The sequence below is a fragment of the Microcaecilia unicolor genome, chromosome 3 (assembly GCF_901765095.1).
Source record: "Microcaecilia unicolor chromosome 3, aMicUni1.1, whole genome shotgun sequence".
In the NCBI taxonomy this organism is placed as follows: domain Eukaryota; kingdom Metazoa; phylum Chordata; class Amphibia; order Gymnophiona; family Siphonopidae; genus Microcaecilia; species Microcaecilia unicolor.
In genome coordinates this window covers 235,162,374-235,266,109 of record NC_044033.1, presented here as the reverse complement: position 1 = coordinate 235,266,109, position 103,736 = coordinate 235,162,374, and the positions used below count along the sequence as shown (strand labels likewise).

General features: G+C 44.4%; 1 protein-coding gene across 1 annotated transcript; it reads right to left on the bottom strand.

Moving 5' to 3' along the window:
• Positions 1–16,448: 16,448 nt before the first annotated feature.
• Positions 16,449–64,375, bottom strand: LOC115464443 (vomeronasal type-2 receptor 26-like). Its single transcript, XM_030194823.1, has 6 exons — positions 64,311–64,375; positions 58,272–58,563; positions 37,749–38,537; positions 34,386–34,613; positions 25,578–25,704; positions 16,449–17,353 (listed from the first exon to the last, which is right to left on the bottom strand). The coding sequence occupies exons 1-6, from the start codon at positions 64,373–64,375 to the stop codon at positions 16,449–16,451; spliced, it is 2,406 nt and encodes an 801-aa protein (XP_030050683.1).
• Positions 64,376–103,736: the final 39,361 nt, after the last annotated feature.

Genomic DNA, 103,736 nt, shown 5'->3' with positions numbered 1-103,736 from the left:
TTGCCCCTTCAAAGAGGTCTCTGTTTCCAGCTGTACTATCCTTGCTGGGCAAGGGTGAAGGGGTCAGAATGGGCTGTAAGTCACTTAAAATTGTTTTGAAAGCCTCCTCTGATTTTCGGGTTGAATGAATCCCAGATAATTTTACACAGTGGGGACAAGGATGTGTCCTCTTTTTTAGTTGTTGGGAAGCTTGGTGGAACTACCTATAGGACTTAATGGAGACTTTTAATTTTGTTGGCAAAATCATTGCTGGTCAGTTGTGATTAGGAAGGCCGGTTATGTTATGTGGGATTGCAGTAGATCATTCACTGTTTTGAATAGCACTTGGTTGAATTTGCAGCCTCTTTAATGCATTAAGAAAAATAAGGGGGGAGATCGATATGCAGAAGTATGATTTGGATAGGAGTGACTCCTACCTGGATCACTTCTGCTCACAAGGTCTAACCTGGATTTTCAGTGATACTTCCCCGGAGAGTGCTGCTGAAAATCCATGGAGACCACTCCAGCACTCTCCAGGCTGTGCCAGTATGGTTCAGAAGTGGAGTTTGGGTGAATCCAAGAGTTATATCTGCACTGCCAAATTTGGTGGTGATACCTGGATAGTTACCCAATGAACTTAGGACAGCAAAAGTGAACTTCTGTCAGTGAATCAAGAATGAGATATTCAGTGCTGGTAGCTGGATATAGTCTGGCACTCAATATCTGATTCTAAATCAGCCCATGGCAGCCAGCATTATTTAAAAAAATGGCAACTACTGCAGGATGAATATTGACTGGATTGTTTCTTGGCTACTGTTAAGGCCTGGTGGTACATTGCAATGCACTTCCAACAGTAAAGTCTGTCTTCCTTCTGGCAAGATTTTTGTCATTGCCTTTAGAGATTACATTCTACCTGTAGTTCTGGGGGGAACCAAGGGGGATGTTTGGCTTCCCTCATGTCCATCTCAATAACAGTCTATGGACGTTTCCTCCAGGAACATGCCCAAACCTTTTTTAAACCCATATATGCTATTTGTTTTAAAAGTATTTCAATGTAATTTTATTGAGTGTTCCCTGGTCTTTGTACTTTTTGAAAGATTGAAAAATCGATTCACTTTTACCCATTCTACTCACTACATCCAGGATGGGAGTTAGTGAAAGTCTTTTGCCATGTGGGATTTCCCTGGAAAGTTATTACCGATAAGGGGAGTAATTTTATATTGAACACTATGAAGCAAGTAAGGGATGCATTTGGGATTAGACATATGAAAACCTCTGCCTATCACCCACAAACTAATGGGTTAGTGGAATGATTTAATAAAACCCTAAAGGCTATGTTACACCGGGAATTGGGAGATCAAGGGAATGACTGGAACCAGCTATTACCTTTCGCGGGAGCAGATACAAGCTTCTCTAGGGGTCTAAAGGAGAAAATAATGAGAAGAGGTCCATCCCATGAATGTCATATACTATTTGGATGGACTTAAGGAGAAGTTATGCCAAATAACCAAGTAGAGAGTGACAACTTGAAGCAATATCATAAGAAAAAAAAACATTCTATGATGCTAGGTCTCAAAGTAGCACATTAAAAGAGGGAGACTTATTACTGGTATTAATATCCTCCTCTCCCCACAAATTCCTGGCCCAATGGAAGGGTCTCATGACAGTGAAGCACCAAATGGGCCCCTTTTCATATGAAGTTCAGAATAAGAACGGGAAAAGGCAGACTTTACACGCAAATCTATGAAAACCATTGAAGGAAAGGGAGGTATGGATTACCCTTTGTAGGGAAGACTGGGAGGATGACTGGGGACTGCAAGTGAATGATCTCAGGAAAGTAGAGAGCGTAGACATGGGAAAGGAATTAACAGCATGGCAAAGACAGGAGGTGGAAAACATTCTTATTTATTTATTTATTTATTTATTTATTTGTTGCATTTGTATCCCACATTTTTCCACCTATTTGCAGGCTCAATGTGGCTTACATTGCTCTGCCCTGGCTATTGCCATGGCTGAATAGAAATACAATTAATAATAATAACACAAGAATATGAGTAACATAATGGAAAGAAACATTAGGTATAACAAGATCAATAATGAAATAACAGTTAAAACAGTAATGTACTAGAGTTCAAGTGATGGGTCGTTATGATATGTTCTATTGAAGAGATAGGTCTTCAGTGATTTCCGAAAATTGATAAGGTCACTTATTCTTTTCACTTCAAGTGATGTCTCCCTCTTTTAATGTGCTACTTTGAGACCTAGCATCATAGAATGCTTTTTCTTTCTTATGGAATTCCAGAATGTAGTTTCCCCTAGGCTAGGATATACCCATATATTAGAGCATGAAATTATTATTCCTCCAGGTAGAGTTATAAAACAACCCCCCTACCAGCTACCTGAGGCAAAAAGGAAGGAAATATAAGAGCAAATAAAAGAAATGTTAGAGTTAGGAGGTATAGAGCCCACCAAAAGCCCCTGGTCAAGCCCTATAGTACTTATCCCAAAGCCTTACAGAACACAGCACTTTTGCATAGATTTTCATCAGGTTAATGCCATCTCACAATTTGATGACTATCCTATGCCTCAAATTGATAAACTGTTAGAACAGCTAGTGTCACAACTGTCAAGGAATGGTGAGCCCTTGGACCAAAGCTGGAGCTTTGGCAGACAAATCACCTGGGCTGTCACAGGCAGAAATCAGAACAGACTGGGCGAGGATAAACTAACAGACTCAACAAGGCAGGACAGAGGCAACTAAACACAATGGTCAGAAAAAGGACTGGATCCAGACGAGGCAAGGAAAACAAGGCAAAGGGACCAGAAATGGAACCCAGACAGGACAAGGCAAGACTCGGAACTGGATTAAAACTGGGACTGAGACCCAGGTAATACAAGGCAAGGTAAGACACGGAACTAAATTAAAACTGGGTCCAGAAAAGGGCAAGACAAGGCAAGGCCTGGATCCAGATAGGACTAGACTGAATAACATAAGACAAAGCACCACTAGACAGGCAAGACAGGGTAGGAGCAAGGCAACAAGAATAACAGAAGCAAGACAATAAACAAGGCAGGAACAGGATTCAGGAGTCTTGAACAGGCTTGGCTGGAACAGGATTCTCGAACAGGCTTCTGGAACAGGCTTGACTGGAACATGATTCTCCAACAGGCTTGGCTGGAACAGGATTCTGGAATGGACTTGGCTTGGCTTGACTGGAACAGGATTCTGGAACAGGCTTGGCTGGGACAGGATTCTGGAACAGACAGCTTGGCTTGACTGGGACAGGATTCTGGAACATACTTGGCTTGGCATGGCTGGGATAGGATTCTGGAATAGACTTGGCTTGGCTTAGCTGGGACAGGATTCTGGAACAGACTTGGCTTGGCTGGGACAGGATTCTGGAATGGACCTGGCTTGGCTGGAACAGGATTCTGAAAGGGACTTGGCTTGGCAGGGAACAAGAACAGAACTAGCTCAAACACAGAGCAGAAGCAGAACCTGGCTCAAACACACAGCAGGAACAGAACTTGGCAGAAACAGAGCTCACAAGAGCCAGGAAGCAAACATAGCAGACAAAGGATTAAGCAGACTAAGGGAAAAGATGCTTCTAATACACAAGTCAGCAAAGGGGAAGTGCTCAAAAGAGCCAGGCCACAAACACAGCAAACAAAGGGTTAAAGCAGGCTACAAGGAAGACAAACAAACAAAGAAGCAATGTGCTTACCAGCACCCACAGCTGGGAAGGGAAAGGCCAGGCAGACTGAGAGGCAGGAGAGACAGCTGCATAGCAGTGAAGTAATCAGGGACGATACTGACTTCTACAGACTCTCAGAATAAACAGACAAGAACTACACACGCCCAGAAACAGTACAAGCAGAGCTTGAAACCAAAGCTAACTAAAATGTAGTCCATACAGGTACAAAAAAAGAACACACAAACAGGAAACAGAACAGGGCATACAGAAAGCAGGAACAGAGCTTGGCTTAAACACAGAGCTTAACTGTAGCAAGAGTCACAAGCAGGGCTAGACTAAAAGCAGGAGCCAAGAGTAGAGTCAAACTGATACAGACACCAAGAGCAGGGTGTGGCTCTAGAGCCAGGCTTTCAGGACAAAGGTTCAAAAGCAAAACTCAGAGAAACAAAGCAAAGCATTGAAATACAAGACTCATAGAAACACAGAACAGACCTTCAGGAGCAAGACTCTGAGGAACAAAGCTAAGCAGGGATATGATCTAAGCAGGTAACACAAAGACAAGATTAAGAGACCTCTTACAAAGGCAAAGCATGAGAGTTCCTAGGTGCTTAATAAAGGACTTGCTGATGATGTCACCACTTGGAATGAGGCTTGAATAAACTCTAGTGAGGCTTGGATTGCAGGCACATCAGAGTGAGGTTTGGATTGCAAGCACACCAAAGCGAAGCTTGGATTGCAGGCACACTAGGCAGCAGATGCATCAATGCAGGGACAAGGCAGTCTAGAAAAGTCACAGAGCCAGATCACTGGAAAAAGGTGAGTCTGGATGTAGGGGCACGGCCACAACCGTGACAGCTAGGTACGGCCAGTTATCTGTCCACCTTAGAGCTGACCAACAGATATTAGCAGATCCCTTTAACAGAGCAATCAAAGGCTAAAACTGCTTTTAGTATCCCTGGGGATCTGTACCAATTCACTTGTATGCCTTTTGGACTCCATGGTACTGCATCAACTTGTCAACAGTTAGTTGATGTAATTCTACGGAGTCACCAAGTGTATCCAGCTACTTACATGGATAATATCATAATATTTAGTAAATCATGGAAGGATCATGTCCAACACCTTAGGTGGGTTTCAGAAGCTTTGGGAAAAGCCGGCCTAACTGTCAACCCAAAGAAATGTTCGATAGGACAGACCGAAGTTAAATACCTAGGGTACCTAATAGGGAAAGGTAGGATCAGACCATTGATTAATAAAGTAAAAAGTATCCAAAATTATTTTGAGACCACAAACTAAGAAACAATTACATAGGTCTAGTAGTATACTGTCATAGATTTATCCCCAAATTTGCAGATAAATTAGCAGCCCTAACAGACGTGTTAAAGAGGAATCAGCCTAAGCAATTATCATGGGGCCTGTTGAAATAAAAGCATTCCAGCTCCTTCAGATCAGTCTTTGCCATGAGCCTATCCTCCAAGGGATAGATTTCTCTAGACAATTAATTTTGCAGACAGATGCCTCTGAATGTGGTCTAGGTACTGCCCTATCTGAAGACCTTAATGGGGAGGAGCACCCAGTATTATACTTAAGCAGAAAATTACTACCTCATGAGCATAATAAATATGCCACAATTGAAAAGGAATGCCTGGCTATTCCATGGGTAGGGGAAGCTTTATGATATTATTTGACAGGAAGGTCTTTCCTGCTCATAACCGATCATGCCCCGTTAAGGTGGTTAGGGCAGATGAAGAATTCCAACCCCAGGCTAACTAGGTAGTATATAGCTCTCCAAGCTTACAATTATAAAGCACAACATCGAGCAGGCAAGGAACACCATAATGCGGATGCCCTCTTCTGAGCAGTGGAGGATGACCCTATCGTGGAGAAAATAGCTGATAATATAAGGGGTGGGTATGTAAGAGGGAAACTGGAGCAAAAAGAGAAACCTCCCTAGGCCCATCCCCTTTCCCTCTTATTTCAAGTGAAAAAGGTCAGCAAAGTGAAATGAAGGGTTCTTTCAGCAGAGGGCACTGGGACTCACAAGGAGGAGGGAGGGATGACAGAAAGGGGAGGAATAATCCAGAAAAACCCTGGTAGTACCACCCAGTGGGGGAGAGGCTTCCTAGGAAGGAGCAGGACCGTATAAAGACTCATATTGAAACAGAAGAGGAGAGAGGGATGAGCGAGCCCATGGAGGTCCAGGAGTATCCCAGAACAGAGGAAAAGTCCATAGACCATTATTAAAATGGACTTGAGGAAAATCCACTGCTTATTTCTAAGATAAGCAGCATAAAATGTAATGTACTTTTTTGGGATTGTGCCAGGTACTTGTGACTTGGATTGTTCACTGTTGGAAACAGGATGCTGGGATTGATGGACCTTCGATCTGTCCCAGTATGGCTTACTAGGAAAGAGGGCTCAAACTCCTTTTCTTGTGAATAATGTTGTTTGTTAAAATTAAGATAAGACTGAGAAGGCTGTAGAAGCACTTAGGTGGACAGAAAATTCAATAATTTTGTGGACTCCTAGGAATATTACAGTACCTCTTATTTGGCCCTTAGGTTCCTGCCAGGCTGACTGTCAATGAAAGGAATAATGCCAAAACTGGAAATACATTATTTATTATAGATATAAAAATAACAATATGGCAAAATACAAAGCAAGTTATAAAAATATACTTGTACACTATAAAATAATGATTATTACACACATACACACATTAGCAGTATCACATCCTTAGGACTCAAATCCACTCCCTGAATCTTCAAAAGGTGCCTTGCTGTAGTTGCAGTGTCACTACACAGACTGAGAGTGCATGTATTTCTCTACCTGGACAGCTGACTGGTCAAGAGCATATTGTAGGAGGATGCTCAAGAAACAATACAGAGAATCACTTGGATGTTGGAGTTACTAGGGCTTTTTATAAACTACTCAATGTCTCATCTACTTCCACTTTAGCAGTGGAGTTCATTGGAGCTATGATAGACCCAGTTCTTTGAGTTCAGCAGAGCCAGCAGGTCTCAGCTGAGCCGATGATTAGGTCACTAGGCTACATGATCTCTTCTGGGCATGTCACACCCACGTCATACTTGCACTTGAATGGCCATGGTCGCTTGCAGCCTTCTAAGAGTCTTCCTGCTGCATTCTGAATCAACTGGAGTAGATGCAGGCCCTTTCTAGTCAGACCATTGTATAGTGCATTGCAGTAATCCAGGCTTGATGTTATCATGGCATGTACAACTGGGATAAGGTTTACCTTCTCGATGTAAGGAGAGAGGCAGCGTAGCTGTCACAAATAGTAGAAGCAGCGCTTGAAGGTTGCTTGGATTTGGGGAATCACAGTAAGTGTTGAATCTAACTGTATTCCAAGGTTTCTGACTTGTGCTTTGAGGGGGAGATCATACTTCCCAAACAGGATTTTGATGTCAGGTATGCATCCGCTTGTGTTAGGAACCCAGAGAAGCTCAGTTTTGCTTGGGTTCAGGCAAAGTTTGTTGTGTTTAGCCCATTCTTGAATTGATGTTAGACAGGTAATCAGTTTATTCAAGGTTGTAGTTAAGTCGGGTTCAATGGGTATGAGTAGCTGCGCATCATCCGCATAGATGTAGAACTAAATGTCCATTCATCGAATCAGCTCAGCTAGTGGCTTGAGGTAGATATTGAACAGAATAGGTGACAGTATCGATCCTTATAGTACCCCGCAGGTCAGTGTCCATGGTGGTAATGAATTGCTGCCAAACATTATGGATTGTTGCCTGTCTGACAGGATCTGAACCAAGCAAGTACTGTTCCATTGACACCTGTTTCTGTCAGTCGTGCTAGCATGATATCATGATCCACAGTGTCAAAAGCTGCTGAGAAGTCAAGCATTACTAACATCGAGGCGAATCCCTTGTCTCGGTTTCTGTGAAGATCATCTAGTAGGGATATGAGGACCGTTTCTGTACCATAACCAGGTCTGAATCCAGATTGACATGGATCTAGCCAGTTTCTCTTTTCTAGCCAGTCATTAAGTTGAACACAGACTGTTTGTTCTATGAGTTTCCCTAGAAATGGAATGTTGTAACTTTCAAGTTTGTCCTGGTCAAAGTTGTTTTTCTTCAGCAGAGGGCGGACCACTGCCCTTTTTAATGCTGTTGGTAGCTGCCCATTAGAAAGAGAGGTGTTCACAATTTTTGTGGCACTTTCTACAAGGCCCATACTTGCCTGCTGCACTATCTTTGATGGACAGGGATTGAGGGAGCAGGTAGTTGGTCGAAGATCTCTTAGGATTTTGTCAAGGCTCTCCTCTTTAATTTGATTAAAAGTGTCCCATCTGTCTCTGTCGGGGGGGGGGGGGGGGGGTGAGTTTGTGCACTCCTGGTTGACTGGTTGGGGACTGGGTGGGATTGCCTGTAAATCCTGGTGGAGACTTTTAATTTTGTTGGCAAAGTATGCAACAAAATCACTGCAGTTCAGTTTAGACTGCTGCTTGGTTGAATTGGCAGCCTGTGCAATGCATTGAGAGAAATACTGTTTTTTGGTTGCTGTTAAGGCTAGGTGGTACTTTGCCATGCGCTTCCTACAGTTTAGTCTGTCTTCATCCAGGTGAGATTTGTGCCATCTCCTTTACAGTTTTCATCCTTCACGTTTCAGGATCTGAAGTTCTGGAGAAAACCAAGGTGAGCGTTTGTGAGTGGGGCATAAGACCTTTTCTAGTGGTGCTGTTTTCTCTAAGATCTTGGCTAAGTGTGTATTCCAGATGCCAACTTGTTCTGCCACTGTTGTTGTCTTTTCATCCACATGTGGATAGTCCAAGGCCTCTAGTAAATTCTCAGCGGTCAGCTTTTTTTTGTCTTTGATCTCCTTCCAAAATCTGGGAGGTGCAATTTGTTTCAGGTGGTCACTTAAGGAGAATTTAATTAGAAAATGGTGTGACCACGATGGGGGTGTTATTTCAATACTGTTAGCACAGAATTTTTTGAAATCCACCCCTTTGTAGAATACTAGGTCTATTATTTGTCCCTTTTCATGGGTTGCAGAATTGATCACCTGTGTAAATCCTAGTGTTGTCATCGTGTCCAAGAAGGCAGCTGTGGTGGTTTCTGGGGTTTCGATGTGTAGATTGAAGTCTCCCATGATCAGCAGCCTAGGGTAATTCAGGGTCATCCACATCAGCACGACAGTACCTAAACCTCAACTGCCCATGCTGCAAAGGTCTAAAATACAAATCAACTTACGCATCCAGTTTTTCCTACATCACCAAAAACCGTGCAAACCACGTATGACCACCTCCAATTCAGGAAAAAAACTAAAAACCCACCTGTTTCAAAAGGCTTACCCCCCTGTCCCAACATAAATGCGACGCTACAACACCACAGTTCATATTGATCACCAAACAATCTAATCCGTTCTTGTTTTCCTCTATGTGGTCCCACCACATGATCCTTTGTGTGATTCCTACCATATGAACCTTCCTACCACAACTTAACCATTATTTGTATTTGTTTTACTCCGGAGTCTATCAACACCTCTCCAGTACCATGTAAGCCACATTGAGCCTGCAAATAGGTGGGAAAATGTAGGGTACAAATGTAACAAATAAAAATTGTGGACTGTTTCTGCGCAGCCCTGAGACCCCCCTGCCTGAAGCGGGCTTCCCCCTGCAGGTAAACAAAGTAATATTTAACCGCAGGTTAAACTAATCATCCAAATAATCAACTGAGAATGGAATACAGCTTAATCAGTATGATCTGGTACAAGATAGGCTCAGTATCTCACAGGTTCTGGACTGGTCTGGTCTGGACATATGGCACCTTCCATCATTACACACAAAATTATATGTAGAAATAATTGGAAAATAAAGCATATAAATAATACAGTTTTAAAACACTAGGGGCCCTGTTTACTATCCAGCTTATTTTCGAAAGAGAAAGACGCCCATATTTCGAACCAAATCAGGAGATAGGCGTGTTTCTCCCATGGGTGCCCAAATCGGTATAATCGAAAGCCGATTTTGGGCGGCTTCAACTACAATCTGTCGAGGAAACGACCAAAGTTGACGGGGCGTGTCGAAGGCATGGTGAAGGCGGGACTGGGGCGTGGTTATCGGTCGAGGAGAGATGGGCGTCCTCGGCCAATAATCGAAAAAAGAAAGGCGCTTTTAGCACGAATTTGAGTCACTTTTTTTGGACCCTGTTTTTTCACGAACAAGTCCCCAAAAAGTGGCCAACTGCCCAGATGACCACCAGAGGGAATCGGGGATGACCTCCCCAGACTCCCCCAGTGGTCACTAACCCCCTGCCACCAAAAAGAACCCACTTGAAAAACCTTTTTGCCAGCCTCTATGCCAGCCTCAAATGCCGTACCCACCTACATGACAGCAGAATGTGTTGTATCCTGTGACAGCCTTTCCCTGGTTCTGATGTGGCTCTCGGGTGAGTGTGACACCTTTTCTGTTATGTGCACTGCAGAGTCACATCAGCAATGCATTGTGGTGGGTGTAGGGTAGTGGGCTCCATGACTCCACTAGCTTGTGTTAAATGCTCACGATGTTGGTAGGTGGTAGGCTCTACTCCCATGGTGCTTTTCCCCCTGCCTACTGGGTCAGAGTGTGCCCCATTTTGTTTCCGGTAGTCCATGAGGTAGTGGCCATTTTTGTAAGCCAGTTTTAGATCCCTTTCATGTGTTAGCCATGTTACAGAACCTAGTTCTTACCTTGAATGTTGCTGAAAGAGGGCATTGTACAGCATTCTGCCAGCTCTGACCTACTGCTAATCTCAGTACCAGGGAGACTCGTTGCCAGTTGGGGACAACCTCTGATCTGCAGTTAACTGTGAGTAAACATGCTTATTCCAATAAAGGACGTTTTCGGAGCGATTAGTCTTCAGGTGTCAACTGGTGTGCCAAGCTTATACAGCAGCAAAAAGTCCTAGAGGCCTGCGTGTATGCAGGGCCCTGGAGCACTTTTAGTGGGTATCGCAGTGCACTTCAGGCAGGCGGACCCAGGCCCATCCCCCTCCCACCTGTAACACTTGTGCTGGCAAATGGGAGCCCTCCAAAACCCACTGTAGGTGCCCCCTTCACCCCTAAAAGCTATGGTAGTGTTGTACATTTGTGGGTAGTGGGTTTTGGGGGAGGGGGTTGGGGGCTCTGCACCCGTGGTAAGGGAGCTATGCATGTGGGAGCAGTTTCTGAAGTCCACCGCACTGACCTCTAGGGTGCCCAGTTGGTGTCCTGGCATGTCAGGGGGGCCAGTGTACAACAAATCCTGGCCCCTCCCACGACCAAATGGCTTGGATTAGGACGTTTGTGAGCTGGGTGTTTTTAGTTTTCATTATTGCTAAAACAAACAAACGCCCAGCTCACAAACGACTAAATCCATGGCACATTTGGTCCATACAAACTGTATTTTTGAACCGAAAGATGGACGCCCATTTTTTTCGAAAATACGGTCTGGTCCGCCCCTTCACGTACCCGTTTTCAGAAATAGTCGCCCATGGAGATGGGCGTTCGCGTTCGATTATGCCCCTCTAAGTCACGCTAGAGGCGTGTTAGCTTTTTTAGCTCGCTAACTGTGTAGATGCCCACAATATTCCTATGTGCGTCTACACAGTATGTGCTAAAAACGCTAGCGTACCTTAGTAAACAGAGCCCTTAGCTGTTACTTTGAATGATACCCTTAATTTTCAGGCGCAGATCTCATCTGTAGTTAAGCGTTGTTTCTATAAATTGAAATTGATGCATTCCATTTGATATTTATTTCATCAGTTTGCGCTTCAGATATTAGTCCAAGCTTTAGTCATTAATAATTTAGGGCCCCTTTTACAAAGTGGCGGTAAGCCCAACGCAGGCTTACTGCTCGCTAAAAAGGAAGTACTGCCAGCTACCACAGCAGCTTGGCAATACTTCCCACCTCCAGTGCGCCGTAATATCTGGTGCTACAATAATATATTTATTTTTGTAGTGCCGGTGTGTACCTGGTCGTAATCGGGCAGTGCCGTCTGCTGCCCGGTTACCGCTGGGTAAGGGCTCCAACCAAAATGGCCTCAAGGCAAGTTCTTCACTTGCTGCACAGCCATTTCTTGAAAAAAAGAAAAACCAACATTTTACCCACTGTGGCAAATAGGGTCCTCGGCGTGCATTAAAAACATCCCCTTTTGCTGCATTTTGGTAAAAGGGACCTTAGATTACTGTAATTCATTTTATCAATATATCAACATTTCCAACAACTGACGTCTTCAACTAATTCAAAATGTGGCGATTAAACTTATCATGGAGTCAAAAAGTATGACCATGTTATGCCTTTACTCAAACAAGCACACCAGCTATCCCTGTCCCACTGCATTATGTATGAAATGCTGTCACTTGTTTATAAGATTCTACAGTCTGGCCATCCATTTTTTTGTCATGTTTATTGATTCCATATAGTCCTAGTTGGACACTTAGGTTGAGGCAACAACAATTACTTGCAGTTCCCTCATTTAGAATATCTAAATCCTCTTTAGTCTGTTTATCCTTTATTTTAGGGAAACATAGAAACATGAGACGGCAGTTAAGGGCCAAATGGCCAACCCAGTCTGCCCATCCTCAGTAACCACTAACTCCTCCTTTTCCTAATGGATCCCACATGCCTGTCTCAAGCTTTCTTAAATTCTGACACAGTCCTTTGTCTCCACAACCTCCACAGGGAGGCCATTCTGTGCATCCACCTCCTTTTCCATGAAAGAGTATTTTCTTAGATTCTTCCTAAACCTATTTCCTCTTAACTTCATCCTATGTCCTCTCATTCCAGAATTTTCCTTCATTTGAAAAAGGTTCACCTCCTGTACATTAATGCCATCTCTATCATTTCCCACACTCCCACTTTTCTTCCAGTGTATACATGTTGAGATTCATAAGCCTGGCCCTATATGCCTTATGACTGCGACAGCTTACCAATTTTGATTTGATTATTGAACATCTGTTAGTGAAACATCATCCCCCACTGGCAGGACTGTAGATGATGGACTCCTGCTCAGCTTAGATGGAACAGTGGGTACTAACTGCTCGGTTACTGCTGAGTTAGCGTGGGAGCCCTTACCATCACCTCAATGGGTGGCGGTAAGTAGTCACTTCCGAAATGGCCATGCAGCAAGTGGTTCAATTGTCGCCCAGCCATTTCCTTAAGAAAAGGGGAACCTGCCTTTACCTACTGCGGTAAAGGGGGGCCTCGACGCATGTCAAAAACACCTGCCAATGTCAGCGTGGGCCCCCTTTTGCCACAGTTTCATAAAAGGACCCCTTAGTGTGTATAAGAGCGACTGGACAACCTTGGACTGTGAGATAGTCACCTTCACTGATGAGAATGAGGTGTTCTCAACTGCTCTTGTCCTGAGTGTTCAGGGTCCTCTCTAACTGATTAGAAAGGACTGAGATGCCAAAGAGTTTGGAATGTATCCCTATGCCTAATAAAGTCTGTATTATTGCTTTTATACTGTGCATGTTGTGTTTTTGGTGCTTCAGAATCGTTATTAAGAGACCTGACACAATACCCAATGAATGTTAGCCCTCTGAAACAGGGATTTGGGCCCCCAGACAATAAGATTCATGGACTTTTAACCCAACTCTACCTTAAGGAATCACCCCTCCCAATATGTACATACACTTAGGTGTACTACTATTGATAATTTCTATAGCAGTACTAGATGGTGGCAGCGCTGTACATATTTTAAGCCTAGAGGGCTCACAATCTAAGCTTTTGTACCTGGGGCAATGGAGGGTTAAGTGACTTGCCCAAGGTCACAAGGAGTTGTAATGGGAATCAATCCCAGGTAGTCAGAGCTTGCTGCGCTAACCATTAGGCTGCTCTTCCACTCAAGCACAATTTTTCCCCTAAAGTATGGGAAAGGTTGGGCTTCAACCCAGAGTCTTCTGCTCTTTATGTATAGTCACAAGCAGCTGCTTTAGCCATGTGTACATCTTGGACAATTGTGAAAACCCCAATTTCTGCATGTAAAACCATGCTTTATTTGTGGAAAAGCCTTTGAAAATTCTATCTCATCACCTGATTCCTGTCCTTTACTGAATTTAAATGTCATATGTAAGCAAACTCCAGAGCCAGGGCCATTTTGTAAACTGCCAAGAGGATATCCACTTACTAGAGGGAATTATCAAAATTAAAGTGCAATAGCTGCTGAAATACCTCATTAACTGTTGTCACAGGTTACTTTTTATGTTAATAGCTAACAGAACTTCATAACTTGCCCCCAAGTGTTACTACTGTTTCCCATTGATTTGATGAACGGAGGAAGACCCTGAAAAGCTACTCACATGTATATGGTTAATCCAATAATAAAGTATCACCAACAAAATTGTTATTGACCACTATATTTACTTAAGTTTTATATTCAAATTGTGTATAACACCTTATTTTAACTATAAAAAATATGTGAAATTTAGGATGGCCTCTGTAAAATGGTTAAAACCCTTTTCTTTTGGAGTGCTGGAGGGATCAGGGCTGCAGAGATGGGATTTTTAGGGGCAGGAGTTGTTTGTGACCAGCCCTGCTGGCTGGCTGTAAGTGAAGTAGAGACAGAGAGCATTACTGGGTAATGGCAAGTTTTGCACATGCTCAGTGAGACTCTAATGTTTTGAGTAGGCCTGAAATCAGGGCCTGAACAGGGTTTTGGCAAGGATTAATTAATTAGATTCTTTTTGATGGTAAGGGCATTTGGGGGTCCTAGTTGGGTGCAAAAGGGGATCTGGCAAAAAAGAGTATTGTTTTTAAGTTGTCTTTAGAGAGATACGCGGTTTTGGGGGGCTGCACATCTTTGGGGGTGCATTTTGAAATTCCAATGGTTATATAGGATGGAGGGGGTGTAAGGGAAATTATTAGATGGTGATCAGAGAATTTTATAAGCTATTTTATGGGTTTTTGGGGGGGAAATGCGGTACGGTCGGTGGAATATGTATTTTTAAATTCTAAGGTTATCAGGGTACCGGGAGAGATGTGCTACACCTGCTTAGTGAGCTGCGGGAGGGATGTGACAAGATCGGATGTCAAAATATTTAGGAAAGGTTTCTTTTCAATTAAAGTCTATGGGTCTGATGTTTTAAAATGGAGCTGACACCAGGGAAATTCAGATTCCATATTCTCAGCTCAAACTGTAGCTTAAGTGCTGGAGAGGTTGATTGGCTCTGAAGGGACCGATGATGTCATCTGCTTCTGGTTACCTGAACTATGGCTTGGGGAAGCAGGTGGAAGGATAGGAGATAGAGAACTGACAGGGAGGTTTTTTTCTATGCTGAGAGAAAAAAAGTTTTCTTTCTGTAGAGTCAGCTGATAACTCAGAGGCAGTACTGGTAGGGGAAGGGACTTTTAAGCTTTAAGGGGACTCTCCAGTACTCCAAAAGAAAGGGGGGTTTAGCTGTATTGGGAAAAGCCAGGGTGAAATGTTTCTATCAATAAGTATTGGAATTCAGAGAGAGCACCTTGAAGGTGATGAGCTGGAAAATTCAAGCTACCAGCGAAGTTATTATTACAAAGGGAGGAATAAGTGTTAGAGCATAGCCCATGATTCTTGGACAGAGGGGTATGGCCAAGTGAAGAAACTGGACCTGAGTTTGGGGGTTAGCCAGCATTAGTTTCAGAACTCCTGTATCAGAGTCACAATAGTTGAGGTTTTCCTGTTCCTGTGCATCAACTGTAGCAAAGCGGATTCCTAGGAATTGCAGCAGTAATTCTGAGTGGCAGCTGCTGATTCCTCCAGAGTGGCGGTGTTTCCCTGTGGCAGCAGTGTTTTCTGGGATCCAGTCTCAAGCAGCAAGAGGTTACCGGATCAAAACGGGAAGGAGAGGATAAGTTATTTACCTTTATGAATTTTTGAATAATTTTCTAGAACTATTTTTTTTGTGTGCACACATAATTTTAACTTTGAACAGCTAAAACGGTAAACGTACCTGCTGTTGTTTCACCCTACCTGTGAAAGAAGATAAACAATTTTTTTTAAACCAAAGGAAAATTGCTTTTAAGGTTTAAAACAGGAGAAAAAAGTCCTGGACTGGTAAAATACTTATCAAATGATATGCTGAGGTTTGAGTTTTACTGGGTTCTGGTCTCCAAACATTTCTGAACTTAGTTTTCAGGAATCTTTGAGCTTGGGTCCATGAAATCCAGAAAACCCTAAGAAGGGAGTAAATTCCTTTGCTAGTGCACAAATTAATGCTTTATATTCTTGCATTACTTTCAGTATAAGCATTTAAAGGTAAAAGGTTTTTTTGTTTGAAAACAACAACTTAATTTTCCACACCGTGGAGAAGAATTGTTCTGTAAGGTTCTGAAGGTTGAAAAGTGTAAACAGGAATAGAAGTTACTTTGAGCCGTTCACATAATGCTTAAGTAAATGTAACCGTTAAACAAATGTGAGTTGCAGAATAAATGAAACATATTTGCTTGTTAAAGGTGGTGATATACATTTCTTTGCCAGCGTGAATGGGGTTCCTCACATTCTGAATTTATATCAACTCTGTTAATAAAAAATATTTTATTCTAGTACTTTTTTTTTGAGTTATTAGAAAAACAGTAGCGCTGGGTGAAAGTGGGCTCCGCTTCAGGGGAAAACATCTTACCCCGTGCCGTGACCAATAGCAGATTCTGTTATTGTAGCGAAGCGGGGCAGCGCTAACACCTAGGGGGCGCTACACTCGATCAATGATGCAGTTTCTGCCAAAAAAACCTCAAAAAACAGATCATTCACTTTGAACCTGCCCAACAAATGATAACAATAATAAATTAATCCAACATTTGCACAAATTTTAATCATTACAGGTTTTAGATAGGAATTTTCTGCTGTTCCTTTCAGGACTCAGCAGAATAATGTAGCACTTAGGGAGAAAGATACAGAACAGAAGTCCAGCACTGGAGGCCAAGATAGCGAATATCTCCACTGCCACCATGTATTTGCCCTTGGTGCTCAGGTACGTTGGAATGAAGGAGATCCAGACACTACAGAACACCAGCATGCTGAAGGTGATGTACTTGGCTTCATTGAAACTGTCAGGTAGATTTCTTGCTAGGAAAGCTATGATAAAGCTGATACCAGCTAAAAATCCTAGATATCCCAGAACACAGTAAAATGCAACTATTGACCCTTCATTACATTCAATTAGAATTGTTCCAGTTTCTGATTTCATATTAAGATATGGGAAGGGGGGAGCAGTGCACAACCAGATGACACAGAGAAGAGTCTGAAGAAGGGAACAGGAAAGGACTATACAGTTTGAGAACCTGGAACTCATCCATTTCCGGAACTTGTTCCCAGGTTTGATGGCATGGAAGGCCAAGACCACAGTAATAGTTTTTGCCAATACAGAGGAGAGTGAAATGGAAAAAGTGATCCCAAAGACAATCTGTCGTAGAATACAAGTAACCTTTTCAGGACGGCCAATGAATATCAAAGAACAGAGGAAGCAGAGCATGAGTGAAATTAGGAGAATGTAACTGAGGTCTCGGTTGTTGGCTTTCACTATGGGAGTGTCTTGATAGTAAATGAAGATTCTCAGAATAACAGCAGTGATGAGAAAGAAGAAAATTATGACAAAAGTCAATGTTATCCCCAAAGGCTCTTTATAGGACAGGAAGGTTGTTACTTTTGGGATGCAGGCATCTCTCTTCTGATTGGGCCATTGGTCCTCTGGGCATGTTATACAGGTATCCATATCTGAGAATGAAAAATATAGTCTTATCTCACAAATAGCATCTGTTGCAGGACATACATGAATCTCTATGTTATTTTATAGAACAGGCTTCTACTTGTCATCTTCTAGGCACCTAATTATGGGTGTCCTTTTATAAAAATTACCCCCAAAGGGCTAAACCCTTTTCAACCACACCTTATTATTGTATAATATTCTTGTGGCTGCATGGCATTATTCGAAATGATACAGAGAAGGGTGACTAAATGCTTAAGAGTATAGCTCGAATCTCATAAGAGGAAAGGCTAAAGAGGTTAGGGCTCTTCAGCTTGGAGAAGTAACTGCAGAGGGGAGGTATGACATAGGTCAGTAAAACCATGAGTGGAGAGGTACAGGTAAACAGAAAAAGCGAAGATACATACCTGTAGCAGGTATTCTCCGAGGACAGCAGGCTGATTGTTCTTGCATGTGGGTCGACGTCCGCGTCGGCCCGGGAACTGGCATTTTGCAAGCAAAAAATGAAAAAATCTTGCCAGAGTCTTCTGACGCGCATGCAGCGCACACCATGCATGCGCGGATCAGTTTCCCGCCCGTTGCCTGAGCATTCCAGCTTAGTTTAATCAAATAATAAACAAACAACAACTCCAAAGGGGAGGTGGGCGGGTTTGTAAGAACAATCAGCCTGCTGTCCTCAGGACATACCCACTACGGATATGTATCTTCGCTTTCTCCGAGGACAAGCAGGCTGCTTGTTCTCACATGTGGGGTATCCCTAGCAACCAGGCTCACTCAAAACAATGAACATTGATCAATTGGGCCTCACAACGGCAAGGACATATCATAGATTGACCTGAAACCAAAATCAACTAACTGAGAGTGCAGCCTGGAACAGAACAAAAATGGGCCTAGGGGGCTGGAGTTGGATTCCAAACCCCGAAAAGATTCTGCAGCACCGACTGCCCAAACCGACTGTCGTGTTGAGTATCCTGCTGGAGGCAGTAGTGAGATGTGAATGTGTGGACTGATGACCACGTTGCAGCCTTGCAAATCTCTTCAATGGAGGCTGACTTTAAGTGAGCCACTGACGCAGCCATGGCTCTAACATTGTGAGCCGTGACATGGCCCTCCAGAGTCAGCCTACCTTGGGCGTAAGTGAAGGATAGGCAATCTGCTAGCCAATTAGAGATCGTATGTTTTCCGATGGCGACTCCCCTCCTGTTGGGATCAAAAGAAACAAACAACTGGGCAGATTGTCTAAAGGGCTTTGTCCGCTCCACGTAAAAGGCCAATGCTCTCTTGCAGTCCAGGGTGTGCAAACTGCTTTCGCCAGGGCAGGTATGAGGAGGGGGAAAGAATGTTGGCAAGAAAATTGACTGGTTCAGATGGAAGTCCGACACCACCTTTGGCAGGAACTTAGGGTGCGTGCAGAGGACTACTCTGTTGTAATGGAACTTGATATAAGGTGCATGCACTACCAAGGCCTGAAGCTCACTGACTCTACGAGCTGAAGTAACAGCCACCATGAAAATGACCTTCCTGGTCAAGTACTTCAGATGGCAGGAAATCAGTGGCTCAAAAGGAGCTTTCATCAGCTGGGTGAGAACAATATTGAGATCCGATGACCAGCGGAGTAGCAAGGGTGGGGCGGTGGGGGCGGTCCGCCTTGGGTGCACGCTGCTGGAGGGTGCAGAGAGCAACTGTGCGTCTGTCGTCTCCGCAGGTTCCCTGCTCCCTCTGCCCCAGAACCGGTTACTTCTTGTTCCGGGGCAGAGGGAGCAGGGTGCCAGTGGAGCCGACAGGTGCGCGGCTGCTCTCTGCACCCTCCAGCAGCCAAGAATGCACCCGGGGGGCTTGATGCGCCAGGGAGGGGGTGTCATTGCGCCAGGGGGGCTTGATGCACAAGGGAGGGGGATGTCATTGCGCCAGGGGGACTTGATGTGCCAGGGAGGGGGGTCTCATTGCACCCGGGGGGGGGGAGGTGCGCAACGGCGATCCGCCCCGGGTGGCAGCCAACCTAGGATTGCCACTTCCCATGACACTGGTGGATGTTTAACAGGGGGCTTTGACAAAAGCAAACCTCTCATGAAGCGAACAACTAAAGGCTGTCCAGAGATAGGCTGACCCTCTACACGGCGATGATAAGCACTAATCGCACTAAGGTGAACTCTTACGGAGTTGGTCTTCAGATCAGACTCTGATAAGTGTAGAAGGTATTCAAGCAGGGTCTGAGTAGGACAAGAAAGAGGATCTAGGGCCTTGCTATCACATCAGATGGCAAACCTTCTCCATTTGAAAGAGTAACACATCTTAGTGGAATCTTTCCTGGAAGCAATCTAGACTCAGGAGACACCCTCTGAAAGACCCAAGGAGGCAAATTCTAAGATCTCAACATCCAGGCTGTGAGAGCCAGAGACTGGAGGTTGGGATGTAGAAGCAACCCCTCATTCTGATTGATGAGGGTTGGAAAACAGTCCAATCTCCACGGTTCTTCGGAGGACAACTCCAGAAGAAGAGGGAACCAAATCTGACGCGGTCAGAAGGGTGCAATCAGGATCATAGTTCCGCAGTCTTGCTTGTGTTTCAGCAAAGTCTTCCCTACTAGAGGTATGGGAGGATATGCATACAGAAGGCCTGTCCCCCAATGAAGGAGATAGGCATCTGACGCTAGTCTGTCATGGGCCTGAAGCCTGGAACAGAACTGAGGGAACTTGTGATTGATCTGCGTGGCAAAAAGATCCACCAAGGGGGTGCCCCACGCTTGGAAGATCTTGCGGACTATGCCCATGTTCAGTGATCACTCATGAGGTTGCATTATCCTGCTCAACCTGTCAGCCAGACTGTTGTTTACGCCTGCCAGATATGTGGCTTGGAGAAACATGCCATGACGGCAAGCCCAAAGCCACATCTGGACGGCTTCCTGACACAGAGGGCGAGATCCGGTGCCCCCCTTCTTGTTGGTGTAGTACATGGCAACCTGATTGTCTGTCTGAAATAAGATGACTTGGTTGGACAGCCGATCTCTGAAAGCCTTTAGAGCGTTCCAGATCGCTCTTAGTTCCAGAAGGTTGACCTGCAGACCTTTTTCCTGAAAGGACCAGGCTCCCTGAGTGTGGAGCCCATCTACATGAGCTCCCCACCCCAGGAGAGATGCATCCGTCATCAGCACTTTCTCTGGCTGAGGAACTTGGAATGGTTGCCCCATGGTCAAATTGGATCGAATCATCCACTACTGAAGAGAATTCCGAAAGTTGGTGGACAGTTGGACTGCATCCTCTAGATCCCTCGCAGCTTGAAACCACTGGGAAGCTAGGGTCCATTGAGCTGATCGCATATGAAGACATGCCATGGGCATTATATGAACTGTGGAGGCCATGTGCCCCAGAAGTCTCAACATCTGCTGAGCTGTGACCTGCTGAGACACTCAAACCATGGACACCAAGGACAGAAGGTTGTCCACCCTTGCCTCGGGAAGATAAGCTCGAGCTGTCTGAGGTTCAACAGGGCTCCAATGAATTCCAATTTTTGGACTGGGGTGAGATGGGACTTGGGATAATTTATGATGAACCCCAGTAGCCCTAGCACCCGAATAGTCATTCACATGGACTCCAGAGCACCCTCTTTCGAGGTGCTCTTTAACAGCCAATATTTGAGATAAGGAAACACATGCACTCCCAGTCTGCATAGCGATGTTGCGACTACAGCTAGGTATTTGATAAACACTCTGGGCAGTACATGGTACTGAAATTGCTGTGTTCCTAGCCGAAATCGAACATACTTCCTGTGAGCTAGAAGTATCGAGATGTGGATGTAAGCCTCCTTTAAGTCCAGAGAGCATAGCCAATCGCTTTCCTGAATCATAGGAAGAAGGGTGCCCAGGGAAACCATCCTGAACTTTTCTCGGACTAGAAATTTGTTCAGGGCCCTCAGGTCTAGGATGGGACGCATCCCCCCTGTTTTATTTTGCACAAGGAAGTACCTGGAATAGAATCCCAGCCCTTCTTCCCCTGGTGGAAGGGTTTGACCGCTTGGGCCTGTAGAAGGGTGGAGAGTTCCTCTGCAAGTACCTGCCTCTGCTGGGAGCTGTAGGACTGAGCTCCCGGTGGGCAATTTGGAGGCTTGGATTTCAGACTGAGGGTGCATCCTAAACGGAAAATTTGAAGAACCCACCGGTCGGAGATTATAAGAGGCCACCTTTGGTGAAAAAACATTAACCTCCCCCCCCCCCCCCCGACCGGAATGACGTCAGGCACGGACACTTTTATTGAGGCTATGCTGAACTGGAGCCAGTCAAAAGCCCGTCCCTTGCTTTTGCTGGGAAGCCGCAGAGGCCTTAGGCGCATGCTGTTCACGAGAATGAGCGCGCTGGGACTGAGCCTGGACAGGCTGTCGAGAAGCAGGACTGTACCTACGCCTAGCATAGGAATAGGGAGCACTCCTCTTCTCTCCAAAAAAACCTCCTAGATGAGGAGGTAGTAGCAGAAGACGCCTGGTGGGAGAGAGAATCCATAGCATCATTGTGCTTTTTGAGCTGGTCAACCAGATCCTCTACTTTCTCACCAAAAAGGTTATCCCCCTGGAAAGGAATATCCGCCATCTGCTGCTGGACCGAAGTATCCAGGTCAGAAACACGCAGCCATGAGTCTGCGCATCACTATACCTTGAGCAGCGATTCTGGATGTTACATCAAAAGTGTCGAACGTACCCCTGGCCAGGAATTTTCAACACGCCTTCTGCTGCCTGACCACCTGGCAAAAAGGCTTGGCCTGCTCCGGAGGGAGTGCATCAACCAAGCTAGACAGTTGCCTCACCGAGTTCCACAAGTGGATGCTCATGAAGAGCTAGTATGTTTGGATCTTGGCAGCGGGCATAGTGGCCTGATACGCCTTCCTCCCAAAAGAGTCCAAGGTTCTAGATTCTCTGCCTGGGGGCACCGAGGCATAGTCCCAAGTACTCTTGGCCCTTTTGAGAGCAGAGTCCACCACCATGGAATTGTGAGGTAGCTGAGATTTCATCAATCCAGGCTCCCCGTGGATCCGATATTGGGATTCAGCCTTTTTCGAGATCACGGGATTAGATAGAGGGAACGACAAGTTTTGCAGCTTCCTCCACCGATGTCGAAGGAGAGTCGACCTGGGTGGTAGGCGGCACCGAGGTTGGGGACCTCACCACAGGTGAAGGGCCAGATGCTGCTGCAGCAGACGGTATGGAAGGCGCAAGCACCCCTGACACCGAAGCAGACTGGCACAGCAATCCCTCCAGAAGCTCTGGAAGCAGGGCCCTGATGTGCTCGTTGAGAGCCGCCGTCAGACAAAGCTGCGGGGTCGGTAAAGGAGCAAGTGGCAGAATCTGTCGAGGCTCAGGAGCAGGTTCCAGGCTGCTAGACCGATGCATCAGCACCTCCTGAATAGAGGGGGAGTGATCCTCTTGGCACCGATGCTTCTCGGGTGCCGATTCCCTCGACGCCCCGGAGCTCCCGGCACCGTGTGTTGAAGGAGAATGATGACGATACTTGTTCGCCTTCGCTCGACGCCCGTCATCGAGACTCCTCGGTACCGATGAGGAAGACGTGGAATCCTCACGTCTCCACGGGGCTGGGTCCAACGAAGGTCGGTCCCAGGGGGCCTGCATAACAGGAGGCCTTGAGACCGGTGGAGACCCACTCGATGCCTCACTGCAACCAGCACGAGTTGGTCGTTCCGCAGCCATTACCTTGGCTCCCGACATCGATGCGTCCCTCGATGTCGATGCCTTCGACCTCAGTTCCGATGTTGATGTCAAAGGACCGGAGTGAGCCCCAAAAAGCTTCTCTCATTGGACCTCTCGAGACGCTTGGGTCCATTTCTTCATATGAAGACACAGACTGCAATCGGCTGGGCTATGGTCGGGCCCAAGGCACTGGATACACCAAGCGTGGGTATCGGTACCCGAGATAGTCTGGTTGCACCGAGTACAACGTTTGAAGCCGCTGGGTGTCTTCAATGACATGGAAGAAAAAACGGCTTCGGCGAAATCAAACAACGTGATCGTGCCTGTTAAAAGAAAAAGGGCAGAAAAAGAAGGGAACAACCCGGCCGCGTCGAAAAAGAAAGGAAACTTTAAGAGGGCAAAATGAAAAGTAAAGAAAACAACGGGAAGTTTTTTTTTTAAAGCTGTAAATATCAACTGAATAAAAAAGAAAAAAAGGCAAAAGCCACAATACCGAATAATCTCTTTCCTGGGTCTATGAGGAGTGAGGAAAAAACTCGACTGCACCTCAATGCGGAGAAAAAATAACTGAGCGGTAATGGGCAGGAAACCAATCCGCGCACGTGCGCCAGAAGACTCTGGCAAGATTTTTTCATTTTTTTGCTTGCAAAATGCCGGTTCCAGGGCCGACGCGGACGTCGACCCACATGTGAGAACAAGCAGCCTGCTTGTCATCGGAGAATGGTTCTTTGCTCTCTCAAAAACTACAAAGACTAGGGGACATGCCTTAAAATTACTAAGTAGTACCTTTAAATTGAATAGAAAATATATATATGTATTTTTTTTTACTCAGTGCATGTTTTGGTTCTGAAACTTTTTGCTGGAGGATATCACAAAAGTATTTAGCTGGGTTATAAAAAGGATTAGACAAATTCCTGGAGGAAAAGTCCATAAAATATTATTAAGGTAGACCTAGGGAAAGGCATTGCTTATCCCTGGAAATAAGGGGGCATGTAGATTATCCACTTTTTGAGATTCTGCTATGTACATGTGACTTGGATTGACAACTGTTGAAAAGAGGATACCAGGTTAGATGGACCTTTTGTCTATATCAGTATGGCAACTCTTATGTTCTTATGTTTGCAAATTTAGACAAGAATCTTTGATTACTCAAATAACAGAACATTTGGTGTTCTAAAGTACTGATTAATATCAATAGGAGTCACGAGTAAAAATACCACTTAACACTGGGAAGAACTATAGAATTTTTCCATCATTTTGACTTCTGTCTGCTACTCGTGTGCCCCATCTTTTAAAATCCAAATATTCCCATAAAGCAGCTTATACTAAAATTTCCCCATTAGTGTGTAGCTATTAGCATGGGAGTACTTACCAACACCTACTTTTATTTTCTACTTTTATTGTTAACCACCTTTATTTATTTATTTAGATTTTGCTCACACCTTTTTCAGCAGTAGCTCAAGGTGAGTTACATTCAGGTACACTGGATATTTCTCTGTCCCAGGAGGGCTCACAATCTAAGTTCGTACCTGAGGCAATAGAGGGTTAAGTGACTTGCCCAAGATCACAAGGGCCAGCAGTGGGTTTTGAACCAGCCACCTCTGAATTTCAAGCCGGGTGCTCTAACCACTAGGTCACTCCTCCACTTGCTCTCCTTGTCAATTAAAGGCGGTATATCAAGTTACAAATAAATAAATAAGGGTTCCCTGTTAATCATGTGCTAATCTTTAGTTAATGGGAAAGTTATCTGGACACCAATTCTGAATATTGCAGTGCAAAGGTAAATCCAGGCTTTACCCAGACTACACCACTGGACCACCCCGGCAGTAACAGGATAGGGCCACAGTGCTGTTCCTGGATTTTGAGTGGAAATATCCAGTTATGGGCTGTTGAAAATACTGGTATAATTCAGTTAACGATACTTAATCTTAAAGGCCGCCAGTATTTTTATAATAGCAAGAAGAAGCACCATGAGCCTTCAAAATCGGGACACAATTTCTTTAATAATGTAACTTAAACATCAGTTCTTCCCTTAGTGACCCGACAAGGGCCGTGTTTCGGCACACAGTGCCTGCAACAGAACTTACTCCTTTGAGTAGTTGGATGAATTGTCTCTTTAAATGCCGATAAAATAAGAGGGATCGCCTTTGCTCTAATTCCACTGAATGATCAAGTATATTTTATCAGCATTTAATGGGACAATTCATCCAACTTGTCATCCTCAAAGAAGTAAGTTCCATTGTTTCTTAGATGTCAGAACCTATTTGAACCCTGACGCAGGCGCTGTGCGCAGAAACAGGGCCCATGTCGGGTCACTAAGGGAAGAACTGATGTTCAAGTTACATGATTAAAGAAATTATGTCCCGATTTTGAAGGCTCCTGGTGCTTTTTCTTGCTATTTGGACTTTATTCTGTACTTTGAACCCTCTCTGTGATGTTTCTTCGCCAGTATTTTTAAACAACGCTGATTGCAAAAGCTGAATATGTGCTCAATAATGAATAACAGTGCCCAACTGAATGCCTCATTCTAATGCTATCACTCACCAGTTTGGTTGGAGACCTCGCCTTCTGAACAGGGAATACAGTCATAACAGCAGATTGATGTTCCTTTTCTGGTTAATTTCCAGAATCCAGGATTGCAACTTGGGCTGCATCCAGAATGTGGAGGAGCCTGAGGATTGAAAAAAGTAATCTGAGAATGTAGAGATAAATACAAGATTATGATTTTTCAGATGAGGTTTGACTTTTCTTTTTAAATGTGAGTTGGTTCCATCCTTTTAAGATTTTTTTTGTCTCATTACCAAATTATTCAGTAGAATACGAGGGTGGGGTATAAACACTATTTTTTGCTTGGAAATATAGTTAAAAATAAATTATTAAACAAGTTTGACCTGGAGTCAGTCATTCAGTTTCATTGGGGAATGTGTTGAGGAATGTTCTTGTGCTGGGCACCCTTATAATTAATATCTTGATTAAATAATATGATGAATTTCCTCTGTTCCCTCAATTAACTTTGAAAATTGCCTCTACTCATTAGACTCGGACAGATGAGCTCTTTGTCTATACTTTTTGCCTCACCAAATGGATACATTTTGACTATATAAGTCAACATATAGCTAAAATTTATCTATATGTCAGAAGAAGGGAGCAAAGTTGTTCTCATCCTCTACCCATATAACTTATCCATACATAGCAAATTATACGCAGAAAGAACAGGTCTATCTTTATATGGATAACTTATCTGTATAAAGTTAGTTCGACATATTCAGCAGACTTACTTATATGGATATTGCCACTGAATACAGCATGAAGATATTCAGATAAATGATCAGTTATGCGGTCATTACGAGCATAAGAACTGCCCAAGCCTGTATGTGTTTGTAATAGTGGACAATCCAGGCCAAAAGTACCCATCAGGATCCCAAAACTTAGCAAGATTCCATGCTACCTACCCACAGGAATAAGCAGTGGCTTCCACAGATCTACATTAATAATGGTTTACGGACTTTACTTCCAAGAATTTGAATTTGTCGAAACCTTTTCGTAAACCGATCTACTGTAAACTTCTTTTACCACATCCTCCAGCAATGAGTTCCAGAGCTTTAAGTGAAAAAAAAAAAAAAATATATATATATATATATATATATATTTCTTCTATTTGTTTTGCAGTATTTCATGGCATGTCCTCTAGTCTTTGTACTTACTGAAAAAGTAAGCAATTGATTTGGCTTTATTGCTCCACTTCACTCTGAATTTTAGAAACTTCTATCATATCTTTCCTCAGCTGTTTATTTCTAGTTTGGAGACCCCCATCCTCTTTATCACTTCCTTTAAGAGTCATTCAATCCCCTTAATCATTTTAGTTACCTTGCTCTGAACCGCTTCTACTATATCTTTTTTGAGATGCAGGTGACCAGAATTGCTCACAGTTGGCCTGATTCTATATTTAGCGCTGAAAAACTGGTGCAGAAGTAAAAAGCGCATACGTCTATTCTATAAACCGTGCCTAAAGTTAGGCATAGTTTATAAAATACATGAAGTGCCATCCATGCAACTAAAATTTAGGCGCAACCTTTTACATTCATGAAAAGCTGGTGTAAATGCCTATGCCAAACTTTAAATCTAATAGATAGGACCAAATTACTTAGGGCCCTTTTACAAAGGCACACTGAAAAATGGCCTGCGATAGTTTAGATGCATGTTTTGGATGCGTGCAGAATCATTTCCCAGTGCACCTGTAAAAAATGTCTTTTTAAAATTTTTGACGAAAATGGATGTGCGGCAAAATGAAAATTGCCGAGCGTCCATTTTGGGTCTCAGACCTTACCGCCGGCCATTGACCTAGCGGTAAAGTCCCATGCGGTAACCGGGCGGTAATGACTTACATGCGTCAAATACCAGTTGGCGCATGTCCAAAATGCGCATCCAAAAATAAAAATTATTTTTCGAACGCATTTCAAAAATGAAATTACTGCAAGAGCCACTTGGTAACTGGGCAGTAACTCCATTTTGGCATGTGTTGGGTGCACACAGACGCTTACACGGCATAGTAAAAGGACCCCTGAATGTGCAGAGATGTGTAGAATATTCCCAAGCATCTATATCCCTGTACACAATGCAATACATCACAGCTTTCACATATTAAATTTCCTTCATGTATTACTCCATCTATTTAGCTTTTTACTAACAAGGATTCTCAGAGTTCACAGCAACAGCAGTGCTTTAACTGGATGTTCCAGAGCAACAGTATGCCAATCTTCATCGATCCTTATTGTAGTTTTTATTTACTTATCTTCAACTCTATGATAAACTTTAACATGTACTTTTTAAAAATTTTATAAGTTTTGCTTAAAATTACTCCAAAAGATTTCAGCAAATAATCAGAATTATGATAATGCCACTTAACTCGCCACTGTTTTCAACTCCGTGAGAACCTTCATCGCCATGGCCAGGTTTCAATACTATCAGGGAAGGGGTTCTGATGTCATAACTTGCAATTAGGCACATTTTCGAAAGAGATGGACGTCCATCTTTTGACATAAATCGGAACTTGGACGTCCATCTCTCAGAAACGTCCAAATCGATATAGTCGAAACCCGATTTTGGACGTCTCCAACTGAAGTCTGTCGCAAGGACGTCCAAATTTCAATGGGGCATATAAGAGGCATGGTGAAAGTGGGACTTGGGCATTCCTAAGACTTGGACGTCTTTGACCCATAATCGAAAAAAGCAGAGATGTCCATGTCTAACACTTGGACGTTTTCACCCGGACGTGTTTTTATTACGACTAAGGCACAAAAAGGTGCCTGAAATGACCAGATGACCACTTTAGGGAAAAAGAGGCGGAGGTATAGCTATAATTTATAAATCCCAATTCACAGTTACAACAACAGCTGCATCAATCCTCCCCCAACTCGAAATAGCCACAGTCAGAATCACCCACCCTAACCTACATGATCAACTAAACATAATCCTATTCTACAGACCCCCGGCTAACTGGCAAGATGCACAGATACACTTCACAGACTTCATATCAAATACTTGTCTGTCCTCCCAAAATGTCCTCATAGCAGGAGACATAAACCTCCATCTTGAAGACACCAACTCAAACAATGTACACGAATGCAAGGAATTCCTCCAACTATGGGAGATCCACTGGCCTAACATGCAACCTACCCACAAAAAAGGACACACACTAGACATCATAATTCATAAATTTTCATCAGAAACGAACCTCATATTCAGGGATACTAAATGGATAATCACACCATGGTCAGATCACTACAAGGCAACCACTTCCCTCCTCTGGAAAACAAAAGAGAAACAACAAAAACAAGAAAAGAAAACCTATACTACGAGAGGCAAAATAGACACTCTAACATTCTGGCAACAAATATATACCAAGGAATGGACTACAACTACAGAATCACCCCAATTTCTACAAGAATGGGACAACAGATGCAGAACAGTGATAGAAAAAATAGCACTGCTCCAAACGAGAACCTCACATAGGAACAACTCAATCCCATGGTTTAACGAAGAACTGAAAGAACTAAAAACACAGGTCAGAAGACTAGAAAGGGCATGGAGCAAAAAAAAAGGTGAACACACACTCAAAGAGTGGAAACAAGTACAAAGAAAATACAAATACAAAATCAGACATACCAAAAGAACGCATTACAAAACTATAATAGGACCAAACTACAAGGACACGCACAAACTCTTTTCACTTGTAAACAATCTCCTAAACACCACACGGGTCACCTCGAATAGCACAGACACCCCATTGGCAACCAACCTAACGAACTATTTCAATGAAAAAATCACAAAGCTCCGACGCATGATACCAAGCAATACCATTGAGTACACAAGCATCCTTGAATGCTTAGACCCAAATCCTGGGGAATACCCAGCCGATCGATCATGGACCAATTTTGACCTGATTTCAATAAATGAACTCACACACTGGCTCAGTAAATATGCCAAATCTCAATGCAAACTTGACATTTGCCCTACCAGCCTAATAAGATCCGCACCCAAACAATTCAAACAAGACCTCATGAACCAAGTAAACTATAGACTCATAAATGGACTCTTCCCCATGGAAAATGGAAATATCCTACTCACTCCACTGCCTAAATATGCCAAGAAAAGCACAATGGACTTAACCAACTACCGACCAGTCGCTTCTATCCCACTTACAACAAAATTGATGGAAGGCATAGTGATGAAACAACTCCCGGAATACCTGACCAAACACTCAATTCTACATGAGTCTCAATCAGGATTTCGATCAAATCATAGTACTGAAACTGTACTAGTGTCGGCAATGAACACATTCAAAAACAATGATCGCAACCGGCAAGAACATACTCATACTACAATTCGACATGTCCAGTGCCTTCGACATGGTGGATCATGGAATACTATTACACCTACTAGAGTACTTCGGAATCGGAGGCCCAGTTCTCAAATGGTTTGAAGGATTCCTCACCACCAGATCCTACCAAGTAATAACGAATACGGACAGATCGCCACCTTGGAGACCAGAATGCGGAGTTCATCAAGGATCCCCCCTCTCACCGACTATCTTCAACCTAATGATGATACCATTAGCCAAACTCCTAGCCAATCAAAACCTTAACCCCTACATATATGCCGATGACGTTACGATCCATATCCCGTTCAAAAGTGACTTAAACGAAATAACCAACGAGATCAACCAGAGCTTCCAGACCATGCACTCTTGGGCGGACTCATTCAAGTTAAAACTCAATGCAGAAAAAACTCAGTGTCTAGTTCTCACCTCCCAATACAATACAAACAACTACCCTACAATAACCACACCCTACTGCACACTTCCTATCTCAGAAAATCTGAAAATCCTTGGAGTCACCATTTATCGAAACCTCAGTCTCGACACCCACGCGAAGAATACGACGAAAAAAATGTTCCAATCGATGTGGAAACTCAAAAGAATAAAACCTTTTTTCCCAAGAAACATCTTCCGCACCCTAGTACAATCATTGGTAATAAGCCACTTGGACTACTGTAACGCTCTGTACGCAGGCTGCAAAGAACAGACCATCAAAAAACTCCAAACAGCCCAGAACACCGCAGCCAGATTCATTTTTGGAACACCTAAATACGAAAGTGCAAAACCCCTCAGAGAGAAACTGCACTGGCTCCCGCTCAAGGAACGAATTGAGTTCAAGATCTGCACGACTATACACAAAATCATTCACGCAGATGCCCCACTCTATATGTTAAACCTAGTGGACTTACTGCCCAGGAATGCCAAAAGATCGGCCCGCAAATTCCTCAACCTGAACTTCCCAAGCTGTAAAGGAATGAAATACAAACAGGCTTATGCTACTACCTTTGCGTACAAAAGCACAGTCTTAGAACGCACTACCCATGGCCCTGAAAACCATGACCAATCTAACCAGCTTTCGCAAAGCTTTGAAAACACATCTCTTCAACAGAGCCTACAAAAGTCACACTCAATGAAACAAATCATTCCTTAAACCACCCAAGTACACCAAAAACACCTCTCACACGACCTTACCTAACACCTTTCCAACTAAATTCCTCTTTCATCTCAGCTTATGATCGACTGTTTTCTTAAATCATGTAACTACGTTTTCATTTCCATACTCTGTAAGCCACATTGAGCCTGCAAAAAGGTGGGAAAATGTGGGGTACAAATACAATAAATAAATAAATAAATAAATTGCGGTGACCTCCCCTTACTCCCCCAGTGGTCACTAACCCCCTCCCATCCTCAAAACAAATCATACGTGCCAGCCTCTATGCCAACCTCAGATGTCATACTCAGGTCCAGGATAGTGCATACAGGTCCCTGGAGCAGTTTTAGTGGATGCAGTGCACTTCAGAGAGGCAGACCCAGGCCCATACCCCCCTCCACCTGTTACATTTGTGGAGGAAACAGCGAGCCCTCTAAAACCCACCAGAAACCATCTGTACCCACATATAGGTGCCCCCTTCACCTGTAAGGGCTATGGTAGTGGTGCACAGTTAGAAATAGTGGATTTGGGGGGAGTTTTGGGGGGGCTCAGCACATAAGGTAAGGGAGGCATGTACCTTGGAGCATTTTATGAAGTCCATTGCAGTGCCCCCTAGTGTGCCCAATTGCTGTCCTGGCATGTCAAGGGGACCAGTGCATTAGAAATTCTGGCTCCTCCCACGTCCAAATGGCTTGCATTTGGACGTTTTTGACATGTGGTTTCGAAAATTGTCAAAACTCAAGGACGTCCAACTCTAAGGACGTCCTTGGTATTTTCAAAATGAAAGATGGACGTCCATCTTTTTTCGAAAATATACTTTTCCTAGCCAACTTAGATGTTTCTTTTGAAAATACCCCTCCACGTGTCTCATCAAACATATAAATGGCAAGTGACTGACTCACCTGCAAATGCACAGTAGAGACTTCCCTCTCTGTCCCTCCCCCGCATCAAGATGTGATGACGGAACAGAGAGGGAAACTGCGCTGAGGAGTGCACCACACGGAAGGGGAGGGAGAGAACCGCCGAGGTCGCTACCGCTCCCCCCCCCAGGTCGCCGCCGCCCCCCCCCCCCTCCACCCGGGTCGGGCCCTCTCTTCTCCATTGAACTTACAGTGCCGAAACTGCAGCAGGCAGATCAGCTCCCTTCGGCCTTCCTTCCCTGCCTGTGTCCCGCCCTCGCCAACGTCACGTCACACGAGGGCGGGACACAGGCAGGGAAGGAAGGCCGATGGGAGGCGATCTGCCTGCTGCAGTTTCAGAGGTGAGGCGCTGTACGTTTAATGGAGAGGAGAGGGCCCGGCCCAGATGGAGGGGGAGGGGGCGGCGGCCTTCTGGGGGGAGGGGCAGCGGTGACCTTGGGGGGAGGGAGGGGAGGGCAGGAGAAATGCTGGACATGGGAGGTCTCAGAAGGAGGGTGGCCTTGGAGCTGGGAGGGATGGACAGAGGGGAGCCTTGGAGCTGGGAGGGAGGGGGTCTTGGAGCTGGCTGGGAGGGAGGGACGGAGGGAGGGCCTTGGAGCTTGGAGGGAGGAGGGGCCTTGGAACTGGGAGGGAGGGAGGGCGGGCGGGGGGTCTTGGAGCTGGTAGGGAGGGACAGAGGGCCTTGGAGCTGGCAGGGAAGGAAGGAGGATGCTGGACATGGGAGGTCAGAAGGGAGGGGGGCCTTGGAGCTGGGAGGGATGGACAGAGGGGGGCCTTGGAGCTGGCTGGCTGGGAGGGAGGGACGGAGGGGAGCCCTTGGAGCTGGGAGGGAATGGGGCCTTGGAACTGGGAGGGAGGGTGGGGGGCCTTGGAGCTGGGAGGGGAGGAGAGAGGAGGAGGGGAGGGAGGCTTTGGAGCTGGGAGGGAGGGACGGAGGGGAGCCTTGGAGCTGGCAGGGAAGGAGGGAGGGTGGGGGGCCTTGCAGCTGGGAGGGGAGGGGGAGGGAATGGGGCCTTGCAGCTGGGAGGGAGGGAGTTAGACATCAAAGTAGAACATACCAAAGTCAAAAACTTTTATTGTTTCCTGACTTGGCTAGGGCCACACAGCTCAGGAGAAAATTATTTCCTCAGTTGAAATCAAAAGTTTCTCAAGTGGGTGGAACCTTTTTTTTTCAAGGTTCCATTGTAAAAGTTTAATTTACTGGCAAGGCAAACAATATATCTGTTTGACCATTACCATTTGAAGAATGTTTTGAGTGATAATGTTCCATTATAAGATTATTTCTTTGTGTTTAGGAGTAGGATATGGGTCTATAATGTGATGGGATTTTTAGCTGCATATTTGAAATTAATTGAATTTTTCCTGTTATATTTTTGATAATGTTTTCAGGATTTACCTTGACATGGCCTAAGGTTTTTTTTCCCTTTATGGTTTGTCAGTTTTCTTGTAAATTGCATTTTTTTCTCTTTTGTGTTCCTAATGTAATACGATTAAAAATTCCAATTAAAAAAAAAAACATACAAAACTGCATGAAAAAAAAATTATCATAGATAACAGGTAAATGAAGATACATAAAAAGAAAACCAATAGATATTATTTACTGGCTGCCCCAGGTTCCTAATCCTGATACCTAGGGGATTAATATTAAGATATTGTATGCAGCTGATATTGGTTTCTTGCTCTGGCCAGTACATTTCACTGAAACCTAAACATCAACAAAAAATCTGAAATGGTATTTTTCCTGTGTCATCGGTAAAGGGGACTAATAATACCTTGAGGTCACTTTAAACTACTCCCTCAAAACAAAAATCATGTAACAACCTGATCTGTCTCATGGTGCGTCATTGTAATGTGTTATTATCTATGTAATTATGTTTCTCGCTTTGAATTTTATTATAATATGGGTTATAAATATATTTTATTATTATTATTATTATTATTATTATTATTATTATTATTATCTCAAAATTAGCAGCAATAAACTGGGGTGCATTGATGAAGATCTTGAAAATGTGCACTCTGGTGCATTCGTTATTGGAGCACCACAGATAGTTTGTTCGCTCAGATCCAAAAAAATCCCAGAGCTCCCACTTCACCATGACATTCACAGCCCCCTTGTAAGACACCTGCTGTTGAGAAATCCAATCTGGGTTTACCTTCCAGCCCCGCACCTGACTGTAAGCAGTTTATGGTGCAAGAGATGGCTGACCACAAACACACAAAACTCTGTGTTAACAACTTTAACAGTCATTTGTGGTCATGGTTACACCAATTTCAGTCATGCTGTATGGTCAGTAAGCATTTAAAGAATGACAGTAGGGCTTCAGAGATTATCCACAATGCCCCTGTGGCATCTACTAGGCAATGGAACACATCATCAATGTAGTTCCCAGCTTACATCTGACCTTGCTGAATAAGTCCTCCAACACAATCGCCTTCTCATTGATGGTGAAGCCTTTCCCTGATGAAGCATAAGGGTTATAACTTCCAACAATTTCATGACTCCGTGTCCCATCAGACAGATAGACTGTGCTTATAATATCATATCCAATGGCAAGATCACCATTCTCATCAAAAAAGATTTCCTCACCTAGAACGTTCTTAAAATGAAGGTTCTTCAGATAATGATGAAGCTAATGGAAAGCAAAACATTTTTATTAGTGAGCTCACTGCAGGGATACACTCCTAATGCCAAGCACTTGCAATCTGCTCTTTACTGTAGGGATGGGCTTTCATTTCAAAGCAGCATCATATAAGGGATATTATCTGTAAAATTATTCCAGACACATGTACATGGTCATCTTTCTATCTATTTATCTCTACCTATATTTATAGCTATAACTATATCTATAACTATATACAAAGCAAATTTATGTATGTACTTTAACACTGGAAAATAAAATCCCCATGATATTCAGCTGGTGGTGGTCATCGTTTTGCTAAAGGTCACCAGCTAGATTAGCCCCTGATATTCAATGTTGAGCCATTTCAAGGTACCAGCGTTGACTATTGAGGGCTAATTTCTGTGGGGCTGGCCCCCGAGCTTATATAATTTCCAGACTATAATCAGCTAAGGCCCACTTAACCTTTTTAAAAAAAATGTCCCCTCTAAAGACCATAAAGCTGCCCATCGTCTTCACTCTCCCTCTCCCAACCTGCTGCCATTTGAAGCTCCCAACCACCCCAAAACATCTCCTCAATACCTCCCCTCCCGGTCTTGGTATGCCCCCCTGGGCCTATCTGTATCCCAGCATCCCAGCATGCCGGGCAGACATTCCGTGATGCTGTGCAGATGCTGTTCAGATATTTTCATTTCTTCACTCCAGAAGTTGTGAAGTTTTTTTTAACCCAGGTGACCCCTGAAGAAGGCTAAGTGCCAAAACACAGCCCGTGTAGGGTCTTTTGGGCTACCTCTTCACCACTTTGTGGCTTTTTTGGTTGCTTTTTATGAATAAAGTTGTTTGGATTATATTCCTGTGAGTCTTGGAACTTGTTTCCTTCCACCCCATTTCTGCATTCTGTTTCCTTTGTTTACTAGAATAATGAGTAGAGAGATGTGGTAGCCATGTTAGTTCACTTTTAAAAGTAATCAATAGACTTAGCAGTAAGGTCCCATGTTTTAACTGGGCGGTATTATTGCCCAGTTAGCACCACAGAGTAGGCAATAGAAATTATTTTCTGTTGCACGATTTGGGCACAGATCAAAATTAGAATTACCACTCAGGGCACGAGGTAGCCGGGTGGTAGTTCTAATTTGACACACATTGTATGCACATACGTGTCTACACACCTTAGTAGAAGGGCCCCTAAGCTTGTTAAATTACGTGCATTGTTATAGAATCCATGCCGATTTCGGCACCGATCTTTAGATGTGCTATATAGAATCCGGGGGTAACTGACTAATTTGAACTGGCCAAAGGTAGGACTGATTTGCAGGTTTTGGCTTTGGTGATTTTAGTTCCTGATATTCAGCAGCCACTGAATATCAGCATATAACTCAGCACAGATGATTTAACCGAGCAGGATCTTGTTTAATCTTTTCAAATATACTGAGTCCATTTACTAAGGTGAGCCAAAAAGTGGCATACGTGGGTATATACGCATGTATTGGATGCACGCAGGTCCATTTTCAGCTCACCTGGCCAAAAATGGATGCACAGCTAAATAAAAATTGGCGCATGTCCATTTTGGGCCTGAGACCTTACCGCCACCCAATGACCTAGCGGTAAGGTCTCACGCGTTAACCGGGCAGTAATGGTCTATGCTTATACAATGCTGATTACCACCCAGTTAGCGACACACGCTGGAAAATAAAATATATTTTACGGCGCACCTAATGGTCACGTGTAGAAAAAGAAATCACTGCCCAGGCTATGCTGTAGCCAGGCGGTAATTCAAAATTGACACATGTAGGATGTATGTACACGCCTACGCGGCTTAGAAAAAGGGCCCATAAGACTAGCCATCCCCCGCTGAATATTCCTGGTTAACACCTAGGAGATATCCAGCTATATCTCACGATATTGCCAGCCATCCCTAAATATTCAATTCATATCCAGCTATAGCAAATAGCCACATTGAGCCACTTAAATAGCCAGTACATCTTTAGTAGATTTAAAGATTACCGGCTATCTTTGAATATTAATGTAGCTGGTTAACTTTAAACCGGCTAAAAATGCACTGGATATTGAAAACCAGGCTGACTGCTTACCAGAGGAGTTAGCTGGGCTCCCTCCCACTGTCTGAATATTGGCCCCAATGTGATTAGACCCAGAGTAGTCATATCAAAAATATTCAATTATACCCATAATAGGCTCCTGATGTTTATATAGAAAAACAGGAAGAATGATTGGCATTATGAGAATAAATGAGTGCTAATATGCCAGGACTACTCAACCCAGGTTATCACCAACAAAAGGAATTACATCCTATATTTGTACAACTGGTAAAAGTGAACATAAAATTTGTGTTGATATACACATTGGATTTGAGAGTTCACTGTAGAGGGACCAACGCATGTCGGTGTAAGAAGCAGGGGAAATGCTACAGCGCATGCAATCATCGGGACACAGACAGAGGATGGTAAAGGATGATGCAGCAACAAGTGGAGAATGAGGGATAAGCAGTATAAAATGTTTTGTACATTTTGGGATCTTGCCGGGTATTTGTGACCTGGATTGGCAACTGTTAGAAACAGGATGCTGGGCTCGATGGACCTTTGGTCTTTCCCAGTATGGCAATACTTATGTACTTATGAGGACCCTGTGGTCTGTCCACATTCTGGTTTCCTTGGATCAACCTAGTTGTTTTACATTGAGACTAGTGGTTCATCTTATGTTTGGAGTATAAAACTGTTGTTTAGTGTGGGGCTCTAGAGTCCTGGAAAGCATGAGGGATGTGGACACCCAAAAATGAAGATTATTATATATAGAGAGATATTTTATGGGTGCCCAAAGAATCATAGAAACATGATGGCAGATAAAGGTCAAATGGCCCATCCAGTCTGCCCATTCTCTATAACCACCAACTCTTCCTTTTCCTAAGGGATCCCACATGCTTGCCACACGCTTTCTTAAATTCTGACACAGTCTTCGACTTCACGACCTCCACCAAGAGGCCATTTCACGCTTCCACCACCCTTTTCATCAGTGCATATCTCTGATGGTGGGCAGGAAGCATCTGTGTGAGTATAGAGACTTCACTGCATCCTGCAATTACAGACCATCACTTCTTTCTGAAAATAACATTCCTCCATCAAAGGATATTACCTTCCATGGTAAAAAATCCAAAACACTCTCACATTTTCCACTCCACAGGGTGGTATTTTCTGAACTAGAAGTGATCATGTCATGCAGTGCATGTGCCAGACCATACACGGCATTGTATATATTATAACTGTTCCCAAGTATTGGGATGTCACAGTGTGAGAGGTAGTTAGATGTTTCATCACTGCTGCAGGATCTTTGGATGCTCTTGGGGCATCGGTTGTTACAAAGGTCCTTCCACCATTCCTCTGTCAATGAATCAGTTGGAAATAAAGCAGGATTCACCTCACGAAGAAATTTATGAAAGCTTGGAATATTCTTCTTTTGCGCAGTGAAACCTAAGAGGCTTATTCTGTCATCATAGTATGAGGGTGAGGTAAATAAGCTTTCAGCTGTGATGATCCAGACCTTTCCAAGTGCTTCCAAAATGGGTGTATATCTTACAAACTCTGTGTGGTCTCTATTACAATATAAAATAATCACTTTAATTGAAGATGTAATAATGGTGTTGCGAATATTAGCTATATCTTGAACCATGAGAAAAGTGGACTGACTGATGGTTTCTATGAATTCAATGCAACCTCCACTCTGCTCAATCCCTTCTTTCAGGATCTGCACAGCCCTCACGCTGTTTTCATCAGTGCAAGCAATGACACCGACCCAAGTCCAGCCAAAATGTTTCAATAATTTAACTATCCCAGCACAGAGGTGAAGGTCACTGGGGACAGTCCGGTAGAAATAAGGAAACTTAACTGTGTCGCTCATGACAAGATTCCCTGAGATGTAATTGATCTGTTGAAAATAAAAGATTGAATTCATCACCATCTTAGTTGTAAGTTTACATTTCATTCATATATCAAATATTTATACTTAATAATTATACTGTACAGAGTAGAGTAGAAAAAGTATTGTATGACAAAGCCATTTAGTATGAAGTATCAGAAAAGCAGTACTGTGCTGTCAGTGAGACACAGCAGAGCAATGTCTGTGGTTTTTGTCTTTTTCATTAATTTTCATTTTATATGCTTTTTTCCCCTTAAAGTCACCTTTTCTCAATTGACCTGTCGCTATTGGTGCTACTGCTGAAATTCTAAAATATGAGCCCCGCCCTGGGACCTTCTTCAGGCCCTTCAAACCTCACAGGCCCTCCATTTATTCACTTCTTCTAAAAAGGCAGGAACACCTTCGTTCCTGTCCTGCAGCTTATGTTTCTCAAAATTGCTGCTAAAGGGTGGATGTTAGTTTTAAACATTCTACCTGTGGAGCGATCTTTGATGCCAGTGTCTTGATGGGTGTCAAAGTTGACATCAACCCATATGGTACTGCTGTCTACATTGGGGGAGGATGCTTCCCTGGAGTCTGAGAGTAGGGCTGCACGTCGGTGCCCTCCTTAGGGTCTGACACATGCTCTATTAGATTTAAGTAACGTGGAGGGGCATAATCAAACGGGGCCGGCCCCATAAAGAGGCATACCCAACCACATTATCAAAACAAGATGGCCGTCCATCTTTCATTTCGATAATACAGTCGGGGCTGGCCAAATCTTAACATTTGTGCCGCACTTAGAGATCGCCAGCGTTAGAGATGGCCGCCATTGGTTTTCGCCGATAATGGAAACTAATGGCGGCCATCTCAAACCCAGCCAAATCCAGGCCCTTTGGTCATGGGAGGAGCCAGCATTTATAGTGCAGTGGTCCCCCTCACATGCCAGGACACCAACCGGGCACCATAGGGGGCACTGCAGTGAACTTCACAAATTGCTCCCAGGTGCCTAGCTCCCTTACCTTGGGTGCTGAGCCCCTCAACCCCGCCCCCAAACCCACTACCCACAACTGTACAACACTACCATAGCCATTAAAGGGTAACAGGGGGCACCTAGATGTGGGTACAATAGGTTTCGGGTGGGTTTGGAGGGCTCCCATTTACCACCACAAGTGTAACAGGTAGGTGGGGATGGGCCTGGGTCCGCCTGCCTGAAGTGCACTGCAGTACCCACTAAAAACTGTTCCAGGGACCTGCATAGTGCTGTGATGGAGCTGGGTATGACATTTGAGGCTGGCACAAAAATGTTAAAAAAATTTTTTTTTGGGTGGGAGGGGGTTGGTGACCATTGGGGGAGTAAGGGGAGGTGATCCCCGATTCCCTCCGGTGGTCATCTTGTCAGTTGGGGCACTTTTTTCAGGCTTGGTCCTAAAACTAAAATGGAGCAAGTAAAGCTGGTCAAGTGCTCGTCAGAGCCGGCCTTCTGTTTTCCGCAAAGGTGGGACGCAGGAAGTTACAGAGTAGGCGGGACGCGCCTGAGAAAAGGCCCTGACGACACGCGCTGGCAGAAGGCTGGCTATGGGAATCGCCGGTGCTGGAAGGAGAACGGCGCTTCAGGGCAGTAAAAGTGAGCAGACCACGCGGACGGGGAGAGCGGGCAGAAGAGGCTGGGCGGGCCTTGAGCAAAAGTGGCTGGGCCTGGGCCAGTCCAGGCCTACCCGTGGCTACGCCCCTGCTACACAGTTGTATACAGAAGCATAGCCAGGTTTTGATCTCAGGGGGAGCAGACTTTTATAAAATAGGCGCTGGTTGGGGTCAGCTAGACAGCAGTGTCTGTGTTGTTGCTCAAGGGCTGTTGCAGGCGCTGATTAATACAGGCTGTCTCTGTTGCGTCTTGCCTACAAGGAAGCAGTAAGTTACATGAGGAGGCAGGATGCAGAAGAGGTCCCTGGACTGTCCAGAGCAGGCAATCTGTCTTCTTAACTACCTAGCATACACATTTATTCCACTGCTAGACACCTCGTTAACATTAGAGTAGCCATACCCGGTCAGACCAATGGTCCACCTAGCCCATTATTCTGTTTCCAACAGTGGCCAACCCAGGTCACAAGCACCTGGCAGAAACCTAAATTGTGACAACATTCCACGATAACAATCTAATACAGAATAGGGAGCCACAAAAGAAAAAAAACAACACAAATTGAAATAGAGACCTCCTCCTCTCTGCCCAAGGAAGCCAGACTCTATAAACAGTGCAATACTGGTAAAAAAAAAAGAGACGGAAATGCATTTTCTCCTGTACTTTGCAAAATAAAAATTGAAAAAAAATGTACCTTTTACAAAACAGGTATTTGTACTTTCAAATGTAAGCCACATTTAATCCGACTTTGCTTGGGATAATGTGTGATATAAATGTGTAAAAAAAATCCTTTATCCTCCACTGCCTATCCTGCTGGATGGTGATGGCACAAGGAAAGCATGTTTGGTCCAGTGAAGACTAACTCAAAATAACCTGTTCCTTAGATGGGCCCTAGTATTACCATTATTAAAAACGCGACCATACCATGCCTCTGTGGCTATGTTCCACTAATGTTAAATGATTAACTGGATTTATTGAAAGGATTATCTAAACGTAGGATGCAAGACTATGGACACAAATATACATTTATTTATTCAATATCACAATTCCTCATGCACAGTCACAAAACAACTTTTTAGGGTGGATAGTATTCCTTTATTATCGACCAGATAGAGATAAGAGTTTTCAGTTTTGGCACAGTCATCACAAGCAAAAAATATAAGAAAACCAATGGACTGCATTAGGGGTTTATAGCCCATTTCTGTTTAAACAAAAGAGATCTGATGAAACAAAATATTTCTTTTTATTTTGACTTATAAAACCACTTGCCCCTGAAACACTTTCAAAACACTTTCAAATCCATTTGTGTATCTAAAAGAACGTTCTACAAAATAGATGATGTGATTCCATGTGCCCCAATGAAAGGAGAGTTTAATTCTACTTCCATTTAATTTCAATATATTCTATCACCTTTAAAACACCAAGCTTCCCAAGGCAGATTACAACAACTGTTAAGATGAACCCATCAGGAAACAGGATATCTTCACTGAAATCTGGGCATCTGTATTGTATAGAACAGTGAAGAAAAATGAGCTCAACTGAACCTATAGTTTATAATTGCGGTTTCTACCAGCTACAATATTTTTTGAAGCTGTTATAGTGATATTCAATTGATATTTCTTTTCTCCTCCCGCTTTAAAGGCACTGCCTATCTAACTGAAACAGCTTTAGACTTGCTACAGATGGACCAACGATAAAATATGACAAGGTGGAGGCAGCAGCTCATAAGTTTGCTTGCTTTGTTTCGAGTGAACGGCAATGACGGCTGCGCGGAAAAGTGGAAACAGATTAACCAAACCGGCTTCCTTGCTTACAATGGACTAGATAGGCTCACTTCCACTCCTGTCTATTAAATCCTCTTTGGGCAGCTCTTTCTCCCTTCTCCACCCCCCCCCCCCCCCGAGTCTTACATCTTTCGTGTTTTGCCCGCAGCCTCTCTACAGTCCACGTGGTCATTTTCAGTGCCCTGAAGCGTTCTCCCTCTGGCACCGGCAATTCAGATAGCCTTCTGCCAGCGCCAGGGCCTCTCCTCAGGCACGTCCCACCTCTGCGGAAAATACGACGTTGCATTACGGTAGGCGGGACGCACGTGAGGAGAGGCCCTGACGCTGGCAAGAAGGCTGACAATCTGAATCGCCAGTGCCGGACGGAGAACGCTTCAGGGCTGTAAAAATGGCCACGCGGATGGGAGAGGCAGAAGAGACAGGAGAAGCTCGCAAGGGAGGTGAGAGGACGGAGGTAGAGAACGATATTGGCATGTAGCGGCAGCGACGCATAGGCGCCATTTTTTCTAAAAGTCTGTTTGGGGGACCAACTGCTCCCCCTATGCCCCCCCCCCTAGCTACGCCACTGGTTGTATACAAATTGCCCCTCCTCCCAAGGTATGAGTCACTAGGTGCTATGTAACCAAATTGATTTAATTAGGTCTCTGGCACTGAAGATTCAAAACCCAATTCTAATAAACACAACTTTAAGACAGATACCAGAACCAGTGTCACCAAATCTTGTGTAACCAAGTTAATTGGATTAAGTCACTTGGCACAGGTACAAAACACAGTTCTAGAGAGTTCCTTTAAGACAATTGCAGCATAAAAATATGAAATCACTGGCACAGAAGTGCAACACAGTTCAAATAAGAAACTACCAGCATAAAATTATGAAATCACAATGCAACAACAATTGGAAGTTATAGGCAATAGGATAGAAAGGTTTAGAGACGACAGACCCTCAACAAGTGAAAGGACAGGGTTTTTTTTGTTTGTTTGTTTTTGTTAGATGAGATATAATAGAGTCAACAGTTTTATCAGAAAGATTGTAGGACACAGTCACTTTGTAGTCTGAATAATTTAAATTGGAGATATTGAAAGCTCCCTCCCCCCCCCCCAACCAAACAACTTCTTTTTTGAGGGCAGGTGTTGTCGGCAATAATACACTGAAACCTTCTGCTCAGTGTGCTGCTGCAGCTCGAAAAGCAAATACAATGTTGGGTATTATTAGGAAAAGTTTGGAAAACAGGTGTGAGGATGTTATAATGCCTTTATATCGCTCCATGGTGCGACCGCGCCTTGAGTATTGTGTTCAATTCTGGTCACCGCATCTCAAGAAAGATATAGTGGAATTGGAAAAGGTGCAGCGAAGGGTGACTAAAATGATAGCGGGGATGGGAAGACTTTCCTATGAAGAAAGACTAAGGAGGCTAGGGCTTTTCAGCTTGGAGAAGAGAAAGCTGAGGGGAGACATGATAGAGGTATATAAAATAATGAGTGGAGTGGAACAGGTGGATGTGAAGTGTCTGTTCACGCTTTCCAAGAATACTAGGACTAGGGGGCATGCGATGAAACTACAGTGAAGTAAATTTAAAACAAATCGGAGAAAAGTTTTCTTCACCCAACGCGTAATTAATCTCTGGAATTTGTTGCCGGAGAACGTGGTGAAGGTGGTTAGCTTGACAGAGTTTTAAAAGGGGTTATTTTATTTATTTTTGTTACATTTGTACCCTGTGCTTTTCCACTCATGGCAGGCTCAATGCAGCTTACATATTGTATACAGGTACTTATTTGTACCTGGGGCAATGGAGGGTTAAGTGACTTGCCCAGAGTCACAAGGAGCTGCCTGTGCCTGAAGTGGGAATTGAACGCAGTTCCTCAGGACCAAAGTCCACCACCCTAACCACTAGGCCACTCCTCCACTTAGACGGTTAGATGGTTTCCTAAAGGACAAGTCCATAAACCGCTACTAAATGGACTTGGGAAAAATCCACAATTCCAGGAATAACATGTATAGAATGTTTGTACGTTTGGGAAGCTTGCCAGGTGCCCTTGGCCTGGATTGGCCGTTGTCGTGGACAGGATGCTGGGCTTGATGGACCCTTGGTATTTTGCCAGTGTGGCATTACTTATGTACTTATGTAGGTAATTTGTATGCTTCAAGATGTTTCTAGATCAACTCAGCTTAAGAGGAAATCTTTTTTGCAATTAAAAGTTAAAGTCTTGCCAATTAGTGGGACATGTTTCCTTAAATTTCCTTGTAAATGTTTAATTTGTTATCAAGGTAATAAGTATGTATTTTTGATGCTATGCAGTTGTAAATTTTCCTGCAGGATAGGGAAGTGATAAACTAATGTATTTTCTTTATTGTTATCAGGAAGAGATTGTTTATTAGGATTCCAGTAATTTAGAATTATGCCTGTTGGTTAGGGACGATTAGACTAATAATATCTTATTAAATAGTTTTCTTTTTCTTTTCAAGTTCAGGTTGTTTTCTATAATGTGGACTTGATACTCATAGAGGTCTTTAAAATAATGAGTGGAATGGAATATAGATGTGAATCGATTGTTTACTCTTTCCAAAAATACTAGGACTAGGGGGGCTAGTGGAATTCATTGCCAGAGAATGTGGTAAAAGCAGTTAGCTTAGCGGAATTTATAAAAGGTTTGGATAGCTTCCTAAAAGAAAAGTCCATAAGGCATTATTAAAATGACTTGGGGAAAATCCACTGCTTATTTCTAGGATGCGCAGCATAAAATGTATTGTATTGTTTAGGGATTTTGCCAAGTACTTGTGACTTGGATTGACCACAGTTGGAAACAGGATTCTGGGCTTGATGAACCTTTGGTCTGTCCCAGTATTGCAATACTTATGTACTTATACCTAATTTCTGTTTTGTTTTATGTAATATTCTCCTATGGTATATTCTTATATTCAGTTATAATACAATGATTTATAATTTAATTAAAAAAATTTTAAGTTATTACTTGAAGTCTTTTCTTTTTTTAAAAGGCTGTTTATTTGTTTTTGTTAATTTTTGTTGTTTATGCCCTTATTGTTTTCAGGATTTGTTGTTACTTAACTCAGAATATGGTATGCTGAATATACTTGTTGTGCTATACAACCTCTTTCCTTTCTTCATGGATACTGATGTGTCCTTGTTTGTTGCTAAGGTGCTGCAGTGACCTGGCATAAGTGGATGTGCCTAAATGTATTTATGTAATTTCAGCACTTGATATACTGCAAGTGATTCCTGAGGTGATCAGCCTTAATTTCGAAAGAGAAGGGCGTCCATCTTTCGACACAAATCGCAAGATGGGCATCCTCACAGGGTCACCCAAATCGGCATAATCGAAAGCCGATTTTGGCCATCCTCAACTGCTTTCCGTCGCCAGGACGACCAAAGTTCACGGGGGCATGTCGGAGGCGTAGCGAAGGCAGGACTGGGGCGTGCCTAACACATGGGCATTCTCGACCGATAATGGAAAAAAGAAGGGCGTCCCTGACGAACACTTGGACGACTTTACCTGGTCCTTTATTTCTTACGACCAAGCCACAAAAATGTGCCCTAAATGACCAGATGACCACCGGAGGGAATCGGGGATGACCTCCCCTTACTGCACCAGTGTTCACTAACCCCCTCCCACCCTTAAAAAAATTTTAAATATTTTTTACAGCCTCTATGCCAGCCTCAAATATCATACCCTTCTCCATGACAGCAGTATGCAGGTCCCTGGAGCAGTATTAGTGGGTGCAGTGCACTTCAGGCAGGCAGACCCAGGCCCATCCCCCCCTACCTGTTATACTTGTGGTGGTAAATGTGAGCCCTTCAAAACCCACCACAAACCCACTGTACCCACATACAGGTGCCCCCTTCACCCATAAGGGCTATGGTAGTGGTGTACAGTTGTGGGGAGTGGGTTTTGGGGGGCTCAGCACCCAAGATAAGGGAGCTCTGCACCTGGGAGCAATTTATGAAGTCCACTGCAGTGCCCCCTAGGGTGCCCGATTGGTGTCTTGGCATGTCAGGGGGACCAGTGCACTACGAATGCTGGCTCCTCCCATGACCAAAGGGCTTGGATTTGGTCGTTTCTGAGATGGGTGTCCTTGGTTTCCATTATCGCCAAAAATCGGGGATGACCACCTCTAAGGACAGCCATCTCTAAGGTCGGCCTAAATTTCGTGATTTGGGTGTCCCCAACCGTATTATCAAACGCCCATCTTGTTTCGATAATACGGGTTTCCCCGCCCCTTCGCCAGGACATCCTGCGAGGACGTCCTCAAGAAAACTTGGCCGCCCCTTTCAATTATGCCCCTTCATGCGATTTACAATTTCTATTACAGGTACTTTGCATTGTCCTAATGAGCTCACTATCTAAATTATATATTGTACTTGGGAGAATGTAGGGCTAAGTGCTACAGAGGAAATGGAACCTGGTTCCTCAGGATTTCAACCCACTGCTGACCGTAAGGTCCGCAGCCTGCTGCACTAACCTTTAGGCCACTCATCCACTCCATTCTACCGTGGACTATGCTGCCTGCAGCTGCTCCAGAACCTTCCCTCTGACCTATTCCAACCCTATGGAAACTGGAAGTTGCATCAAAGGGGGAAGAACAGGTCAGAGGGAAGGCTCCGGAGCAGAATGTAGGCAGCGTATGACAATCAGTGCCGCTCCCCGATGCTAGCAACATTCTGAAGATGGCAGGAGACAAATTGTAAGGTAGATGAAGGATTAGAAGAGAGGGAGAGATGCTGAATTGTACAGGCGAGTTCGGGGGGAGTGTGTGCAGGAGAGATGCCTCTGTGTGGAGAATAGCAGCAGTCTTCTCCCCCTCTCTAGGAGGGTGGGACCCTGTAAAGCTGCACTGTCACCTCTGATTAAGGCTGGCCCTGCCTAACATTTAGGTGCCCAAATTTACACCAGCCCTAGAGCTTGTGTAACTGTGTGTGCCTACTTGTGTTACAATATTGTCAGTTCTGTGCAGAAATGGAAGCCCCACTTATATCCCACCCATGCTCCTCGCTGTGTACATCTACCTTACAAATATGCACTATGTAATTTAAGCAGATTTTTTGCAGAATAATGCTTAGGCACCTTGCTGGCATGTATATTTATTTATTTATTTATTTATGGGTTACTTATATCCCACATTTTCCCACTCATGAAGGCGCAATGTGGCTTACAGAGAATTAAATAAGAGTACAAAGTTAAAAGCTTAGGCAAGCATAAAAGAAGCAAATAGGGGAGGAGAAACTAACGGCGTGAACTAGGCAGGGTAAGGGACAAGGGATGCATCAATCAACATGGTAAGTTGGGGGGTAAGTCTTAGCAAAGAGGAATGTCTTTAACAACTTCTTAAAAAGGGCATGGTCCACTTGAGTTTTAAGGTGACGAGGTAGCGAGTTCCAGTGTTTGGGACTCCAATAAGGGAAGGACGAGGCAAAGATTTTCTTGTACTTGACACCCTTACAATTCGGAAAATGGAGGTGGAGATAGGACCGAGCAGCAGGGTTGGCATTTCTAGGCGGAAGGTCGATCAAAGGGAGCATGTAATCCGGGGCAGCCCCATAGATGATTTTATATGGGTTATGTGTACAAATATATTCTACAACAAATAAAAAAAGTGGGAAACGGAAGAGGGCTACGTAAACCACAGTTTCAACAAGTCACATTTACACAATCTTATTCTCATTATCGCACCATCAGACGCCTGAGGCAGGCATCCTGTATGCCAAAACACAGTGCCGTGTCGAGTCTCGATATTTTATGTTTTATGGAATAAATGTGACATATTGAACCTGTGGTTTGCCTAGTCCTCGTCCATTTCCCACTTTTTGGTTTGTTTTATTTTTCATGGGACTTTTTGTGTTCACTTACCATTTGGTTCAAAATATATTATAAACATTTATGCATGCAATGGTTTAGCATCTAGTTTACGTAATTGATCTTCTAAGACTCTTGGATATGGAAGAAAAGGCTGCTATGCGTTCATCACAGCACAAACCTTCAGATTCTATAAACAGTGACTAAAGTTCCACACGCAAATCAGCACATGTAGCTAATTTGCATGTGGAACTTAATTGGTTAACAAGCCAATCAGCGCTGATAATTAGATATTAATAAGCAATTATTAGTACTAATTGGCAATGATTATGATTTACGCAAATAGCTCACTAAGGGGCCTTTTATAGAGTAGCAGTAAGTCCAACGTGGGCTTTCCGCTCGCTCTTCTGGGACTACCACCGGCCCAATGCAGCTGCTGGTGGTAGTCCTGCCCTGAGCGTACTTCATTTCTGGTGGAAAAAGAAAACCCCAGAAATGGCTTATGCAGCGGTAACCTGGCGGTAATCATGCCTGATTTCCACCGGGTTAGAGCAGGAGCCCTTAGCGCCACCTCAGTAAGTGGCGGTAGCAGCTCCCCACCACATGGCCAAGTGGTAAGAGTTATCTCACTGCATGGCCATTTTTTGGGGCTTTTACCGGCTGTGCAAAAAATGGCCCTGGTGCGTGAGAAAAACGGCCATCGTCGCTAGCACGGGGCCCTTTTTTCCCGCAGATTGGTAAAAGTATATTATATAAAGTGATCTGCACAAATTGGATTGTGCAGATCTCAAAAGGGGACATGGCAATGGGAGGGGCATAGGCATTCCTAAAAATTATGCCAGTGTTACAGAATATGCCCAATCTGCACCTAAATAACATCAGGTTTTAGTTGGTATAAATGGCTGCTCCTAAATTTTAGTCGTGGCGGCCTGCTACACGTATTCTATAAACTGAGCATAACTTTAGGTGAAGTTTATAGACTAGCATTAAACATGTTTTTCAGCACCAATTTGTTTGAAGCCAAATATAGAATCTGGTCAAAAATGTATAACTTCTGTTTAAATTTTGACTCCGTGTGATCTATTTATTATGAGACCCATATCACCTTCTACTCCTGGGATATATTATCACAGTGTACCCTGTTTCTTGCAAATTAATTTGTAGGTATGAAGGAGTTTTTCTTGTTCTCACATCCAATTTTTCAAGATTTTTATAGGGCGAGTCTGCTATTCCAAAGTTGCACAACAGCACAGACATTGCAAACTCTGGGTAGTTTGTATAATTTCTCATGCTGTTATAGCACATCTCAATGGGATAAGAGGGAATGGAGACAGCCAAAGAAAAAGGCACAAGAAACAACCCATTCAGAGGACAATCTGTCAAATCAGTTAGGGCTTTATTTTTCACTGGCTTTTATGCCTGGCAGACTAATCACTGACAATTCTATGCTGCTCTTCCATCTCTCAAACATTGCTAGATCTCTTACTCACCCTGCAATGGCTCTTGCATTAGATGTCGAAAAGGCATTTGACAGAGTAGAGTGGTCATATCTTTTTCATGTAATGAAATGTTTGGCGCCAACACAGAATTTATAGAAAAAACAAAAGTTCTGTAAACTAACCCAATCGCACGAATTATAGCTAACAACCAACTTTCCCAGTATATTCATCTAAATAGAGGGACTCAACAGGGATGTCCTCTTTCTCCCTACCTTTTTAATATTGCCCTTGAACCCCTATTAATTTCAATTAATTCTCATGAGAAAATAGGCCTACAACTCAACTCATCAGTATATAAAATCTCAGCTTATGCTGATGACATTCTATTATATATCACTAAACCAGGGGTGTGCTGGTAAATTTTTAACAACAGGCTCTTTCTCCGGACGTAGCCAGCTCTGCAGTTGGAAGGGCCAGGAGTGGCCGGGGGGGGAGGGCGGTGTGGAGAGCAAAACTTGCCTCTCTCTCCTCCCTCCCTTCGTGCGGGCAAGCTAGGCATACCTTTGCTGGCAGCCAATAAATGGACTGCCACCACTCCCTACGTCTTACTCTGAGCAGCATGCTGGAACTTCTTTCACATGCTCGAGAAGTCCCAGTCTGCTGCTCAGAGCTGGAAACAAAGAGCGGGGAGCAGCAGCAGTCTATTTACTTGGCTGGCAGGGCTCAGCATCCCCACCAGTAAAGTAAAAGAGAATTCAGCAGGGGGCCCAAGCCCACATTTTGGAAGCCAATTGTTAAAGTAGCCATGGAGGGCCCTACTTTAACAACCGGCTCCCAAAATTCTTAAAAACTTAACAACCGGCTCTTGCGAGCCTGTGAGAGCCTGCTCCAGCACACCACTGCACTAAACCTAAGTCTTCTCTCCCTACTCTTTTTTCACTAACTGAATCTTACTCAAAATTCTCTGGATATAAATTAAATCAGTCCAAAACAGAAGCACATCCTCTTAACATACATGCTACTTCAAAACACTTCCTCTTAACATACATGCTACTTCAGATTCGATTCAACAATTTGGCTTAATCTAGTCCCCCTCTAAAAACAAATACCTAGGTATCAATCTTAGCAACAATTTAACTGATACTTTAAATATGAACAGTGATATCAGATCATGTGGATGAGTAGCCTAGTGGTTAGTGCAGTGGACTTTGATCCTGGGAACTGAGTTCAATTCCCACTGCAGCTCCTTGTGACCCTGGGCAAGTCACCTAACCCTCCATTGCCCCTGGTACAAAATAAGTACTTGCATATATGTAAACCACTTTGAATGTAGTTACAAAAACCTCATAAAGGCAGTATATCAAGTCCCTTTCCCTTAATATAAAATTTATTTTAGGGGAGATAATCATTTTGATTGTTTCTAGTCTTCCCCACCACGGTAAGTGTAATGGATGTTCAGCGATTCTCCTCTCTCCCCTGCCCTCCCCTCCCATCCATGTCCAGCAATTCTCTCTTCCCTGCCTTCTCCTCAAATACATGTCCAGTGATTCTCCTCTCTCCCCTGCCCTCCCCTTCCCTCCATGTCCAGCAATTCTCCCCTCCCCTCCATGTCCAGTGATTCGTTCAAACCCCAGCCCCCGCCGCCACCCGCCCTCAGCTCCCCAACTTTCCGTTTGTGCACCCGTGCTCCCTGCCTTGAAATTATTAGTTTACCCAAAGTCGCAGCGAACCGGCAGTAAAAGCAGCAGGCAGGCACTGGCAGGCAGGCTCGCCTCCTCATCGCTTCCCTTCCCTCTTAGCACGTCCCACCCTCGCGGAAATGACAGAGGAAGGCAGGACAGCCCAAAAACACTCTTCGATATACTAATAACTATTGCCCAACTATTAATACTAAGTAATTGGAAAAATTACAAACTTTTAAATGTGCATTTCTGGTGGCAATGAGTTTTATTATACCTCAAATATGAATTAGCAGCAGCCACCTTAAATGTTCTCTTTATAAAAAATACTTAATCTGGGAACCTCTCACTGAATATATGAAGTCTTTTGTTCCAATTAAATAACATGATTGCTATTACTCTTAGAAACAAGAAGTAGATGTCTTTTATAATGTTAACAACAAGCATTTCTCTCTCTTTCTTTTTTTGTATTACATGCCTCTGAATGTACTTGAATTGTATTTACACACTGTTTTGTGTGCTTATTATTGCAATATTATAACTTTTAAACTTCAATAAAACTTCATGGAAAAGAAAATCTATCCTTACATAAGCACCATCTTTGCAACTGGGAATGTGAATGGTGGAAGATCAGCAGCAGTAATCACCAAAGTCTCTTTAAGGATTACTGTCCCCTTAACATGTTCAATTTTAACCTATGTTATAAATTTTAATGCAATTAATTGCCCCAGCTTGACCTTCCCCTCCTATTTACTCGTTTATTGGTCAACTGTCCTGCTGCATCCTGAGCTCAGCACGGCAGCAACAGAAGGTTTGTCTCTTTGCAGATGATACCAAACCTGTAATAGGGTAGACACCCTGGAGGGTGTGGATAGCATGAGAAAGGATCTAGCGAAACTTGAAGAATGGTCTGAAAATTGGCAACTAAGATTTAATGCTAAGAAATGCAGGGTCATGTACTTGGTCACAAAAACCCGAGGGAATGGTACAATATAGGGGGCGAAGAGATTCTGTGTATGAAAGAAGAGCAGGGTGATTGTGTCTGATGACCTTAAGGCGGCCAAACAGGTAGAAAATGTGACGCTCAAAGCCAGAAGAATACTAAGATGCATAAGGAGAGGAATGACCTACAGGAAAAAAGAGGTAATAGCGCACAATAGTGAGGCCCCCTTTAGAATACTGTGTGCTACAATTCTGGAAACTGCACTTATAGAACGATATAAACAGGATGTAGTCGGTCCAGAGGGTGGCTACAAAACTGGTCTGCGGTCTCGATATTAAAACATTTTGGATCTGGTCCTTGGTGTACATGACATGGTGTGAGAGGTGATGGTGTTGGGTCCAATGGGAAACAGTGATCATAACATGATCAAGTTTGAGCTACTATCTGGGATGAACCCACAAAGGAAATATACTGTAGCTGCATTTAATTTTTGAAATGGTGACTATGATAAAATGAGGGAAATGGTTAACAAGAAACTAAAAGGATCAGCTGTAAAGGTTAGGACACTAAATCAGGTGTGGACATTATTCAAAAATACCATTTTAGAAGCCCAGTTCGGATGCATTACACATATTTGCAAAGGTGGAAAGGAGAGAAAACGTCAGCAAAAGATGCCATTACAACCAAAAGGTTGTCCTTCAAAGAATGGAAAAAGGACCCAAATGAAGAAAATAAGAAGCAACATAGGCACTGGCAACTCAGATGCAGATTATTAATAGGCATACTCTACCGACCCAACTTAAATGCCTGAACCCTGCAACACTACGAAACCAAAGCACGTAATGGACATAATGTAACTCTTCCTGTATACGATTCCCTAATATGTCTGTTCCACATGAACCTCATTCTACCACAACATCACTGTGTAACTGTTTATACCAGAATTGGCAAACGCCTTTATGGTACTATGTAAGCCACATTGAGCCTGCAAATAGGTGGGAAAATGTGGGATACAAATATAACAAATAAAATAAACAAAGAAGGCTAAAACATAATATGAAGAGATACTTGCCGAAGAGGCTAAAACTCACGGTAACAATTCTTTCAGGTACATTAGAAGCAGAAAGCCTGGGAGGGAATCCATGGGACCGTTATATCACGAAAGAGCAAAGGGGGCACTCAGGCAGGACAAGGCCATGGCGGAGAAATTGAATGAATTCTTTGCTTCTGTCTTTACGGAAGATGTAAGAGATCTACCTGTACAGGAAATGGTTTTCAAGAGTGATGATGCATAGCAACTGAAAGCAATCTCAGTGAACCTAGAAGAGGTACTGAGTCAAATTCACAAATTAAAGAGTAGTAAATCACCTGGACTAGATGGCATACATTCAAGGGTACTCAACGAACTCAAGCATGAAATTGCTGATCTGCTATTAGTAATATGTCACCTGTCGTTAAAATCATCCATAGTACCAGAAGATTGGAGGGTGGCCAATGTGATGCCGATTTTTAAAAAGGGTCTAGGGGTGATCCAGGACATTATAGACCAGTAAGCCTGACATTGGTGCTGGGCAAAATAGTGGAAACTATTATAAAGAATAAAATTATAGAACACATAAACAAACATGGTTTACAGGGACAGAGTCAGCATGAGTTCAGCCAAGGGAAGTCTTGCCTCACCAATTTGCTTCATTTCATTGAAGGCATGAAGAAACATGTGAATAAAGGTGAGCCGGTTGATGTAGTGTATCTAGATTTTCAGAAAGCTTTTGATTAAAGAGTCATGGGATAGAAGGCAAGATTCTGGTGTGGATTAGGAATTGGTTATTGGACAGAAAACAGAGGGTAGGGTTAAATGGTCATTTCTTTCAATTGAGGAGGGTGAACAGTGGCATGCCACAGGGATCTGTACTGGGACTGGTGCTATTTAACATACTTATAAATGATATGGAAATCGGAACAACGAGTGAGGTGATTAAATTTGCAGATGATATGAAACTATTAAGGTTGTTAAAACACGTGTGGAAGATGATACAAAACTATTAAGGTTGTTAAAACACGTGTGGATTGTGAAATATTGCAGGAAGACCGTGGGAAATTGGAACAGTGGGTATGCAAATGGCAGATGAAATTTAATGTGGAGAAATGCAAGGTGATGCACATTGGAAAGAATAATCAGAATCATAGTTACCTGATGCTAGGGTCCACCTTGGTGGTCAGCATTCAAGAAAAGGATTTGGGTGTCATTGTAAATAATACGCTGAAATCTTCTGCTCAGTGTGCGGCAGTGACCACAAAAGCAAACAGGATGCTAGGAATTATTAGGAAAGGGATAGTGAATAAGACTGAAAATACTATAATGGCTTTGTATCACTCCATGGTGCATCCACACCTTGAGTATTGCGTTGAGTTCTGGTCACTGTATCTCAAAAAAGATATAGTGGAATTAGAAAAGGTTCAAAGAAGAGCAACCAAAATGATACAGGAGATGGAACTCATCTCATATGAGGAAAGGCTAAAGAGGTTTACTTGTTCCAAAAGTACAAAGACTAGGGGACACTCGAGTTAGTTACATGGAAATACTTTTAAAACAAATAGGAGGAAATATTTTTTCACTCAACGAATAGTTAAGCTCTGAAACTCTTTTCCTTGAGGATGTTGTAATAATAGTTAGTACATCTGGGTTTAAAAAAGGTTTGGGCAAATTCCTGGAGGAAAAGTCCATAGTCTGCTATTAAGACAGACATGAGAAGCAACAGCTTGCTCTGGGATTTGTAGTATGGAGTGTTGCCACGATTTGGGTTTCTGCCAGGTACTTGTGACCTGGCTTGGCCACTGTTTGGAAAACAGGATACTGGGTTAGATGGTTCATAGGTCTGACCCATTACGGCTACTCTTATGTACTTAAGTACTCTTATGTAGGGAGAGTCATGAACCTCAAAAGACAGCCGGCGTGGTTGAAAAATGAGGTGAAGGAAGCTATTAGGGCTAAAAGAAATGCCTTCAGAAAATGGAAGAAGGAACCGTCTGAAAATAAGAAGAAGCAGCTGTAGGTTTTCTGCTGTATTAGCTTCATTTTACTGCATTGGCATCTGCCTCTGTGGTGCATTGTAAGCCACATTGAGCCTGACACTGTTAGGAAACTGAGGGGTACAAATGAGATAATAAATAAATAAATAAATAAATAAATAAATAAATAAGGCGTGTCAAAGCAAATGCAAAGGCGCAGATAAAGAAGGCTAAGAGGGATTACGAAAAAAAGATAGCATTAGAGGCAAAAAAACATAGCAAATTTTTTTTTCGGTATATTAAAAGCAGGAAGCCGGCAAAAGAATTGGTTGGGCCGCTGGATGACAGAGGGGTAAAAGAGTCGATCAAGGAAGATAAAGACATAGCAGAGAGATTGAATGAATTCTTTGTTTCGGTCTTCACCGAGGAAGATTTGGGTGGGATACCGGTGTCAGAAATGGTATTTCAAGCGGACGAGTTGGAGAAACTTACTGACTTCACGGTAAACCTGGAGTACATAATGGGGCAGTTCAGCAAACTGAAGAATAGCAAATCTCCTGGACTGGATGGTATTCATCCTAGAGTACTGATAGAACTGAAAAATGAACTTGCGGAGCTGCTGTTAGTGATATGAAATTTTTCCTTAAAATCGAGTGTGGTACTGGAAGATTGGAGGGTGGCCAATGTAATGCCAATTTTTAAAAAAGGTTCCAGGGGAGATCTGGGAAATTATAGACCGGTGAGTCTGATGTCGGCTAGGAAAGCGAATAGATGTTTGGTATTATTAGGAAAGGTATGGAAAACAGGTGTGAGGATGTTATAATGCCATTGTATCGCTCCATGATGCGACCGCACCTTGAGTATTGTGTTCAATTCTGGTCGCCGCATCTCAAGAAACATATAGTAGAATTGTAAAAGGTGCAGTGAAGGATGACTAAAATGATAGCAAGGATGGGACAACTTCCCTATGAAGAAAGACTAAGGAGGCTAGGGCTTTTCAGCTTGGAGAAGAGACGGCTGAGGGGAGACATGATAGAGGTATATAAAATAATGAGTGGAGTGGAACAGGTGGATGTGAAGCGTCTATTCACGCTTTCCAAAAATACTAGGATTAGGGGGCATGCAATGAAACTACAGTGTAGTAAATTTAAAGCAAATCAGAGAAAATGTTTCTTCACCCAACGCATAATTAAACTCTGGAATTCGTTGCCGGAGAACGAGTTGAAGGCGGTTAGCTTAGCAGAGTTTAAAAAGGGGTTAGACGGTTTCCTAAAGAACAAGGCCATAAACCACTACTAAATGGACTGGGGAAAAATCCACAATTCCAGGAATAACATGTATAGAATGTTTGTACGTTCGGGAAGCTCGCCAGGTGCCCTTGGTCTGGATTGTCTGCTGTCATGGACAGGATGCTGGGCTCGATGGACCCTTGGTCTTTTCCCAGTGTGGCATTACTTATATACTTATGTATATGCTGGAAGAGAGGCATGAGAGACGGGATATGATATAGACTTTTAAATACCTCAGTGATATTAATATACAGGAGGTGAGACTTTTTCATATGAAGGAAACCTCTGGAACGAGAGGGCATAAAATGAAGTTAAGAGGAAATAGGTTAGGACGAATCTGAAGAAATACTCTTTCACAGAAAAGGTGTTGGATGCATGGAATGGCCTCATGGTGGAGGTTGTGGAGACAAAGACTGTGTCAAAGTTTAAGAAGGTGTGGGACAGACACGTGGGATCTCTTAGAACATAGTAACATAGTCAATGATGGCAGATAAAGACCCGTACGGTCCATCCAGCCTGCCCAACAAGATAAATTCATTTTAACATAGTAATTCCCTCTCCCTTTCTGTTTCAACATTTTGCCTGCAGCAAACTTCAGCAAGAGGCAATAATTCCTTTAAACCGCAAACCTGTTCCTCCCACTCAGTGGCTATTATAACATATAATACCTCATTCCTTCAACTCTCCCCTGCATTCCTCTTACAAAGGTGTCATTCTTTGTACGAATCCCTCACACTCGTCGCCAAGATGTACTGCTATGGATTTACAGCCTGTCTCACTGACACAGACTACTGTGGATTCTTTTGGATTCGTAATAAGTAAATGAAAACCTTTATTAGAGGAGCTAAATTCTACAATGATTAGAATATATACAATGATTAGCTGTATACACACAATGATTAGTTGTATAAACAATCATTACTTCACTGATCTCTACATCTAAGCAATTCCAAGAGTTCATAGACCAGGAAAAGAAGCAATACATATACTATACATACAACATCACTGGTCTCCATCATCCAGGCTCTTATCATCAGCTGGAGTGGCCCGGTTCACAGCGAGAGCCAGGAGCTTTACACCAGGAACAGATCCTCTGCACAGTCTGTACGTTACTCACAGATGAGTTCCCTCTCTGCTGTGACAAGCCCTCCCTCTTTATTAGGCTCCGAGCCCATGCCCAGAGCTAAGGGAAATTACAGAATGCTTCTCTGCTTAGGTCTGTGGGAACGTGGTCATATGCGTTCCCAAGCCCAGGTGGCCAAGCTGAACTTCTGAAAACAAATGCCATCCTCCCCTTCACATACCAAATTAGTTAGAGCTGTGTCTTATCTTCTGCATTCCAACTTCCATTACACATGTAATTGCCATTGTAGTGCTGACGAGAAGGAGTTAATGGTTAATGAGGATGGGCAGACTAGATGGGCCAAATGGCCTTTATCTGCCATCATGGTTCTATGTTTCTTAAGGCAAGTAAAGGGATATTGCCCTCTGTGTGCTATTGATGGTCCCAGAAACAGGAAGTTACTTCAGAGCTGATATTACTTCTTGTAGCTGTGGTGCACACATCAGTAGTTTGCCTACAAATTCTTAAAGCAACTCATTAATTTTCCTGAATGAAACAAACCAAAGTATCAAATAGCTCAACTTAAAACTTACTGGAAAGAAAAAGGTGAATTCCTCTAACTGAACCCAAGCCAAAAAGAGAATAAAATAAACAGCTATACAACCTTTTCTGGCAGTCAAGATGCTGATACAGGATTTTGTTCCAGGGAACATCAGCTGCCAAGGTGTAACTTACTGTTTCTGGGACTGACAGAGCCAGCTGTGGAATGCACAGAGGAGTGTCCATGTGCCTTCCTTCAAGTTGCTGGTGCTGCTGCTAACATTGAGACCTGGGCAACGAGCCTGGCAAAGTAGCTGGGGACCAAGTGAGTGAGTGGGAGGGGGAGAGGAAAGGGAGACAAATGGGGGGGGATGCAGGATGGTGGTGGTAGTAGCGAGGGGAGGTAGAGATGGGACAATGCTGGATGAGAGTGAAAGAGGCAGAAAAACAGGCAATATCAAATAAAGGTGGTATGGGAGGAGAGATGAGACAATACTGGATGGTACAGGAGAGACACAGAGAGGTGATGCTGGATGGTGAAGGAGTGAAATAAATTAAGATATCTCCTGACCTCTGGGTAGTGGTATATCCTGGATAGGCTGGAAATCTCACTCGAATGCTCAGCTGCAATGCCTTCAATGACAGCACCCAGTGGTCCAGATGTTTTGCAGCTGTAGTTTGGGATCCCGGAGTCCATTCCTGACAATATATTCATGGCAAATGTATACGTTAAGAGTAAATTGTTGTAAGGTGTATAAATGTGGAACCCCAGTGTGAAGTTGGGTAAGAGCTCCGAGCTGTTGTTAATCTTCTCCACCACAGACACAAAGGCCAGGAAGTTGTAATAGTTCAATGATACATGACTTTAAGGATAATAAATGATAGATAATATTAAATTAGCATCAAACTGAAAAATATAGAAACAGAGATATTGGTAGCAGACATGAGTGATGGGTTAAGATTAGGGTTTAAAAAAGGAGGGGTTCTTTTACTAAGCCATGTAAGCGCCTATGCACGCCCAAGGCACATCAATTTTGAGTTACCACCTGGCTACCGTATGGCCCGGGCTGTAATTTCATTTTTTATGTGTGCCTGCTACACGCGCCAGAAAATATTTTTATTTTCTGGCGCGCGGGCGGTATTCAGGCAGTAATCAGCATTTTACACGCACAGACCATTACCGCCCGGTTACCACATGAAACCTTACCACTAGGTCAATGGCTGGCGGTAAGGTCTCAGACCCAAAATGGACGTACGGCAATTTTCATTTTGCCACATGTCCATTTTTGGCAAAAAGTTAAAAAGGCATTTTTTATAGGTGCGCTGAAAAATGATTCTGTTCATGCACAAAACATGCATCTACACTATCACAGAACATTTTTCAGTGCGCCTTAGTAAAAGGGCCCTGGAGTTTGTTACTTATTTGTCTGCAAACATGATGGAGAAGTGCACACTTTAGGCTTAGCACAAAATAAGCATATGTCCTTCCTCTCTCTCTATCTTCTCCCATGTTTTTCCTATTCTTCAGCAGGCACACCTGCATCCTACCCACATGCCCACAGCCTTAATCACTGAAGTCTAACATCTCTGCTTCTCTGCCCAACCATGTCCATCTGACCCATTAAATAAACTCACCACTCAAGATTAAGCAGGGGCCAGAGGACACTGATTCAGGAAGTGGCATCAGGGGGAGACGGCATGGCTGGAAGTACCTGTGGATGTTCTCTACCCCACCAATAAAAATGAGACTATACCTATGATGGAACAACTGAAGTGTTAGCGGACGTTCCTATGCAATGCATTTGAAGATGTGTCCCATACTGTGAAGAGTTAGGAAATGTTGTAAGGGGGAGGGGAGGAGAAAGAGAAGAATGCAGAAATGAAAGGAGAGAAAAGAAGGGGGTAAGAAGCACTGTTCCATCTAAGCTGAAAAGGTGTCCGCCAACTGCATTGCTACCAGTAGGGGGTGGTGCTTCAATGTTGCTTTTTCAATCTCCATGAACATGCAGGTTCCATAGACCACAAAACGTTCCTGTCCCTCGTTATTGAAAACATGATAGTGAAACAGCACCTCCCACTGGCAGGACTGTAGATGGAGGACTCCCGCTCAGCTTAGAGGAAACAGTGATAAGAAGGAGAAGGCTTTAAAAAGGAAAGGAAGAGGAGGTTAGGTGAGAGTGAGTGTAGGGAGGGAGAGATGGGAGAAGTGAACAAAAGAGAAGGAAAGCAGGAAGGGACAGAGTAGCACCTCCAAATCCCTCCACAATAGTCTTCCTAAATGCCAACACTTTTTGTACACACATTACCTCATACTCACACGACTCACACAAGTAACATTCAAAAAATGCACAAAAAATAGAACACAAGTGTTTGTGTGAGCTTTGCAAAATGTGACCAATCTCTGTAAGGAGGTTTTGTGACTAGTGAATGGTGAAGTAAATTCAAAATTAATGACTATCTGTAATGCAAAAAGCCACAAAACACCCCCACCTGAAGGCTGCTTGCATTTTTTGATGGGTGTTTCAGATTTCCTGTCCTGCACTTTCTCTGATGCAGAAACACACAAAGCAGCATATGAAAATGAATTAGTGGTCACGTTTTCACAAAAAGACCACTAAGCCTCAACGTGGTGAATCTGACAATTCTAAAGTTTCATGCAAAAGTTTATCTAACTCATTTTTCTAGGTTGCAATAACTGAGTTTATGCAAAATGTCAGAAAATTCACAGGAAAACCCATAGGTTAGTGCATCAGTGCCTGAAAACTCTTCACACAATCTTGCTTCTAGATTTAACTGGGTATTCAGGCACATAATTCACAGGTTATGTGCTGTCAGGTGCTGGATGTAATAATCTGTGAGTTAGACTGGTGTACTGAGCTTCAGCACAGCATTCTAATGCAAGCACAGGAAAGAACTTTACTCCCAATGCAGTTAATGACTTACAAAGTATTGCTGTATTTAAAAAATGTAGAATGATAGAAAAGCAGCATACACTACAGATTGCTACATCGGGCGTGTTAGTCTCCCTTATTTTCAGGTGTCACCATTTTTCCAGATGGCAGCAGAATGCTTCCCCAAAGCATCCTGGTGGGTAGACATGGGTGTCTTGGCTCATATTGTTATGGATCAGGGATAGCCTCCAGGGATGGGGTGCCTGCCTCATTTGAAGTAAAGATTCTGGACCAAAGGAGAAGTAAAAAAAAAAAAAAAAAACAGAAAAGTGCCAAAATTGAACTTTTTTTTTTTGCTAGGCAAAATGTTAGAAACTATTTTAAAGAATAAAATCATTGAACACAAAGATAAATATGGGTTAATGGGAAAGAGTCAACATGGATTCAGCCAAGGGAAGTGTTGCCTCACCAATTTTGCTTCATTTCTTTGAATGTGTAAATAAACATGTGGATAAAGGTGAGCCAGTTGATGTAGTAACATAGTAGGTGGTGGCAGATCAAGACCTGTATGGTCTATTCAGTCTGCCCAGCAATATAAACTCATTACATGGTATGAAGTGTTACAGAACATGTATCCTTGCCATTAGATTTTCAGAAAACATTTGATTGTGAATAGTGGAGTGCCCCAGGGATCTGTCCTGGGACAGTGGTATTTAATTTGATTTATTAATGATCTGGAAATGGGAACACTGAGTGAGCTGATTACCTTTGCAGATAATACAAAAATATTCAAAGTTGTTAAAATGCATACAGATTGTGAAATAAATTGCAGGAAGACCTTAGGAAGTTGTAATACTGGGCATCCAAATGGCAGATAAGATTTAATGTGGATAAGTGCAAAGTGATACATTTTGGGAAGAATAATTCAAATCATAGTTATTTGATACTAGGTTCCATCCTAGGAGTCAGCATCCAAGAAGAAGATCTAGGTGACATCATGGACAATACACTAAAATTATCTGCCCAGTGTAAGGCAGCAGCCAAATAAAGCAAGCAGAATGCTAGGATAGAAAATAAGACAAAGAATATTATAATATCTATGTATCACTCCATGGTGCAATCACACCTTGATTATTATGTAGAATTCTGTTCACCGTATCTTTAAAAAGATATAGCAGAATTAGAAAAGATTCGAAGAAGGGAACCAAAATGATTAAGGGGATGGAACTTCTCTCTTATGAGGAAAAGCTTATGAGGTAAAGACTCTTCACCTTGGAAAAGAGACAGCTGATGGGGGGGGGGGGGATATCATAGAGGTCTACTGAGTGGTGTAGAAGGGGTAAACATAGATACATGTTTTTGCTCTTTGAAAAAGTTCAGAGGCTAGGGGACAGTCAAGGAAGTTACATGGTACTAATCTTTTTTTACTCAACAAATAGTTAAGCTCTGGAACTCATTGGTTGAAGATTTTGTGTCAGCGGTTAGTGTCTCTAGGTTTAAAAAATGGTAAGACATGTTTCTAGAGATAAAGTCCATAGTCTGCTTGTCCCTGGGATCAATAGCATGAATTTTAGAATGATTTGGGATTCTGCCAGGTACTTATGACCTGAATTGTCCACTGCTGGAAGCAGGATATTGAGCTAGATGGGTCTGACCCAGTATGGCTAGTCTTATGCTCTTAATTGAAATACATGGTGTAATCAGCTGACTATCTAGCAATAACTAATTTGCTGAAACAGAGACAATATGTGTAATGTCATTAAAAGACATGAAAAGGGAAAAGGGAATTTCAACTACTGCAGTAAGGAGGTATTCAGATGTATCCTTGAAGTTAGAATCAGTAAAAGCTCATTGATTAAGATTTTAGGGAATTATTGTGCTCAGAAGTTCAGTGATATAGCAGAGAAGAGTTTTCTTATTATCCAGTACATATGGGTTTGGAGAATAGAGTACTGATGGAAGACAAAGTGGAGCAAAATGTAATATAAAAGAAATTCAGAGACAACTAGAATGTGGAAACAGGGAATTACCTTTGTGAAGGTGAAATTGAACACAGTTTTTCTATGATTATTTTGAGAAGAATATAGACAGAAAAAGATTAAAGTCCTAGCAGGTTATTTTTCCCCAGGGTAACTTTCAAAAGCAAAACACTCATACTTTATCTGATAGAACTGGTAAAAAGTCCACAGGTTATATCTGCAGTTCATGCAGTGACAACCAAAATAAAACTACAGGCATGTCTCAGATAGGAGCTAAACCATGATGCTACTTACATCCCTTGTACTTCAAATGAGGGAACAGTTGTGAAAGCTGGATAATAAGTTAGATACACAATTTCCACTGCTATAAGTCCCCCAATCATGATGTCCCCATCTCTATGATATCCTGGTTTTAGATTTATTGATACGTAGTTTCTAAGTGTACACTGACACTCAGCCGTCTTCCATAGGATGTCAGAGAGCATCAATACAATGAGAACCAGATGAGCATCCATCTTTAGCATTGTTGAAACAGCTTCTTCTGTGAGGATGTTCGCCCTTTCCACTCCAGTTATTACACTTGCGTATTGTGGGGATGATGTACAGTTCTTGATGGTGCTATCAAATCGGATGTTTGAATGATAGGCAGAAAATATTAAGTATTAATTTGACCTCTGCATTTATACACTAAGGGAATGAGGAAAGAAAGTGAAATTATGATGCTTACAGTGAGGTGATCGCTCTATTTCTAGCTGAGCTTGAAACCTGTGAGGACACTGTGTGGTCTCTCTTGGGTTCTTCTGCTCCTGACATCAGCCTTAAGGGATATCTGCTCCTGACATCTGCATTTAGCATGAAATATAGGTTGTTTCTTTTAAGTATTATCTTATGGATCTTGTGTCATCATTAACATAAAGACAAATATCCACAACGCAGGTTCCCTTGTAAATGTGTAATCAAGCTACAGTAGTCAAATATGTCTTTTTTGAACCTTACTACCTTTCTACGCTTGTTTCTTCTGGGTGGACTTCAGCCCCAATACTAGGTGCTCCCATTGTATGAGGGAAGTTTTCTGTTCTCTTGTCTTTGTACATTGTATAAAGTAATGTTACTGAACTGAGATATGTCAGCTTAGTTTCTTGAAGTTGTTCTTCTTATATCCCATTCTCTTACTTGTCACCAGTTTTGTGGACTGGAGTAGTATTTGCCTAAAGATGTTATTCTTGGTTTGTTGTTTTTTTTTTTTGTATATGCTTTTCCGTACAAGTGTATTTTGTTAAGATAAACTGGCATAAATAAAAAATACAAAAAAATGTAAATGTGTCTAAATCTATTCATTTATTAAAACAAATAAACAATCCAAAAACAACACAAAAGAGAAAATCTGACTATAGTTGAGCCCCCATTTTCTCAGAGAGCTCAGTGTAACTGTACCTCTTACATTAAGGGTCCAAGAAAACAGCAAGGCAAACAATCTGCAAACTCTAAGATGGAAAACAACGAAGCAGATCAGTGAAAAATATAAACAAACTTTATTAATAAAATAGCATATAGAGCATACTGCCCAACAGAGGCCGTGTTTCGCCCAGCAGGGCTGCGTCAGGGGCTACTCAGTGATCCTTACTATAAACACTTTCTGATAAATGTGTGTACCAGTAACAATTACTTCAGAAAAATAGCTGTGTTGCTCGCTTTGCACACTGGGAAATGGAGTTTTCTATCTCAAGGCGTTTCCCTCACTTGTTACCATCGCCGCAAGATTTGGGAAACTGCAGTTCCTGTGGGACACTGTACCAGTAGCCCATACTGCGGGTGTACTCAGAAGCTTTGAGTAGCCCCTGACGCAGCCCTGCTGGGCAAAATACGGCCTGTGTCGGGCAGTATATTCTATATGCTATTTTATTAATAAAGTTTGTTTACATTTTCCACTGATCTGCTTCGTTGTTTTCCCTCTTACATTAAGTCCTTAGGACTAGATTCTATATATGGTACCTAAAAAATCAGCACCAAAACTATTTCCACCTAGGCGTATTCAGTAAACCACACCTTGATTTAGGTGTGGTTTATGGAATACACCTAGCAGGTTTATAGAATATGCCTAGCGACTGTACTTGCACCTAACTCCAGGCATGGCCATTTACGTCAAATAAAACTTGGTGTAAATAACAGCGCCTAAGGTAGGCCCAGAGCAGGGGTATTTTATAACCCTATGTGTAGAGTTTTGGAATGCCAAGGCCCGCCCACTCCATACCCAAGGCCATGCCCCCTTTTTCAGGCAGCAAAGAAGAGAGGGTCAAATAGTATACAAAATACAGCAACAAAAAGAAGCACAAAAGGGCCTCCAGAACTGGAACAATGGTACAATGTTTAATGAAATTGACCCAACAAGGGATCGAGATAAATATTCCTTATAGATCTTACAGTTTCAATCTGATTGTACCAAATGATTCCAAGATCAGTGATGATGTTCTAAAGAACCGTTTTGGAATCTTAGGTAAAATGTACCGGACTCTTCCGGAAAGCCACAGTGAGGTTCTGATAAAACCGCCAAAAAAGCATTTGATACAATCAGATCGAAACTGTAAGATCTTTAAGGAATATTTATTATGCCCTCTTTTTGACAGCACATATTAGAATTTACACACACCATTTTCCAGAATACGCTTTGTAAGTTGTGGGAACCTTTTACCAAGCTGTGGTAAAAAGGGCCCTGTGGTAGCGGCATCAGCCATTTTTTCCTTGCGCCAAGGCCCTTTTTACTGCAGTGGGTAAAAAGCCCGAAAAGCACATGGCCATACGATAAGCTTGCACTTACTGTGTGGCCATGTGGGAAGGAGGCACTTACTGCCATCAATTAAGGTGAAAGTAAGGGCTCCCATGCTATCCCAGCAGTAACCCCTCGAGGTATATATTTTAAAAAATTCAGCAGCACCAAAAATGGTTCATGTTAGAGGCAGAACTACCGCCGGCAGCTGCGTTGGACAGGTGGTAATTCCAGGTTGCTATGTGTCAACCCTTTAGTAAAAGGGCCCCTGTGTGCATAAATTCTAATTAATGCCAATGACTGGATTTGTGTAAGCAGGTACCCACTCACGCCTGTGTATGATGTAAGATAGAGCAGGATTCCGGGAAGCCAGATGTTGGCAGTCGTGGCAACTTCTCAGAAATCAGCACACAGGAATGAGGGGCAAGCTACAAAAACTAACCACGTCACTTACCCTTGAAGGATAGGTGAGGAAATGTGAACTAATTGTTGGATTTTACCCTGTTTTAGGCAACAAACATGACCTCAAGAATTGCTTAAAGTTTATATATGATTTAAAAAAAACATTTATTTAAAACATTTCTTCAGTTGTGGTGTAAATAACTTTTATGTTTGCATTTTATTTAAACACATCTAACAATTATATAACATTTGGATTAAAATATCATTAATAAACAATAATGAGTAAACTTCCTTCTCTTGTACCAGTTTTCTTCGCTTCTGAAACATCCTAACCAAAAGAACAACTTTTTAACATGTCATCATTCTTTTCCTTTACAGGACACCCCCCTGCAATCAGCAAAACCAACAACGATCAGATAAGTATTATTCTTTTGTTTTAGTTCTCTCTTATACTTCAATTTGTCTCTTTGTATCTGTATCAATATTACTATTTTGAATTTGGTTCTTTGTTTCTCTTTCTCTTTTCAGGTATTTCTATGATCTTCACTCCCGGGAGACTCTAAGTAAGTATATTCTTAGACAGCTTTATTTTTATTGCCTCCTCTCACTCTTTCTATTGCAGTAGTACTTAGCTGTAGGATATAAGTCCACGGAATCTTTCTTGCAATGGGGCCCTTCTTTCTTCTGAAATAGTTGTGCTTCTCAGCCGTGCGGTCTTCTTGCTAAACCTCATTCTTAACAAAAATAATCGGAGACAAAACCTTGTCTTCCTATCTTTCTTCCAAGGAATTCCAACTAATAAGTGGTTTTAACAATTAAACTGTGGCCCACTAACTCAAGGAAAACAAAATTAATTTAAAATCCCTTTCCTTTACAGACCTATGCTATGATTTCTTTTCCTTAAGCTATAACAGAGTGCTTGATTCCCTACAGTCACACTGTGCAGCTTCCAACATTCTGCTGACAGGCTCACTCACCAACATTCTAACCCTGGCTTTCACTATATGTACTCAAACTAAGAATTCTGATTTCCTCTTCAGTTATTTAATGTCACTTTCTCATCACACTACCTCATTCACAGGCTTCCCAAATCCCCCCTCATTCAACAGCTTAGTTTAATCTCTCACCCTTTTACTTGTCTTCCAATCTCTTCCCTTTAACTCCTGAAATTTTATAGAAAAGCTCTCCTCTACAAACAAACACCCTCGTCTTACAGCTGCTTTAGTACCTTCAATCACCAAAATTCCTTTAAAACCTTTCTTTCCCCTCTCTTTCATCAAAATCACTCTTTACCTGCTCATACACAGCACACCAGCTACTCTCACCTTGGCAATCAAAAACACTCTGCCACATCCCAGCACTTCCCCTCTCTCTCTGGCTGTCCAACTCACTCTCTCAACTGCCATAGACTCCATTGCCCAGGATACGGAACCTCCGGCTGGAGTTCCAGAGACCCCCCCCCCCCCCCCACCCCCCCAGGTAAATAAAAATATATTTTTTTTTATTATTTTTTCCTCTGTCCTTTCCCTATGTTACATTCGCCCATGCTGAAAACTAATATCGTCCCCAATATTATCTCTAACATCCCAACATTCAAACTCATGCACCACCAACCCTATTTCCGACCTTCATGCTTTACAACTCAATCACTCCATCCATTCTGTACCTTCTTCCTCCCAGTAAACTTACCCAATTGCATACATTTAGTACATTTCACACCCTACTTCATTTCTTGACAGACACCCAGGCCTGTAACAGATGAATCACAAATCATCCCAGCACTCCAGCTCACATCTCCAGGCCGATGCCGACCCAAAAATATGCCAGCCCGCCCAAAACCGCCGGCCATCTAAATGACCGCAAAGACGCCTCTCTCCCGCCCCAAAAGCGAGAGCGCCAGCAGTGCCCGACCACAACGCCAGGCCCGGACATGCCCATCAGCTTCCCAATCGGGCCTTGGATCGGCCTCAGAACAGCCCTGAACCTTCCAGTGCATTTTGCCCTGCCCGGGAACTTTCCCAACTGTTCCCTGGCACTGAAAGCTTCTTTGCTGCTTTTGCAGCCTCTCCTCCACTTCCAGCCGGCTGAAGAAAACCGGCCTGAAGACTGCCTCCCTCATTCCACGGCTGCCTGAAGATGTGCCAGGCCACACAAACAGTGGCGCTACCTCCCGCGACGCCCCGTCAAAACCCCGAACCGGACCCCAAACAGCCCTCCTCTTCAAATTAGGCCCCCAGAGATCCAGAGAAGTATTTATTTATTTATTTAATTTTAACCCCATGTTACATTTGTGCATGCAATTTCGGTCACGCTATATAGAATCCAGGGATTAATATGAAACTAAAAAAAAAAAAATCCAAATTAAATAGAAATAAAACCAGTGGTGTGCTGGAGCCAGCTCGCTCCGGCTCGCAAGATCCGGTTGTTAAATTTTGCCAGGACTTGCGAGCCAGTTGTTGGAAAGGGCAAGCCGGCTCTCCCTCCCTCCTCCCTCCGGATCCGGTCCCTCACCGATCCTACCTTGACCATCGAATTCTTCGGGGCAGGCAGTGTTGCCTGCCCGCTGCTATCGCTGACTCTCCCCCGCTGCCTGTTTGCGCTTTAAAAATGGCCGCCGAGACTTCCAGAGGCGGCCTCGCGAGACCTCTGTAAGTCTCGGTGGCCATTTTGAAGCGCGATCGGGCGGCGGAGGAGAGTCAGTGATGGCAGCGGGCAGGCAACACTGCCTGCCCCGAAGAATTTGATGGCCAAGGTAGGGTCAGTGAGGGACCGGATCCGGATGGAGGGAGGAAGCAGGAGAATTTGCGGAACAAGTCGGGAGGGGGTGGCAGGGGAGAGAAGGGAGCTGCTGGTGCATACAGGGCAGGGGAGAGGAGAGGAGGGTCACTGCTGGACATGGGTGGATGGAGGGCAGGGGAGAGAAGGGTCGCTGGACATGGGTGCATGCAGGGCAGGGGAGAGGAGGGTCACTGCTGGACATGGGTGGATAGAGGGCAGGGGAGAGAAGGGTCGCTGGGTATGGGTGCATGCTGGGCAGGGGAGAGGAGGGTCACTGCTGGACATGGGTGGATGGAGGGCAGGGGAAAGGAGGGTCACTGGGTATGGGTGCATGCAGGGGAGAGGAGGGTCGCTGCATATGGGTGCATGCAGGGCAGGGGGAGAGAAGGGTCGCTGGACATGGGTGGATGGAGGGCAGGGGGAGAGGAGGGGAGAGAGAAGAAATGCTGGACATGGATGGAGGGGAGGGAAGAGTGAGGAAGGTGATGAGATAAGGGAAAAGGAAGAGAGGAGAAAAACTGCACATGGATGAATAGGCAGAAGCTGAGGACCAGAAATGAAGAAGAAAGGAGGAAAGGAAAGAAATAAATGGAAAGGAAGCCCTGGAAACGGAGTTAGGAGGACAGATAGCAGCAGAATTGGATACTGGGCCAGCATGATCAGAAAAACAGTCACCAGACAACAAAGGTAGAAAAAAATCATTTTATTTTCATTATAGTGTTTGGAATATGTTCACTTTGAGAATCAGGTGCTCAACATTAAAAGTTTATATTTATTTACTTATTTATGGCATTTTATCCCACATTAAACATGAATTAGATTGGAACCTGGGATCATTTAATTTTTTTTCCCTGGAGAGAGTAATGCATTGCCCCCCCCCCCCCCCCCCGGCTATAGCCAGCTCTGTAATTTGGGGGTCGCAGAGGTGGACGGGGGGGGGAACAGAGGTGGATGGGGGGACGCAGAGGTGGACGGGGGGGGGGGGGGCACAGTGGTGGACGGGGGGGGGGTGCCGAGGTGGACCGGGGAGAGAGCCTGTTGTTAAAAATTTACCCGCACACCACTGAATAAAACCATAGATTTTTCTTTTATAATACACTCATTTACCTCATTCTCATTGTTTTCTTATCATTTTTGGTGCAAAAATCTACCCCTTTTTTATTTTTTTTTTCTGATGGGTTTCACTATCTTGCTGGCACTGCCACATTCACATTTCTTATATAAGAATCTGAAGTGATAGAGACTCAGTGGTGTAGGAAGGGCGGGGCGGTGAGGGCGGTCCGCCCCGGGTGTCAGCGGGTGGGGGGGTGCTCCGTCGAGAGCCAACAGCTATCGTCTCCTGCCACCACCCTGCCTTTTTTAAAAATCCATGCAGCGACGCAGGCAGCGCCTCGCATCTGTCCTGCGTGTGCTGTGAAAGGAGAAGATCGCCTCGCTGGCATCGGGCCTTCCCTCGCTGTGTCCCGCCCTCTTCTGAAGTAACTTCCTATTTCCTAGAGGGCGGGACACAGCGAGGGAAGGCCCGACGCCAGCGAGGTGATCTTCTCCTTTCACAGTACAGGCAGGGCAGACGCGAGGCGCTGCCTGCGTCGCTGCCTGCGTCGCTGCATGGATTAAAAAAAAAAGGCAGGGTGGTGGCAGGAGAAGAGGGCTCTGTCAGCTCTCGACGGAGGTGGGATGGGACCGGGTCGGGGGGCTCAGATGGGAGAGTGGGAGCTCAGAGGGGAGAAGGGGATTGGGGAGGGTGGGGGAGCTCAGAAGGGTGCTCAGAGGGGAGAAGGGGATTGGGGAGGGGTGGGGGAGCTCAGATGGGTGCTCAAAGGGGAGAAGGGGATTGGGGAGGGGAGAAGGGGATTGGGGAGGGGTGGGGGAGCTCAGATGGGTGCTCAGAGGGGAGAAGGGGACTGGGGAGGGGAGTGCTCAGATGGGAGAAGGGGTCTGAAGCTAGAACTGGGGTCTGACAAGGGGGCAGGAGGGAAAATGGGTCCATGCCTGGGGCAGGTGGGAGAATGGGTCTGGGGCTGAAAAGGGGGGATGCAAGGCATGTGGTGGATGAAGGGGGCTGGAACTGGGGGCTGAAAAGGAGGGTAGTTGGGATAAGGGGGCTAGTACTGGAACTGGGGGCTGAAAAGGGGGCAGGGGCTGAAACTGGGGGGACTGGGGGCTTTAAAGGGGACAGGGAGAACTGGTTGGGGCTGAAGCTCGGGACTGGCGAGAGAAAAGGGCTGGAGTTGAAACTAGGGGCTGAAAAGGGGACAGGGAGAAGAGGCTGGGGCTGAAGCTTGGGACTGATGGGAGAAAAGGGCTGGGGACTGGTGGGATAGTGGGGCTGAAAAGAGGGGCAGGTGGGATTTGTGGGCTGGGGCTGGAACTAGGGGCAGGTGGAATAAGGGGGCTGGAACTGGGGGCTGAAAAGAGGGGGCAGAGAGAGAGGGGACAGACCCTGAATGGAAGGGGGGGAGCGTGAGGGAGGGCAGACCCTGGATGGATGGGAGAGGGAGGGCAGACGGATTGAAGTGGCAGAGAGAAAGGGCAGATGGTGGGTGGAAGGGGAGAGAGAAAGAGGGCAGACTGGTGCAAATGGTGGATGGAAGGGGCAGAGATAGAGGGCAGATGTGGATGGAAGGGACATTAGAGAGGGCAGACACTGGATGGCAGAGAGAGAGAACGAAGACAGATGCTGGATGGAAGGAAGACAGTGAAAAGAAGATGAGGAAAGCAGAAACCAGAGACAACAAACTGGAAATAAAATATATATTTTTATTTTTTTTGCTTTAGGATATAGTATTGTAGCTGTGTTAATAAATGTTTATAAATAGAACATGTAAATAAGGTCATCTTTTTATTGGACTAACTTTAATACATTTTGATTTAACTTTCAGAGAACAAAACCCCCTTCCTCAGGTCAGGATAGGATACTGTGACAGCACTATACTGTATTGACCTGAGGAAGGAGATTTTGGCCTCTGGAAGCTAAATGTATTAGTCCAATAAAATGATATTATTTTATTTTCTGTATTTGTTTTATTTCTATTTGTTAATTTGTAAAGTGGTGATTGGCATTTGTTAGTTTTTTCAAATTTACATCTGCTGTCTTTATATTTTGCACAGTACTAGGGGACATTTTCTGTTTCTGTGGTGTTTCATTGTATGCAAAATCTGGCATTGGGGGTTCAGTTTAATTTTTGTCTAAATAGAAAGTTTATGATTACTTATTCTATAGTGGATTAGGGTGTATCTGTGTTTGTGAAAAAGACATGGCTTTCAGTTGGCATTGACTGTGCAGGATCGACGATCTGTACTAATCTGTCTGTTTTCGTTTTATAATAGGTGACTTGATGTTCTAGTGCTCACTGTAGTGTTTAAGATGCTTTCCTTTTCCTTGTGTGACTCGTACAAATTACTGCTTATGGTATGGTAGAATTGCTCTATAGGTCCTGAGAGTTTTGTATTCTCGGTATGCCTAGTACTGGATTTGGGGGGGGGGGGGGTTAAAAAATGACCGGCCCCGGGTGTCAACTACCCTAGCTACGCCACTGTACAGACTGTCTAGATTGACCTCCTTTGTTTTAGTGGCATTCATGCCGGACAGCAGAGATGTAGCTTCACTTTCTTTTACCAACATCCCTTTTGTTAACAGCTTTATTATTTTCAATCCTTTCATTGCATTCAAAGGGACTCATATGTGTGTTTCTATTCTTCTCTTATTCTGTCCTTTTCATGAATTTAGAATGTGCCCAAACTAGAGCAGAACAAAGCATTACTCGGACTGTATTTTGTCAACCACTTTACGTGGCTCAAATGAGGAAAACAGTCCAAATGCCAGGGGGTAGGGTGATAACTTCTTTATCCATTTGCCTGGATAAATGACTTTTGAAAAATTGCTTTATTGTGTGTGTGTGGTGGTGGTGGTGGTGGTGGTAGTGGTGAGGGAGTGTTCTTTCTCTCTAACTATAAGATCAGTTTCCAAATACCATTTACTCTGGATAAAGGGGATATTGTAATGTTTATTTTAAAGTATTATGTCCAATTGTTGCTTTTAGAGGGTCATTCGGGGAGGGGGGAAGAGGAGGGTGATGTTGACCATGATTGAGGATTTTTATTGTAAAAATCTCAGACTGGCTTTAGGATCTAAAAGATAACAAGGGAGGGGAACAGAAGGTTGTAGATGTGCCTAGACTTCCTAATATCCACTCAAATCAAAAGAAAAAAAGCAGATCAAAAAAGACAAAAAAATAGAACAGGAGGGTAACAGAAGAAGTGGTTTATTACAAGTTACCCGACGTGGCCACGTTTCGCCCTCAGGCTGCGTCAGGGGTAAAAAAACTACAAAATAAAAATACATAATGAGTAAAACATAAACTTCACCATTGTATATTTGATAATAAAACATATCTAAAAACACTATCACATCAAATCTAAAAACATAATACAATAAAATATAATATCAAATCAATATCAGTTAAAAACATTCAAACTAAATATGCATACAATAAATAAAATAATAATTTTAATACAAGACATGATATCAACACAAAATATAATATCAACACTAAATGTATATCAATAGAACTGCATCGGACAGATAGGTGGAGATATACAACACTAACATAACTGAATGACCATATATACTAAATATCACCTACCTAATAGGGGTAAAAAGCAAAGTGAACCCCTAAAAGTACTCATACAACCACCTAAAAAATACAAAATAAAATAAATAAATAAAATCTCACAATGCTTGGCCTCAATTGCCGTCTTTTATGCACATTCAATGATCTAAAAATATTGAAATTAATATTCACTTTGTTAAAAAGTGAGAATCAGTGGGTTTCCATGTTCTAACAGATAGCAACTCAAATCAATAGAAATTGATACAAAGTACCTAAAAACATCCTACTGTTTTATGACATAGAACAATATGATGTTTTTAGGTACTTTGTATCAATTTCTATTGATTTGAGTTGCTATCTATTAGAACATGGAAACCCACTGATTCTCACTTTTTAACAAAGTGAATATTAATTTCAATATTTTTAGATCATTGAATGTGCATAAAAGACGGCAATTGAGGCCAAGCATTGTGAGATTTTATTTATTTATTTTATTTTGTATTTTTTAGGTGGTTGTATGACTACTTTTAGGGGTTCACTTTGCTTTTTACCCCTATTAGGTAGGTGATATTTAGTATACTGTATATGGAGGGGCATAATGGAAAGATCGTCCAAGTACGAATTAGGACGTTCTTACGAAAACGTCCAAAAATAGACATGTATAATGGGAAAATAGTGTGGGCGTTTTTCGATAATCGATTATCCCTGTAAGAAAACAATCAAATGACGAGCGCATAAGCGTGACTAAATTGGGCGCCCTAACACGGTCGATTATTGCAGGTGCAAATGACCTAAATCATGTGGTGTGTAAAATAATGTACATAGGTGTATCGCAAGTACAGTACATGTTGTTCAGGCCATCCAGGTACGGGAAAATATGAGGAACGCGTATATGTGTCAACTACAGACATATCATGCTGCTCCACCCATACTTTCATCATATGTGCCCATCTGAATGTCCGGATCTGCATGCACTGTACACCTACTGAACATGCAGCTATATGCATATTGTGTATATGTGAAAAGGGACGGGTGGGGTGCGTCATACTCATCTATATAAGGCACGTTCCACACACGTGCAGGCATGTGCACGTCAAAGACGTCTATGCTTACGAGGGCGTCCACGTGCTGATAGGGGCCATATATGGAATGGTCATCCATATATGGAGCTGTGCATGAAACGACGTCCCTCACGCAAGGTCGTCTATATAAGGCACTTCTTTTCCAACACGTGGAAAAATGGCACAACGAAGAGAACTGAATTTCGGACAGGAGGAGAGCCTGCTGCTGGTGCGGCTGTGCCTAAGGCACCGGCACAGGCTGTTTGTGCAGCACCATCACCTGCCCCCCAGGCTCCAGGCCATGCGAGCCTGGTCCCGCATCCGGGACAAGCTAGAAAGGTAAGGTTATGGGCCAACCCCCCTCCCCTCCTGTACCTACACATATAACAGCTCCGTCATCAATGTTACCACCAGTAACTGGAGTGTGCATGCAAGGATCATGAGTAATATAGGAACATGCACAATCACTAATAAACGACGACCATTCCCACATCCCTACAAGAATGTATTTCGTTAGTTATGTGACTATTATATTAGTGTTATGTGACAATTTCGTTAGTTATGTGAAGGCCACATTTTCCAACCCCTCTTTGCAGCCTCTATGTGGCTTACAATGCATCCGAATAGTGGAAACATGAGACCAATGAAACCTATACCATACTTTATAACATGGTCATGATAACACATATAAAGTAGTTTAACAAGCATACATTATAATGTATACAAACGGTACTGTCTGGCCTCATGCCCACCTCTCTGGCATCATCTGCATAGGAACCAACTCGGTGGCTGCTGTGGGTGCTTGACCACCCCACCCCCAATATAAAATAAATGCCTTGTATATGGAGGGAGGGGTCATCTCCACTGGGGGTTCCACCCCCCAAAATGTTAAAAAGGTGGCTCCTATGATTCACTACCAATGGAGGTGCCCCCCCCCCCCAACACTGTAGACCCTCTCTCTCTGGTATGTGAATAGCAAATGAATGTGTGCAGAGGACAAAAAGGACCAACCCCCCTGACCCCTGCTCTACAAACTTATATCTTACAGACGCTTTGGAGTCCACCGGGACCTGGAGTCCCTCAGGAGGCGGTTCCGCCGTGTGAGGCGGGAGAGGCCCGACCTCATCCGGGCGGTGCGAAGGCACCTCAGGGCTCACTGTAAGTATTCAAAAACAGGACACCTGTACAGATTAGTACATACATTTCTTGAATAATGCAAATGTGTTGTACAATATCAATTCCCATGTGCCTAATAGCCAACTAGTAAGTAATAACATATCTGTCCCAGATCAAGGATGCAGGTTGCAGGGGTTCTCCCATGAGCGTGCCTGCAACTTCTGACCATCCCCCCGAGATGAATGAGATGATATGCCTCACTTTACTATTCCCCTTACTGTGGTGGCTGATTAGTGTGTCCTGGTACACCTGCCTGAGGCCCTACTTTTACTGCATGTCATGGCCTAACTCACATAAAAGATTTGTGCTCAACACCCTTCCCACTGCCCCCCCCCCCAATAAATCCTACAACAACTGCCCATCAACCCCTCATTGCATCTCACAATGCAAACATGCTGGTGAGCAATGAATTTGGTATGGCAACATGTCCTGTGTGGTGTGTGTCAGAGGAGGGTCCAGGGTTCTGTGTCATGTCATCTGATGCAGCTCATTCCCCATGGGCATAGGCTACGCCTTACCACACCCTGCCCCATCCCCTGCCTCACGCCACCCAGCTACTGCACTATGCAAGCCATGTTGTATGCGCTGATCTCAATCACACTCCTTTTACATACACAGGGCTCCACCAGCAGGAAGCCGAGCGCCAAGATGAGGAGGGCCACCACCTCCAGGAGGAGGAGCAGGAGCAGGAGGAGGCGGAAAGGCATGAGGAGGAGGAGGAGGAGGAGTAGGAGGAGGAGGAGCAGGAGGAGGAGGAACGGCAAGAGGAGGAGGAGGATGAGGATGCGCAGGAGGAGTCATCGGGCTCGGAGGAGGGGGTGCTCATCATAGATGAGGACTATATGGAGGCCCCCTCCCCACCTGTACCAGCAGCAGAGCCCTCTCCCTCCCCTCAGCCATCCACATCCCCTGCAGCAGCAGCACCATCACCTGCCCCACTGCGTTCCCCTGGGTCTGCTCCGTCCCCTGGGTCTGCTCCGTCCCCTGGGCCTGCTCCAGCCCGTGCCCCACCTCCACCTGCCCTAGGTGCAGGGGCCATGATGCGCCTCCTGCAGCAGCTGGTAGATGGCCAGCAGCAGCTTGTAGTTGGCCAGCACCAGCTGCTGCAGGAGGTGAGAGCCCTACGGCAGGGCAATGAGCAGCTCCAGGGCCCACTAAGGGTACTGTTGGGCCTGCTCATTGCCCTGCTACAGAGGGCCTTGGTCAGAGGGCGTGGCCGCCCTTAATTTAAATAGGGGGGGCCTGTTGGGGGTGTGGGGAGTGGGTGGGGGAGGGAATTGTTGGGGTTGTGTGTGTGGGGGGAGGGAAATGTTGGGGGTTCTGTGGGGGGGGAGGGAATTGTTGGGGTTGTGTGTGTGGGGGGAGGGAAATGTTGGGGGTTCTGTGGGGGGGGGAGGAAATTGTTCGGGTTCTGTGGGGAGTTGTGGGGGGGAGGAGGGCATTGGTCGGGGTTATTTTGTAGGGGTGGGGGTGGGGGGAAATAAATGTTTCTCTTACACTATAACTATCAGGGTGTGTGTGTGTGTTTGTCTCCCTTGTGCATTACATATCAGCAAATGGTGCTGTTGAGTTGAGAGGAAGGAGGCAGCAATATGCATAGCATTAAATGTGCTGTGTGAATGAGAAGGTGATGTATGTCTGAGAATGTTGGCCATACAGAAGGCCACCTGTTCATTCCAACCTGCATGGCCATATGTGCAGGGGGGTTGGGCCGGGGAGCCTGGATGGATATTTGTGTTCATGAATACAAATGGCCAGCCAGCATCTCTCCCTCCCTCATTCCCTCCCTCCCTCCCCTCCACCATACTGACCCACAACACAGAGTGCCATCAATAAGAGATTAGTAGTGTACCACATGTGATCTGCCAAGTAGACACTTCCACATAACCCCAGGTACCACATACACAGTGTTTGCTGTCTGATGGACACATATCCTTACCCACAAGCCACATTGGTGGGGGGGGGGGGGGGGCCCAAGAAGGACCTACAAACAGCTGGCTGATATTTTCACATTGAATACATCAGCTATGGTATATAATGCTGAGGAGAAAAGGGGAAACAATGGGAAACCCAATAGATGGATGGTTACTTCATCACAGTTGCAATGTAATACTTGTGTTAGAGAAGGGCACAAATAAAAATGGTGCTCATTATTTGCAGCTGTGATCACACTTTCTCCAGTAGTTGATCAAGGTGTGTTACATTCAGGTATTCTGGGTTTGTGTCAAACGTTGTCCCTGAAGTGACTTGCCTTAGGTGGGATTTGAACCAGCAACCTTATGATTACTAGGCCACAGCAGCCACCAGGCTTTAGCCACCAGCAGGTACTTTGGGTTGGGACCTGTACACACCCCCCTCTCCCTCACCACCACGTCATAGGCCTCAGTGGCACTACCTGTAGCCACCTTGAGCATTTTGTCCAGGCTACCGATTAAAAACAATGTGCATGTTCCCTACTACCTATGGAGCAATTTAGGAAGGTGTTCCATAATGTGCTATACACATCCATTGCATTAATCATTCTCCCCTCCCCCGCCTATGGACCTTGAGAATGGGTGGCCACTTCATAAATGGGGACTGGGGTACACCACATAAACAAGGAAGATGGAACCTACCGGGAACCAATACAGCACCTCCAACAGCTGGCCCACACCACTGAGGACCTGCCAACCCCACAGTACAGTGCACAGGAACCTGGTGAAAAGAGAGCTACCTAACATCTGACTCCAGACTACATACATACAGTGAATGCACACTCCTTGACTATGAGCACAAAGAGAAGAGGTGTCAGACAAATGAGAGCTTACCATGAACGTCTGTTTCAAGACTGTGTAGTGCGCCTTTTATCTTCTGGAACATTAGCTGCACATCTCTCTGATTGAAATGACCCTTACCGAGGGGTGCTTGATTTGGGCCGACTGTAGTAAATTCGTGGCCCCCACACACTGCCTGCTACAACCAGGCAGAGAGAATGGGAGAAAGGAAGGGAGCATCAGGGGATGTGGAAGAGAGGAAACGGAAGGCGTGGTGGCTGAGGGCCAACAATAATTCCCCCCCCCCCCTAAATACACAGGTGTACCCAAGCATACATTGCTAAACACATACCTTCATATAAGTGAGGGTAAAACCCTGTAAATGATTATTACGAACAACCAGCAAGGTCTCAGTGCAGGAAATGGCAGGTAAAATGGCAATGAAGAAAGGGAAGGCAGGTGGAGACTCCCATACTTATCTACTTATAATCGAAACCATGTGTTCCTAATCGCTATCTGAGCTGGGCACGCTTAGGAATTATGTGTATAATTGAACAACAAACGCCCATATCAGAAACGCCTATTCCCCCGTCTCAATGGGCGTTCTTGGCGACTATATAAACGCCCACTCCGTATTTTCGATAACCCCATTGGTACAATGCCACCACGTATGCCGCCGACCCAGAAGGGTAATTTTGTTGAAGCTGAGGTGGAGCTCCTGGTGCAGGAAATACTACAGCGGCACCAGAGTCTGTTTGCTCCCACAGGGCAGAGGCTGGCTGCAACAACAAAGCAGCGCAAATGGGATGCAGTACGGGACAGCCTGAATGCTGTGTTCCATGCTGGGAGAGACGTGGAGGATTGCAAGAGGAAGTGGCGGAAGCTGAGGAGGGATGTTCAGAGGAAGGCGGGGGCCAATCCCCCAGGCAATGACACTGCCAACCTCACGCCCATGGAGCTGATGGTGCACTCCCTCCTACCCCAGGAGGGCATCCACGGGATTGGCTCCCTGGACACCTCGGGCCAGGCTGAGGACTCAGGTAGGTGTTTCATTATGCAGTTGGGGTATCTGTTGTGCTGCAGTACACTTGTGTTATAGCAGTTGGGGCCAGGGGGAGGGAGGTGAGGAGTGGGGGACAGGAGGAGGGAGGTGGGGGGGAGTGTCTCTGGCTGTCTTTATGTACATTAACAGGCCACCTTTATGATGCTGTTGTGACCTGGTAACCCCTACTCACTAGCTCTGTACCCTTACTCCCTATCCCTACCGTTGTCATTGGGTTTCCTCTTACTTGTCCTGTGTGCCCATCTTTAGTGAATTGTAAGCTCTATTTGAGTAGTGGTAGTGGTCATGTGTGTTATAGGAGCAAGCAGACAGGGTGGGTGCTGTGTGTGTGTGTGAGCACCCCCAATATTGAGGAAAGATCATGTAGCTGTGCAGGGAGGAGTGTTGGTCACTGGGCTTAGCACCCCCAATACTACTTTCCAGTTGGCTCCTATGGGTGTGTGTAGGTTACTACTGTGGCAGAACTTTGGGGGCCGTCCTTCCCTACTACTCCCTCCTATTTTCCCATTAACAAACTGTGCCTAGTTCCTTCTGTGACCTCTGTGCTCTACTGAGTGTGGGCCACATGCATTCAACTGAAGGAGCCTGTAATGGGGGTCATAAAGCAGTTCTATGCAGTCTAGCAAGTCAGTAGTAACACAACACATGCTGCAATGTTGTTCAATTTAACAATTATACAACTAACAGCTTGTCCACAACGTTGTGAGTGGTGTCCTTCTCTTGGCTGCTCATCCACCACCTCTACCCAGCTGCCTGTGGGGCTCTCTCTTTCACACCCGTGTCAATTCCATTCCTCCTCACCATCTCTTTTTTTTATTATTTATTTATAATTTAATACATTTTTAACAAGGATAAACCTTGTGAGAGAAATACAGGCAAAAATTAATATAAAAGAATAATGTTCCATTCATAGTAACAAGGTATTGATATTTTAAAGAAAAAATATCTATTGGTACATTTATACAAAATAATATTTTACAGCCTTTCTTAGACCTCAATAATGATGTGAGAGAGAAAAGAGTTAGAGAAGATCAAAAGGAAAAGAGAATAATCTCATAGGTATAGGCTGAAATTAACCAGTACTTCATTACTTTTCACTTCACTTTCTTCATCTCTATAAACACTTTCAGCTGTTCCGGTGAAAAGAATGTATATTTGTTTGAGCCAGCTTGACCACGCATTTGCACGGATATGCAAGAAAAAAGGAGGCACCAATGTCAATTGTATTTTGTTTTAAAGAAAGAAATTGCTTCCTTTTTTGTTGAGTTGACTTAGTAACGTCAGGGTATACCCAAACCTTAGCACCATAAAATTGGGACTTAAGGTTTTTAAAATAAAGTCTTAAGATAGTGTTATAGTCTTGTTCAAAAACAAAGGATACAATGACTGTAGCCCTGTTTACTATTATTTCCGAGGATTGTTCTAAGATATCAGAAATATTTTGCAAATCAAGATTGTCTTTAGCAGGACCTTGACCCTCATTTCTAACAGGAATATAGTAAATCTTGTTTAGCGGAGGTATAGCCTCTAAAGGAATATTCAGAACTTCCATCAAATATTTCCGAAAAATGTTAATTAGAGTTTCCCCCGCTATTATTGGGAAGTTAAGTAATCGGAGGTTTAGGCGCCTGTTAAAGTTTTCAAGTTGTTCAATTTTATTTCTAATGTCCGAAGAGTCTTTTATTATCACATTTTTAAAAGAGGTTAAAGCTTCAACTTCTTTCTTTATGGCTTGAACTTGTGTCGATAAATCATTCTTAACAGAATCTACAGTACTTTGTAATTCTTCAAATTTAGTATTTAGATTGACCACATCACCTGACGTTTTCTGTAGTGTGGTAGAAATCTGGTCCAACATCACCTTCAAGGTCTGTAGAGTTACCTCCGAGGTCTGCTCCGTGGTAGTCAAACTACCTAGAGAGCCCTGGAACGCTGTTTGCATGCCTGGGTCCTCCACTGTCGCCCCTATCGACGCATCATCGGAGCCGATGGGGTTTCCCGCCAGGGACGCTCTCGACGCCGGGCTAGGAGGAATAAGCGAGGTGGACGGTGGTGATAAGGAGACTTCCTCTCCCAGCGGGGATTCCGCTCCTCCGGTTTTCCCCGCTATGGGATCCGCTCCTCGTTGTAGTCTGGTAGCGCCGGGAAAGAAACGCTCAAGGGACGTCTGAGCTGGTGAAGAAGTTGCGGTGGGTGGAGGTACCAATCTCACAATTCCTTTTCTTTTAGAATGGGGCATTTTCTATTTAGAAAACAAAGATTGTTCGCTCATAGGCACGAGAGCATTTCAACAATCAACCTGCGCGGCAGCCATCTTGTTTTTTTTTTTTTTTTAATGTTTATTTATACTGTATATTTGAACATACATTTCAAAGTATATTGCTAAAGTTTACATTTAAACAATCCCATATCCCCTCCCCCCTCCCTCACTTCCCCAACTCCCTGCCCATATGTCTCTTCTATTTTCATTTTGCAATAGTCCCAACACTGCTGCACCCGTGATTAAGTTTATAATGTATTTCGGTCCTTGCACTTTTAGTGGCGTTCAGAGACGCAGTGTCATCAGCTGGGGTGCATCAAGGTCGATCCCGGCTCGATGCCTCCACTCTTTATACTTATCCCAGATTTTTAAGAACTGGGCTACTTGTCCATTCTTTATTGCTGTCAGTTTAGACATTTGGTAGAAGTAGTCCATTTTATATATAACCTTCATTACTGGGGGAGTCGATTGTTGCTTCCATGCGGATGCCACCGCTATCTTGCTCGCTGCCAAAAACATGGAGGCCAATCGATGTAGAGGTTTCGAAAGTCCTGTAGGTCGAAAGTGTAGTATGCAATGGTCCACTGTCAGTGGATACTCTTTGCCCAGTATTTGTTTAAGCATGTCCAGCAGTTCTCTCCAGTATCTTTGTATTTTTGGGCACGTCCACCAGATGTGTAGCATGTCTCCCTTCATTGTACATCCCCTCCAGCATTGATTCGACGCTTCTGGTATCATTTTGGCTAGTCTGTCTGGGGTGTAGTACCAGCGATATAGTATTTTATATCCATTCTCTTTAATGGCACTACTCACAGAGCTACTTAACAAGAAACCCCATGCCTTCTCCCAGCTAGTGTGTATCATGTCTAGTATCTGTGTCTTGTTCCCATCTCTGTGTGTATTTCAATATGGGGGTTCTATGTGCTAATAGTGCTGCATATATTCGTGTTATACATCCCTTGGTGCTACTCCCACCCATTGCCCGTTCCAGCTCTGTTTCCTCCCCCTGCAACTCTGCCCTCGCTTTTCGAAGAATGTAATTTCTAATTCTGGAGTAATAAATTAAATGTTGTGGTTGAAGATCATATTCCTCCTGCAGCTCCTCATAGGAACGTACTACCCCCTCTTCCCATATTTGTCCTAGCTGTTTTAGTCCTCTATGTTCCCATTGTTTATACACTGTATCTCCCTCTTCCCATGCAAAACCTGGTGCTCCCCTAATGTGCATCTTTCGGAAATATGTTCTATTTGGGCAATGCTGCTGACGTATCGTGTTCCAGGTCAGGAGTGGTGATTGTATTGCTATTGGCAGAAGTGCCGCCATTGCTCTAATACGCTTCCTAGGTTGCCAGAGCAGCATGGCTGGTTGATGCATACCCACCCACTGTTTTTCCATCTGAAGCCATGGTTTTGTTTCATCGTTAACCCAAGTTACCAATATCCTCAGCTGTGCTGCTTGATAATATCGATAATAATCTGGTACTCCCATACCCCCTTTTTTTTTTGATTGATAGAGCATTTCCGCTCGGACTCGCGGTGGCTTATGCTTCCATATATATGCAAATGGTTTACGCTTTAGTTGTCAAAAAAATTTATTGGGGATCGGTAGTGGTAGTGCTATAAAGAGATATAATATCTTGGGTAAGATCATCATTTTTATCGCTTGTATTCTGCCTATCCATGATAGCTCCAATCCCTCCCATCGATCTAGGTCTTTGAATAGCTCCCGCATTTTAGGGGGAAAATTCGCTTCATATATATCCGTTAATTTGGGTGTAAGATTGACCCCCAGATATCGCAATGAGCGAGTTGCCCATCGCAGTGGGTATTGCTGTTTTATGGCCTTGGTAGTTTCTCCGGACAGGTTCAGGCCCATTAATTCTGATTTAGTCATATTTATTTTAAACCCTGCTATTTCCCCAAATTGCTGCAGAGTTTGTATTATGCCCTCCATGGAACCCTGGGGATTTATCACAGTAAGCAAGATATCATCTGCGAATAACATGATTTTATGTGTCTTTTGTCCAATGCGGACGCCTTGTATCTGGGGGTGTAATCGAATATCTTGGGCTAGGGGTTCCAGTCTTAGGGCAAAAAGCAGAGGTGATAGGGCGCATCCCTGTCGTGTCCCTCTCTCCAGTGTAAAGGTTTCAGAGCATTCCCCATTAATAATCAGAGCTGCTAGTGGTTGTTTATATAATTGTCTTATCCATGCTATAAAGCTGCCTGTTATCCCCATTTTCTTTAGTACTTCAAACATGTAGGGCCAGTGAACTCTATCGAACGCTTTTTCGGCGTCAAGTGACAGAAGTACCGCTGGTTGCTGCGTGCTATTGATCTCCTGTATAAGATGTATGGCTCTTCTTATGTTATCAAATGTCTGTCTACCTTCTATAAACCCCGTTTGGTCATCTCGTACTAATTGCTGCATAAACATCTGTAGACGCTTAGCCAGAATCTTCGTAAAGATTTTGTAATCTGTGTTTAATAGCGATATTGGGCGGTATGACCCGCAGTGTTTCGGGTCTTTCCCCGGCTTTAGCAGTATAATTATATGTGCTAGCCTCCATGAGTAGGGCAATTTTTCCTGATGTTCAATCCCATTTAAAACTCGGGCCAGTAAGGGGGCTAATAGATTTCTAAAGCTCTTATAAAATTTATTCGTAAATCCGTCTGGCCCTGGTGCTTTTCCGTTTGGTAGGTTACTGATGGCCCACTCTATCTCTTTTAGTTCTATCGGCGCCGAGAGTATGGCGCTTTGGTCTGGGGTGATTTGGGGGAGCTCTACCTTTTCCAGGTAAGTCTGTGTTGTTTGAGGGTCTGCGTGAGTCTCATCTCTATACAAGTGTTTATAGAAATCCATAAAGGCCCGGCTAATTTCCTTAGTTGTAGTTAATCTTTGCCCTGTGCTTTCTTCTATTGTATGAATATGATTTTTGCTTTTATGCTGCTTCAGTTTATATGCTAATAATCGGGACGCTTTATTACCAAATTCAAAATGGCTTTGTTGAGTTTTTTGCAAGGTTTCCGCCACCTCTGCTAGCTGGAGTTCCCTAAGTTCCAGTTGTACCTGGTGGCATCTCTCCGCTGCGTTAGTGGGCGAGTTTCCATTGGCCATTGATGTTTGCAGTGTTTCTAGTTCTACATGTAATTGTTGTGTTTTTGCTTGCTTCTGTCGATTCCTATGGGCCTGCAGTGATATAATTTGACCTCTTAGGACTGCTTTTAGGCCCTCCCATACTATCTCATCTCCTACTTCCCCCGTATCATTTTCGCTAATGTAGTGTTTTATATCTTCTTCTAATTGTTTTATAACATTTTGGTCTGCTAGCATACTATCATCCATGCGCCATGTCGGGGGAGGCAGTCTATTAGTTGCACTTTTTAGTTGTAAGGTTAGCGGGGCGTGATCCGACCATGTTCTATTCTGTATTTGAATTGTTTGCACCTGTTGCAGTACAGCTCGCCCTCCTAGCCATAAATCTATTCTGGAGTATGATGCATGTACTGCAGAATAATATGTGTAGCTACGAGATGTGGGGTTATAATGCCTCCATATATCTGTCATCTGCCATTTGGATAAAAACGTATGTAGTTTAGCTCGGTCTGTTCGTGCATATCGTATCCCCTGTGTGGAGTTATCCATTGATGGGTGGGGCGTTAGGTTAAAATCTCCTCCAATCAGTAATTCTCCCTCTATATATTTTGCTATAAGTTCCGATAGTTCCTCATAGAAGGAGCCCTGATGTTCATTTGGGGCATAGATGTTTAGCAAGGTAAAGACCTCTGTCCCCAAGCTTATTATCAGTAATATATATCGGCCATCTCTATCTCTCACCACTCTCCGCACCTGCCACATGTATCTGTGTGTCAGTGCTATCAGTACCCCCTTTTTTTTGTTCTCTTTGTGACTAGATGCAAAATATATATCCTTATACCGCCCATGTCTACATAGCTTTTCATGCTTTGGCAGCAAATGCGTTTCTTGCGCAAAAATTATATCTGCCCTGAGACGCATTGCCTCCTTAAAAAGGAGTTGGAGTTTTGCCGGGGAGTTTAAGCCCTTCACATTGATAGTGAGTAAGTCAATAGTGCCCATCATGTCCTTCTTTGTTAGTGTCTGCCATATCCTCTCCTACTCTGTTACTCTCGCCACCCCTCTGCCTCAAAAGACCATATCTATCTTGGTGCAGCAGTATCAGTGAATATTTCCCCCCTCTATCCCCATGTATCCCACTCCCATGACCGTTATCACCTGTCATATTTGGATCAGGTGTGCTGGGGTAAAATGTGACCGTCCCGTGTCCCTCCGCTTTCCAGTTAGCTATTTCGTGTACTGTTAGCCCTGCATGTGTTTAAACATAGTTGAACAGTTTAAACTCTTCTCTAATGTAACATTAACACATTAACCTTTATATTCCTGCTTTAACTTAACAGTGGCATTACAGTTCACTTACTACCTCTCAGTCCTTAGTAGTAGCTATTCTGTGTGCGCCATCGTGCATCTTCCATTGCAATGCCTCTTGGTCGCTAAATTCTGTGTTATCGATTTAAGTTCAAGTAGTCACCCGATCTCCACTTCTCAGTGCAGTATCCGATTGCTGACGCTGTAGCCGTCCTTTTCCTTTTGTCACTCTCTGCCATCTGGGTCTCTCTCTGCGCGTTGTCCCCATTTCCCGTCTTGGCGCCATCGTGGATTGCAACTCTTTGTCTGGGAATATCATTGCCGCTTCTGCCACCTCTCTGATTTGGTGTAATTTTCCTTCTTTATAGAAGCGCAGGGCGAAGGGGTGACTCCATCTATATTGAATGTTCTGCATGCGTAGATATTGAGTGATTGGGCGTAGTTCTGCCCATCGTCGCAGCGTAGAGGCCGCCAGATCTTGATAAAGTTGAATCTGGTGTGTATCCCATTTGAAATTCGGCTTTTCTCGTGCTGCCTGCATTATTTTCTCTTTCAGCTTATAGTCCACAAAGCAGGCTATCATGTCTTTCGGCTGATTATTTCTGGGTGCTCCAAGCGCTCGATGTGCCCTCTCGATTTGTATCTCCGAGAGATCTTTATCTATTTGTATTTCCTTTAGGATGGCGCTTGCTATTTGCTGCACAGTATATTCACAATCCGCATATAGGGGAATCTCAGGAATACCTCGGATTCTGATGTTGTGACGTCTACTGCGGTTTTCTATATCCTCCATTTTGTCCCATATTTGTTGGATGTTTTTCCTTTCCTCCGCTTGTTGCTCCGTTACAGATTGCAGCAGTTCGCTTTGGTCATCTAAGCGCTCTTCCGTTTCTGCTACTCGCGTTCCTAATGCGGCAATATCACCTCTGAGATCCGCACCCAACGTGATTAAATCAGAGCGTAAGGCTTTCAGTTCTCCTGTTATTTCTTTTAGCCAGTCTCGAATCTCTAGGATTGGTTCATTTTCGCCAGTTAGCGATTCCTCTTGTGTAAAGAGGATCTGGGATTCCTGCGGTATCTGTTCTTGTTGAGCCGGCCGCTCCTCCGCTGGGCCTTCCGCCATGCTGGTTTTTTTTGTTGGTACCGCGGCCTGCTGTGTCGACGCGCTGGATCCCGTGTACGCGAAACCCACCAGCGAGTGCTTTATTGTTCGAGCTGCCATGCGTTTTTTCGATCACCTGATGTTCCGCTATTGTCCGCGATCGCTGATTTTATTGTAGCTTCGCGCTAACTGCTTGTATTTTCCACTTTTCTTCGTGGGACAGCCAGAGCTCTTTGCTCAAGCAGCCATCTTGGCTCGGTGACGTCACTTCCCCCTCCGCGGCAGCCATCTTGAATCTCTCAGTACACCCTCACCATCTCTTTGCTGGGTCATCAGGTTGGGGGACATGCCAATGTATATGAATGCTGAAAGACAAAAGTGGGTTATTTGCACCAACACTATTCCTCACTCTTGTGCTATACAGGTGATGACTCAGAGGAGGCTGGCCCTAGTGGCCTGCAAGGCCAACGCTCTACACCAGCAGTCCAGCCTCAACCTTCACAGCCTGCAGCACCAGCAGTCCAGCCTCTGCCTCCACCCCCTGCAGCACCAGCAGTCCAGCCTCCACCACCTGCACCAGCTGTGCAGCCTCTGCGTCCACCACCACCTGCTCCAGCTGTCCAGCCTCTGCCTCCACCACCACCTGCACCAGCTGTCCAGCCTCTGCCACCACCACCACCACCTGCAGCACAGGCACATGCACCACCAGCAGAGGCGGCACCTCCAGCACCGGAGGACTTTGGTGAGGAGGAGGAGGAGGGCCCAGCTCCCCGCCAGAGGCCATCCGGCCAAAGGAGGCAACTCCTGCGGCTGGCCACGGAACTACTCCGCCACAACGTGTGCTTGGAGGAGTACCGGCACCAGAAACTCGAGCTGCAGCGCCAAGCACTGGAGGCACAGCAGCGAGCTCACCAGGAACTCCTCCAGGCGCAACGTGAAGGCCACCAGGAGGTGCTCCAGCAACTGAAACGGCTGGAGCAGAGCATCCAACACCTGCGCCCTCAGGGCACAGCACCTACTCCAGCCCCCGTGCTGCTGGAGCAGCCCCTGCCATCAACGTCCTCCTCCACTGACCACCAACCACCAGCTAAGAGGTGGGCATTGCGATCATCGGCCTCCGCACCCACTCCTGCAGCACCCACCAAATCTGCTCCCATTCTGGGTCCTGTGGCCAGACCACTAGAACCAACAAGGTGGCCTGATTTCCACGGTGCAGCCGAAGCCGCAGGCTGCCATGGGGATAGGGAGGAGGACACTGGGAGCAGCAGCTCAGAAGAGGGTGAAGAGACTTCCCGTGCAGCACCAGCTGCAAAGGAAGGGCGTGGGAGGGGTAGGAGGGGACGGGGGAAGGGAAGGGGAAAATGATGGGACATGCTGTAGGGTGAGGGTTGGTGGGAGGGGGGTGGGTGTGGGAGGGGGGTGGTGGTGGTTTCAATGAGTCTTTGTCTTGCTCTTACGCCAAGCTGGTAGGCATTGAGCTCTGCTCTGTGGGCTGGGGGTGGAGGGGGCTCCTCTTCCAGCTCATCTGGGGCCTCTTCTGGTGGTGGCTGTGGCTCCTCTGGGAGAGGCTGTCCTCTGCGCTGGGCCAAATTGTGTAACATGCAGCACGCCACAAAGATCTTGGCCACCTTTTCTGGACTGTAGAGCAGCTCTCCTCCAGACCGGTCCAGACAGCGGAAGCGGTTTTTCAAGAAACCAAAGGTGCACTCAATGATTCCCCGGGTGCTGCGATGTCTCCTGTTGTAGGTTTCTTCTGGCCCTGGTTGTGGGTGGATCAGGGGGGTCATGAGCCATGTCCTCTGCGGGTAGCCTCGGTCACCTTTGCAGAAAAGCAGAATGAGATAGATGAGTGTGTATTGCTTGGAGCAGGTACAGGGGGGGCGGGGGGATTTGGATAGTGAGTTGTGGTGGAGGAAGCCAGGGCGGAGGGTTGCCCAGTGGAGGAGGTCTAGTATGGGTGGTACATGCATGTTGCACTTACCTAGTAGCCATCCACCAATGAACTCCCCTCGCACGAACCTGCGGAAGATGCCCGAGTGCTGTAGGATGTAGGCATCGTGGGTGGAGCCGGGGTACCTGGCACACACGTCTAATATCTCCCCCTGGGCATCACATACAACTTGCATGTTCATAGAATGAAATGCCTTCCTATTTCTGTAGGTGGCTTCGTGTGCCCGGGGGGGTCTGAGGGCTACGTGTGTGCAGTCTATCACACCGATGACCGAGGGGAATCTAGCAACAGCATAGAAGGCGGCCATGTTGTTGTGCAGGGCCTGGGGGGTGGTGGGGAAAGTGATGTAGTGTGAGGTGTGAGTTATGAAGGCATCCAGGAACTGGGTGAGACAGTGTGAAATAGAAGCCTGGGTGAGGCCTGTGTTAGCAGCTAATACGGATTGAAAACTGCCAGTGGCCAGCACAGAGAGAGAGGAAGTGATTTTGAGGTGGGCAGGGATGGGGTTATTCCTACGTGTCTGGGGCTGAAGGAGGGGTTTCAGCTGCTCACACAGCTGACGAATGGTGGCCCTATCAAACCTGAACCTTGTTAGACACTGCTGGTCAGTGAGTTGTAGGAAGGTGGTGCGGGGCCTAAGCACTCGGGGCCGTGAATACCTCCTGCGGTGGGTGGCCTCTTCGTGTAGCATGCATGCCACAAGTGCATTAAGTGCATCCATATCCCCACCATCAGTGCAAGTATTAGGACTAGTAGTCAAACAGCAACACACACAGATCTGTCACTTCTAGCCACCATGCCCTCTGGCCACTCACTCGCCAAACAGTACAGGAACACAGAGACAAACGGAGGTCAGGGAATAGAGTATACACGTGGGAGGAGTGAATGGGGAGGGATAGGGGGAGGGGAAGGGGGCGATGGAGCAAAGGAGTAGGAGTAAGGAACGGTCAAAGGGTATGACACAAAAAGAGGCAGGGCACACAGACGACCGTCACAGGTACTCAACACGCTCGGCTTTCTCTCTGCAACCACCACTTCAGCTCTTCCACCAACAATGTCGCCACTCTCCAACTACGCACAATCGCTAATGGGTCTAAAGACGCTTTCCCCCTTGCTCTGGTCGCTTTTATTTCGGGTCCATCATATTACGCCCATCTTCCCGCTCAACCAGAGCCATTTCGCTATTCGTTATACGTTGTACCCGTCCACGTCGTATCACCGCCCCTAACACGCCCCCGACACGCCTCTTATTTGGACGTTTTTACGTGAACGTACGAGCGACACGGACGCACTGAAACATTGGTTTCCATTATATTGATTTACTCGTTTTTGTGAGATTAACGTCTATCTCCCGATTTAGGTCGTAATATAGGCGTTTTGTCTTTCGATTATAAGCAGGATGGTCATTCAGTTATTTTAGTGTTGTATATCTCCACCTATCTGTCCGATGCAGTTCTATTGATATACATTTAGTGTTGATATTATATTTTGTGTTGATATCATGTCTTGTATTAAAAATTATTATTTTATTTTATTGTATGCATATTTAGTTTGAATGTTTTTAACTGATATTGATTTGATATTATATTTTATTGTATTATGTTTTTAGATTTGATGTGATAGTGTTTTTAGATATGTTTTATTATCAAATATACAATGGTGAAGTTTATGTTTTACTCATTATGTATTTTTATTTTGTAGTTTTTTTACCCCTGACGCAGCCTGAGGGCGAAACGTGGCCACGTCGGGTAACTTGTAATAAACCACTTCTTCTGTTACCCTCCTGTTCTATTTTTTTGTCTTTTTTGATCTGCTTTTTTTCTTTTGATTTGCCATTTCTGTGGCAGATCTTTGCCTTTTTTTTGTTTCTGTCTAATATCCACTCATCGTGGGGAAGGAGAGTTATTGGCTGCTTGGAGGATGGTAATAGGGAAGCAGATCACTAGGGAGCAACATGTATGTGGGAAAGAAGTATTCAGAAGTGGAAGCCTCCAGTGGTCAGATTTTGTTAAAACACTAGACCCAGACATTGCATATCTGGGATAGAGTTACCATACGTCTGGTTTTACCCAGACATGTTCTCTTTTTAAGAACACGGCCAGGCAATCAGGCGGGGTTTGCCATCCTGCCCATTTGACCGGATTTGTAGATGAACAGGCAGGCTGGTGGGCGGACGGGCAGGCGGACATCTTATCCTCCCCTCCCCTCCTTTACCTTAGTGTGGTGCCCTGGCGGTCTAGTGACCTCTTCGGGGCAGGAAAAAGCCCCCTCTTTCCTGTTTAGTGCGTCTGCAGACTATCTTTTTCCCGGCGCCGATTCAAAATGGCTATTGAGAGTTCATGCTGCAGCCTCGCGAGACTTCCACAGACCAGTGACACCTCATCCCACATCCATGTTTGTCTTATATGAAATTCCCAGTTGGTGTGCCAAAAGAAAGGAGAGAGGAAATGGGAAGAAAGATGTAATAATGTTCGCACTGACTATAAATAAATGTGAACTAGTTTACTGGACATGCCTGTGGATGAGGCCATTTTGTGTTGCCACACCAGGCTGGTAGAGATGGGCTGGCTTCTCTTCTGCTGCAGGTTCTGCATCATTCTCAGTATCTGACTGTTCCACTTCATCTCGAAGTAGCAGTCTCAAGCTATGGCAAGATTACGGAGCATGCAGCATTCCTTGAAGACGTCATATATCTTTGGGGAGCTTATATAATAGTCCACTGCCCCTCCTTATGATCTGTCCAGACACTGGAAGCGTGTTTCAAAGAGGCCAAAGGCCATCTCTAATATAGCCCTGGTTTGGCAGTGGCCCTATTGTACTGGTTCTCTGCCTTTTTTTGGTATGCCACTATGTATGTCTTGAGCCACTTGCTTTGAAGGTAGTGTCTATCATCAGTGTGGGAAAGGAATCAAAAGCAGACAGTCATGCTGGGAACCAAGTTACCCATTTCCAGGAAGAAGACTTTTTGGCATTCTTAGTTTTAAACTTACATTGAATAGGAGTGTAATATTTGTTGTCCTTCATTCTTCCCAAAAATGTAGAGGGCCACAGAAGAAACAACAGAGGAGGTCAAATTTTGAAGGAAGCAAATTTTAGTGAAGACCTGACCTAATTGCAGTCAATGATAAAAATTAAAATTTCATGACACATACAAAGACAAATGATACAAAAACAATCACAAAAATATGGTCATCATATGCTTGACACCTGTACAAGACTCGGGTCAGTTACACAGTCAAAATGGTGACGTATCCACATACTATAAAACAGACAATAAAAATCAGTCAATAATAGCAGTCTCCAGGATAGGACATGGGGCCCATTTACCAAGTGGTGGTAAAAGGTGGCATCGGCACATGGGATTGCTGCACACTAAGGCCACCTTTTACTGTAGCTCAAAAAATTAGCACACAGATAATAACTGCCGGAGCCCTTACCACCACCTCTTTCTCAAAATAAAGACTTAGCAAGATTTAATATGTCAATTACTTCACTGAGGTACAAAAATCTACTGGGGGAAGGAGCCTCAGAACCCTCCCTCCACTTCTGCTTAACGGAAGAAATTTTGGTAGGACTTTTCAGGGTATGTTTACTTCACATGCATACCCCCCCCCCCCCCCCGAATATATCTCTGTTAAAACTTTAGTGAAAAAATTAGCTTTTATGGATCCAGTGAGGTTCTGAGTAAGAAACGCATTATTAAGCTGAAATATCGTTCACACCTTGACACAGCCCTGTTTGGCGAAACTTTGGCCACATTCGGTACAAGAGAAAGCTGTTGACTGTTTGAGATAAGTTTCTAAGTTTTTGTGTGTTAATCTATTACAAAAGTAATAGATTAACTTAAAAGCATTCACCATAATAATGCTTCCTGCAGTGCCAGCAAACGTTGACAAAAAAACACATCAGCAAAGGAACACATACTGTGCTGGTGTCTGTTTTTATCCAAACAGCGTGATGGCGTCAAAATGTGCGCAGGTAAGTAACTCATGCCTAAATTTAAAGTACTTAGGGGTCCTTTTACTAAGGTGCACTGAAAAATGGTCTGCGGTATTGTAGGCGTGGGTTTTGGGCGCGTGCTGATCCATTTTTCAGAGCGCCTGTAAAAAAGGCCTTTTTAAAATTTTTGCCAAAAATGGATGTGCAGCAAAATCAAAATTGTTGCATGTCCATTTTGGGCTTGAGACCTTACCGCCAGCCATTGACCTAGCAGTAAAGACTCACGCGGTAACTGGGCAGTAATGACCTACGCACGTCAAATGCCACTTGACGCGTGCCTGATACGCGCGTCTGAAAATTATTTTTCAGATGCGCATATCGGACGCGTGCCAAAAATGAAACCACCACAAGAGCCATGTAGTAGCCAGGTGATAACTCCATTTTGACACGTGTTGCGTGCGCATAGATGCTTGCTTAGTAAAAGGGCCCCTCATGTATTAGCTTGGGACACAATATCAAAAAATGAGTAATGTCACTTAGAAACAGCAAGAATATAATACCACATTTGGTCTATCACAATACGATTCTCATAATCAAAATCAAAGCTGCCAAGAACCCAGTTCCAGAAGGGAGACTTGGCCATTCCAAAGCAGTGTAGTATTTGTCGTCCCTGATTCTATCCATTGAAATCAGTGTTGCAGATCCCATGATGTATCAGAATGAAGTTGGCCCAGTATCTATCCCCTGAATCTGGGTAACTTGGAAGACTGTTTGTACTGTGTATATCAAAGTTTCCCTGTCTGGTCTTGAGATCCGTGGGAGACTCTTCCTGGCTTTTTTGTGCCTTATGAATCTATAGATTACTGCTCCAGAGATTTACTCCAAAGCTTTTTCTTGTGCTGTGTTTCTAGCCCTGTTAGTTCTGGGGAAAGTATTTCAGAAGTGTTGTAAAATTTTTTACTTGGCCTTGCAATCCTGAATCTTTATATAAAATTCCCAATTACTTCTATACTATAAGAGACATTTACCAAGCCTGCTGCAGGTCCTGGTTGTTCAATTACTGACATCCCATGAAACCTGTCTCAGACAGTAAAGGTTGAAATTAGCCCCTCTGCCTGAAAGCTTCTAGTAACTTTTCAGGAACCTTCTGAGTCTTTCCCTGAAATGTTTGCTGGCACCCAAGAAGCATTAGTAGAGCTACCAAGATGTTGTAACTTCCATGACTTTCAAGTTTGGCATGCCCTCACGTGCTCCAAAGATTCCTAAGTATGTGGTTTTAAGCTTGTTTCAAAGCCTTCTGCTCCCAAGGCTTCAGCTTCTGGTATTCCAGGTTTGGTGTCAGGGGCTCTTATATTGGAGATTCCAGTTCTAGATACTCCAACCCTGGCTGTTTCTGCTTCTGCACCAGAGAGTCCAGCTCCAGTGACTCCAAGTTCCACAGTTCCAAACCTGACCTTAATGGATCTTGCATTTTTGAATTCAGCTTCTGTGATCTCAAGGTTGACTCCAAAGACTCTGGCACTAGGGGGGGCATTTTACTAAGGCGTGTAGGCGCCTAAATGCGTACAACGCACATTCAATTAGAACTACCACCTGGCTACCATGCGCCCCGTGTGGCAATTCAAATTCTGATGTGCATCCAGAACGCGCAACAAATAATAATTTCTATTTTCTACCATGTGGTGCTAAGCAGGCGGTAATCGGCAGTGTACGTTGATGATTACCACCCAGTTAACGCGTGAGACCTTACTGCTAAGTTAATGGGTGGAGGTAAGGTCCAAAATGTACGCATGCTGATTTTTATTTTGCTGCACATCCATTTTCGGCCAAAAAAAGGCCTTTTTTGCAGGTGTGCTGAAAAATGGTCCTATGCACTTTCAATATACGTGCCTACACCAGCGCAGGCAATTTTTCGGCATGCCTTTGTAAAAGGGCCCCTAATGTCATGACTTACTGACGTCGCAGTGGGTTCCATCTCCTGCCCGGCGGTCGGGGCAGCTGTTGCAGCGTCTGGCTCCAGCACCTCCTGTTGGTTGGCATCAGGGATGGTCGCGATGCTTAGCTCTGCCCCTGCATTCTCCTCAGCAGCTTCTCCCCATGGTTCCATGCGGCCTTTCTACAGTGCCGACTCCTCCTTAGTCTCGCTCTTCTGAGGTGGGGGCGTCCCGCTAATGTCAGATGCCCTCACCTAGGGTTACCATATGGCTCCAGAAAAAGGAGGATGGATTGAGCCAGCCGGGTTTTACTTCCATTGCTTTCAATGGAGAGCAATTGCTTTCAATGGAAGTAATTGAGCCAGCCGGGTTTTACTTCCATTGCTTTCGGAAAGCAATGGAAGTAAAACCCGGCTGGCTCAATCCGTCCTCCTTTTTCTGGAGCCATATGGTAACCCTACCCTCACCTCTTAAGGAGGAGCCGTGCTGGGATCTGGTGCCTCAGCTATGACTGCATAGTGGTTGGTGTGTTCTTTTGAGCTCTTTCTTTATCTGACTGCTGCCTGCCTGAACCTACGCCTGGAATCGGACACTGTTCTTCTGATTGCTGCCTGCCTCAACCCATGCCTGGAATTGGACACCATTCTTCTGCCAACTGCCTGCCTGGACCCACACCTGGAAATGGACACTGTTCTTCTGCCTACTGACTGCCTGAACCCATGCCTTGAATCTGACTGTCCTTCTGTTTGCTGCCTGCCTGGACCCACACCTTGAATGACACTGTCCTACTGTCTGCTTGGACCCACGCCTGGAATCTGACACGGTTCTTCTGTCTGCCACCTACCTGAACCCTCCTCTTGCCTCCTGCCTTGTCTTGAGCCTGTATCTCATCTCTGCCGTTGTCCCCCGTTTAAGTCCTGTTGGCTCCCTGCACCTAGAAGCTCAACTGCTGGGGAATGGTGGTCACCGCAAGTGAAGCACGGGGCTTGTTGACTGCTGCTTCTATCCCTGGACCAGCACAAGGGCTCACTACACATAACACCTAGATATTCTGAGTACACTCATTATTTGTCAGCTTGACTCCTAGTGGTAGCAATATGATTGAGATTGAATGGGGATCGCTCCTGCCCAGACACTATACCATCAACACCCCTGATTAATGATCTTGGTGTGGGAAGTAGAATGATTCTGGGGAAATGGGCAGGGAATGATACATTACCCAAAGCAGTCACCTCCTAATTAACAAAATTGCCCTGAAATAAACATTTATAAAAACAAAAATAATATCTACAAACAATACGGGAGACCAAACAAAATAAAATTGTATTACCTGCACACTCCTAATATGGGCTGGAGCCCAGGAGAGGGTCGAACTGCTGACAGAGATTGTGGTTGGCAGCCATATCAAAGCAGATCCTCCAGAGATATCTGTGAAGTCCAGAACCTCAGTCCTAGGCCTATGTTTCCTCTGAGAATGTTGTCTGCTCCTGACCCTCTTCTGTGTACATGTGCCTGATGCAGCATGGCCTGCACAACCCAGTTATTGAGATCACTCATTGTAAGTCCTCCATTCCACCACCAGCATTTTCTGTGGCCCTGCATCAGCACCCTGGTGTGTTGTACGATTTCCTCACAGATGCAGTCAACGTCAAGGAACTCGCCCCATATTTAAGTGTATGGGGCAAGGAAGGAATGGAGGATTGTCCGGACCTTCAAGCTTTTATGTGTAAAGCCCCATACCCGATCAATCTGAAAGAACTGAGTACGTGGTTGCAGTGTTATCTGGATAAGAAGGCAGCAGAATTATTATGATATGAGTTCGCTAAGGGTTTTGCTATTGCATTTTCAGGTCCATCTTTACAGCACAGATGTAGGAATGCTACTTTTATATATCATCATCGGTTTACTGAAATGAGAAATTAGGGAAAGAATTTCAATTGGGACATATTATAGGTCCTTTTTCTGACCCATCCTTTGAGGATTTTGTTATATCACTCTTGGATATTATACCTAAGAAGGACCTGGGATGTTTTTGATTAATTCATAACCTATCTTATCCATTTGGGAACAGTGTAAATTCCTTTATAGACCCTGCCTTGTATTCCGTTCAATACACATCCTTTGATAGAGCAGTGGATATGTTATGAGAATTGGGACCGGGGACCGTTATACCCAAACAGGAAAGGAAGCCTTTTTTTTTTACATACTGAGAACAAATATCCAAGTTCAGAATCTCCCTGTTAGCCCTCCTTTTTAGAGGTGGTATTGAGTAAGGGTCTGCAGTCATTGATGCAACTTTAAAAAAAAAACAAAAAACAAGTGCCTGCAAATATGACTTGTACATTAAACTATGAATGATCCAGGAAATTACAAACCAGTAAGCCTGACATTAGTGCCAGACAAAATAGTGGAAACTATTATAAAGAATAAAATTACAGAACATGTAGACAAACATGGTATAATGGGACAAAGTCAGCATGGGTTCAAGCCAAGGGAAGTCTTGCCTCACCAATTTGCTTCATTTCTTTGAAGGTGGATAAAGGTGAGCCGGTTGATGTAGTGTATCTAGATTTTCAGAAAGCTTTTAATAAAGTTCCTCATGAGAGACTTCTGAGAAAATTAAAGCGTCATTGGATAGGAGGCAAGGTTCTGGTGTGGATTAGGAATTGGTTATTGGACAGAAAACAGAGGGTAGGATTAAATGGTCATTTCTCTCAATGGAGGAGGGTGAACAGTGTACTGCAGAGACCAGTGCTATTTAACATATTTATAAATGATATTGAAATCAGAATGATGAGTGAGGTGATTACATTTACAAATGACACAAAACTACTACTACTAATACTACTACTCATCATTTCTAAAGCACTACTAGATGAACGCAGCGCTGTACACCTGAACATGAAGAGACAGTCCCTGCTCAACATAGCTTACAATCTAATTAGGACAGACAAACAGGACAAACAAGAGATAAGGGAATATTCAAGGTTCTTAAAACATGTGCTTGTTCCAGTTCATCTGCTCCAGCTTGTACCAATCCACCTGATCCAGCCTCTCCCTGCTTGTTTATGTCCATCTGCTCCAGCTTGTACCAGTCAGCCTGATCCAGCTCCTCCCGCATGTACCTGTCCATCTGCTCCCTGCTTGTTCCAGTCCACCTGGTCCAGCTTCTCCAGCCCACATGATCCAGCTGTCCATCTGCTCCCTGCCTGTTCCAGTCCACCTGATCCAGCTTCTCCAGCCTGATCCAGCTTCTCAAGCCTGTCGATCCAGCCTGTCCTGTCCGCCTAATCAGTACACCTGCTCCAGCTTGTTCCTGCCTGCCTGCCTGCTAGCCTATAAAACAAACCTCCAAAGTGCTACAGTCTGCTCCAGTCCTGCCGCCTGTTCCAGTCCATCTATCTCAACTGGTCTACTTCAGTGCTCCAGCCCATCCGTTCCAGTTTACTTCAATCCGTCTGCTCCAGTTGACTCCAGTCCTGCTCCTGCCTGCCTGTTAACCCATCAACCAACCTGCCTGCCTGCTTGCTAGCTTGTCTGCCATTGACTTACTTGCCTGCCTGCTAACTTGTCAGCCATTGACTTACCTGCTCTCCAGCCCTCAATCCCTTCAATTCCAAACATCCAATCCAGCTTTCCGCTCTTTCTCTCTGTTTCACACCTCAGTCACTACATACACACCTGCTACACCTTAATCACTATTTATGGCCCCTGTCCACATTCTCTTCCTTGCCCTGTCCCTTCCTAATCTTTTTCCCCTCCCCCCACCGCTGTCTACCGCTGGAATTCATTGCCCACACATGTCCCCTGCCGTCTTGCTCGCTACGGCAATACCCTATTCACCCCCATCCCTCACCACCTCACCATCGCTCTTGTCCCCCTCCTCCTTCCTAGCTCTCCACCTTCAACACTTCCTTCCTGCCATTAACCCATCACCGTTCCTACTAAGTGCATCCCGCCTTCGTCGCCCGACCTCCCCCACCCTCCTTCGCACTCTCTTACTCCTCCTCTTGCTATCTGCGGGAGACATTAATCCTAATCCAGGCCCCCCTCACCTGGCCTCCTATCCATGCAAACGTTTCCATGAGGTCTCCAATCTCGTCTCTATTCCCCTCCTTCCCCCCTCTTCTCTCCCCTTCTCATGTGCCCTGTGGAATGCCCACTCAGTCTGCAACAAACTGCCCCTCACCCATGATCTCTTCATCTCTCGCTCCCTTCAACTGCTCGCCCTAACCGAAACCTGGCTCTCCCCTGACGACTCTGCCTCAGTCGCGGCCTTTTGCCATGGAGGCTATCTCTTCTCCCACACTCCCCGCCCAGTTGGCCGCGGTGGAGGCGTTGGGCTACTACTCTCGCCCTCCTGTAGTTTCCAACCCCTCCTCCTACCGCAGTCTCACTGCTTCTCATCCTTTGAAGCACACTCCATCCGGCTATTCCACCCATTGTCACTCAGAGTGGCAGTCATTTACCGCCCCCCTAATAAATCCCTCCCCTCCTTCCTCACCGACTTCGATGCCTGGCTTTCCGTTTTTCTTGAACCCTCATCTCCGTCCCTCATTCTCGGAGACTTTAACATACATGTTGATGACCTATCCGACCCTCACGCGTCCCAGTTCCTCACTCTAATATCCTCCTTCAACCTCCAACTATGCTCCACCACCCTTACTCACCGAGACAGCCATTGTCTTGACCTCTCTAAAGTCTGTAATGACCTATTCCTTGCCAAATCCAGAGGCCACTACTCCATCCTCATTCTCCTCGATCTATCCGCTGCTTTTGACACTGTCAATCATGATTTACTCCTTGCCACACTGTCCTCAATTGGGTTCCGAGGCTCTGTCCTCTCCTGGTTCTCCTCCTATCTCTCCCACCGCACCTTCACTCTCATGGATCTTCCTCCACCCCCATTCCGCTATCTGTTGGTGTTCCCCAGGGATCTGTCCTTGGACCCCTTCTCTTCTCAATCTACACCTCTGTTCCCTGGGCTCCCTGATCTCATCTCATGGCTTCCAGTATCATCTCTATGCTGATGACACCCAGCTGTATCTCTCCACACCAAACATCACCGGGGAGATCCAGGCAAAGATCGGCCTGCCTATCCGACATTGCTGCCTGGATGTCCAACCGCCACCTGAAACTGAACATGTCCAAGACCGAGCTCATCGTCTTTCCACCAAAACCCACTTCTCCTCTTCCTCCACTTTCCATCTCAGTTGATAACACCCTCATCCTCCCCGTCTCATCTGCCCGCAACCTCGGAGTCATCTTCGACTCCTCCCTCTCCTTCTCCACGCATATCCAGCAGATAGCCAAGACCTGTCGTTTCTTCCTCTTCAACATCAGCAAAATTCACCCTTTCCTCTCTGAACACACCACCCGAACCCTCGTCCACGCTCTCATTACCTCGCGCCTTGACTACTGCAACCTACTCCTCACTGGCCTCCCACTTAGCCATCTATCCCCCCTTCAATCTGTCCAGAACTCTGCTACACGTCTTATATTCCGCCAGAACCGATCTACTCATATCACCCCTCTCCTCAGGTCACTTCACTGGCTTCTAATCAGATACCGCATATAGTTCAAGCTTCTCCTCCTTACCTACAAATGCACTCAGTCTGCTGCACCTCACTACCTCTCTACCCTCATCTCCCCTTACGTTCCAGCCCGAAACCTCCGTTCACAGGACAAATCCCTCCTCTCAGTACCCTTCTCCACCACCGCCAACTCCAGGCTCTGCTCATTCTGCCTCACCTCACCCTATGCCTGGAACAACCTTCCTGAGCCCTTACGCCAAGCCCCCTCCCTGCCCATCTTCAAGTCTTTGCTCAAAGCCCACCTCTTCAATGCTGCCTTCGGCACCTAACTCTCACCTCTCAGGAAATCCAGACTGCCCCAATTTGACTACCCCTATCGGACTGACTGTCTTTAGATTGTAAGCTCTTTGAGCAGGGACTGTCCTTTCTGTTAAATTGTACAGCGCTGCGTAACCCTAGTAGCGCTTTAGAAATGTTAAATAGTAGTAGTAGTATGTGCGACTGTGAAAAATTGCAGGAAGACCTGGGCATCCAAATGGCAGATGAAATTTAATGTGGACAAATGCAAGGTGATGCACATTGGAAAGAATAATCCAAATCATAGTTACCTGATGCTAGGGTCCACCTTAGGAGTCAGTACTCAAGAAAAAGATCTGGGCATCGTTGTAGAAAACGGGCTGAAATCTTCTAGTGTGGTGGCGGCCAAAAGAATTACTAGGAAAGGGATGGTGAATAAGACCAAAAATACCAACGAAATAATAACAAGTCACACTCTTAGCATGGATAATAATAAGTTGAGATGCTCAGAGAGAAGAAAAAAAAAGAAAAACCTCATCATCCAAATAATCAACTGAGAATAGAATAATCAGTATGATCTTGTACAAGATAGGCTTGGTATCTCACAGGTTCTGGACTGGAAATATTGCACCTTCCATCAGTACACACAAAATTATATGTAGAAATAATCGGAAAATAAAGCATATAAATAATACAGTTTTAAAACACTAGGGGCCCTGTTTACTAAGCCACACTAGATGCGTGTTAGCTTTTTTAGCTCGCTAACTGTATAGATGCCCATAATATTCCTATGGGTGTCTACATAGTATGTGCTAAAAACGCTAGCGTACCTTAGTAAACAGAGCCCTTAGCTGTTACTTTGGTTGACATCCTTAATTTTCAGGTGCAGATGTCATCGTAGTTAAGCGTTGTTTCTATAAATTGAAATTGATGCATTCCATTTGTTATTTATTTCATCAGTTTGTGCTTCAGATATTAGTCCAAGCTTTAGTCATTAATAATTTAGGGCCTTTTTTACAAAGTGGCGAAGAAGGGCAACCTTCGAAAGCTAATCAAGAAATGTATTAAGTTATGTCCAATAAAAAAGGTATCATCCTATTTTCTTTTCCATGTTTTATTTTGTTTGATTTCTATTGATTACAATGTGGCGGTAAGCCCAATGCAGGTTTACCGCTCACTAAAAAGGAAGTACCGCCAGCTACCGCAGCAGCCTGGCAGTACTTCCCACCCCAGGCGCGCTGTCATATCTGGTGCTACAAAAATTTATTTATTTTAGTAGTGCCGGTGTGTACCTGGCGGTAATCGGGCATTGCCATGCGCTGCCTGGTTACTGCTGGGTAATGGCTCCCCCAGAAATGGCCTACGGCAAGTTCTTCACTTGCTGTACGGCCATTTCTTGAAAAAAAGAAAGACCTACATTTTACCCACCGCAGAAAAGGGAGCCTCAACATGCATCAAAAACACGCGTTGATGCCAGTGCAAGCCCCCTTTTGCTGCAGCTTGGTAAAAGGGGCCCTTAGATTACTGTAATTCATTTTATCGAGGTATCAAAATTTCCAACAACTGACGTCTTCGGCTAATTCAAAATGTGGCAATTAAACTTATCATGGAGTCAAAAAGTATGACCATGTTACTACTACTACTACTTATCATTATGCCTTTACTCCAACAACACCGGCCATCCCTGTCCCACTGCATTACATATAAAATACTGTCACTTGTTTATAAGATTCTACAGTCTGGCCATCCATTTTTTGTCATGTTTATTGATTCCATATAGTCCTAGTAGGTTGAGCCAACAGCAATTACTTGCGTCCCCACATTTAGACTATCTAAACTCTCTTTAGTCTGTTTATCTTTTATTTTAGAGAAACATAGAAACATGACGGCAGTTAAGGGCCAAATGGCCCACCCAGGCGGACCTTCCTCAGTAACCACTAACTCCTCCTTTCCTTAAGGGATCCCACGTGCCTATCTCATGCTTTCTTAAATTCTGACACAGTCCTTGTCTCCACGACCTCCACAGGGAGGCCATTCCATGCATCCACCTCCTTTTTCTGTGCTAGAGTATTTTCTTAGATTCCTCCTAAACCTATTTCCTTTTAACTTCATCCTATGTCCTCTCATTCAAGAGTTTTCCTTCATTTGAAAAAGGCTCACCTCCTGTACATTAACGCCACTGAGGTATTAATATCTCTATCATATCCCCTCTCTCCTGCTTTTATTCAAGTGTATACATGTTGAGGTTCATAAGCCTGTCCCTAAATGCCTTATGACTGACACAGCTTACCAATTTTGATTTGATTATTGAAAATCTGCTAGTGAAACATCATCCCCCACTGTCAGGACTGTAGATGATGGACTCCTGCTCAGCTTAGATGGAACAGTGGGTGCTACCTGCCCGGTTACTGCTGAGTTAGCGTGGGAGCCCTTACTGTCACCTCAATGGGTGGTGGTAAGTAGTCCTTTCCAAAATGGCCATGCATCAAGTGGTTCAATTGTCGCACAGCCATTTCCTTAAGAAAAGGGAAACCTGCCTTTTACCCGCTGTGGTAAAAGAGGGCCTCGGTGCGTGTAAAAAACACCCACCAATGTCAGTGTGGGCCCCCTTTTGCCGCAGCTTCGTAAAAGGACCCCTTAGTGTGTATAAGAGCGACTGGACAACCTTGGACTTTGAGATAGTCACCTTCACTGATGAGAATGAAGTGTTCCCAACTGCTCTTGTCCTGAGTGTTCAGGGCCCTCTCTAACTGATTAGAAAGGACTGAGATGCCAAAGAGTTTGGTAATGTATCCCTATGCCTAATAAAGTCTGCATTATTGCTTTTATACTGTGTGTGTTGTGTTTTTGGTGCTTCAACATCGTTATTAAGAGACCTGACACAATACCCAATGAATGTTAGACCTCTACATAACTTTGGAAGTATTGATCCTCTGAAGCAGGGATTTGGGCCCCCAGACAATAAGGGTCATGGACCTTTAACCCATCTCTACCTTAAGGAATCACCCCCCCCCCCCCCACCCATATGTACATACACTTAGGTGTACTACTACTGATAATTTCTGTAGCAGTACTAGATGGTGGCAGCACTGTACATATTTTAAGCCTAGAGGACTCACAATCTAAGCTTTTGT

Coding starts and splice junctions, on each gene's coding strand:
- LOC115464443 (XM_030194823.1), bottom strand. CDS start 64,375: ATGGGCTACTGGTACAGTGTCCCACAGGAACTGCAGTTTCCCAAATCT. Junction 38,538..58,271: donor GGATATACCACTACCCAGAG/GTCAGGAGATAT, acceptor TATTTTCAACAG/ATCAATTACATCTCAGGGAA. Junction 34,614..37,748: donor TGGATTTTTTACCATGGAAG/GTAATATCCTTT, acceptor GCTTTCCATTAG/CTTCATCATTATCTGAAGAA.